This window comes from Onychomys torridus, chromosome 8, assembly GCF_903995425.1.
Source record: "Onychomys torridus chromosome 8, mOncTor1.1, whole genome shotgun sequence".
Taxonomy (NCBI): Eukaryota; Metazoa; Chordata; class Mammalia; order Rodentia; family Cricetidae; genus Onychomys; species Onychomys torridus.
In genome coordinates this window covers 89,984,590-90,097,881 of record NC_050450.1, presented here as the reverse complement: position 1 = coordinate 90,097,881, position 113,292 = coordinate 89,984,590, and the positions used below count along the sequence as shown (strand labels likewise).

The 113,292-nt window shown below is 48.8% G+C and overlaps 4 protein-coding genes across 9 annotated transcripts; 3 read left to right on the top strand and 1 right to left on the bottom strand.

Moving 5' to 3' along the window:
* The first annotated feature begins 30,327 nt into the window (after positions 1-30,327).
* Positions 30,328-30,851, top strand: Pyy (peptide YY). Its single transcript, XM_036194772.1, has 3 exons — positions 30,328-30,515; positions 30,617-30,700; positions 30,801-30,851. The coding sequence occupies exons 1-3, from the start codon at positions 30,328-30,330 to the stop codon at positions 30,823-30,825; spliced, it is 297 nt and encodes a 98-aa protein (XP_036050665.1). The 3' UTR covers positions 30,826-30,851.
* Positions 30,852-37,536: 6,685 nt separating this feature from the next.
* Ppy (pancreatic polypeptide) lies at positions 37,537-38,884 on the top strand. Its single transcript, XM_036194821.1, has 4 exons — positions 37,537-37,565; positions 38,170-38,360; positions 38,618-38,731; positions 38,826-38,884. The coding sequence occupies exons 2-3, from the start codon at positions 38,170-38,172 to the stop codon at positions 38,697-38,699; spliced, it is 273 nt and encodes a 90-aa protein (XP_036050714.1). The 5' UTR covers positions 37,537-37,565; the 3' UTR covers positions 38,700-38,731; positions 38,826-38,884.
* Positions 38,885-52,113: 13,229 nt separating this feature from the next.
* Positions 52,114-82,402, top strand: Mpp2 (membrane palmitoylated protein 2). 5 transcript variants are annotated; one of them, XM_036195584.1, is made up of 13 exons: positions 52,114-52,220; positions 54,975-55,037; positions 59,702-59,820; positions 75,064-75,216; positions 75,399-75,548; positions 75,892-76,119; positions 76,697-76,828; positions 76,941-77,046; positions 77,156-77,224; positions 77,425-77,586; positions 78,332-78,534; positions 78,845-78,973; positions 79,977-82,402. In XM_036195584.1, the coding sequence occupies exons 2-13, from the start codon at positions 55,007-55,009 to the stop codon at positions 80,151-80,153; spliced, it is 1,659 nt and encodes a 552-aa protein (XP_036051477.1). In that variant the 5' UTR covers positions 52,114-52,220; positions 54,975-55,006; the 3' UTR covers positions 80,154-82,402. The 5 variants fall into 5 exon arrangements, with proteins under 5 accessions (XP_036051477.1, XP_036051481.1, XP_036051479.1 ...); XM_036195588.1 differs by lacking the exon at positions 52,114-52,220 and adding an exon at positions 52,234-52,503; XM_036195586.1 differs by lacking the exon at positions 52,114-52,220 and adding an exon at positions 53,340-53,919.
* Positions 82,403-86,947: 4,545 nt separating this feature from the next.
* On the bottom strand, positions 86,948-102,133 carry Cd300lg (CD300 molecule like family member g). Of its 2 annotated transcripts, none has more exons than XM_036197153.1 (7): positions 102,045-102,133; positions 100,350-100,682; positions 95,543-95,810; positions 93,577-93,689; positions 91,538-91,590; positions 88,284-88,403; positions 86,948-87,820 (listed from the first exon to the last, which is right to left on the bottom strand). In XM_036197153.1, exons 1-7 carry the CDS (start codon positions 102,085-102,087, stop codon positions 87,707-87,709), a joined length of 1,044 nt encoding a protein of 347 aa, XP_036053046.1. In that variant the 5' UTR covers positions 102,088-102,133; the 3' UTR covers positions 86,948-87,706. The 2 variants fall into 2 exon arrangements, with proteins under 2 accessions (XP_036053046.1, XP_036053047.1); XM_036197154.1 differs by having other exon boundaries at positions 95,543-95,621.
* Between the last annotated feature and the right edge of the window lie 11,159 nt (positions 102,134-113,292).

Here is a 113,292-nt window from a genome sequence, read left to right as displayed (position 1 = left end):
TTTTTCCAGGTGTAGTTTTCCTTCAAGCCATAAATACATTTAAAAAAAAAATACTGGGCATTGGGAGTGACTGCCTTTGATCCCAGCACTCAGGAGGCAGAGGCATGAAGATCTCTGTGAGTTCAAGGCCAGCCTGGTCTATAGAGTGAGTTCCAGGATAGCCAGAGCTACAGAGAAACCTTATCTTGAAAAAAACCAAACCAACCAACCACCCAAATAAACAAAACAAAACAAAAAACTATAAAAATTTTGGAGACGGGGTCTTGCCCAGGCTGGATTATTTTTGGGCTGTTTTTTTGTTCGTTTTTTTTTTTTTTTTTTTTTGAGACATGGTTTTGCGAGATTGGTCAGCAGCCAAGAGCAATTATTGTTCAGGCTTCTGCATCTATGTGGCACACATAAAACTTCCCCAAGGCCACACACATACCCATAAAAACAATAAATCTTAATGTATTTCAGTTCTAAAGTGTTCTACCAGTGCATTCCAGCAGAGGGCGCCATATGCTTTGTGTTTTCATTACTGTCTTGGGGTAAGGATACATTGTCACAAGTGGTACTGGCAAGGACCTTCAGTTTTGAGACTTTCAGATGATTGGCAGAGAGAGAAGGAGGGGGAAGAAGGCGAGAAAGAGGAGGAGGGGAAGGGTGAGGAGAGAGAAGAAGGAGGAAATGGAAGAGAGGATCTGATAACATTAGATGGTGGTCCTCACCTTCCACTTTATTTTTGAGGCCATGTCTCTTGTTGGCCACTGTAAACTTGTGTGGGCAGAGTTCATGTATGTCTTTTGTGTTTGAATGTTACAAAATGGTCAACTAATGGGTGTTTCAGAAGTTTCTTTGGGAAATGAACGGGTGAAGGGAAGGCCTGCAGAGTGTCCGGATTTATGAACATATCCTCAAAATGAATATTCAGAGTTTACACTGTAACCCTGGTGCTTCACCTCCCTTGAGAACGCGCGAAAATATATTTGTATGTAGTTACAAACAATGACCACCAGAGGGAGACACCGAAACGCAGCTCCGTCCGCCGCCGCGGTACTCAATCAAGAGCACTGCGCCGGAATCCACAGAGAGAACCGATCCAACCGGTTCGGGAAACCAGGCCTGGGCAGGGAGTGACCGGACCCTCGAACCCCTCGTGCCCGAGATTACCGCCCTGCCTAGCTCAGGAGTCAGAGCCCGGAGGGTTGAGCCCTCCTGGTTTCCTTATTCCGTCTGGGTACCGAGTCCCATCTCAGCTGGGAGAGGACCTGAGCGCGGAGCGGGGTGGGGTGGGCTGCGAAGGCCAGGGCATGGTTTAGGGGACTGTGGAGACCAGAAAGCAACTTAGGGGGCCACTGCAGAAGTTTGGGAAGCTAGTGCTTGAGGGTAGATGATGTAGAAACCGAGGCTGGCCACTGGGAACCACGGAGGGGCTCTGGTGGTTACAGCGGGGGTTACCTACTTTTTAAAATACAATACTTCTTTTTTGTTATAAAAGTAATTTGGGAAAATTACTGAAAAACTTGAAAATTGGTTAAACACAATTTACCCAGCCTACAAATGTACCTGTGTATTGTATTTGATCTGTTTCCTTCTACATTCTTAGTTTTATTTCTAAAAATTTCTTAAAATTAGAAACTAGGTCTTGCTCAGTAGCCCAGGCTGGCCTGAGACTCATGGCCATCTCTTACTTCAGCCTCTCCACAGGTCTAGATGACTCAGCAGGTAAAAGTTCTGGCTGCCAAGCAATGGCCAGCACTCACAGAGGAAGCAAAGAGCTTACTTCCTCACTATGTTCTGTGACCTCCACATGGTCACACACACAGATACTGTAATTACAAAATAAAAATAAGGGTCAGGCATAGTGGCACTTGCCTTTAATCCCAACACTCAGGAGGCAGAGGTGGGAGGATCTCAGAGTTTGAGGCCAGCCTGGTCTACACATCAAGCTTCAGGACAGCCAGGGCTATATAGAGAGACCCTGTCTCAAAAACTGAACTAAACCAAACAAGAACAAATTTAAAAGAAGAATGAATGAAATAGTCTCACCAAGAAGGCTTTATGGGGGCTGGAGAGATGGTTCAATGGTTCAGAGCACTGACTGCTCTTTCAGAGGACCGAGGTTCAATTCCCAGCACCCACATGATGGCTCACAACTGTCTGTAACTCCAGTTCCAGAGCACCCACCACCCATTCGAAAGCACCAATGCACATTAAAAAAAACCCAAACAAACAAACAAACAAAGAATGCTTTATGGTATAAACCTGTAATATCAGCACTTGAGAGTCAAAAGCAGAAGGGTGAGAAATTCAAGGTCATCCTTCACTATTCACTTTGAGGCTAGCCTGGGCTACATGAGACCCGATCTCCAAGCAAACAAACAAACGAACAAACTAACATTATCTTCATTTTTTTTTCCCTCAGGGTCATCGAGCAACTGAATCAGAAGAGGTCAAGAGTTTGCCTGGCTGACAGAAGCGGTTGGCTCCGCAGCTCCGGCTCTGCCTCTGCTAAATGCTTCTGTGGACCAGGCATTCTCTGTGGTTGCTGCTGTGACTTTCAAGCTTGTCAAGGTCTCTTCCCAAAACAGCTAGAAGTTCTTACCTCTTATTTTTCTATGATATATTTTTGCATTTAACTGTTAAAATAGATTTTATTCCATTTATTTATTTCATATGTGCATGTCTATATACATGTGTGTGCATGCCACAGGGCTTGTGTGGAGGTCAGAGGATAACTTTTGTTTGTTGGTTCTGTATTTCCACCATGTGGGTCCCAAGGCTCAAACTCGGGGATCCAGTACTTTTGGATCCAAGTACAAATGTACTTGGCATCCAATACATTTACCAGCGGAAACGTCTTACCCCACATTTAACTTTCTAATCTACTTGGGAACTGTGCTGGGGTTTAACCTACCTAAATTAGTGGGGTGGCAGTTTTGGGCAGTGCCTGATCTTCATCATGCAAGCCATCTCTCCCCTGACTCACTGGGTGTAGGGTCCCCACTCCTACCCTGCCCCTTTCCTGTGGCTGTTTTAGGAGACAGGTGAGTCATTGCATCGATGATCCAAGAATACCACATTGGCCTTGAAGTGTGAAGGACTCAAAGTTGACTTCTGGGAGACGCTGAGATGGCTCAGTGGGCAGAGACACCTGTTGCCAAGCCTGATAACCTGAGTTCGGTCTCCAGGGCCTACATAGTGGAAGGTAAGAACTGACTCCTATAAGTTATGTTCTCACTCTCTTTCATGCATGTGCATGCACACACATGTATGTGCTCATGGACACACACACACACACACACACACACACACACACACACAATAACTTTTATAAGCTTCAAGGTACACATCACTGTAAGGCCTTCAATAGCATGGGATAGGAGAGGCTGTGCCAGCTCCCTTGGTTCATTCCCCAGAATCCAAGCTGTTTCTCTACCCACATAGTGGCTCACAAACATCTGTAACTCCAGTTCCAGGGCCTCAGATGTCTCTTCTGACCTCCACAGGCATCAAGACACACATGGTGCACAGACATACAAGCAGGCAAAACACCCATCTGCATAAAAATAAATCTTTTTTTTTCCATAATTTTTATTTTATGTGCATTGGTGCTGTGCCTGCATGTATGTCTGTGTGAGTGTGTCAAATCCCCTGGAACTGGAGTTTCAGACAGTTGTGAGATGCCATGTGGGTGCTGGGAATCGAACACGGGTCCTCTGGAAGAGCAGTCAGTGCTCTTAACCTCTGAGCCATCTCTCCAGCCCTAAAAATAAATCTTAAACTTCAGGTGGTGCTGTTCCCTACTAATCCCAGGACTCAGGAGGTGGAGGCAGGAGGATCATGAGTTGAAGACCAGCTGAGCTCCATGGTGAGACTCAGTTGCAAAATAAATAGATGAATAAAAATGAAAACGTAAAAAAAAATTAAACTGAGTTGTTTGCTTGTGTAGGTTCTGGGTGCACACACTGTCTGTGGTAGGATGGGGGCAGGAATGGGCACACAGACAGCCTCTGGTGAGGGGGATTGCTAAGTGCATGAAAAAAAAAAGGGTCTTTGTGCTGGCCTCACGTGAGTCTCTGGTCAGTATGAGGCAGGATCAGCTGTCCTTGTGAGTGACCTGCTCAACCCCCCAGGATGGATAGAGACTTGGATACATCCCCCAATCTGGGCAACCCTCCTTTGGTGCAGGGCCAGGGATGGTGCAGGGAGCAGGGGAGGAGGTCCGACCCAGATAAACCAGTCAGGGGAGGGGAGGGCAGGGCTGGAGAGAGCGGAAGAAGCTTCTCAGAATGAAGCTTGAGTCCCAGCGGCTCAGAGGCATTCATTACAGCCAGGAGTAATTAAAGGAAGAGTTGGAGGTGGGTCAGCGCTCCTCCGAGGCCCTGGGTGCAACTGAGAAAGAAAGGCGAGAGAGCCGGAGAGCCCTACACCGGCTGAGAACACTGGCAACTGGAGAAGCGGCTCTAGGGCAGAGTCACCCACTTCTGTGCTGACCGCCCGCCCGAGGAAGGCCCCGCAAGGGCTGGGGAGTGTGCGGCAATCTGACTTCCGCTTGGTGGCCTGGCTTCACAAGGATAGGTCAGACTAGCCTGAGCTAGCTAGCATTGCCTTCTCTGGGCTGTGCGATCCTGGGTTGGTTGCTTCGCCTCTCTGAGCCCCAATTCCAAATAAGTAAAGATGTAGCTAGTAACTTGGACCTGGAAGGATTGCTGTTGGGATTAAATGCAAAATACATCGAAATGTGCTGAGTTTGAGCAAACACATGAAGGACCTGGCAATCAAAAAGCAGTCGGTAGCGGGAGATGGAAATCCAGTCCTTAGGGATGTGTGCTGTTGTTTTTACTGACAACTTCATCCGTAAAGTTTTGTAAACTGGTCAAGGAGGAGCAGCCGGTAGGGAACACTTCTCCATCCTCTGCCTCCTCGTCAGCTCCTGCCTCCTTTCTGCTCTACCTTCTTCAGTGATGGCCTGCAATGTGAAACCTTTTTTTTTTTTTTTTTTAAGATTTATTTATTGTGTATGCAACATTCTGCCTCCATGTATCCTTGCAGGCCAGAAGAGGGCGCTAGATCTCATTACAGATGGTTGTGAGCCACCATGTGATTACTGGGAATTGAACTCAGGACCTCTGGAAGAGGGGTCGATGCTCTTAACCTCTGAGCCATCTCTCCATCCCAGTCATGGTGTATTCTTGCAGCAACAGAAACCTTAACTAAGACAGTATGAAAGTCTATAGCCGCTGGGCCTGAGTGTCCAACTCACTGCCTGAGAAGCATGAGATAAAGGTGGACATACAGGCTGCCCTCACCATGACCACAACTGCATCTAGGCACAGACATCATTAGAGTCTCAGGTAAAAGGGTTTTTTTTTGTTGTTGTTTGTTTGTTTTTTTTTTTAAGGCAAGATCTCATGTAGCCCAGGTTGGCCCCCAAAACCACCATGTAGCGTACCAAGGCTGACTCTGAACTATGAATACCCCTGAGTAAGCCTCTTTAATGTGGATGTACAGCCTACACTTAGCTTAAAGCATTTTAAATTTTGTTTAAAACTTTATTTAAAAAAAGAAAAGAAAGGTTAAAGATCAGCCGTGGTAAGGGTTGGGGATTTAGCTCAGTGATAGAGCGCTTGCCTAGCAACCGTAAGGCCCTGGGTTAGAGCCTCACCTCAAAAAAAAAAAAAAGAAAAGAAAACAAAAAATTATTTAGCCGGGTTGCGGTGGCGCATGCCTTTAATCCCAGCACTCGGGAGGAAGAGCCAAGCGGATCTCTGTAAGTTTGAGGCCAGCCTGGGCTACCAAGTGAGTTCCAGGAAAGACACAAAGCTACACAGAGAAATCCTGTCTATTGTTGCCTGGGGGACCAGTCCCTGACAATGTAGGGCTGTAAAGGTGTTGGTGTACACTAGACTTTTCTATCTGAGGGGTTAGGGAAAAAGACACTCACACACTCTCTTGATGGTTTCCTTCAGACCTTTTCTTTATTCTCCTTTTGCATTCTCTATTCTTTATTTTCCTGGTGATTTCCTTCTCTCATTCCTGATGTTTTCCTTCTAACTCTCATGTTTGTTTTGTTTTGTTTTGAGCTGAGGATCGAACCCAGGGCCTTGGGCTTGCTAGGCAAGCGCTCTACCACTGAGCTAATCCTCAAGCCCCTAACTCTCATTCTTGATGTTTCCTTCTAGCCCATTTTAACTCTCCTTAACTCTATTTAGTCTCTGTTCTTTCCCTTACGGCTTATATACCCCAGCAAATCTTTCAGGCAAGATACAAATTACAATGCAGCTACATTCTGTTTTCCAAGTGAATGATTACAAGGAACAAAAAACAAAGAGTAAAAAAACCCAGCATGTTTTTCATATCCCTTACATGATACAATGTTTTACATATTACAGGTGAAAAACAAAATATCCCAAGAACCCACATACATTCATACTCAAGCAGCTTGTTACAGATTAACCATGTGGGAAAGCAAGGTGTTCTTCTCAGTCAGGTCTTTTACTGGCAGGCTGCATTGTGCAGTTACAGAGAAAGGACCAATGATTTTATTACCTATCTTGAAAGGTAATCTTATAAGGAATCTTAAAGGAATCACATACCTAAACCTTTATGTATGAAAAAGAATCAGTCAGCTCTAATTTAAACCTTTAGGGTGCATACTCACTCACCAATAGTTTTCCATAACAGAAGATTGAGGACAGAAATGGGTCTAAGGAATTAATCATCACCTTTGGTCATCAACCAATCCTAACAAGAAAGGCAGGTCAGCTAATGATAATTGGACTGCTTTGTTCTTGTTTCCTGACCTTAAAGAGTTTCATATTCAACTAAGTGCCTTTTTTAAAACTTTAGATTATCTTCTTGGGTTTTTCCCTCAAAATTATTTGACAAAAACATCTTAGTCTAACTTAATCTTCAAAGCTTTGTTTCAGCTGTGATGCACTCTGAAACCTGTGAACGTACCTCCCAATATTAAGGTTAAAAGAATTTAAGCTAGCTGGGCTAACTGGGATTTAGTTGTTTTTCTTAATCATTAACTACAGCTCCTCAAAAGAAACTCCTGTGTTCTAGCTGTGTGACATTTCCTGGTACTTATTTTTAATCATCAAAACTCTGTATAAACTAATATCATTATTATCAACTAGACAGTACAGCTTAGGAAGAAATCATCTTCATAATAATCCGCAGGGGAAAATGTACAGTAGAACAGGATGTTTCCATGAGATAAACTCGATGCATTACAGGCAGTGGGGATCTCCCCACATTCATTCACACTGTGCCAGATATCAGGGAAGGATAGCAGCAGCAAACATGTGAAGGCACAGCAGAGGCAAAGACATCCCAGGGTCTCAGGGCCTTGCCTCTATCTGAGATTCACCCATCAGGGAGTTGCCTCTTGGTGGGCTAACACTCTGAGGTCAATTACCACCTGCTGCTGCTCTGACATGGCCAGTGGCACCTGTCTCAAAAAATGTTGAAAAAAAAATGACATACCAAAATTAACAAGACCCAGAGACTACATAACTCAACAGACTTCTGTACAGTTAGCCTTTTGGAATGGAAGCTGTGGAGTGTCACACTGGATTGTAAGCTTTCACTATAGAACATATTCTAATGCACGGATCCACCACCAGAACTGTAAAATTAACGAGAAAAAGAACTAGAAAAGCAATTAGGTTTACGCTCTCTTCTCGTGTTCACACGGAATAGATGTATATGTATAAACAAATGTTCCTGTGGATACAGTACAACGTGTACAAAGGGGAACAAGAAGGGATAACCATTAGACATGAGGAAGGACTGAATGCTGGTAATGGATGTCTCCCATGTGCCGGGATTAGGAGTCTGAGCCAGCATACCTGGCTGGGGTAGTTTGATGTAGTCTTACTGTTTAGATTTTTATTGTTACTTTCTATTTATCTTACCCTTTGAGTGCTCCATTCTTCCAACATTTACAGATGCTGAACCCAAGGGCCAGAGAGAGACCAAACAGCTTGCTAAGATCAGTGTGCTGCAGGCAGGATTTGGGGTCAGACCTATGTGAGGCTGTGAGACACACACACTACATACAGACACATACTACACACATACAAACATCTGTACCCCCCCACACCACACACATACCACATACATCCACACCCCTAAGCATACCCCCCCACAACACACACACAAAACACACATACCACACACATCCACATACACACATCACATATACCAAATACTGTACACACGTGTACCACACACTACACACCCCCCCTACCCCCACAAATACAGTACAGCTCCTATAAACTGCCAGATATAGAACCATGGTGAGCAGGCCTGGGGCCCCCGGTAACTCGGGCCTGTAGGAACTATGGGAGGAAGGAGTACCAATTCCTCTCAGGTACCCCCATGCCATCTCACCTGAGCATATACCTGGATACACATCCCAAGGGAGGGGCCTGGTACTCACCTCCCTCTGTGGGTCATAGGGTGCTGTCACCCTGCTGTGGAAACCTAGCAGTTCCTCAGTCTGTGCCTCTCACACCCCTAGGCTCGGGGCCTGGCTCTTTCCTGATGGACAGCAGTCCCCTGGGGCTCTGGTCCTTCCTGGAAGGAGGCTGGAGATATTTCCAGAAGGCCCAGGAGGAGGGTGATGCTGGGATGGGGAGCAGGCTGGGAGGACACTGAGCTTTAGACAGGGCTCACACCGGTTCTGTGTGGTCCAGGTAGGTCCTTGAACTTGGATCCTCTTGTTTCAGACTCCCAGGGGCTAGGGTTACAAGTGAGAGCCACCACGCCCCATAGAACAGTATAACATTTGAATGCAGGCAAATTTATAAGTTTTATTTCTTCATTGCTTTTGTATTTAGAAAGGCCTTCTCTTTCTCATTACAGAAGTCATGGTGCTCATCTACATGTTCAGAAAGGAAACAAACAAAGCCCTGGCGGGTTCCACCCGGTGCAACCAGACGGGATTTAATTAAGAGCAAATTGAGATTTAATGAGTCTGCAGGCCCTGGTCTAGACTTAGAAAGAATCGATTTCAGTAACCTGGGCGTGTAAGGAGAGGTGATCTGTCTGACACCCAGATGGAGTGCACAGAAGGACACAGAGAGGCAGCCTGAGGGAGTAGCCTAGGATCTGTGCCTCAGTTTCCCCATCTGTGAAGGCAGGAGGCAGCACTAGTTGGGAAAACTTCAGGTTGAGGCAGGTGCAGGGTCTGTAAAGAGAGTGAGAACGGCCACCTGCCACTCATCAGCTGTGTGGACTGAGTTTTCACCTTTCTGTGTTGGCAGCTTCCCTCTGAGGCAGGCCCCAGGCCTCACCAGGTCTGTCTCACACATACCAGTGTCCTGCTCAGCCTCCGTCCATGTGGGCGGTCAAGAGTGGCAGTGGCTGGCTGATGGAATTTAGGAATTTCCCAGAAGCCCCAGGTATCGACCCAAGGGGCAGGAGACAGACAGGTGCTTCTGGGGACAGGAGAGGAGGTCCTGACCCTGGAGTTGGACAGTGTCATGTCTATCTGCCTCCCCCCCATCCCTTGAAACCCTGTCAGTGACCGCATCAATTTTCAGATCCAGGGGAGGCAGGAGTGGCCGCTCCTCCGGCTCTTATCAGCGATGGGCAGATATGCCTTGGCCTAATGGAAGCCTCACGGGTGGATCCGGCGGATCCTGCGGTGTTTGCGGAGATAAGCTGGGGCAAGGCTTGCCCCGGCTGGGTACACAGAGGCCACTTAGCTGCGCAAACAGCCCAGCTGCCCACGGATGCTCAGCTTGGGCTGGCACCTACAACTGACCGATCTACTGGGTCCTGCCTGTGGCTTTGGGAAGCCAGACCCTAGGGGACCAGGAAGGGGGGTAATACGAGGGCATGTGACAGATGACAGTGGCAGCCAGGCTGGACTCAGCTATTGGGTGGGGTGAGTGGCTGAGCCCGGGGTCATGTCAAGGGCACGAGAATGCCAGCAGGCACACAAGCGTGTGTGTGTGTGTGTGTGTGTGTGTGTGTGTGTGTGTGTGTGTGTGGTGAGTCTTCGGCTGACAGTGGAACCCAAGCTGGAGAAAGTGGGCTTATATGGGGGGGCTTCTAGCACAATGCTTTCTCCATGCAGTGTTCGGCCCAGCTAGGCTGTACATGCTCTCAGTTCTCTGACAGGCCTCAACCCTCCTTTCCTAGGGCCAGTCACCCAGAGACCAGAGTCCTTTAAAGCTCAGTTGGTGTCACACCTGGCTGCCACACTAACCAGGCTCCAGAGCTGGGGTGCTACACACGCCCTCAGTGGAGGCCAGGGCAGGAGGGGCCCTGCGAGGGAATGCAGACTCTCTCTGCTTCCTTTATATGCCTGTCTTCTGCTCCAGGACTCCATCATGCCTGCCCCCGGAGGCTACAGACTCTTCTATACCCTCCTCTTCCTCTTTTTAGATATCAATACCAAAATACAACTGAAGTAGGAGTGGTGTGAGCAGAGAAGCCCACGGGACATAGCATGATGGAAGGCCTCAGGCTCGCACAGCCAGCTTGGCCCATAGCCTTGCTAACCCTCCATTAGCTTAGAAGACTCTGTCCCATCTTGTGTCCTGTGTAGTCGTCATACAGTCACATGCCCAGATCTGCCTTTGCTTGCCTGGATGCCTGCACCTCTATAACCTTGGCTATCAGTTCCTGTGGTGTTGGCCTGCTTTCCCAAAAGTAAGCCTGCCATCTGTAAGAGTCCAGGTTGTCCACTGCATCAGCACGGTCAGCTCAAGCACACTCCTCAACACCCACACGTCGTCTCGCTCAACCCACGCTTCGGTCCTCTGGGGTGGATTCTCTTGCCGCCTGGCTCTCTCAGGAAAGGGTTTCCACTCCAGATGGGGTGCTTGCTACCTGCCATTCACAGTTAGGGATGATGACTGGCTGAGGGTGTTGGTCCAAGTGCTCAGATCTGCAGAGTTCTAGAGAGTTCCCCTGTATAGAGCTTAGAAAATGTCTGTGAAGTGGCAGTTTCATTAAAATGTAAAATTACATTTGTATGTGTGTATGTGTATCTTACCTTTCATCGTGTGTGTGTGTGTGTGTGTGTGTGTGTGTGTGTGTGTGTGTGTGTGCATATGTGGTTTCTCTCCTTTCATCATGTGGGTCCCATGTATTGAACTCAGGCCATTAAGCTTGGTGGCAAGCACCTTCACCTGCTGAACCATTTTGCTAGCCCATCAGCCAGTACTTTTTTTTTTTAGACAAAGTCTCACTATGTCACCCTACCCTGCATGGAACTTACTATGTAGACCCAGCTGCCCTTTAATTCACAGAGATCTGCCTGCCTCTGCTTCCTGAGTGCTAGGATTAAAGGTTCCCCTCCTAACACACACCAGCTGTGCAAGCAGTACTCTTGTGAGTGGAAACCAGCATAGCCACTTTAGAAAACTGGTCATCTCTACCCCAGGGTGGCACAAGCCATTCTGTAAGCCAGCACTCCCACCCTCCCAGAAATGTGTGCACACCGTCACCGAAAGATACTTCCCTTTGTCTGTACCCCCAGTACTGGAGGATCCTGCTGGCCAGCCCAGTCCAGCAGAATTGGTGAGCCCCAGGTTCACTAAAGGATGCTGTCTCAAAAATAAATAAATAAATAAATAAATAAATAAATAAATAAATAAATAAATAAATAAATAAAAAATAAGGTGGAGGGATTGGAGAGACAACACACACACACACACACACACACACACACACACACACACACACACCATATCTGGATCTGTGAACACTGGCCCTGCAACCCTTTTGATACACCCGAGAACGGGATAACTGGTCCCCCAGGCAGGAGGGAGCAGGGAGGGTGCACAAGGGGCTGGTAGTGGGAACTGTTTCCTGTGCTGGGTGCTGGCTCTGTGGCTGTGTTCAGTTTGTGCAAATCCATCAAGCTTAACATTTACAGTCCTCACGCTTTAATGGGTGTACACTAGTCTTCAATAAAACACTGAAAATGGTTTTTAAACATTTATAGAGTTAGCATTTGGATGGACTTATGCCACATTAAACTCTCGGCTCTGCCACACCCTCCTTCGTCTGTTCCCTGTTCCCTCTTCTGTTCCTGGGTCTTGTCCAGTACCCATATCTCCACCCCACCCCAGGCTGGCCTGCTCCTGGGAACTCAGCTTGTACAAGGTGTGCCTTAACATGTGAAAGCAATTTTTTGAGTTTTATTTTTATTATTTTTAATTATGGGGGGTTAGGTATGTGCACATGAGTGCAGGTGCCCCCAGAGGCCAGAGGCATCAAATCCACGAGAGCTAGAGTCACAGGTAGCTGTGAGCCACCTCACAAGGGTGCAGGGAACAGAACTTGGGCCCTCTGCAAGAGCAGTGTGAAATCCTGACTGCAGAGCTGCAGTCTCTCCAGGCCCCATTATTGTTATTTTGATAGCTTACAGGTACAGAGATTCTGATGATCCTATCCATATTACTTTCGTGTCTCCATCCTGTGACAAAATGGCCTGTGACAGCAGCAAGTTCAGCAAGGATGGGCACTGGTGAGCCAACTCGGGTCCTCTGTAAGAGCAGCTAACATGCTCTCAACCGCTGAGCCATCTCACTCATATGATCCAGAACTCCCTAGGTAGCCAAGGCTGATCTTGAATTCTCAACTATCCCCGTGCATCAGCTTCAGGTGTGTTGGGATGACAGTTGAGCCGTCATGCCTGAGGAGTTCAAGATCATCCTTAGCTACTTAAGAAATTCAAGGCCAGCTTGGGCTACATGAGACCCTGCCTCAGAAAAGATGAGGAGGGGCTGGAGAGATGGCTCAGTGGTTCAGAGCTCTTGCTGCTCTTCCAGAGGACCAGGGTTCAATTCCCAACATCCAAGTCAGAGGACTCAAAGCCACCAGTGACTCCAGTTCCAGGAGCATCTGGCACCCTCTTCTAGTCTCTGTGGGCACCTGCATACACATAGTACACACACACACACACACAAATACAATTTAAATTTTTTTTTTTTTGTAAAACAAAACAACAATGTGGTGTCTCATGCCTTTAATCCCAGCACTTGGGAGGCAGAGGCAGGCAGATCTCTGTGAGTTTGAGGCCAGCCTGGTCTACAGAGCAAGTTCTAGGACAACCAGGGCTACATAGAGAGACTCTGTCTCAAAAAGCCACCCCCCCAAAAAAAAAAAAAAACAACAACAACAAGGTGGATGGCTTTTGAGGAATGATATCCAAGATTGACTGCTGATCTCCACATATATACACACATAACTGTACATGCAGCCTCCCCTCACTCCAAAACACCCCAAAAGTTAGTGTCCTCAAGTTGCATTCTCAAATTTGAGCATGCACTTTTAGGGGCTGTTAAACACAAACTGGGCATTGAGGGGTACACCTGACCTCCAGCACCTGGGACACTGAAGACACAACATATTAAAACAGTGTGTGTGCGTGTGTGTTCATGAATGTATGTGAATGCATATATATGCATGTATGTATATGTGTACTGTGTGTGCTATGAGTAGATATATACATGTATGTGTATGTGAATGCATATGCATGCATGTGTGTATATGTGTATTGTGTGTGTGTGCATGTGTAGGCATGTGTGTGTGTGTAAATGTACATGTATACATGTATATGTATGTATGTGTTTCTAACCAGGTGCCAGGTGCTGCTGCTGTTTCGGGAACCATGCTGAAGGATAACTGATTCATGACATTCTAGGTTTTATTCTCTCTGGGAAGAAGCCAAAGGATGGTGTCTTTGGGCTAGTGTGGGAGTGAATTGTCAGAAATCTAGATTCCTTCATGCTTTTCATTCTGGCCCCCAAAGTCACGGCCATCACCTTCTGGTCCAGCATGGTAGCTTGAGCTCCAACCATCTGAGCAGATGGGAATGACAGGCAGAGTGTCTTCATGGTGTCTCTTAAATCACCTCATAGAAATGATTACTACTGGGCTGGAGATGTAGCTCAGGTGGGAGAGTTCTTGTCTAGCATATACCAGGACCTGGGTTCAAACCTTAGCACTGAATAAATGGGGGGGTGATGGTGCGTGCCTGTAATACCGGAATTTGGGAGGTAAAGGCAGGAAGAATAGAAGTTCAAGGCCTTTCTTGATTGCTTGGTGAGCTTGAGGCTAGCCTGGACTACATGAGATCCTGTCTCATCAACAAATAAAGTCACCGGCCACAACTCAGTGACATGTGCACAGTCATGAGGGAGGCCGGGGTGTCAGCTAAGTCAAGGTTTGTCTGACCAGTGAATCGGGAAGACACTGGGAACAGCCAGGAAGAGGCAGACGGCACAGCCACCCACACTGTCTACTCAGGGTCATGGAGCCCGCTTGGCCAGCATCCAGGCCCAGCAAGTCACCATCATGTGACCTGAGACAAAGCAGGTCCCTTGTCTTTTTTTGTTTGTAATGTCTGTTTCTGTGAACTGAGGACTGTTTACACCTTCCCTCAGCACAGCTAAGCTAGTCCCTCCCTGGCCTTGAACTCGGAGCCTTGGACACGGCAGGAGGAGATACAGGTATATGAACTGGGCTGCCCTGAGTCCAAGAGCAGAGAGAGGGACATGTGCTGGGGCCCTGCCGATGCTCTGCTGATGTGGGTCTTGAGAGTTCCATAGTGGGGAGCAGAGGCAGAGTTCAGGAGGAGGTGGTACTGCAGTTCCCAGCTGCCCCCCAGTGCTGCTGAGGGGATCCAACTTTGAAATGGATGTGAGGGGCTGGCAAGATGGTTCAGTGGGTAAGGGTACTTGTCACCAAGTGTGAGGACCTGAGTTCGATCCCCGGGACTCACATGGTGGAAGGAGAGACCTGATTTCTGTAAGTTGTGCTCTGACCTCCCCATGCAAGCCACATCATATGTGTGACACTCATATAGACACACTAATACGTATAAAAATGGACATGAATGTGAATTATAAGTGGTTTTCCCCTCGGGACACAGAGCCTTGGGCTTCCTAAGAACTGATGCTCTGCCTGGCAGCTTGTGTGGCTCAGGGTCCTCAAGCTCTAAGCCCTGGTGCAGTAGTTTTCAGAGATTTTCATGAATAGCCCAGACCTGGCAGAGAGACTTAGGAAGATTATCCCTGAGGTAGGGGCAGAAATGGTTTGCAGACTCATCTGCAGGACCCAGGGATCCTGGAGCCATACTGAGGAGACAGAACCCAGGAAGGGAGGTGCACAGGATAGACCCAGGGAGTCCTTGGATGAGTGGTACCAAGGGTCTGAGGTGCCAGGTCACAGGAGGAAGCATCAGAACAGGTCACACGCTGTCCCCCAGCTGGGGCAGCGCCCCTGCATCCTGCCAGAGGCCGGTGTATCCGGGGGGAGGCCCCTAGCCGGTGGTTTCCATGGAGCTGTCCCAGGCTTGTTCTTCCTGGGAGGCGGCAGGAGGGCGGGAGTTGGGTCATTTTCTTGTTTTCTCTTCACCCGGCTGTCACTTACCACCCTCCTCTCTGATGGATGGCACAGACTGAGTCACACTAATGGCTTTCCACGGAGCCCTCAGAACTAATGAAGCTGCTAACAAGCAACCTAGTCAATGAGTCAGGCTGCTTCTTCATGCCTGCACCTGCTTCCATCAAAGGCCGCAGAGCAGGCTATACCACATGACAGGTGGGGGACACAGGTGACCCCCAGGATGGGGATGGGCACTGGGCCTGTCACCCAGGCTGGGTGTGGAAGATGGAGGGGTGTGGAGAAAAGAGGTTTCTCTCCAGGCCAAGGGCAAATGGAGGGAGTCTATGAGAATGTGGGAAGAGGGGAGAGGAGGTGACAGGGACAGACTAAGATGGGGTGCATGGCTGGGACGAGGGTCCCCTTTGAATACAGGCACTGGGACACAAAGACAGGAAACAGACTTTCCTTCCTTTCAGACAGAGTCTCTCAATATGTGATCCAGGCTGGTCTCCAACTTGCAATCCTCCTGCCTCAGCCTCCCCAGTGCTGGGTTTACAGGCATGTGTCACCGTGCTCTGTTTTCTTGTGGTGCTGGGGATCAAACCCAGAGCCCTGCACATGCTAAGTGGTCACTCTTCCACTGAGCTGTACCCCAGCCGCCAGCCAAGGAAGGAGACCACAGCTTGGTAGGAAAGGAAGATTATAAACAGATATACCAACTGTTTTAACAGCAAAATGAAACCCAAGGCACCGGTTTCATCACTTTCTTTTTTCTTTTCTCCCTCCCTCCCTCCCTCCCTCCCTCCTTTCCTTCCTTCCTTCCTTTCTTTCAACAATGAGGCTCAGAGAAGTCAAGCAACTTGTCCAAAGTCACATAGGGACAAATGCACGTGGGTTCAAACCCAGAACAGTGACACTCCAGAGTCCACACCCTTTGCACAGCCCTCGGGCTTGAAAAAACAAAAAGCATGACCGGAGACGGTAAAAACACATCACTCTGGCTTGATCTCATTTTCTGTGCTGATGGAATTATTTTGTCAGAGGTCAAGGTGCTGGAAACTCCTGTGTCTGGACTTCAGCAAGGCAGTCAGCAAAATGTCTCCTGACACCCCATGGACTGGGAAACGTGTGGGCCACACAGCTCAGAGGCTGCAGGAATGTCTCAACATGAATCAGCATCCTCCCTGATTTATTTATTTTATCTTATGTGTACAGATGTTTTGCCTACATGTATGTATGTGTGCATCATTTATGTGTCTGGTGTCCTGAGCCACCTCACCAGTCCCTTAGCACTAAAGGGCAGGTTCTAAAGGCAGTCAAGTGAGCCTGATGTGGCCTCATGCCACAGGCTCCTTGGTCCTGCTATCTGTCTGTCTGTCTACCATCTATAATATATCTGCCTGTCTAGCATCTGTTTATCTATCTATCTATCTATCTATCTATCTGTCTGTCTGTCTGTCTGTCTGTCTGTCTATCTATCTCAGGTTCTCATGTATCCTCAAACTCAATACATAGCTGATGATATCCTTGATGATAAGATGATAAGCATGTGTCACAGTGACTGGTTTATGGGGTACTAGGGATGGAAACCAGGGCTTCATGCAAGCTAGGCAAGCACTCCATCCACTGAACTACATATCCAGGCCCCCTTTTCATTTATTTTATGTTATTGGTTTATTTTTGAGACAAGGTCTTGTTATGTAGCCTTGGAGGGCCTGGACCTCCCTGTGTTGACCAGGCTGGCCTTGAATTCATAGAGATCTGCCTGTCCCTGTCTCCTGAGTGCTGGGATTAAAGGTGTGTCTCACCATGCCTGGCTTCCATTTATTTTTAAGTATGATATATTTATTAGAACAACATAATATTGGAGACATTGCTACTAGCTGAAAACAGAAATTATTTCATGTGAAATATTTAAGAAAAAGCAGGTATCTGTAGATTAACTAAACCAGAGTACTTGAAATTGAAAAAGGCAAATTCAGGGCTAGTGAAATGGCTTAGCAGTTAAGAGCACTGGCTGCTCTTCCAGGGGACTCAGGTTTGATTCCCAGCACCCACACGGCAGCTCACAACCAACCTTCCATTTATTTTTAATTATTAAAGTAAAACGTGTATGCTGCAGGAAACAAAACTATAGATGACAGAAAGAAAGAGGGACTCACCTACATCTCAGCGACTGCCAACTCGTCTATTAAAGGTGCTGTAAAAGAAATTGTTCCTAATAAAACTGAAAAAATCAGCCAACAAAAGGCTGCCTACAGCAGGGCTCTTGCTTCCTGGTTGAGCAGCTCAGGCCTGACTTCCATCCCCAGTGCCTTTAAAGAAAACAAAAGAAACTTACTGTTCACGTTTAGACACATTCTGCTCATCTCTTGACTATAAACAATAAAGCGTAACGCCGAGGGCACTTAGGATGGGCTGGGGCAGTGGGGCACACTGACGGGCATTATGCCTGATTAAATAGGTACTCGTAACGATTTGGGTACTGACCATCTACTACAGAGAGCAAGACAGAGGCTGAAGATGACGACAGGCTCAGGCCAGAGAGACCTGGTGAGGGATGGAGGCAGGGATTGAAGTAGTTACTTTATTTCTACTACTACTACTACTACTAGTGTGTGTGCCTGATGTATTTGTATAGGTAGGCACATGCCACGGCATCCATGTCAAGGTCAGAGGGCAGCTTTGTAGCATTGATTCTCTCCTCCCACCTTGTAAGTTCCAGGGATCGAACTCAGGTCATCAGGCTTGTGAACAAGCTCTTTATCTGCTGAGGCATATTATGTCGTCCCCCCCCCCCCCGCAGCAGGTTTTGTCCAGCCAAGCTGGGGTGGGCCCTAAACATTCGATACGTTTTTCCAAGGCTGCCTGCTCAACACACCCTCCCTCCAGTTCCATTCCCACTTGACCCCATCCATAGTCAGTCCAACCTTGCCCCACAGTCTGTCCCTCCTACCCACCTCTGCATGGGGGACTGTGAGTACACAGGGCTGGCCACCATGATGACACCTTACTTCCTTTCCACTTGTACAGAAGCATCAGCTAGGCTAGGTGGTGACCCTGTGGAAGACTCAGACCCCAGCGAAGGCCGAAGTCTTTAAGTAACATAGTGTTCATGGTGCCCGGTAAGAGTTCCTTTTACTGGTAGAGGGCGTCAGCTAGGACTTATTGAGTTGTTACTGATATTGGAAATGATGAGATACAACATCCTGGGTATAATGCCAATCTCCTTTGGCTGCCTGTCTTTCTTGTCACAGCATAATCCGTCCTGATGACCATCTGCCCTACAGTATGGGACCTAGGCATACCTGGCAAGCACATAAAGTCCTACTTACATGAGTAACTTGATAACTCATGTTCCAGATGACATACACTACCATCAGTGCTGTAACACACTCAGACTTCTGCCTACCCTGGAGGGATTTCTACTCAACTGACTTCCTTTAATTCTTTTCTCTCTTCCTTCTTTTGTCTTTCAGACAGGGTTTCACTGTGTAGACCAGGTTGGCCTCCAGTTCACAGAGAACACCAGCCTCTGTCTCCAGATTGATGAGATTAAAGACGTGCACCACCATGCCCAGCTTCAACCAACTCTTGTTAGGGATACCCAAATACTTTTAGTTAACCATTTTTACCCATATTATACAAAACCAGTCAGCAGCCAATGGCAACAGCATTCTGGTGTTTCCATTAAAAAAAAAATTCTAGAGCTGAACGGGTGATCACTGAAGGTGTGAGACTAGGAATTCTAAGGCACACTGAATTTGCTGAAAATAAGAAAGATGTGCCTTAGCAAAAGATTCGTGGGTTTTTTGTTATTGTTATTGTTGTTGTTTTTGAAGGATATAGATGGCCAACAGGATGGTTTAGTAGGTAAAGGTGCTTGCCACCAAGCCTGATCTTTGGGACTCACCAGGTAGAAGGAGAAAACCAACTTCCACAAGTTGTCCTCTGACCTCCACCTGCACAATGTGGCACAGGTGTGCAAGCCACACGTACACTCATGCACACACACAAACAAGTAAATAATTTTTAAAAACTGAATCATGGGGCATAAAGCATTCATTGACTTCCACAGACCCAAAGAGGACATGCGAATGAAATTCTCAGAAAAGTAGAAACCACACCTATACTGAAGAGTCTAAGAGGCTGATTGACTGATTATGGAAACTGGAGTTCCCAGGAAAAAACCGCACCTCAGCTCAGGACTGTACAGAGCTGATGGGCCAATTAGTAGTTGTAGATATTTTCACCAGTGTATTTGACAACTGCCTTGATTTATGACTTCATTCACAACTACGAAAATGTCCTGAAACCATGCCCACACTGGCACACATTCTCTAGGGCACCCTAACTCCACATTCCTGAGCCATGATCACTCATATTTTCCTCGGGGATAAACGCTCTCTTTTTCCTTTCCGGTGAGAGCTGTACTTCGCACTGACAATGAGAGAGCTGTACTTCCCACTGACAATGAGAGAGCTTTGTGCCTGCAGAACGTCGAGGATCCACAGTCAAAATCATCTTGGTCTGATTTCACCCCCCTTCACTGTCCACCCCTGTATCTGATCTCAAACACCTTTAAACACCAGGGAAAACTATGGATGTATTCTATTTATTTATTATTTCTTTATAGACAGGGTCTTACTATGTAGCCTTGGTTGGCTAGGAGCTCATTATGTAGACCAGGCTGGTCTTGAACTCATAGAGATCTGCCTGCCTCTGCCTCCCAAGTGCTGGGATTGAAGACATGCACCATCATGCCAGGCGGCAGCAGATATTGTCTGTCTGTCTTTCTTTCTTTCTTTCTTTCTTTCTTTCTTTCTTTCTTTCTTTCTTTCTTTCTTTCTTTTTAGAGGCAGGGTTTTTCTGTGTAACTGTCCTAGCTGGCCTGGAACTCACAGAGCTCTACCTGCCTCTGCCTCCCACATGCTAGGATTAAAGGCCTGTGCCACAAGGAAGGAAGGAAGGGAGGGATGGAGGGAGGGAGGAAGGAAGGAAGAAAGGAAGGAAGAAAGAAAGAAAATACTTATGCACCTTCTTCTAAAATGAAACATACACTTATAAAAACAAATGCACCTAGGTATGGCCCAGAAATCATGCTCCAGGATTATTTACCTTCAGGAAGTGAATGCACACATCCACACAAAAAACCTGAGCATAATTGTCAGTAGCAGATCTGTCATAACTGCTGGAGCCTTCTAACCAGGGCTGGACAAACCATGACATAAACTGGACTATTTACCTTTGGTCATAATAAGAAATGAAGTATTGATACTCAGAATAAATCAGGTTACTCTCAGAGGCTAATTAGACTGCATGGACAAAGCTTGTCTCAGAAGGGTATATCCTGATATAATTGTCCTTATATGACATTTGCCAAAAGATAAAACTACAGTGACGGAGAACAGATCTGTGGTTGTCAAACATTAAGAGTGGAAAGATGATGCTATTTTTTGTGTCATGAAGATAGTTCATGAAGAATCCCTATCTGTGGCTGGAGAGATGGCTCATTGGTTAAGAACACTGGCTGCTCTCCCAAGGGACCCTTATTCAATTCCCAGCACCCACATGGCAGCTCACAACCATCTGTAACTCCAGCTCCAGGGCATCTGACGCTCTCTTCTGACCTCCACAGGTACTGCACACATATGGCACACAGACATACATGTGCAAAACCACCATACACATAAAATTTTAAGTGTAAATAATAAAGGTATCTAGAAAGTGCTCAGAACAATATCTGAAAACTATGAATCTTTCCAAAGGAGCCTTTTAGTCAGAGATCAGTTCTTAGTTGGTTGAAATAAACTTATATTTTTCCTTTTGTTTAGCAGGGAGATGTTCTATTGTTTTTGGCTCTAGTATTTTTGGTTTTAAAATAGAGATTTGTAGTCAGAAGTTTTCCTGTGTCCTGCCCTGTCCCTCAGCTGCTCAGTCCCAAGTAAACACAAAGAGGTTTATATTAACGACAAACTGCACAGCCTATGGGTCAGGATTCTTGCTAGCTAGCTCTTATAACTTAGCTCAACACATTCCTGTTACTCTATGTGTTACCACGTAGCCATGGTGTTACCAGTCTGCTAGTATCTTGTTGCTCCTTGGGTGGCAGGCTGGCATCTCCCTGACTCTGCCTTTCTCTTTCCTGTATCTCTGCTTGGATTTCCCACCTGCCTCTAAGCTACCTTGCCATAGGCCAAAGCAGCCTATTTATTAACCAATGGGAACAACATATATTCACAGCATACAGAAAGACATCCCACAGCAATTCCCCTTTTCTGTCTAATCAAAAAGGAAGTTTTTAACTTTAACATAATAAAATTATATATAACAAAACAGTTATCAAGCAAGATTATAGTTATAATATCTAGTTTATTTGTATTTGGCAAAATTAAAGAAAATATTCTATCATCTATCCTATTTTTGTGAGTCTAAAGTTATGTATTTATCATTTATCATGACTAAGGAAAACTATAATTATAACTATATAGTCTTCAACTCCACCAAAGACTTGAGAAGGAAAATAATATTACCTAGGAAAACAGGAAATACAAACAAGCAATTTACAAAATTCTAGAAATGACTGAGACATCTGGCTACCTGGATAGTCATCCAAAGTTCCTCTGTAACATTGGGGTATCTATCTTCAACCTTCAGGCCTAGAGTCTCTGGCATAGCTTTCAGTGAAGCAGCAAATTTTAAGGACTGTCCCACCCATTCTGGCAAAGTTCATCAGTTGCTTCTCCCCATGTCCTGTAGAAAGTCTGACAGTTTATTCTGCGAAGCAGAAACCTAAAGGATCATCTCACCTTGCAAAGTTCAGTGGTCACCTTCCTATGGGTCCTGAATGTCAGTTTATACAGCCTCCTGTTGAGCAGGTGAGGCAAGGACACTTTTTTGCCCAGTGGCTAACTTTTGCCACAAAGAAAGCAAACTCCATAATGACTTTCTTCGATGCCCACCATCCTGTTTGAAGTAATTGGTGCTGCCAGGAGCAGATGTCTCTCACTGTCCAGAAAAGTCTATGTTCTTAAAATACTTTAAATGCCTTATTCTGTAGGTCTTTGAAGTGTTTGAAGATTGCTTATCTATCTGAAATATATCTCTGCATATCTATAAAACCTAACATGACTGTAAATTTGACTATAAAGATGACTATTAAGTTTTATTTCTTAATTATATATTACATTTTAAAATAAGCTACATAAACATAATACCCTAAACAATAGTAGAAATATACATACAGTATAATAAAATTAACTTTAAATTTGTATCAATAAGCCAAAATCCATACTAATGTAAAATATATAAGATTAACAGTTGTTTTTTGGATTAAAGCAGATTCAATAATCTACCCTTTTATCCTATCATTTCTATATCAGAGATTCCCTCCAAATGGAGTCCCTTTTAGAAGATGTATTTATTCACTTATTAGATTGTAAAAAGTATATATGGGTGTTTTGCCTGTCTGCATGTATGTACATAAGTGCACCACATGCACACCACTGCCCACAGAGGTCAGGAAAGGTCATGGGACCCCAGGAACTGGAGCTATGGACGGTTGTGAGCCACCATGAGGGTGCTGGGAATCCAGCCTAGTTCCTCCTCAAGATCAGCAAGTGTTATTAATCACCAAGCCATCTCTCCAGCCCCACTTTTGGAAGATATAAAAGAGGTCACTTCCAAACTAAAAACTGCACTAAAGAATACAGTTATTTGTCTTTACTTTTTGTTACATGAGTCTTTTGCCTGCTTTGAAATTATTGTGGAAAGACTGTACTCTATTCCGAATATCTCCTGGCAGTGATAACTCAAACAGTTCACATCAGTTTTCACAAGATGCTCATGAACTATTTTACAAGGAACAAATTATTGGTTTCCCAGAATGAATAGCTTCCAGGTTGAGGAGAACTATCTATTGGGAGTATCTTCCTCTAAACAAGCTTTAAGCTTCAGCCAATTTTGACAACTGATTCTTTTTTGTAGTATCATTTGTAGTTAAGAGGACTGAAGACCACAGGCACAATGGCAATCCTGTACATTTTTGTCACATTCCATAAATAGATTTAAATATTTGTCCAGTAAGATGAATTCCACTGTTAATTTATCAATTTGCTTAGTAGCAATTACTTAATCACTATGTAGTCTAGTAATTTGCTTAATAAGTAATTATTAAACAGGAATAATTCTTTCTAATTGAATTTTTCTGACTGCTAAGGCAGTGGCTTTCCAGCACAGGGAAGGCTTGTCTCGCTGGGAAAACACACAAACTTGTCATTAAGACATATTTCGGTCAGGGAGATGGTTCAGCAGGTAAAAAAAAGTACTTGCCATGAAAGCTTGACAGCCTGAGTTCAATCCCTGGAACACACATTAACATCCAGATGCAGAGGCACACATCTCTACTTCCAGTAGTTCCTCAGTCAGCTCAGTCAGGAGAACTGGCCTGGAGCTCACATGCACAGTACAGTGGCAGCATCCAGAGAGACTGCCGCAAAGCAAGGTGGATGGAGCAAACCAACTCCTGGCCAGTGGCCTCTGCCCTCCACACTGTGCTGTGGCATGTGCCCCCCATCTGAAAAAAAGAATACATGGCCCCTTGCACAGGAAAACATCAAATGGTAGATGCTGCCAGTGCAGTGTGCCCAAGAGAACCTGGCAGACACAGGGTGAGAAGCAGGATTGGGAGGCCATAGTGACTTTCACAGAGGCTTCAGCAGCATCTGGAGCTGAGGCTATCAGGGCTGGTGAAGGTAAGATTGAAGAAGGGCCACAGCGGCGGTGCACACCTGTAATCTCAGCACTCAGGAGACAGAGGCAGATGGATCTCCATGAGTTCAGGGCCAGCCTGGTCCACAGAGCGTGTTCCAGGACAGCTAGGGCTACAGAAAGAAACCCTGTCCCCCAAAACCAAACCAAACCAAACCAAACCCAAACCAAACCCAAACCAAACCAAACCAAAACACAACTGAAGATAAGGAATGAATTTTTGTTGTTGTTGTTTTTGAGACAGGGTTTCTGTGTATAGTTTTGGTGCCTGTCCTGGATCTTGCTCTCTAGACCAGGCTGGCCTCGAACTTACACAGATCCGCCTGCCTCTGCCTCCCGAGTGCTGGGTGGGATTAAAGGCATGTAGCCGGGCGGTGGTGTTGCACACCTTTAATCCCAGCACCAGTGCAGAAGCAGACTCAGGCGCACCAGTAGACCAGGTTCAAGGCTTTTGTCATTATTGGGACTACATGGTCACGTCGGTCTGGTTGCTAAGTGCTCCAAGAAGGGTACCCATTACCATCCAAGGCGCCACCATCTTGGTCAAACTTTCCATTGTCTCTGTGTGTGGAGAGGCCTTTGGAGTAACAAGATTGATAAACCCCACACTGACCATGCAAGGTGACAGGCCACTGTGGCTCTGCACTTTATCTGTGGTCCCAGAGGCACAGGCACCTCCTCTGCTCTCATGCCCAAGAAGCTGCTGCAGCTGGTTGCTACACATCCCTCAGGGACTGCACTGTCACCCTGAGCAACTTTGCCAGGCCACCTTTGATGCCATCTCTAAGAGCTACAGCTACCTGACCTGGGATCTCTGGGTAGAGAGCATAATTACTAAGTCTCTACCAGAAATTCACCAACCATCTTGTGGAACCCACAGAGAGTCTCCATCATGTAGCAGCGCCTTGTGGAACTCACAGAGAGTCTCCATCATGTAGCGGCACCGGGCTCTCCGTAGGTCCCAGGCTACTTCACAGGGTTTTTATAGAAGAAACAGACATTGAATTAAATCTTGCATGTTTTTTCTTTCCCTGATTTTTTGAGACAGGGTTTCTCTATGTAGCCCTGGCTGTCCTGGAACTCTCTCTGTAGACCAGGCTGGCCTCAAACTCAAGAGATCCTCCTGCCTCTGCTGGAATTAAAGGCATGCACCACCACCACCTGGCAGGCAGCACACACTTCTAATTCCAGAACCTAGGAGGCAGAGACAGGTGGATTTCTATGATTTCAAGGCCAGTTTGGTCTACATTGTGAGATCCAGGACATCCAGTGCCACATAAATAAACCCAGTCACAAAACAAACAAACAAGCAAACAAAAAACACAGGCAAAATGTGCTATCAGTCCTAAAAGGTTTTTATTTTCTCTTTTAACTTCTATTTATTTATTTATTTATTGTGTGTGTGGGGGGGTGTGCGTGTGCACACACATGTCCCCCAGTACATGTGTGGTCAGAGGAAAGCTTTGGAATCAATTCTTTCCTTCCACCTTTATGTTCCAAGGATGGAATTCAGGTTGCCAGGCCTTCATGGCAAGGGCCTTTACCAGATGAGCCATCTCTCTGGTCCTCATATATATATATATTTTTTTCTTAGCAACAGATTTAAATGGATGAAGTTGTTGAATTTGTTAAAATCCTATTATAAAAGGTACTTAGAAATTACTTGGTTAAAAACCACCCATCCCTCCCTGGCATTTCTGCTTTCATTTTATGTATCTGTCTTTTACTTTGGGTGAGATTCTTGCCTGACTCTGCATAGACATGTTAAGCAATCCAGGACGGTCTATGGATTTATCTCATCCCCGTGTACCAGAGGCACAGAGATAACCAGAGGTTCCAAACCTGCACTTGCCTCGGGTTCCAGGAACAGCAGAGCCTTGCTGGGTCATTCCCAGATGAGGGCAATTATCCCTGAGGGTGAAGCTGTAACCCAGGAGCTGAGTCATCCTCTCCTGAGAACCAGCCTGTCCCCTCAGGTAATAGGGACTTCTTCGTACTGTCTTGAAGAATTGGAGTTGAGATAATGATCAGCTAGCTCACACCTTGGCTAAGACAGCTTGGGTTAAAGTCAGGTCGTCAGGCTTGGTGGCAAGTACTTTGCCTGCTAAACTATTGCCTCTTCCCTCCACCCCTCCACCCCCGGCTTTTCATTCTTTCTGGTCAGGGTTTCCATTATGGCTAGTTTTCTGTCAACTTGACACAAGGTAGAGTCATCTGAAAGGAAGGAGCCTCATTTGAGAAAATGCCTCCACAAGATCCAGCTGTGAGGCATTTTATTAATTAATGATTGATAGGGGAGGACCCAGCCCATGGTGGGTGGGGTTGTCCCTGAGCTGGCGGTCCTGGGTTCTATAAGAAAGCAGGCTGAGCAAGCCATGAGGAGCAAGTTAGTAAGCAGCACCCTTCCATGGCCCCTGCATCAGCTCCTGCCTCCAGGTTCCTGCCCTGACTTCCTTCGATGTGGAAGTGTAAGCCAAATAAACCCTTTCCTCCCCAAGTTACTTCGGTTACATGGTGTTTCATCATATAATACTAACCATAACAAGATCATTTCATGTATCCTGGGATGGCCTCAAGCTCTTTATATAGCCAAAAACAGAGCATGAACTTCTGATCTTGCTTCTGCCTCTGGACTGCTGGGATTGCAGATGTGTGCCACCATGTCAGTGCTGGGGGTCAAACTCCGAGATCTGTGCAAAGCAAGCACTAGACCCGAGCTGCATTCCCAGCCCTCTTGTTTTGTTTCATTCTGAAACAGGGTCTTGTTATGCAGCCCAGGCTGGCCTTGAACTTGAGATCTTCTTGTCTCTGCCTCCCTCATGCTGCACCCACATTTGTAAGGAATGACTCTTTCTTACCTTGTAACTTTGCCTGGGGAGGCAAATTGTCCTGTGTATCAGAGATCCCTGTTCTGGATACTGGCTTCAGGTGACCATTGATGTTACAGAACGCTCAATCACTTGGGATGAGTGGGGCTTGAACATACTAGACAAGGCAAATGGTTTTCTTTTTTGTTTTCTGAGACAGGGTTTCTCCGTGTTGTTTTGGTGCCTGTCCTGGATCTCACTCTGTAGACCAGGATGTCCTCAAACTCACAGAGATCCACCTGGCTCTGCCTCCCAAGCACTAGGATTAAAAGCATGCGCCACCACCACCCAGCAAGGCAAGCAGTTTTCTAAGGTCCAGGACGCTAGCCTCCCTGACCTGGGCTGGTCTTATTAGGCTCTCCGAGGATGAAGAACAAAGGAATTTCAGCAGTTCTGTCCCTGCATCCTCCAAGGACGAGTTGGAGGCAGGTCCTGGTCTCGAGTGTACAATAACAACTATTTTGGAAGCTCCCTCTCACAGATGTCAGCCCCCACTTCCAGACCTGTCTCATGGAGGCTGAGTCATGCATGGGTCAATGATGATGGTGGGCATGTCGTGGGGCCAGCCAAGCCTATTGATCAAGGGCTGAGACATCTTCCCCACTAATCAACAGTTAATTAAGTCCTTGATGAGGAGGTGGTGATTAATGAGCAGTCAGTTTGTCCTGTAATTGGGATGCAGAATGGGAGGGGGTGCCAAAGATGCACAGAGGGGGTTTGTGAGGAGGGGGAGGCTGGCTCCTGGTCCACACTGAGGAACCCCCTTGGGTTCAGCTGTTTCACACACTGAATCTGGACTTCACTTGGATTCCCCTTTTCTCTTCTGTCATCTTTCCTTGAACTTTGTATTCCCTCAGGCTGTTGGGGGGCAGTGTCCAGGGGTGATGACTCCTTCATGTTCTTCTCACAGGCTCCTTTATCTCTGTCTGGGGTCAATGCCCCTACAAACCTCTCACCAATGTAGCTAGCCTGTGAACTTCAGGAGCCTACGAACAAATGTCCATTACCATACCCTTGGCCCTGGTAGCCTGTAGCATCCTTGTCTGTCTAGACTCTGGTCTCTATGATCAGAGCGGTCCTAACCAGTGTCCAGGCTACCTTCTCTCCAGCCCTTTCTTTTCATCCACAACCTTTGGCTTTCCCTAACAGAGTAGAATTATTTCCCTTCTGTCATCTCCTCTCCAAACAGGACACTGGCTGCTCTCTCTGTATCTGTTTTAAAATGGTGGGGGTTCCCAAGGATGTGGCTATGACTCTCCCTGAGATGAGGGTTCCTGGAGAACAAGACTGTGCCTTGACCCTCAGGTACAGGCTCCCTAAGAATGATCTCTCCTTTCTCCAGGGCCGGGGTACATGTCCCTTTGACCTGATGTCCTCTTCCATCTCCGTGCTCAGGAAGATGACCTGGTGCTTCTTCTGTTACATGGGGCCCACGGGACCTGGCTGGTTGATAAGGATCTGTTTCCGGAGAGTGCAGGTGACTGAACCCATAAAAAGGTGATTGAAGGAGCCCTGAATGCTCCATCTCAGGCGAGTTCTAAAAATAGCATCCACAGCCATCTGTCCTGTAAAGTGGAAGGGCTGGCCCAGAACTAGGGGTCTGGCCAAGATGGCCCCTCCTGTTTCCATGGGTTGGATGGAGCGGTGGCTCTGGCTGGGCTGAGGGAAGGAACTAGAAAAGGCTTTACAGAACACTTCCCTATGGCCCTCTCTTCTTGATGAAGCAGGTGGGTCTGATGTGGTTGGTGTTCTGGGGTTCTTCTCCCACTCAGCCACTCAGAGTAGGTTGTGGCCCAAGATTTGCCATATCCCAACCCCTGTTCCCATGTGTAACTCCTGAGCTTCGAGGTGCTGAGCCTGTCCCCATCAGCGCCGAGAAGGCTGTTTCTGAGGTCTGTCTGCCCTCATCCCCTGTGTGGGTCCTCAGGACTTCAGTTTTCTCAGCTGTAAGATGGGAACACTCTGAACATTGTGTAGGAATTTATGTGTTATGCAGTGTAAAATAAATGCTTAATAAACATCAGTGGTTGTTCCTCTCCTGCAGATGTACACCGCCTTCCCTCGCCAGCCCCAGAGCCCAGTGATGGCTGTAACAGGCTCAAACAGTGGCATACACCTGCTCACCTGGCATCACTCAGCCACAGAAGACACCTACGCCCTGACTGGGGATGCGATTCCGTCTTGAGAGAGCATTCTATGTGGGGTGTGTATAGCTGGTCCTGGGTCTGTCTGTTCTAGGCTGGAATACACATGTAGCTGATGCAGCTGCTTCTGGGAAGGGAACTAGATTTTTCCTTCCCCGTCTCCCTTTCAATGGAGAAAGGACACGACCGAATGTCTGTCCAATAAGGCTTCATCCTCAAGACATTATAATCAGGTTGGGAGGCAAGGTCACATACTCCCACCCCCGCCTTCAGCAGAAAGAAGCCTCCCCCTGCATGTCCAGTCAGTCCTGGGATGTTGTCAAGCAGAAGCACAGAGGGTCGCTTCTTGGAAGGGGCCGTCATGGGTCCCCCAGGCTGTGGGAACTGTGTTCCCCCTTCTTCATCCCTTTCTTTGAAGAGACTAAGGAAGATGAACTCTCATTCCTGACTTTGTCCAAACTCTAGATTCGCTTCCTTGTGGCATCTGTGAGGTGAACACAAGATTCAGACAAGGCACCCCTCCAGAAGGCCCCCAAGTTGGAGGCGCGCGGGGGTGGGGGGCTGCCCACTCAGCTCCTGCGAGATGGAGAGACAGCACGTCCTGGCTGGGTGTAAAGTCAGCGATTGGCAGGGGAGGAGGGAGGGAGGAGACAAGCCCTCCCTTGGTGGATCCCCTCCCCTGAATTCCCCCTCCCTTTCCAAGTGGGATATAAGTCCCGCAGGGAAGCTCTGAGCAGAGACCAGAGGCCAGCGTCCAGGAGCTGTCCAGCACTCTAGCCTCCCCTGCCTGCCACCTCCTGCTCATCTCGCTTTGGGAGCTGTCACCGTGAGTGACCAGGGCCCAGGAACGCTCTGGTAGCCTTCGATTTTGTAGGGAAAGCGAAGTCGGGTCACTGGAAACTGGAGCTGAGTAGTTGGAAGCTGGATGGGCAGGGTCTAGCTGCGGAGAGATGGAGAGCCCGGGGGAACCCGCGTGTCAGCTTTGCTGACTTCTCTTATCTACCTCTTCGGGTACTAGCTGGAGTGGGGAGGCAGGCAAGGGCTGTCTAATGGATGAGGAAACCGAGGCTAGAGATGGTGCATGGCGGGGAAGACGAGGCGAGCCGGGTGGTCTTTGAGATGTGGGCCCGAAGGCAGCCGCAGCCTCCCTGGCCGGAGGGGCGAGGCTCAGGGGGGCCCACCCTTCCACGCTCCCTTCCTAGATGGCGGCGGTGCGTAGGCCTTGGTCCGTCCTGGTCGTAGTACTGCTTGTCCTGCTCGCCTGCCTGGGAGCGCTGGTGGACAGCTACCCTGCCAAACCCGAAGCTCCCGGCGAAGACGCCTCCCCCGAGGAGCTGAGCCGCTACTATGCCTCCCTGCGCCACTACCTCAACCTGGTCACCCGACAGCGGTGAGCGCCGGAGTGGGCGTGGCGGGGGGGATCTCCCGGGTTGCACCCTCGTCCCCGCTCCACCTGGGGCTGACCATGCCCCTTTGTGGTCCTGCCCCCAGGTATGGGAAAAGGGACATCCCAGAAGCTCTATTCTCCAAACTGCTCTTCACCGATGACAGCAAAAACCTCCCCATCAGGTCTCGGTAAAAAGACCCCCACGCTCCGTGACAGGCATCCCCTGGAGAGTGGACTGGCCCCATCACTTACACCTCCCATTCTATTCCTTTCCTTTCCCTCCTGCAGGCCAGAAGGTGCCTACCAATGGTGAAGAGCCCCAAGCCCTCCATGGAGATGTGCTAACTTTACCGACTTCCTTTGCATATTTGGTTTGAAGAGGGGACGCCACGTCTTGGTGTCCCAGACGCCCAGGCTTGAGGGCGGTGTGCGTTCATTTCCTTGGCCCCAAATAAAAAGCAAATTTCACACAAAATACACGTGTGTGTTTCTATTTCCGTCCCTTTCGCTTGTCAGCGGTGTGTAAGGTGGCGCCTGGAGCTGCAGCAAACACTGGTGACTAAGAAAAGGTTCTGAGGACAAGGAGAGGACTTGGTCGGAGAGTTCAGCGTAGACACCTCCTCCCAGCCCAGGCCTCCCAAAGGACCTGGGAAGCGAGCCTTGAGCCTAGGAGAGTGGGTGGAGTGGATTCTGAACAGGGGCCAGCAAAGATCCGGGTGGAGAGGTGTTTGAGGGTAGAGCAGGAGAGTGCCAGGGAGAAGGCTAGGGGAGGGCAGGGGGGCTCCCCTGAGCAGCCACGGTTAGTCCCAGGGCCATGGAGGTCAGGATAGGGTCTCTGACGGGACCCTGGCGGAAGAGACCTTGGAGAGGTGATGTGGGTGCACTGAGTGAGGAGGGAAATAAGTCACTTTCCTCGTTCCCTGAACAGGGGAAGCAACGGGAGTCTGGAGGTCTCCGTTCTCTCAGCAACAGTTGGAATTCCCCATATTGCTGAATGCAGACTCGATGTCTATCACTAACTGTGTTTTTCTGGTGAAAAGGCCGTGGGGATACCCGAAATTCCTCTCTTTCCCTATTAAACACTGAGGTCTAAAGTGTTGTGGGTGTTTAAACTATAGTCTAACCAGAGCCCCTGGGTATCTCTTATCGCAGGAAGCCCATTAATTGGCCCATTAATTAGGCCGTTTCCCCTTCTCTAGACACCCAGCTCTCTCTCTCTCTCTCTCTCTCTCTCTCTCTCTCTCTCTCTCCCTGGCTATTCACTATGAAACATGTCCATTTCTCTGTGTCCTGTTTTCCGAGGTCTTGGGGGTTGGTATGGGGGTCAGTGTTGGTGGAAGGGCCTACGTGCCCTATCCTCTATTAAGCAGCACCAGCCTGGGGAGGTGGCCAGGGAATGAGAGGGAGGTGATCATGTCGAAGCCAAGGATACAGACCCAGAGAAAGGGTGTCAGTCAGGAAGGCTGTGGATGGGGGAGGCATGCCGGACCCGTTACAGCCTGGTGGCCCTGGAAGGAGAGTGACCTCTGCTGTAACACTTCCTGCACAGGGGACGATGGGGTCCCACATCTGTCTTCTGGTGCTGCCCTTCAGGGCCTGAAGGGAGAGGAGGAAGAGGCAACCCCGGGACCCAAGATGTCATGGATGGCATGGGTTCCGGTCTCCACAGGCCTTTGCTTGCAGTACATTTTCTTCCTCTGCTGCTTGGAAAGCCCTTCCTGCATCGTCGTCACCTCCTAGGGCCATTCCTGCTTCCTTTCCATGGAGTTAGACCCTCCGCATCCCTCCCTCCAGTGCCACCACTTCCTGAGACCCCTGTCCTACCCCAGTGTCTCCCTGTGTCCCTCCTGAGACCCCTGTCCTACCCCAGTGTCTCCCCGTGTCCCTCCTGAGACCCCTGTCCTACCCCAGTGTCTCCCTGTGTCCCTCCTGAGACCCCTGTCCTACCCCAGTGTCTCCCCGTGTCCCTCCTGAGACCCCTGTCCTACCCCAGTGTCTCCCCGTGTCCCTCCTGAGACCCCTGTCCTACCCCAGTGTCTCCCCGTGTCCCTCCTGAGACCCCTGTCCTACCCCAGTTTCTCCCCGTGTCCCTCCTGAGACCCCTGTCCTACCCCAGTGTCTCCCCGTGTCCCTCCTGAGACCCCTGTCCTACCCCAGTGTCTCCCCGTGTCCCTCCTGAGACCCCTGTCCTACCCAGTGTCTCCCCGTGTCCCTCCTGAGACCCCTGTCCTACCCCAGTGTCTCCCCGTGTCCCTCCTGAGACCCCTGTCCTACCCCAGTGTCTCCCCGTGTCCCTCCTGAGACCCCTGTCCTACCCCAGTGTCTCCCCGTGTCCCTCCTGAGACCCCTGTCCTACCCCAGTGTCTCCCCGTGTCCCTCCTGAGACCCCTGTCCTACCCCAGTGTCTCCCCGTGTCCCTCCTGAGACCCCTGTCCTACCCCAGTGTCTCCCCGTGTCCCCCCTGAGGCCCCTGTCCTACCCCAGTGTCTCCCTGTGTCCCTCCTGAGACCCCTGTCCTACCCCAGTGTCTCCCTGTGTCCCTCCTGAGACCCCTGTCCTACCCCAGTGTCCCCCCACTGTTCCTGAGACCCCTGTCCTACCCCAGTGTCTCCCTGTGTCCCTCCTGAGACCCCTGTCCTACCCCAGTGTCTCCCCGTGTCCCTCCTGAGACCCCTGTCCTACCCCAGTGTCTCCCTGTGTCCCTCCTGAGACCCCTGTCCTACCCCAGTGTCTCCCTGTGTCCCTCCTGAGACCCCTGTCCTACCCCAGTGTCTCCCTGTGTCCCTCCTGAGACCCCTGTCCTACCCCAGTGTCCCCCCACTGTTCCTGAGACCCCTGTTCTACCCCAGTGTCTCCCCGTGTCCCTCCTGAGACCCCTGTCCTACCCCAGTGTCTCCCTGTGTCCCCCCTGAGGCCCCTGTCCTACCCCAGTGTCACCCCAGTGTCTCCCCGTGTCCCTCCACTGCTCCAGGCTTGCAGTGACTGGCTGTGTGTCTGGATGCTGGTGTCTGGTTGTGTGTCTGGATGCTGGTGTCTGTGGTCCCTGTCTGCTCATCTGCTTGGAGAAGCTGGGGTCAGTTTGAAGCTAACAGAGGCGAGACCTGGCATGAATCATATGCATGGTCACAGACAGTTTGTGTGAAGGTGGCACGTCCAGGTGACCGTTAGCAAGGTGGCTTTACTTCTGGTTCACTCTGAGGAGGAGTTTCGAGTAGGTGTGTAATCTGGGACTGAGCAGCTTGATGTAAAGGAAATTTAGCTATAATAATAGCAACAAAGACAGTAGCAATAATTATCTCTGCAAAAGGCTCTTCTTCAAAATTGTGGTGTTTTTTATTGTGTGTGGTGTGTGTCATAGCTTGTGGAGTTAAGAGGATAACTTTGGGTAGTCAGTCCTCTCCTTCAACCCTTACATCGGTCCTGGGGGTCAAACTCAGGTCGTCAAGCCTGTGTGGTCGGGGAGCAAGCCTCACACACCAGTTCTTTTTTGAGAAAGAAGTCTCTTCTTGTGGTCCTGCATGTCCTGGAATTCACTGGATAGATCAGACTGGCCTTGAACCATCAGAAACCCACCTGCCTCTGCCTTTTGAGTGCTGTAATTAAAGATGTCTGCCACCATGCACATCTTTAGCTACATGTTTTACACACATCATCATATGATCATATTGATTTGGTTGTATGCGTGTGTTTGTGCATGTGCGTGTGTGCGTGTGTGCATGAGTGTGTGTGTGTGTGTGTGTGTGTGTGTGTGTGTACCATGGTACTCATGTGCAGGTCAAAGGTCAACTTTCAGGAGTTGTTCCTTCTTTCTATGGTGGGTTTGGGGACAGAACTCAAACCCCGCTGAATCTTCTTGTCAGCCCAAAGTGATACCTATCAAGGTACGTTTTGAGGAAGGACCTGGAATATAGTTCTAGGTAAGGGATGGCTATACCATAACCTGCTTCTTCTCAATCTCAATGACCTCATTAAAAAAAAAAGTAAACAAAAGGCTGCCTGGGCCTCCTTCTTGACCCCCTCTTGCTCACCTCCTCCTGGTGCCCCTAAGAGCAAATGTGCACAATGACACATTTGGGAAGCTGAGGCAGGAGGCACCACAATTTCTGAGATCAGCTGGGGTTACATAGTGAGGTGCCCCTCACAAATAAAAAACAGGGGCTGAGGAGACAGCTCAGCTGGTAAAATACTCACCACACAGGGTAAGGACCCAGGCCGGTCCACAGCACTCATGGAGAAGGGCAGCTGTAGTGGCATGTTATTATGATCAGTATAAGAGCAGTGGAGACAGGGGGGTCCCTGGAGCCCACTGCCTCATCAATTCAGCCTAACTGTGAGTCCCAGGCCACAGTGAGGGACCTTGGCTCAAGAAACAAGGTGGATGGTGTTTGAGGAACCACACTTGAGGTGTGCACATGCGCATACACTCACATATACACAAACCATCATACACACCTACACATAAAACCCCAACACCCTCCTTCACACACCTGCACATACTCACCCCTCCCAACACACACACACACACATACACACACACACACACATTACACAACAAAATGGAACAAAATCACGTGTACTGCAAATGACTCCTGCTTGGCCTGTTCACTGAGAACAGCCGGGATTGAGGTAAGAGAGCCAGGCCAGGGTGTGGCAGGGACAGATCCTGGTCAGATTCCTGTCCTGGAGGATGTAGCTGGGGCCTCTGCACGCTGTTCCTTTGTCTTCTTCATTTACCTCCATGTTTCTGGGCTGGCTCTCTCCTTATCTCATTACCACATTGCCCAGTAGCCATCTTCCTGGTCCAGAGAGCATGTGGCTAGTGAGGGGCCACTACCATCTTGGTCAATCTGTCTACTGCATCTGCTGCTCCTAAGGGCCTGTGCCTTCCCCCGACGTTCCATTCAAGCATTGCAGGAACCCATAAAGGCCAGCAGGAGCCAGCTGGTGTTGGCGCACGCCTTTAATCCCAGCACTTGGGAGGCAGAGGCAGGCGGATGTCTGTGAGTTCAAGGCCAGCCTGGGCTATAGAGTGAGATCCAGGAAAGGCACCAAAACTACATGGAGAAACCTTGTCTCAAAAAAAAAAAAAAAAAGAAAAGAAAAGAAAAGAAAAGAAAGATCAGCAGGAGATATCTGTGTGTTCTAGATGTGGTCATACAATTTAGAAGGCATGCGCACTTCCCCCTTCACCACCTGCAAGGACCTTGGAATCTGTTGTTGCAAAAATCTAAAGCCACGGGTTTGGTTGGCATTTGAGGAGCAATTCTGACTTCTTAGGACCAGACAAAGCTGGCTGACTTGCGTGACAAACTGTAAATAGTTCCCGCACCAGAACCAGCCTCCGAATTCAGTCTATTTGGTGAGGGTCCTTCACCTTGAGTAGAGGCCAGGACAGATTCCATGAGGTTCGGTGGAAACTCAAGACCCTTAAAACCGGCGCCGGAGCCAGGCGCCCCCTGGTGGCAGCTGTAGCCGCTCCCAGACAGTGCCGGGCCTCGAATCGGGACTTGTCACGGGTTTTGCATAGTGGGAAAACTAAGCCCAGAGAAGGGTTCAGGCTTGCTAAGAAATGAAGTCCACTGACTCTGTGGAATGTCAGCTGTCTGTTGAGCCGTTCCTGTTCTTCTTGTTACAATGCATGAGAGCTGAGAGGAACGGGCTCCCTATCTGGGGGTGAGCGCGATGATGCTCACTTTCCAGAGGGTGTAATGGCATCATGCTCCCAGGACAACACAGGGGGGTGGGGCAGGGGCAGGGGCAGGGGCAGGAATTGGGCCCAGGCCTATCTGACCTCTAACCTCACCACGCCAGATTCCTGGCGGTCGGTCACCTTCTCCCCGCTCATCACTTCCTGCATTTTCAGGACCCACTCTGATGCTTCTTGCTGTTCTGACCTGAGAGCAGAACCTCAGGAAAAAGCAGGAGTCCGTGTTCCCTTCTCAGTGGTCAACATACACAGAGCCAGTGACTGCCTCCTGGCTGAGCAGGGTAGAGGTCCTGGCTGGGCAAAGGATACCGAGCATGAAGACAGTGGTGTGCACCAGGAGAATCTCCCAGCAGAGGAATTGAAGGCTGACTGTGAGATTTGGGGGTGAGTCTGGGAGCCTCCCATCCCTCAATCAGGAAGCAGGAAGTACTAGCAATTCTCTGACAGTTCCAGTTAGAGGAGTTCAGTGTGTTGTTGGCTCTTATTTCAAACTCTGGACAGCTAGGACAGAGTGCAGGGTTTTTGTTTGTTTGTTTTGTTTTTGTCTGCCAAGTAGGGCCTGGCAGGGGTTCAGTGGGATGGTAGTGTGGAGCTTTTTGGACAATTTGAAGCTTGTAAGTGATGCTGGGTTTTTTTTGTTTTTTTTTTTGTTTTGTTTTTTTGTTTTGTTTTGTTTTGTTTTGTTTTTTTAGCACTCCCCTGGGACAGAGCTCTGGGGTGGGAAGAGAAGTAGCTACCAGAAATTGTCCCTTCCCCATGGACCCTGTGTCCTTTGAACTCTGGCCTACCAGATCTTGGTTGGCACCCTATGCATGCACCAAATTCTCCACTCCTTTCCAAGTGGCTTGAGGACCCGAGACTCCTTCCCTGTCCCTTCCTTTTTCTAGCTGTGCACAGGAAAGGAAGGCCCCACTTCCATTCCCATGCTGGGGGTGGGGCCTGGAGCTGTAGCCTCAATCTGTGCCCAGAGGAAATCCTATTGGTGAGTGGGGTTGTTCCTGGGGAGGCTGTACTGAGGCCACCAACTAGAACCTCTGGGCTATCATGTCAGGACTCTGTCATTTATGAATCAAGTCTGTTGTGGTGCCCAAAGCTGGATGCACCCCACAGAAGACCCTTGTCGTGGTCCAGCCTCATTCATTCTGTGCTACTCTGACACCAAGAACACGGCCCTGGACGGTGCCTTCCTCTTTCTGGGTGCCATGCATGTATTGCAGGTACCAGGGAGACAGGCAAATGGGGTTGAAGGCTGGCAGTGAGAAAGGCTGACAGGAGGCGGAGACTCTCGGGGTGCTGAGGACTATAAAGGGGCACAACCATGCGCAGGGAGACCAGTCCAGCAGGAGGTAGGTGTCTGCGTGGTCCAACACCCACTTGCTCAGGATACAGGGTAAGTGGGCTCATCCTGCCCTGCCTCTGGGGACCTCTTGAGTTAAGGCTGGAATTAGAGGGTAGGAATTAGTGTTTTGTAGGGCTGAGGCCCTCAAGAGACCTAAGGTCCTTCTTCAGTCTCTCTCTCTATCTGTATAAACCTGTCAATGGAAGGTTGGACCCACAGTGCCATAGCCTTCTGTTCCTTTGCTTTGCAAGTGAATTCTGTATCCCCCACCTGGTGTTTTCCACTAACCCTGGCCATTCCTGCATCCTCAGAGCCATCAATGCCATAAGTCCTGTGTCTCCAGCCCTCATACCCGCGTTCTCTGCTCTGCTTTACTATGTTGCCTAGGCCAGGGCTAACCTTTGGCTGCTGACCTGGTCATTGAGGGGTGTGTGTACGCGTAGGTGTCCTTGCTTTCCAGGGAAGGAAGGTGGCGGATGCTGGTGGCTCCTTCATTTGTCCTTGTCCCCAGGCTTGGCTTGAAGAAATGTGTGGTGGGCCGGTAGGTTCTGGACGGAGGAGGATCCGCAGATGGGCTACGTTCTGTTTTCACCCTGTTCTTTGTTCCTTAGATGGCCACTGCGTACTTCTGCCTCTCCCTGTTTTTCCTATCCACCTGGGTGGCTCTGCTGCTGCAGCCCCTGCAGGGTGCCTGGGGGGCCCCACTGGAGCCAATGTACCCAGGGGACTATGCTTCACCAGAGCAGATGGCCCAGTATGCTACTCAGCTCCGCAGATATATCAACACACAAACCAGGCCTAGGTACGGTGTGTGTGTGTGTGTGTGTGTGTGTGTGTGTGTGTGAGTGAGAGAGAGAGAGAGAGAGAGAGAGAGAGAGAGAGAGAGAGAGAGCCCTAACCCTAGTCCCAGTCTCTTCCATGCCTGCTCTGAGAAAACAGTATTCCTACTGAGTGGCTTGGGTCTTTGTGCTGTGGGCAGGACAGTGTCTATGGAGGAAATACAAGCCAGGTGAGCTGACACCTGAGTACCACACTTATCCCAGCTATCTTCCTTACCAGGTATGGGAAGAGAGATGAGGGGAACACAGCTGGACTCCCTAGAATGCAGCTTCCCCCATGCACCAGCCCCTGGTTGGTTTGATTCCCTGCTCGGCTACCCCGAGCTAAGGACAGGTCTGGAAAGTGGCGATCTGGAGGAGGGGGAAGGAAAACAGGGTCTCAGAGAACAAGGGCTGTCCTTTCTCACTGTTCCTTTCTTTCCTTACAGGGAGCTCAGCCCAATAGACCTGTAGTGCCCCGCCTGTGCCTGTGGAACAGCCTGGTCCAGCTCTTTCTTCTGCATTCTTGCAACAACCTGCTCCCTTACAAACTAAATAAAGCAAATTAAAAATCACAGCCTCGTGTGTGTTTGTGTGTGTGTGTGTGTGTGTGTGTGTGTGTGTGTGTGTGTGTGTAGAGGAAGGGAGGGCAGGAGAAGGCAAAATTCACAGGCAGGGAGGCTGAGGTGGGGAGGGGAGTTAGGATGATCATGAGTGACTGTAGAGGCTCAACTCATCCTTTTCACAGAGGGCCGAGTTGTGGTCCAGCGAGACGGGAGACTACCCTGAAAGTCTGTGATGTGGCAGTCTTGAGCTTAATCTTCCTACCCCAGCACCTCTAAGCCATCCAGCTCTTCAGCCTGAGGCCAACCTGTTCCCACATGTACCCTCAAGACTGCTTCCTCTAACCCGGGCAGTGGGGGAAGAATCATTTATAGTAAAGTGCCCTTGGCATGGGGCAGGGGCAGGCCCTGAGGACTAGTGCCAGTGGGGGATAGTCAGTTGTCTGACTTGTAGGGTGGTCTCAGAACTATTCTCTAGAAATCTGGAGAGAATGGGTTGTCCTGAGAGGTAGTGAACTGCCAGCCTGAGAATGGATTTTAGCTACCGCAGAGAGAAAAGCCATAGGCAGATGTTGCCCCCAGGGAGGAGACGCAGTTAGTCAAACGTTCTGAACACCTCCCTGTGTCCAACCTGTGGCATCCACGTGTTGGTTCTTGGGGCAAGGAGGGAAGACTCAGGTACTTCCTGAAGACTCCCTGTAGACTGTCTACCCGTACTGGGCAGCCTGAGTAGGTGGAGGTGGTATGGTGCTGTGGTGGTGGTGGTGGTGGTGGTGGTGGTGGTGGTGGTGGTGGTGGTTTGATGGTGGTGGTGGTGGCGGTGGTATGATGGTGGTGGTGGTGGTGGTGGTGGTGGTGGTGGTGGTGGTATGGTGGTGGTGGGTGGTGGTGGTGGTGGTGGTGGTGGTGGTATGTGTATGCAAAGTGAGAGAGAGAGAGTGAACTTGACTCCCCTTTCTGGGAACTTTTGTGGATAGGGACATCATGGGGAATGGAAGACATAAGACATTCACAGAATGGCTTCTCCCATCTCTGCCAGAGGCTGCATCTGAAGGGTCTGGGGGCGATAGGCTTGCTGGATGAAAGTTTACTTTCCTGGGCTCAGCATTTGGCATTGATCCCATAGCAATGACGTTGTAATTGTGCTTCTGTCTGTTGAGTGTGAATGAGCTGGAGGCAGAACCTGCCCTAAAAGACCAAAGGTGCAATTGCACAGGACCCAGCTATACTGCAAAAGCCTGGCTCAAGGTGATTCTTAAGTCCAAGGGGTGTCTAGGTAGGGGATAGAGAGGCTTCTGCAGGAGAGCAGGGTGTAAATGACGGCGCTAAAGCCTGGAGTTCCAATACCTTCTCTGGCTTCTAGTTTTAGTTTACTGTATGGGTGTTTTGACTGCATATATGTCTGTGCACTACCTGAGTACCTGGTGCCTTTGGAGGCCAGAAGAGGGCTTCAGCTCTCCTGGAACTAGAGTTTCAGATGGTTATAGAACCCAGTGTAGGTGCTTGGAATCTCTGGATTCCCTGGAAGAGCAGCTTGTGCTCTGAAGCCCCGAGCCATCTCTCAGCCTGAGATGGGCTCTGTGGAGAAAGGTAAACATTCTTAGAGGAAGAAATCAGGAACCTGCCCCCACACACCTGGGTCTGGTAGCCGGATGATAAGGGAAGGAGTGTGTGGCCCTGACCAGAACTCTCTGGTGAGCAGGCTTCAGGAATGGGCTCTACCAGGTTCAGGATGGGGGAGGTCCCCTAGACTTTATCCATTGTGTTTGTGTTTGTACCACTTTCTCAGGCTAGAGCAGCATTCCAGCCGGGGTGGTGTGGTGAACTTGGCAGGGAGCAGGGCTGGCTGGAGCCCCTGTTTAGAAGTCGCTAGGACTAATCCTTCCATCTTCTCTCTCTCTGAGTCACAGCCAGTCTCTCTGGAAGCAGAGGACGGGGGTGAGGGGGTGGAGGGTGGGTGGGTAGGTTGCAGGGTGATTCGGGGGACAAACCTAGGTGGAGGAATTACAGACTCCCTTCCTCACTGAAGGGACAGGTCCTCCCTGCCAGTGCCCACAGAAGCCACAGAAGCAATAGAGATTCTTTTTTAAAATTTATTTATTTATTCGTCCCTTTATTGTTATTGTGGTTTGTATGTGTGTGTACGCGCAAGTCATGGAATGCGTGTCCTTTCTTCCATCTTAAGAGATCCGGAATGGAACTCTGGCCAGCAGGCTAGTGGCCATCTTGTTAGTCCTGCTATTTCTCTTTATTGTCCGTGCTGCGTGGGTAGGGAGGAACAGAGGTCCATCTCATCGTCTAAAGGGGTCCAAGGGTAGTCAGATTCTGGCCAGGTGTCTGGAGGTCAAGGTACAGGCTGGTGAGGAACACCCCTGGCCCTGGCATACTCCATACATCCCCAGGAGTTTCCCCTCTCTCTCCTACCCACCTGCTCAAGGATATAGGTGGAGGCCTCTGCTGGATGCATTATGGCTGGAGCCCAAGGGGTTCCAGGGCTTGGGGTTTGCTGGTGTTTTGCGGTCATGGGGTCCGTGATTTTCAAGTAAGGATGTACTGTGGTGCTCGATGGGGTGGATTTGGTAGAGTTGGATGGTTTCTTGTGGTCTTTGGGTTTCTTCAAACTAGGGGATAGTCATTGTAGAGATCGTGGGGCCGAGAAGTGAGTGGGGTGCCAGGTATCCCCCCCCCCCCCCCCCGATTCCTCCGCCAGCCCACCCGTTGCTGAAGAGCTTCTCTATGTACTTGTTGATGTTGCCAAAGTTTGCAAACCATCTGGCCACTCTGGGCTCGGGAGACTGCTGCGGTTGGACCTCTTCGCCCAGAGCGCCATCGGGTGGCACCAGGAGTGACGCGAGGCACCCTAGAGCCAGTGCGCACGCGCAGGGTAGAGCTATGGTCTGGAGGGGGTGGGACAGATAGCATGGTCAGGTGACCCTGGGAAGGGAGGTGGGGTGGGATGAGGTGGGGTGAGGTGGGGTAGGGTGGAAGTGGGACCTGATTGTGCCCGCACTGAAACTTGTGGAGCCACACTCCGTCTGTTGGGAAAGCTGGGAGTGAGGTGAAGCTCAGACCCGGAGATGCAGCTGCCTCTGGTACATACAGAGCGTCTAGGGAATCCTGGTTCCCAGGGAGAATAGGACATGCCTGGATGTGCACCGCGATATCCCCAAAGCACTGGGTTAAAAATGAACAGAAGCCACGCTCTGACAAGATACATGATCTAGAGTCGCCAGAAGGGTCCCTGACCTCACAGACTTCTGCTGCAAATTCCAACCCACTCCAGCCTTTCCCACCTCCTTATCTGGTCCTCAGAAACCCTAGACATGCTGTTTGTTGTCTGCCTGGAAGCCTGGTTCTCCAGATGTCCCCAAGGCCAGCTTAGCTTCAAGCATCAGCTCAACATTCTAAGTGGGTCTAACCCTGGCACCCCTACATAAAGTTGCCACCCACTCTTCTCTTGCTGTATTCTACACTAATTTGTAGTTATTGTCTGAATCTCTTCCCAGCCTCACCTCCTCCCACCACATTGCAGGTGGGCTCTTTGCCTACTTTCTCTTTGATGTTGTACTGTTGGCCACTCAGATCCCAGCCTGGAATTTAACACGATAAATGAATAGCATAGTTGCACACTGGCATGCTAGTCCAGCAATCTTCCCATCCCCCAGAAACACACACACACACACACACACACACAGAGAGAGAGAGAGAGAGAGAGAGAGAGAGAGAGAGAGAGCATGACACCCCAAATAGGACACTCTCTTTAAACCCCAGAGCCCCTGAAATCTCTCTTAACAGAATCCCCCTCATCTGCACCACCTCTAGCAGGGACAGGAATCCCTCTAGGACAGCTGTCCTGGCCATCAGAATGGCTTCACTTTTTCACACCCCTAGTGGGCCTGTGGAGGCGCCCTTGGTGCCAGCCTCCATTCCCAAGCTCCCGGAGAGCACAGATGCTGGTCCGGTCGGTCCCACACTTAACCACCAGATATTACCATAGTGCTGGGTAGGTACAAAGCGACACAGCAAAGGGTCTCTGGCCAGGACTTCAGAGGCCATTTATATTTCTGTGGATTCATGACCTTGTCCCCTAAGGCCCCGCCCCAGCCTGCCTTTCTGCTGCATCTGTCTTGACCCAGGAATTGGGAACAGAGAGAGTATGGGGGCGGAAGCACATGGTCTACCGATTATCCTGACTAAGGCCCAGTGTCTTCCAGGGGCCCAGAGGGGTGGGTGGTAAAGGTGGGAGGCTCCTGGGACCAGGAACCTTTTTGTCCCAAGATCCTGGGGAAGAGCTGTCTCTGGGGTTGTGAGTGGGCAGTACCTTTCCCAGGGGCTATTTCTGGGGTCAGCAGAGGCCAATGCTGAGAGACACCCTACTCACCCCGCGGATCCGAGGGCAATCTTCCTGCAGGGTCGCTGTGGAGGCCGAGTCTGTCTGCTCTGGCATCTAGGACTAGAGCAGCCGTGAGAGTGGATCCTCATTCTTCCTGTCCTGCGTGGAGTCCCTGGGAGTGACCTGATGAGTCCTATGGAGAGAGGAATCCTGGCTTCTTAAGTGACTCACTCACTCATTGCTGTTCAGGCCGAAGAACCTCAGTGTGAACCTGTCACCTTCCACTTTGCTGCTTGTCTAGACCAGAATGTGAAACATGACACGATCCCCTGTGACCACCCCACTCCTAGGGAAGGGACAGTAGGAACCCTGACCTCACTCGCTCTTGGCTGTGTGAACTTGATCAAGGGACTCCACTTCCTGGTGAGCCCACACAGCCTCATATGTGGAATGGGGCTCATTATGCTTCCAGCAGGAGACTGACGCCAAGATTGGTCTAGTCATGCGGCTCAGCCACCAGATAGCTCTTGGCATAGAGTGGGCAATGGACAGGATGAACCCCTCTGTGTGGGTGTGCCTCTCCGCTCCTCTCCACTGATCTCATGTTCACCCTCTCATTAGTAAGTCCTGTTCTCAGGGAAGGGGTGAGAACTCAGGGCCAGGGTGATCTGAGTGCGCACAACAGCTCTGGAGATTGGTGAGACCAGAACCACATTCCTAGGTAGCAAAAAGCTAGAAAAATAAGTGAGATTTCCAGGATAAAATTTCATAGTATAGGCTGAGCGGTTTAGTGGGTAAATACCCTACTTGCTAAAAGGTTATGGATTTGTGTGTGTGTGTGTGTGTGTGTGTGTGTGTGTGTGTGTGTGTGTGTGTGTGTATGTTTTGAAACAGGGTCATGAGGCTGACCTCAACCTACTATGTAGCCAGGGAGAAGTTGGAACTGATCTTTCTGCCTCTGTCTCCTAAGTGCTGGGTGGGATTAAGATACATATCACCACACTCCATTTGAAACAAGCTATTATGTATCCCAACTAGATGCGAGCCTAGTTCTAAATCCTGAACCCCACACTCAGCGAGGACCACAGAGCTTCGGTGATGTGTCTTTGTGGAAATCTAGGCTGCCCTGTTCTAACCTAGGACTCTTTCTTGGTCCTTCAGACTCAGGCCTTGGCTCATTTCAGGAACTATCCAGTTTTGACAACATGAGGATGAGAGGGTAGGGGCTTAGTTGCTCTTATTTCTCGCTAGAGGAAAGCTTCAGACATGGAATGGAGCTGGCCAAAGAGAGAGATGAGGTGTGTTTCAGGAGGCAGAGCCGGAGGGACAGGATTGTTGGAGTCTGGATGGTGCTTTTATGAGCCCCAGATGCCTAATAGGGGCAGGAACTGGAGTTTGCTCCTGCTGGGTTTCAGTGTTGCTTTGGTTCAGTCTTTCTGTGGGTGTCAAGTGGGTGGACTTGTCATGTTTAATATTCATGGGCTGCTTCAAGAATCAAGGGGCTTATTTCCTGTGTCATTATCAATAATATCTGAATGAATATAGAGTTTTTTAAAAATCAATAACTGATAATCATTGTTGTGCTTGGTGTGAGGTCTGGCGTTCCAGTAAAACAACCCGCCAGGAAGTCTCTAGTGTTGCTTATGTCTCACTTCTAAGCCTTATTAACCCTTTATGTTGAAGGATGCAAGTTGAGAGAAATTAGGAGATCTACCCAAGTGTTGAGGGGCATGAAGTTATCATGAAGCAACCCAGTCTCTTAGAAGTGCCCCCCCCCCCCATTAGACACATGCCTGTCTGTCCCTGCATCTTCCGGTCCTCATCCAGCAGCTGCCCATGCTCAGCAGGCTTGTGCCTTGCTGGTCTTTTAACTCCTGATCTTTCTTATGCTTCCTCCATCTTGTCTGTTTCTCAGGAACTTTTCCCACTTCATTCTGGTAGGTGAGGTACAGCCTTTGGCTCCAAGATAGCCCTGGGTTCCAAGCTTGGCATGGCCTCTTGCATTTTATGGACAAGTTACTCTGTTTCTTTGAGTGAGATATTCTCAGCTGGGGAGAGTGCTGGGGGGTGGGGGGAGCCTCAGAGGTGTTTTGGCCCTAAGCTGAGGTGTCTCCCTTATAAGCTGCCCCAGGGACCATCAAGGAACTTTTCTTTTTTGCTTAAGGTGGTTTGAGTTGACTAGACTGTCTGGCCAGTGAGCCCTAGGGATTCTCCTGTCTCTGCCCTCCCAGAGCTGGACTTAAAAGCATGTGCCACCATACCTGATTATACACGGGTGCTTGGGATGGAACCAAGGTCCTCTTATTTGTACAGAAAGGACTAAGACCAGCTATGTCTCCAGCTCTGATTGCTCCATCAAAAAAGTTTTGATTTTTTAAAATTGTGTGTGTGTGTGTGTGTGTGTGTGTGTGTGTGTGTGTGTGTGTAGCTATTTGCACATGAATGTAGTTGCTTGAAGAGACCAGAAGATGATGTTGTATCCCCTGGAACTGGAGTTAAGGCACTTGTGAGCCACTGAACGTAATTGCTGGGAACTGAACTTGGGTCCTCTGTAAGAACATTAGTGTCCTTAAAACCACTGAGCCATCTCTTCAGCCGACTCCCCCCCTTTTTTTGAGACAAGGTCTCTCTCTACATACCCATGTCTATCCTGGAACTCACAATGTAGGCCAGGTTGGCCATGAACTCACAGAGATCTGTTGTGGAATATTTAAGACGTGTTACATTTGTGCTGTGGAATATTTGTTTAATGATGCGAAGATGTGTTGCATTCTTTTATGTTGCATTTGTGTAACTCTGTGAAGCTGTGATACTTTGCCTGTTTTTAGTCTAATAAAGAGCTGAACAGCCAAGAGCTAGGAATGAGTGAGAAATAGATGAGGCTGGCATGCAGAGAGAGTAAATTGGAGAAATCTAAAGAAGAGCGAGGAGGGAGAAGAGAGAGGATGCCGGGCCAGCCACCCAGCCACATAGCCAGCCACAGAGTAAGAAGGAGAGAAAGACATATAGAACACAGAAAGGTAAAAAGTCCAGAGGCAGAATGTCGTTAAAGAGAAACAGGATAGTTTAAGTTAGAAAAGCTGGCTAGAAACAAGCCAAGCTAAGGCCGGGCATCCACAAGTAAGCCCAAATGCTGGCATTACGGCATGGGCCACTATGCCTGACTTTTTCCCTTTCTCTTCCCCCTTCTTTTTCATTATTATTATTTTGTTTTGAGACAAAACCTCACTACATAGCCCAGTGGCCCAGGATGGCCTTGAACTTGCTTCAATCCTGTCTCCCCGAGCCTTCTGAGTGTTGGGATTACAGATGTATGTGGCCTGGCACAGTCATCTTGCTTTTTCCATCCCTGTATGCAAGATTGAATCCAGGGCTGTATGCACACTAGGTGCTGTATGCTGAGCTATATCCTCAACCCTAAGCGTGCTTTTCTGTTTCCTTTGTTCAGATGTTCCGACTTCTGGGCTAGACCCGCTGTCTGAAAGTTGTGGCACTTCTCAATAGCGGCACTCCGAGAACCAAGCCTTTATCCCACATTTTTTTTTTTTTTTTTTTGGAAGACACTCGTCTAAACCCCAGTTCCCTGAAACTTAGTAAAATATTTGTGTGGACTTGTCCTCGGAGATTCTGCACCCTGTGTTTACTGAGCACTGGCTTGATGGAAGGCACTTCTCTGAGTGCTGGAGTCACAGCTCTGTGAGGCTGCCACTGTCCTCAAAGAACTCCACAGCCCAATGGGAATAGGTGCTTAAGGAATGGAATAATTAATGTTTCAAGAAATATTTGCTAAGAGGCTACCTCTTGTCTGTGGAAAAGGTTTTTTTTTTTTTAATTTTAATTTTCTTTTAATGAGTAGACTAGATGCTCTGAATTTCCCAGCCTCCCCTATTACAGATGATTCATGGACCAATTTTCCCAGAATGGAGGATGCTGGTGTTCTTCGCAAACCAGAAGGTCCTGGCCTTCGGACATTCCTGCCAGCTGTTGTCAAGCACTGCTGAACAGCCAGGTGTGGCATTACATGTCTGTAATCCCAGCCCTGGAGAGGCAGAGGACTGTGAGTTCAGGGCCAGCCTAGGAAAGTTTGTGAGGCAGTGTCTCCATAAAAGGAAGGAAGGAAGAACTGCTAAGCTGTTTCGGGTCCGGTGTCTGATGCCCAATTCATAAAGGATTAGGATGAATTAGTAAAAGTACCTCCATCGAGCCTAGGTAAGCGCAGGGTTAGATTAGGCTGTGATGAGAAGTGCCTAAGCATCAGCAAGAAAGTGCACAAGTTGTTTCCAGGTCCTTTCTGTAAGCTGGGCCACCGAAGGGAGGAGAGCAGTGGCTGGGGCAGATATGGCTGGACAAGGTTCTTCTCAAAGATGTGTGGGCCGTGAGAAGAAGACATGCCCTTCAGACCACACATTCCAGAAGTCCTTGGGTGGACTCCACGTGCTCTGGGAGGACCTGGGGTCGGTCAGTCAGGGCACAGCAGATGGCCTGAGTGAGAGATGAGCCACCCACTTGTCCCCGTGGCACCTAGCTAGAGCCTTCCAAACTTCTAGAAGGGACCTGCATTTAAGGATCATTTTCTGTGTGCTGACACTGTGGCAGCTGCCCCGCAGCTGTCCTCTGGCAAGGTGGAGGTTAGTATCCACATTGTCCAGATGGAGAAACCGAGGCTCAGCAAGGTTATGTAATAACTGGCTTAGTATGCACACACTTGTGTCTGGGCTAAGATTTCAACAGAACTGTTGTTGCGTCTTCCCACCCTGAGATGGAAAAGTGGATCCAGGAGACAGGGAGAAGTGTAGGTACTGGTCCTGGGACGGGGCAAGGAGGCTGCTTCACAGATAGGTCTAGGGCCCTCTTCCAGGTGAGCAGTCCGAGTACAGGGCAGGGTTGGGTGGGGTGACCTGGGATGGTAGAGCAGCCTTTGGGCTGTGTCTTGTGGTTGAAAAGAAACCAAGAAGCCAGGACATCTCAGTTTGGTCCTGAGCATGAGCCAAAGCTACCCGTTGAGATGTTGTATTGAGGCTGGGACTGGGGAAGGGGGCATAATGTTTCCCAAGTTGAGGTGCATCCAGGAGTATGCAAGGTAATTCCTTGCAGTATGGGAAACCACAATGGAAGTTTTATAGTTTCAAAATAATGTTTTAAGTTTTTGTGTATATGTGAATTCCTTCTGATATACATAGTAGTTAGTTCAGTTGCTCAGCTATAATAATTCATAAGAAAATGACACATCTCTTTTTCTTTTTTAAAGATATCCTTATTTTATGTATATGGATTTTTAAAAGATTTATTTATTTATTATGTATACAGCATGTATGACTGCAGGCCAAAAGAGGGCACCAGATCTCATGACAGATGGTTGTGAGCCACCATGTGGGTGCGGGGAATTGAACCCAGGACCTCTGGAAGAGCAGCCAGTGCTCTTAACCTCTGAGCCATCTCTCCAGCCCGGTATATGGATGTTTTTGTCAGCATGTACATTTGCACATCAGAAGACAACATCGGATCCTATAGGACCACAGTTACAGATGGTTGTGAGCTGCCATGTGGGTCCTGGGAATTGAACTCAGGACCTCTAGAAGAGCAGCCAAGGCTCTTAACCACTGAGCCATCTCTCCAATCCTTTTTTACACAGCTGTCTCCAAACTTCTCTTTCCTGAGTGGTATAGCAAGTAGAAAATGTTTCCATAACAAGCAAGCTTTGGGGAGTTGCCCGTAGGTGTGTGTCCATGTCCCTGTGTCCCGAGTGTGGGCACCTCCACTGGGCATAGCTCTGGTGGCTCCTGCTGACCATCACAGGAAGTGTAGCACTGCCCCAAGGATGGTCTTCTGGAAATTTACACCTGCTTAGGGTTTTCCCCCTTTCTCTTGGTGCCTTGATTCTCAAAGCTGTGGCCTGAACACCCACCACTGCAAAGTCTTTGGAAGAGAAGCGCTGTCTTCACCCTGTGACCTCTGAGAAAGATGGAAATAATACCGACCTGGGATCAGGAGGAAGCATTCTTCCCAGGGGAGGTGCAGCTTCTAAAACTGCAGTGAGAAGCTTGGTAGACTCCAGAGACCTTCTTCTAAGCTGGGCCTGGACGGCTTTGGGCTCAGCTCAGAACACTATACCTAAGGGCACATTCTGTTACGACTCTTAGCCCACCACTGGAATAGTTTCCTCATCCCTGTGACATGGTTCTCCCTAACCTCCACCCCAGGACATCAGGCTCCTCATCTGTTCAGTATCATAGAAACTGGTATCTTGTCTTGACCAAACAGGAGGATTCTAGTCTTCGTTGAAAAATATTTCCATCCACTCCAATCTCACAGGACTCTTGAGCAAAACTAGCAATCAAATGTAAGGGGTGTGTGTGGATCAGACGTGAGAACAATGAGTTGGACTCCACTGAGTGGATTCAAACTTGAATTCCACCATGTCCTTGGGATCCTGGATGGAATTGCTGTGCATTGTTACAGGGCAATAGTTGCTTGTTTGAGAAGTAATTAATATTTTGAGAGGAATCACGATCTCTCTCCCCTTCCCAACTAAATGCAAACAAGCAATTCTCTGAGCAGAGGTGTGTAGCAGGCTTTTCTTTTGGGCCATCAACCAGCTCCCAAATCATGACACAGAGACTTATTATTAGTTTTGAACGCTTGGCCTTAGCTCAGCTTTTATTTTAACCTGTTTCTCCTTATCTACATTTTGCCTCAGGACCTTTTCCCTCTCTTTCTTTCTGTGTATCTTACTTTTCTGCTGTATCCAAGTTTGGCTGGCAGCTGCCTGGCTTCTGGTCTGGGGCGTGTCCCTCTCTTCTCCCTGGTTCTCTTCTCTCTTTTGCCTAGATTTCTCCTCCTATTTATTCTCTCTGCCTCCCAGTTATTGGCTGGCCAGTTTTTTTTATTAGACCAATCAGGTGCCTTCAGCAGGCAGGGTAAAACAAATGCAACAGGTCTTCAGTAATTAAACAAATGCAGCATAAACAAATGCAGCACATCTTTACATCGTTAACAAAGGCAGCAGAAACAATTGTAACCCACCTTCACATCGTTCAAGTAACATTCTGCAGCATAAACAAATGTAACACATTTTTGCCTAGTTCAGGTCATATTCCACAGCAGAGGAGAGTGGGTGAGAGAGGATTAGTCTCTGCAATGGGAAGGAGACCTCTTGTGCTGAGTTCAGTTAGGAAGATCATCTAGTCTAACTGCAGGGGTAGTGCTCTAGGAAGCATTTTTTCCCTCAGACAGAAGCCTGCAAGTTCCAGTCACTACCATCTGGGGTCCTTACAAAACTTTCTTCTTCTTCCTCAGTAACAAGCGAAGTCAGCTACTTAACACAGCTTTTAGCATGGCTTTTCCCTTTATTCCCAATTTTTATCCTTTGTGAACAGAGTCTGCTCAGACCACATCTAGGGATGGAGTCTCTCTCTCTTTTTTTCTTCCTTTTTTTAATTAAGAAAATTTTTTCATTCATTTTTACACACCAATCAAAGATCCTCCTCTTCCCTCCTTCTGCCCTCCCCAGCCTCCCCCTCCTAACCCCCCTCCCCCCCCATCTCCCATCCACAAGAAGGCAAGGCCTCCCATGGGGAGACACATTCAGTAGAGGCAAGCCCTTCCTCCTGACTCAAGGCTGCAAGAGGTGTCCCACCATATATAGGTAGTGGGTTCCACAAAGCTGGCTCATGCACATTACATTTGCAGGCAAATGGATGGAACTAGAAAATATCATCCTGAGTGAGGTAATCCTGACTCAGAAGGACAAACATGGTATGTACCCACTCATAAGTGGATACTAGATGTAAAGCAAAGGGTAATCAGGCAACAACCCACAACTCCAGAGAAGCTAACTAATAGGAAGATCCAAAGAGGGACGCATGGACCGCCCTGGGAAGGGGAAATAGATGGGATTCTCAACTTAATTCATTTTCGAGATTTCCAAACGAGTTTCCAGGATGCAATCCATTTCTGATCTTAGGAGCCTAGTTAGCAAGGAAAAGAAATGTCTGGCTCCCCACCATGCACATATTCCAGAGGGCAGCGGAGGGAGTAGGGGACACTCAGCTCAGGAAAGTAGCTGGGTTGTACAAACTGAATGAATGCTGTTTTCTACACGCAGCCACCAATAGTCTGAGGCTGTGCAGTATCTTTTACTAGCAGGTCTGGGTGGAGCTAGAGGCTGAGAAAGGCGGGCTAGTGGGCTTAACTCTTTGTTTTCTTCTTTTTTGGTCCTGGAGATAAAACCTAGGGCCTCCTGCCCTAGAGATACCCACCAACGGAGCCACGTGCCACAACTTGCTTGTTAAAAATGGAACTCAGGAAGGGGAGAGTGTTACTTCAGTCCTTATTCCATGGACAGAGGCGTGGACCAACTCCATGTGCCCAGGCCTAAATTAGGGTCTTGGTCCTCTTCATGAAGACACAGTCCCTTAATTTTTTTTTTTCTTCAAATTTTCTTGGAAGCCCAGGATGCAGATATTTGCCATATGAATGTTTAATGCTGCCCCCAGGCTGAGCCCCTATGGGAGTTAGTGTCCCAATGTCCCAGTGTGTGTGTGTGTGTGTGTGTGTGTGTGTGTGTGTGTGTGTGTGTGTGTGTGTGTGTGTGGTGCGGGGGTGATGCCTTCAGGCTCTTTTTTTTCCCCCCACCATCGCCCTTTTAAAGAATTCCCGGGCGCCAAGTAACACACGCTGGTGCTTCTCCGAGTTGGGGGTCGTGGGCTTTGAGGTGCTTGCTAACCACTACCTCCCCGCCCACGCGTCTGCTGCTGCGAGATGACTTTACCACGGTCGGGAGGTTGCTGAGTCCCTTCCGCGTCCCAGCCCCTCTCCTTTCTGTCTCCGCCCCTTCGCGCCTAGGCGGCCTCGCCGCTTTAAGAGCGCGGCTAGCGATTGACAAGCAATAACCGTGGAGTGCCCGGCTGTGCGGAGTCGCCCGGAGCTAGGGGCTCCCCAAGACGCAGGTAGATACCCCCAGGCCTCCGGGCCAGCACCCACCTCAGGATCCCTGCCTCCTTTTCGACCTGGCACGGCACTAGGGGACCCAATTCTCCAGGTCCAAACTCCCGGGCCCCTTCCCCAAACCGACCCCCCTCCCTCTGCAGCCGCAGCCCCCGATGCTCTCTCTTTCTGTGGGATGCGGGTGAGGAGAACTGAACCCCTCATTCCGGGGGTCTCTATCCCAGTAGTGAGGGCTCCAGAGGGACACCGGGCGCAGGGGTGCTTGCTGAGCTGAGCGGAGCCCAGGTATTCACGCGGCCTCTCGGGGTCCTGTGCAGGGTTGGTGGTGGTGGGGGACGACTTCGGATCCCCGCATTACGTAAGGGCCGCGCTACTGGCGCTTCCGGCCGTGGGGGAGCTAGACTGAGACTCTGCTGGGTCCCTTGGCACCCTGCACCCCAAGAGGCCACTATCTTGACCTTCCTTGGGAGGGGGTCCTGGGAAGAGGCGCCCTGCTAACACTGCAAGGGGCGGGGAGGTTGCAGGGTCTCGGGGCGGGGGGGAGGCAGGGTTTAAGGTATGGGGACTCCAGAGGGAATCCATGCCAGAAGCGTGGAGGAGCCAGGGTCAGAAAGTTAGGTCAACTAAGAGGATGGTGGGGAAATGAAGCCTGGGGGTGGGGTGGGGGCAGTCATTCAGTGACCTCATCCCCCCCCCCCCCCCCCCCGGTCTCTGCGGGCGCGCGAGCAAAGAGCCTTCTTTGATGGCTCGCAACACGCCCCCTCCTTCCCGGGTCCTAGCGCCCAGCGGCTTGGGGCTGAATTGGAGGGGCGGGAGAGGTCTGATTGTGAGTGTGGGCACGTCCGCCTGCTCCCTAGACCCCATCCTCTAAATCTTAGTTATGTCCAGCCCTCCCGGCAACCCTGTCAGGCTCCAAAGTGCCTTTGTCAGGCGCTCCTCTTTCGCACCTCTCCGTGTCTGCACTGATGGAGGGGTGGGTGGGAGGCTGGAGGTAACCTCCCCCTTTGAAGCTGGCGGGCTTCACCTACAGACAGAGAGCCTGGGGGTGGAGAAAGATGGGTAGTTTGGTGGCGGACGTGCGTGTGGAGGTGGGAGTGGGAGGGTACCTGGGCTTAGGCTTTTGGACGCTGAGGTGCTGGTTCCGTGATGACTGGGCCTGGGGACCTTGGGTGGCCTGGAACCAGGCTAGCTTGCCTGGCACGGCCGTTCTCCTGTGGGCACGGCCCGCCCCGCCCTCTCAGAGGCTTGGGTGGGGGTGGGGCAGAGCGAGCCGATGCCGTGGGAACCAACTCCTCTGGGAGCAAACCCAGGCTCGCTGGGCAGGACTCCCGAGCCTAGGGTTTCCTGCAGGCTCCTCCCTGCTTCTTCCCTATCTCCCTGCTCCGGGAAACGAGTAACCCCGCGGCCAGCACCTCTCTACTGGGAAGCCCGGCTCAAGCCCTGAGAAAGTGCCCCCTGCTCTCTAGGAAAGAACAGGGCAGCTGGCACAAGGGACACTAGCCTGCACAGTGGAGCCTGGACTTTTCTCCCAGCCAGTGGTGCTAGTGTGAGAGGGTTCCCCTCCTCTCTCCACGTTCAGTTCTTCTTTCTGGAGAAGATCCAGGAGGAAAAGGAACCGTTCCCTCACCCTGGTGGTTTCTGCCTCCAAGGCTGAGGTCATTAGCTTTGGCCGAGAGAAAGCGCAGAGGGGCTTTTAGTAAGGTCAGTAATTGCTCCTCATTTTTGGATTCTTGGGGGGCAGTGGAGTGGTCCTATGGCTCCCCTCCCCCCTGCCGGGGTGCAAAAGGCTTTAGTCTTAAAGTGGGTACTGCCAGCTGCTTCCCCTTACTCCCCCACCCTTGCTGTGAGCCACTGCCTCCTGTTGTCATGGCAACTGGGGAATTAGGGTTTTATCCAGTAGTACAAGCCCAGGAAGGCAAAGGGAGGAAGAGGGGTGGGTCACTCCGTTCTCCTTTCCAGGGAGGATGAAGGGGCCAGTCTCGGCTTGAGGAGACCCTGGGATGGGCAGTGGGCTCCAGACTCCATGCCTGTTTATGGCTGCAGACCCTCCCCCTCCCTGTCCCAACTCTGGACTAGGCAGGTAAGAGGGGGAGAGAGAGAGGTCAGAAGGACAGTGGGAAAGGAAACATAATTTCTGTCAGCTGGACACCAGTGTTCATGGGACACCCAAAGGTTCTAGGCCTGGGGTCTAGAGGTGAGTAATGGTGTCCATCTTGTCCTCATGGAGCTTACTGTCTGGGGACACTTCCTGCTTTTGGTTTATATTCCGGACTCACACTTAATCTCTCTCCAGAACCAGAAAGGAATATTATGTTTTGTTTTTGAGATGAGATCTCTATGTTTCCCAGGCTGGCTCAAACCCTGAGCTAAGGGGATCCTTCTGCCTTAGCCTGAGTGCCTGATACTATATAGCACAGGTGGACATTATCATGTCCAGTGAGAAATACTTTTTTTAAAAAAAAATAGTCACAAAACCTAGGTTTTCACTGTAGCTCTCCTACCAGCTTTGGGGTTTTGGGGGGAAAACTAATTAACTTCTCTGATCCTTCCTGTCTCTCCCACCTCTGAGAAGGGGCATGCTATCTGCTCTTCTTACCGTCCAGGGCACTTGGGGTCATTCTTGTAATCCAATCCTCCACTTCTGGGTATTGCTCTCTTCCTCTCATGTGGCTGTTCCTGAAGAGAATACCCTTCCTAGTCTCTCAGGCCCCTGGCTTTGCCTTGAAACTTCCCATCCTCCTTCTCTCCCACTCTAGGAGACTGATTTCAGAGCCCTCCTGACCTCACCATGCCAGTTGCCGCCACGAACTCCGAGTCTGGTAAGAAGAGGGTAAAGCTGTCAGCCTACCCCAGTGGTTCTGAGGGGTTCGGGCAGGGATAAGGGGGTGGGGGCAGCAGTAGTGGCTGGGTACTTTCACACTGCTCCTCCAACATGCCACATTCAGTCACTCAGCCCTTCCTTCAGGCTGCCTTCTCCCTCGGATAAAATAGAGCAGAGTAAGACCTGAGCTTGCTCCAGGTAGCACTGGAGATGTAGCACAGCTCACCTGCCTGAGGGCCAGGGTGTCTGCTCTGGTAATGGCGCACACTGCAGCTGGACAGGAATGGCAGGGAAGTGCCCCTGGATGTGGCTGGGGAATCTGGGATTTGGAGGCTAGTTCAGGTTGGAGGGCCTGAGAAGTCCACAGTACATTTTGTCTATCCAGATGTGGCTAGGGAATCTGGGATTTGGAGGCTAGTTCGGGTTGGAGGGCCTGAGAAGTCCACAGTACATTTTGTCTATCCAGATGTGGCTGGGGAATCTGGGATTTGGAGGCTAGTTTGTTTGGGTTGGAGGGCCTGAGAAGTCCACAGTACATTTTGTCTATCCAGATGTGGCTGGGGAATCTGGGATTTGGAAGCTAGTTTGGGTTGGAGGGCCTGAGAAGTCCACAGTACATTTTGCCTATCTGGAGGTTGCGGGGCAGGTCAAGGAGTAAATAGAGAGACAAAAATCCCAGGTGGGGATTCTTGCACAAGGTTCTGTAGGCGGTACAGCCTTAGAGTACACAGGATGCAGCTGGGAACTGCCTTGCCCAAACTTCTGAAAGAGTTGATGTGACACTCGGAGGCTTTGGGAGGGAGAACCCATTGCTGTGAGGAGTTTTCACAATCCCTCTACTGCATGGTGGCAGCAGCAGCGCTGGCAGCAGCTGGTTGTTATGGCACTGACCTGTAAGGCAGCCATCTCCCTTGGAGATGTTTCCTCTGAGGTAAAGTGGCAGGATGGGATTGACGTTTTTAATTTTGCTCCTAGATCCCCCAGACTCTGAAGACAGCAGTGGGCCCCCACCCACCTGCATCCATGCCCCAAAGTCTATACACCACCCCAGTGGTTCCTGGGCCCTTGAGTGTTTCCTGAGACCCACCAGAATTAGATTCCTTGTCTAGAAGCTCTGAGAGGGCTCTGGCTACAGCTCTGAGATGCCCTGAAAGGTGGGGATTCTTCACAGTGGATTCTGCTCCTTCTGCAAGACATTCCAGGTCCCCACTTGGGCTAGAACGAATCCTTGTCCCTACCCTCTGAGAAAATGAAAATTGCTGTGTGCTGTTCCTTCCTGCCCAGGAAAGGCTCTTTCTCCATGCCATGGAATGTCTCCCAGCTTCTTGGAGGGCTGATTTTTCTCCTGCCCCCTGGCCTCTCGCCCTGCTCCAGTTGCCGGCAAGCCAGCTCTAAAGCTGCTTAGGGGTGAATGAGACCCATCCCTGAGCCTGTGATTAAAGGCTCTCATCTGGGGTTGCCAAGTAAACCCATTAACAGTGACACACAGGGCTGCACAGGGGCAAGGTTCCCAACTGCAGGCCACTTGATGGGGGCCCACAGGGTGGGGAGTCCATGGCTAAGGGTGTGGCCTGAGTTGTCAAACACCTCCTGGTGCCCTGTTCCCCTAGATGTAGTGCTGTGGACTGTTCTTTGCTTCTGTACCCAAAGGAAGAAATACCATGTGCGCCCTTTTCCTAGCCAGCTCTCTGTTGACATCTCAGCCTCAAAATCTAAGGGTACATCATGCCCCTTATCACTTGATGGCCACTGTACTTCCCATGGGTCCAACAGAGACACAGCTGTGCCCCTCATCTGAGGTCAGGCTCTCCTCCCACTTCCCCCTGTTTCCATGGAGACATCCTCTGCAAAGGTGAAGCTAGCAAGTCCCTTCTCCCTCCTTTCCCTATGGACCAAAACGCCCCTTGTTATTATGGGAGGGCTCACCCTTTAGTTAAGGAGAGTTTGGGATCCATGTGAGTGGTGTCACACACAGGATGGGAGTTTAGACATCTTGTGCTGACTTACAGCCCCCCACCCCGCCCATTGCTTCTTCTTTCTTCACCGGGCTCACTCCTTTCCTTGAATCAAGGTGAGGATGTGGGCCTGCGATCAGATGGAGCTGTCCCTTTAAATATCTCTGCTACCCCTGGGTTACTGTCCGGGTGTGTAAGTCTGCCTGCTGCCATGGCAACCAGGGATGCAAGGCGACCTGGTGCCATTCCTCTGGGAATGGCTGACTGGAGGTGGCAGCAACAGCAGCAGCAATGCCCTGGTAGTGGCCTCTTGGATAAATATGTGTGTGCACATGGGGTACAGGGCTGGGGTAGTTGCTAAGGCTCTCCCTCTTGCCCACTTTTATTCTTGCTGCATAAATGGGCTCTCACCTTTTCCCTCCCCCAGTTATACGGTGCCTGGCTTGCTCCAGGGCCTCACCTTTCTCATCTGATGGATAATGATGCCAAAAGGGAGAAGATGGACTCAAGGGGTGGGTCCTTGAGTACCATAAGTACCACCATTCTGTCTCTCCGTCTAACCACTGTCCACACTGTGCTCCGGTGGATGATGGCATTTGAGGTTAAGATATTTACCTCTTATCAAAATGGTATTACTGCCTTCCTGCACCTACCAGGGAGAAGGCCTAGAGCTGTTCTTGAGGGCTTTCTTCGTTGGGGGGTGGTTACTGTAAAGAAGTTAGCCTGGAGTCGGGGGAGAGGGTGAAGGTCAGAGGGTGCAGCGCAGGAGCGGGTAGGAGTCAGCATCGGATGAAGTAGAGGAGGGACATCGGTAAGAGAGGTGCGAAAGCAAGATGGGAGTCAAGCTCTGCCGGCCACCCCAGTCCTGAGGGACGTACCCAAGTCTCTCAAGTCCGATCTCATTGCCACCTCTCTACCTGCACGGGTGACACTAAGTGACAGGGATCAGACCAGTTTAGGATGACTCTCTCCTGCCACCGCCCTCCTCCCACCCATTACCGCCCCCTCCTCACCAGCAGGCGGGCTTTGGCCAATCAACAAGGCGGTCCAGGAGGCGGAGCCTTGCTATTGGCTGATCCTGCAGCGCTCCGAGAGTCCCACCTTCTTTAGCTCAGCCCGCGTCTGGCTAGGAAGGCGCCGACCTCGCGGGAGACTGTTCCAGGATTGCCAAGGGGTCGCCATGGCCTGCAGCTCAGGCAGTGGGGCTTCCTTGGAGGGGATTTCCCTGGGCTCCTCTGAAGAGGCAGAGCTCCGCAGGGAAGGTAGGAAGAGGTGGCGAGGCCAGGGGAGGGCCACTCACCCTTTAACTGACCCTCCCAGAGTGGGCTCTGGGGTACCTAGGCAGCGGCGCTCTTAGGGGAGACCTGGTCGTCCACCGGCCAGAAGAGCTGATCTGGCTGAGGGCATCACTCCCCCCTCCCCCAGGCTCAGTCCCCCAACCCCGATAGCTGGTTGTCTGGGGAGTCAGTGAGCAGGACCGGAGACTGTGGAGATTTGGCAGAATGGGAAGGGCTCTGACTGGGCTTCTTTGAAAGCTCAAGAAGGATCTTGTACGTCTAGGCCTGGAAAGGAAGGGTCTGGAGGCAAGCTCGGCTGTTGTTTATGGAGAAGACGGGGAAGAGGAGCGGGAAAGAAACGGGGGGCTCAGGAGCCCTAAGCCATTCTCTCCAAGCTCCAGTTTTAGGGCTCCTCCTGCCCACCCTCACTCTTTGGAGGAGGGGAGCTCTGACAAGAGTGTTGAGAGGTGCCAGGGAGCCTGTTTGCCCACTCCCCCCTCCTCCAGGGTTTGGATGCTGTTATGCAGATGTAGGCGTGGGTGGCACAGTAATGATACCCCCTGCCCATCTTTGCTCCCAGCTGGGCACCCTGCTTTTTTCCTTCCTTCAACCCCCTGGAGTTCCCGCCCACCTTCACCAGGGAGTGAAGACAGCCTCCACCCCACATCTCAGAGGCCCCTTTCAGGTGTGCTGATGTTCTTGGTTCTGTCTCATCCCAGGCTGAGAGTGCTCATCCCTGGGGTGATGTGGTTTTTGATCTCTGCCCTTGGTACCCACAGCCATTCCTGGGTGCTTGTTTCTCCAGTCCCCTGCTGGTATTCCCGGCTTCAGTTTTGACTTTTTTTTTTTTTTTTTTTAATATCATGCATTAACTTCTAAGGAATGATATCTGTCAGAGCGGAGGGAAAAACTGAGGCTCGGGACAGTGGCTTGCGCAGTAGCACACTAAGCTAGTGGTGTGTAGGTTAGACTGGTGCTCCATTGGTTATGGCCTTCTGCAGCACTGCCTGATTGACTCTGCTTGGACTCGGGGACCTGCTCCTGGGTCTGTCTTACCGTGAGCCTGCCAGCTACAGGTGGTTGAGTCCTCTTGTTTCAACCCAGCTAGAGGTTGAGTCTGGTGTTTTGGTGCTGGGCAGAATCTGGAACTAGGACACCTGCCCCTGCTCCTGGGTCTGATTCCTGCTGTTCATAGCCTCCTGCTTTCTTAGGCTAGTGTTGCCGAGGGTGGAAAAAAAGGTCAAGAAAACTGCTGCCTGCCCTGGGATCTCTGCCTGAGGCATACAAGGGCCTGGGTGTCTGTGAGATGAGAGTAGAAAGTGTTGCTAGGTGACTTGTGTGGGGCTGAGATGATGGGAGGGCGGGGTTTGTGCTGGGTTTTGGTCTTCTGTGCCCAGCTGATACTCAGCATCTCACTGCCCCTCTCCCAGCCATGCAGCAAGTCTTGGACAACCTGGGCTCCCTTCCCAATGCCACTGGGGCTGCGGAACTGGACCTGATCTTCCTTCGAGGCATAATGGAAAGTCCCATAGTCAGATCCCTGGCCAAGGTATGGTATATCAGGTGGGTGGTGTACCCGGGAGCCTCAGGGGACCCTAGGAATGGGGCACGTAGCAGAAGGAGCCACCTGAAAGGGAGTGGAAGGATATTCCACCTGAGTGATGAACCTGAGGGACCAGGTAGAGGAGCTTCTGTGGCATCCTGCTGCACCTGGCTGGTGAGAGGTGTGTGTGTGTGTGTGTGGGGGGGCATCTGGCTGAGAGAAGAGCCTGCCTGTGTGTTAGAATCTCCAGATTGGTCCTGCCCACTTCTCTGCCTTTGTGTGTTTGTACATGTGTGTCAGGTAGGGGAGACTCGGTAAAAGACGAAAATTTAAGAATTTTGTAATGGCATTTTAGGAGCACAGAGGACAGGTGCCTACCTGAGCCTCTGGGGGCAGCGGAGGCCTCTTGAAGGAAGGCTGCAGAGAGGGGCAGGTATCTGGGGCCACAGGACAGAGCTGGGGCAGAAACATCAGAGTGAGAGGCAGTTGCAAGTGTGAAGCTGGGGCCTCAGGTGCCAGACAAGGAGAGTGAGCTGTGAAGCTGGTGGCAGGTTGTGGAGGCACTGGGGGTCATGCCTGCAGGCTCAGACATTGCCCCTCGAGTATCCAGCAAGCTTTGTACATTTTAGGCCAGAAGGGACAGTGACCTAAGTGTTTAGGAGCTCTCCCTCTGGCAGCCAGGTGGAGGATCGCATGAAGGATTTCAGGGACCGGCTACAGACCAGGTGGTAGTCAGAGCTAAGAGGAGCCTGGTGCTGAGATGGCACGGGGTGGGATATAGTGGGGTACCCAAGGTTCCACCATAAGCAGAGGAGGCTGGTGTTGACTTTAGCAGAGAGGGCACAACGGTAAGGGAGAGCATCTTCTCTTGTGGGGAAGGAGGTGCTCCTGGGCTGGGCTGGAGGCAAGGCCGGGTATGCTGGGAAGTCAGCCTGATCCCTGGGAAATCTGAGTAAAGGCAAGCATTCCTTTCCAGTGATTCAAGGGTCCAGGCTTGAGCAGGGGATCAGAAGCCAAGTTTGACCAGTCACTGAAGTGGAGAGAATCTAGTGAACAGGGACCCAGACAGTCCATGGCAGGCACTGACTGAAGTTGGGTGTCTTCCTGCCAGGGTGGGATGATGTCTCAATCCCTAGACAAGGAGGAGGAAGAAGGTATCTTTGATCCAGGCCCCTGATTGTAGGTGGATCCATGAATGAAAGCTGAGACTGACTTGGACAGCATGACTTCTGGGCAGGCTGGGAGGAGGCCAAGAGGCAGGGAGAAAACCCAGGTGAAGGTTGGGGATTTCTCTGCGGTTGCACAATAGTTGGGGAGTGGTGGGGGTGTAGAGATGGAAGAGAAGGCCAAGGTCAGAGAGGGAGGTAGGAAGTGAAATATTTCCTAGGAGGGCAGGCAGTTCCTGGGTGGCACGGCCACACAGGGTGTGGCTGCTACAGATCAATCTGCTGTTCAGGGCGTTAAAGACGTCCTGGAGGAGCTGGGTGTTGGTGGTGCACACCTTTAATCCTAGCACTGGGAGGCGGAGGCAGGCGAATCTCTGTGAGTTCAAGGCCAGTCTGGTCTACAGAGTGAGTTCCAGGACAGGCTCCAAAGCTACACAGAGAAACTCTGTCTCGAAAAACAAATAAACAAACCAAAAACCAAAAACCAAAAAAGAGGTCCTGGAGGGGAAGGCTGTAGTGAGGGTGGACATGGCTTCATGCACCTGGGAATCCTGGGCAATGGCAAGTGGTAGGGGAATGATACCAAGGCCCATCAACAGGGCCTTCACAAATGGGTAGTGGAGAGGATTATAGGACAGAGAGGTGGTGGGATTTCCTTTGTCTTTTCTTTGTGTGTGTGTGTGTGTGTGTGTGTGTGTGTGTACTATGTGTGTGCACATGTGTGCATATATTTGTGTGTGTGTATGTAAAACCAAGAGATTGAAGTTGGGTGTCTTCCTCAATCATTTTTCTACCCTAGTTTTTGAGACAGAATTTCATTGATCTTGGAGGTCACCAATTGTGTAGACTGGCTGAACAGCAAACCCAGGGACCCTGCACAGCCTGGCTTTTACCTGGGTGCTGGAGACCCAAACTTAGGACCTTATGCTTGTACAGCAAATATTTTACCAACTGAGCCATCTCTTCAGCCTCAGGTGGTAGGTTTTCTATAGGACTTTGAGGGGACCCTGTCATAGGATGGTGGTGGCCTTGGTGTAGGATGTGGGGGCGATTAGGTTGGAGGGAGAGAGATGTCCCAGGGACACACCGGGCATGTGTTATTGTCCATGTGCATAGGAAGCTGAGGCAGGAGAATGTGAGTTTGATAGCTTGGGTGACATAGTAAAGCCCTGTAAAGAACAAAACAAGATCCAGGCATGATGACACATCCCTGGAATCCCAGCACTTGGGATGTAGAGGCCTGAGCAGCAGGAGTTCAAGGTCAGCCCCAGAGAGTTGGAGGTCAGTCTGGGCTGCATAAAATACTGTCTCCAGAAACCACAAAAAGAAAACAAAGCAAAGAAAAACAAACAACCAAAACACAAAAAAAAGGTCTAAGAAATTCCGGGGAAGAAAAAAATGTGATTGGAGGGAACAGGAGAAAGGCAGGCTGCTTTTGCATTCCTTCGACATTGAAGATAACTGTTTTTAAAGCAAGAAACCACACATGCCTGTAGTGCTAGCTGCTTTGGAGGCTGAGGCAGGAAGATTGCTTGAGCTCAGTGCAGGGCGAGCCTGGGCTACACAGTGAGACCCTGTCTCTTAAAAGAGAAGAGGAGGGGGGTATTATTTGTTTTCAAGTGTTGAGCACATGAGCTCCAGGTGGGCAGGAAGGTTTGCCTGCCTGGATGACCACCGTGTCTTCAGAGCCTAAAACAGTGCTTGGTGCATAACTGGTTTTTACTGAATATCTGTTGAGTGGATACATAGAAAAGATTGATGAAAATAATGTAATGATGCTCTGAACACCCGTTTCCATAACATTAGTACGGAGACTACTTATTTCAGCTTTTCTGCTTTCTTTTTAAACCCTTTAAAAATATATTTTTTATGTGTGTGTTTGTCTGTGTGAATATATGCTACAAATGTGTGGGTATTCGCAGAGGCCAGAAGAAGGCCTTAGATTCCCCTAGAGCTGGAGTTATAGGGGGTTGTGAACCATTTGATGTAGGTGCTGGGAACCGAACTTACCTCAGCAGAAGAAGAAGTGCTCTTAACTGCTGACCCCTCTCTCCAGCTCTTACTCGTTCCTTTGAGGAAATAAAAATGTTGTTTGTTACAATTTGCTCCCCCCTCTTCCTCATTTCTACTGCTGTCCTTTCCCGAGGGTAAACATGGGTGATGTCATTTCCCAGAATACTCGATATCCGCATCTGTACATGGGTTTAGCCACTAGTAATATGCCCTTGTTATACATGCCTTTAAATTTCCCATAAATGGAATGATAGTATAATCTGCTTCTGTCTTTGAAGTTTCTAGTTCATGTAGGGAGTAAAGTTATTGATCTACGTATAGATAAAGATAGTGAGAGTCATTTGAACCATTGTGCGCTGTGATGTGTCCAGTGCAGAGTCTCCCTTCCGAGAGACGAGAGCGGTGGTGTGGATTTCGCCCTGCAAAGGACAGCACCGATGTGCATGTTCATCTGTTCTTGTGTTTCTGCACAAATGTGGGGGTTTCTCCGGGGTGGACTTAGATAGCAGGTGGCTGACATCTGGAAGGGCTGACGTGGATCCAGCAACAGGTGCTCCAATGGCAGCCAATGCCAAGGTGAGAAATCCAAGGCGAATGGTATTTAGAAACCAGTAAAGTTGCTAACAGCAGGGAGGCCTGGGAAAGCGGTATTTGAGCTAGTCCACGTGATGAAGTACGGAGAGCAGTGGGTGAAGTCAGAAGACCCCCTGATGGCTTTGGGGTGTCACAATAGCTGAAGAAAGAAAGCATTCGTTCTAATTCACGCTGTCAGGGCAGTCCGTCCCAGCAGGGAAGGCATGGCAGAGTTCCTGAGGGCAGGGAGAGCATGTGGTAGCACTTCATCACATCACTGTGGACTGGGAACCAGAGCGCAGCTGGAACTAGGGGCTGAGCTGTTACTGTCAATGGACGGTTCCCTAGCACCTTGCTTCTGTCAGGTAGGTAGGTCTACCCCCAAAGGCTCCACAGCGAGGGGACAAACTTTCAAAAACGTGAGCCTATGGTGGGCATTTCAGGTTCAAGCCCTATGGTGTAGTAGTACATCTGTTGATCTTTGTGGACGTCAGTTGTTTCTTCTGAGAAGTGAGGAGAGTGACACCGTTTGGTAGGAGAGTCAAATGCATGTGGTGATGGCGGTTATGGACGTGGAAGTGTTCCTATGGTATGGGGTTGGCCATGAGCCTGAAGTTCCTCAGAAGGCTTTATCCTGTGGTTAGGCCGCAGTGGATGAGCTGGTTGAACAAGCAGGGACTCTAGAACAATGAAGGTACAGGGAAGCCGATAAGATTGGAGCCTTGACAAGGGTGTGTGGTAAGGGAAAGGCATGACATTGGGGAGCTCAGAAAACCAGTTCACTTTTGCTACATCCCAAACTACAATGTGATGTGGTTTAATTTTCATGGTTTTGTGGGCAGGTTGGGTGGCTTTTCTGGGCTGGGCTTGCTCACCTGTGTGAGCTCGGGGGTCTAAGATGGCCTCACCCACGACTGCTGTCTCAGCTCAAAAGGCTACAATGCCTGAGGTGACTGGAACTCTCTCCACATAGTTTCTCAGCCTGTAGGAGGGTGGCCCTGTCTTCCCCACACAGAGGTTTCTCCATCGAGGGAAGACAAATTCCAGATCATAGACACTGTCAAGTCTCTGACTGCTCACATGACATTTGCTAATGTCCCAATAGCCAAAGCAAATCACCGTTGCTAAACCCGATCGAAGAGTTCTGGAACACTGCTCTCTGGCACTTGCTTCAGTCCTGAGTTTAACTATGAGCCCAGAGTTCAAAGGAGAATTCCGTCCTTTGCCAAGATCAGAACACTTGGAGTGAGAGGGTGGGAGAGTTTTGCAGGGAGGTGGCTGTGGTGGTTCTACGGTCACAGCCTACTGGTGGCTCTGCCTCAGGAGTTGGCAGAACCAGTATCTCCTCTCTTGTCAACTGGCCATGTCCCCGGCCCCGTTTCTGGACCCTCATTGAGGGTGTGTGTGAGTCACAGAGTCTTAGGTAGCATAGGCTGGCCTTGAACTCACTATGTGGCAGAGGATGACTTTGAATTCCTGCTTCGACTTCCCCAGTGCTGGGATTCGAAGCATGCACCACTGTGCCTTGTTACATTATGCTAGGGATCCCCGTGGCTTCCTTCATGCTAGGCAAGCTCTCTACCAGTGAGCTACATCCCAGGCCATGTTGAGGATGATTTTGAGATCAAAATGATACATGCGGTTACCATGGATATTCAAATCACTCTCCTGGGTCCCAGGTCCAGTGCCTCTAATAATTGTGTGTATATCAGTCACTTCTATAGAAAATAAGAAGAAATCTTTTGGGGGTTGGAGAGATGGCTCAGCAGTTAAGAGCACCTGCTGCTCTTGCAGAGGACCCTGGTTTGGTTCCTAGAACCCATATGATGACAGTTCACAACCACATGTAACTAAGTTTAAAAATCATTCCTAGCTGGGTGGCGGTGGCGCACACCTTTAATCCCAGCACTTGGGGGGCAGGTGGATCTCTGTGAGTTCGAGGCCAGCCTGGTCTCCAAAGTGAGTTCCAGGAAAGGCGCAAAGCTACACAGAGAAACCCTGTCTCGAAAAACAAAAAACAAACAAACAAACAAACAAAACAAAAAAAAAAAACCAAAAAAAAATTCATAGTAAAATAATACTGAGTAAAAAGTAGTAGGTAAAATTTCACTCAGTAAGTAAATTTTCATAATAAAGTGTAAACAAAGTAAAACAAAACCCCAAACTAGGCCCCTAGGATTTCACATATATAACATGATTCTCTCTTTTTTTTTTAAAAGGTAAAAATAGCTACAAATTATATTCACTTTAGGACTGTGTAGAACCCATACAGATGTAATAAAACTTACACAGGAAGCTAGGGAATCATGAATGCAGGTGATGTCGATGTGGTAGGTAGGGCCTGCGTTTAGATAGAGAATATCGTCGATTAACTTCCAAGACACTGCAAAAACCAATTATGAAAACGTATTATAAACGCAGCATCGTGAAGGCAGCTGAGTTCCTCAGGCCTCCAGAAGCTGGCAGTTGTGGTGGAGGCTGAGAGTGTTCAGCACCGGTGAGCCAGCTGTTTTTCAGCCCTCCGAAATGTTTGCTTTGTATTTAATGGTTCCATATTCAGAGTTCTCTCTGGGCTGCAGAAGTTGAGCTTGGGACTGTCCATGGGTAAGATTCCATGCAGAAGCCATAAGAATAGAGATGAAGTAGCTTTTGATGGGGTCAGGGGTTATGGTATTTGTCAGAGCTCTCTAAAGGAACAAAACTGGTAGAATGAATGGAATATATACATCACACACACACACACACACACACACACACACACACACACACACACACCCCATTTGTTAGAGTGGCTTACAGGCTATGGTGAGTAGTCCAACAGTGACTGTCTCCTGATGGAAAGTTCAAGACTCCAGTAGTTCAGTGCATGAGACTGGATATCTCAGCCATTGCAATCTGGTGCTGGAGTCCTAGGGAATTCCTGAAGAGCTGCTGGTCTTGGGTCTGCATTGGAATCCTGAAGAGGCAAGGTCTAACACCAGTGAAGGAACACCTCAGCAACAGGGCAGATGGACTTGCCAGCAAGAGTGAGGGCAAGCAGGCAAAAAGGGGAAGGCTTCTTTCTCCCACATCCTTTTCTATGGGCTGCCACCAGGAGGTGTGGTCCAGATTTAGGGTGGGCCTTTCCACCTCAAATGATCTAACGAAGAAAATTCCTCAGCCTGGCAGCGGTGGCGCACGCCTTTATCCCAGCACTCTGGAGGCAGAGCCAGGCGGATCTCTGTGAGTTTGAGGCCAGCCTGGTCTACAGAGTGAGTTCCAGGACAGGCACCAAAACTACACAGAGAAACCCTGTCTCGAAAAACCAAAAAAAAAAAAAAAAAGAAGAAGAGAGAAAATTCCTCACATCCAAGTGCCCAGCTGCTTAAGTCTTGATTGACTCTAGATGTAGTCAAGCTATCACCCAAGATTAGCCATCATAGTCATTATGTCCAAGAAGGCAGGTGAGTTGCTGGGGAGGTGCCTGGCTCCCTTCTTGGTCAAGTTAGTCTCTTCCGCTGGCTTTCCTCCTCCATCCATGCTGCAGAGGATGCCAAAGTCCAAAGGAGCAATTTCTCAGGTGCCCAAGTCAGATACCCGGGTCAGAGCTGGACCCCATTAGCCGAAGAGCTGCGCTTGGGCCACGGTGCTCACATTCCTGGTGCCCAAAGCCTTTGTTCTTTCTTGCGACTCATATTCCTAGCCTGCCTTGGGCACAGAAGTGATCCAGAGCCAGGCAAGCATTTCTCTCTCTCAGGCTACATGTGCTCTGGGGGGTGTCCACCCCTTACAGGCTTGTTTCTGCCCCCGAATATGACTCTTGTGTCCCATCTATGGCCTAGTTCCCCCTTAACAGGAACATTGCCAAGCCAAGAGGAAGATGGACAGTTTAGGTGGTCATGTCAGGTGTTTGCTGTTCGCTGTCCTGTTTGGGAAAGAGAAAGGGGGAAGGGCCTGTTGTATGCCAGGCATTGTATCTGTCCGCTTCACTCCTCATTATATGTTTATGAGATGTTATTAAGGTCTCATTTCAGAAGATTGACTCCAGCAAATTGTCCTGTGGCCTCTACATGCACTCTGTGGCATGCTCCCCTCAATAAGTAAAATGTAATAAAATAAGTAAAGGTAATAAAAACAATTAAAATCTCCTTGTATGAAGCTGGGTTTGGTGGCTGGCTCACGTATGCCTGTAATCCCAGGATTTAGGGAACTGAGTGGGGAGAGTCACATGAGGCTGAGAGTTTGAGACCAGCATGGCGACATGTTGGGAGCCTCACCCCCAAAACAACCAAACAAAACTTCCCCTAGCTGTGGGCTTAAAAAACATTGTGGAATTAAAAAAAATGTAAATGTTCCCAGAGCCATCATCCATCACTCAGTTCACTTCAATAATGAGTTAATTTACAATCTGGCTTCATCCACACCTCCACCTGCTTCCCTCTCTCCTGAGGCTAATCTCAGGTGTAATCAACTTTATCTCAGTATGCAAATCAAAGATAAGGATTCTTTTCCTTCCTTCCTTCCTTCCTTCCTTCCTTCCTTCCTTCCTTCCTTCCTTCCTTCCTCCCTCCCTCCCTCCCTCCCTCCCTCCCTCCCTTCCTTCCTTCTCTCTGGACAGGGTTTCTCTGTGTAGTCCTGGCTGCCTTGGAACTTGCTCTGTAGAACAGGCTGGCCTCGAACTCAAAGATCCACCTGCTTCTGCCTCCTGAGTGCTGGGATTAAAGGCGTGTGCCCACATACCTAGCTGAAGATTTTTTTAAAAAAGTAATAACACTACTATTATCATATGTAGAAAAATGAAACAATAACTTATGTGTTATATGTGTATTATTCTGTTTGTGTGTGTGTATTTTTTTGTTGTTTTTCGAGACTGGGTTTCTTTATGTAGCCTTGGCAGTCCTAGAACTAGCTATATAGACTAGGCTGGCCTTGAACTCACAGAGATCTGCCTACCAAAGTGTTGGGATTAAAGGCGTGTGCAACCACTGCCCGGCTGGTGTATGTGTGAGTGTGGGTGTGAGGGCCAGAGGTGGATGTCTTATGTCTTGTCTTGATCTTTCTCCATTTAAAAAAATGCAATTTTTAAAGATGCATTTATTTTTAGTTTATGTATATGTGTGAGTCCCTGCATATATGTACATGCAACATGTTTGTACCTGGTGCTTAAGGAGCTAGAAGAAGAAAGCACTGGACTTCCTGAAACTGGATTTGGAAGCAGTCATGAGCCACCATGTGGATGCTAGGAACTGAACCAGGGTCCTCTGCAAGAGCAGCCAGTGTGCTCAACTGCTGAGCTGTCTCTCCAGTCCTTCCTTTTTTTAGACAGGGTCTCTCACAGATACCAAAGCTCGTCAGTTTGGCTAGGCTGGCTAGCCAATGAGCTGCAGGAATCTGTGTATCCTTTGGTTACCTCCCTGTCCCATCTCCACCTCACTTGCTGGTATCTCATCCCCACCCCACCACAGGCACACACTCTTGATTCCACCTTTTAACATTTGTCCAGTGACAGCATGAAATTTGCAGGCAAATAGATGGAGCTAGAAAAGATCATCCTGAGTGAGGTAACCCAAACCCAGAAGGACAAACATGGTATATGGATTCTAGATATAAAGCAAAGAACAATCAGACTGCAACTCACAGAACCAAAGTTTTGGTTTTACTCAATTACTGGGCAAGCCTCAATGAAACATTTTACTATTAGGATAAGAATTTATACTGTATCAAGCTGATAACAGAAAAATAAATAAATAAATAAATAAATAAATTTAAAAAAAAAAGATGTGTACCACCCCCTCCCCCCAAAAAAGAGTCAAAACATTAAAACTCTTGCAAGAAAACAGGTATAACTTTGTGATCTTAGATTTAAGTGATGGTTTTTGGATGTCACTGAGAGCATAAATAACAGCAAAAAATCTGATAAACTGCACATTTTCAAAATTGAAAAACAAACAAACAAAACCCATTTGTCTTGGGCATCTGACTTCAGGTCCTCTTACTTGCAAAAGCATGGAACTTTGCTGACAGCGGTCTCCCAGCCCTGTATTGTGCAGTTTTAATAAACAGCACTGAGGCATCCTGACAGTCATTTTTGGAGATATCAAGGTGGATCCACAATTCACACCATACATCAGAACAAACTCCAAGCAGACTAGAGACCTAAATGCAAATGTGTGAATCCTAGAAGAAAATAGATCTGTATATAGGAATAACCCCTCCCCACCTCAAAATTCAGATGCATGAAAGATTAATAAGTTCAGCCATAATATATATATATATATATATATATATATATATATATATATATATATATTTGCAAAGCCAAACTACCATAAGCAGAATCCAAAGATAAATGACAAGCTAGAGGAAAATGATTTGCAAAAGATGTCACAAATAAAGGGCTAATCTTCTCAATATAGAGAGAACATTTAAAAATGGGGAAAGGAAAAAATCAAATAGAAAAATTGGCAAGAGATATGAACATACAGTTCACACAAGAAGACACACAGATGGTCTTTAAACATACGAAGAGATGCTTGGCTGCACCCATAATAAGCAAAATGCAAATTAAGCCCCACTGACAGATCATTTCTCATTGGAGTGACTGGCAGGCATTCAGAAGTCTGATTAGTACTGGGAGGAGCTTGGAGACATTTCACATGTAATGCTGGTGGCTGCCACGCCACAGTATCTAAGACATCTGCTTGACCCACCAGACTTCTAGCAATGGATGCAGGCTCTCCAGATAAAGAGCACTCTGCCATGGTTATTTCCCACAGCCTTATTGCAACAGCAAAATATTAGAAACGACCTAAATATTCAGAGACTGGTTGAGTAAGTTATAGGACTCCAGATGTGCAGTAGAGTCTTGCAGTCATTAAAAAAGGAATAGCAATAAATTTGTGTGTGCGGTGGTATCTAGAGAGAAGTGTTAGGTTGGAAACCCAGATAACAACCGAGTGTCGTGACACGTCTTTAATCCCAGCACTTGAGAGGCAGAGGCAGGAGGATCTCTGTGAGTTCACATAGCAAGTTCAGGCCAGCCTAGGCTACATAGTGAGACCCTGTCTCAAATAAATAAACAAAACAAAACAAGCAACAACAACAACAAAAACCAGGGCTGGAGAGATGGCTCAAGTTAAGAGCACTGGCTGCTCTTCCAGAGGACCCAGGTGTGATCCCAGCACCCACATGGCAGCTCAAAACCATCTGTAACTGCAGTTCCAGGGGATCCAACATCCTTTTCTAGTCTCTATGGGCACTGCATGTACACGGTGCACAGACATACTTACACGCAAAATAACCATACACACAGAATAAAAATCCCAAACAAATAAAAAAAGAAAGAAAAGAAATATGCCAGGCAGTGGTGGCACACGCCTTTAATCCCAACACTTGGGAGGCAGAGGCAGGCTGATCTCTGTGAGTTGGAGGCTAGCCTGGTCTACGAAGCGAGTTCCAGGACAGACAGGACTGTTACACAGAGAACCCTGTCTCAAAAAACCAAAAATAAATAAACAAAATAAAAAAGGAGTGTATTACGTCTTTCTTGTCAGACTTTCTTTGGACTGCCAGCCCCCAAATAATGACACAGAGAGTTACAAATTACTAGTTCTTATAACTTAACCTGTTTCTGTTCATCTATGTTTTATCACATGGCTTTTTAACTCTCCTCCATTCTGTATGTCTGACTCCCTCCGTGCCTCCCTGGTGTCTCTAGCTGTGTCCAATTCTAACCCTGAGTTCCTCTCTCTGTCTGGAAGTCCCATCTATTCTTTCCTGCTTGTCTCTTGGCTATTCAGCTCTTTATTAAACCAATCAGGTGCCTTAGTCAGGTGAGGCAAAACATAGACACATCTTCATGAAGTGTTCAAAAAGATTATCCCACAACAAAGGAGAAATAACATGTTAGTCTTTTGGAAACAGCATAATCCCTAAAATGATGAAATGATTCTTTTTGGGTGTGAGTGTGAATAGGGTGGGGATGGAACTGAGACTTTGAGTTTACTTTTTAGTGTAGGTTTGAAATTTGAGCTATATCAATGTACAAATTAAGTGGAAAAAAAGCATAGCTTAAAGTCAAGGGGAAAATAGATGCATCTATCCAGATATCAACTTTTGCTGATTGTACAGAAATGGTATTAAGTCAAGTAACTTTTGCTCATAGTATTCTGATTAGACACTGTGACACAGGATACAAGATTTGGATGCTAATGTTTTCTCTAAAATTCACAGAACCCTTAATACGATTGTATTAACAGGTGTGTCCTCTGAGGGCAGTTAACTCTTGAGGGTGGAACCCTCCTCACTGAGATTAGCAACTTTAGAGGCAGCTGGAGAGAATTAGCATGGCTCCTTTCTGAGCCTTTTGGCCTCTGACTTCCTGGCCTGCAAGACTGTAAGAAATAACTTTCTATTGTTTCTCAGTTACTCTGTATCAAGGTGGTTTTGTTGTTGATGTTGTTATTTTTGGTGTTGCTGGGGACTGAACTGAGGGCCTGGCACATTCCAAGTATCTGTTGTTCTACTACTGACATGCATTCCCGGCCCTCAGACTCAGGTTATTTTTGGTTATAGCAGTAAAAATGTACCAAGATAATACTTAAACTAAAATGCTTACATTAAAAAAATTATTTTTAGTTCAAGTTGGGTGTAATGGCTTATGACTTTAGTCCCAGCACTTGAGGCAGAGGCAGGTAGATCTCTGAGTTCAAGGCCAGCCTGGTCTACAGAGTGAGTTCCAGGAGAGTCAGGGTTACACGGAGAAACCCTGTCTCAGGAAAAAAAAGAAAAAAAGAAATTGAGTTCCTCAGATCTAGCAGCCACATCTTCAGTGTTCACCGCCACATGCGGCTAGTGGATGTGGCTAGTGGCTTCCATGTTAGAAAACACAGAGAACATTTCCATTCAGGAACATTTCTCGAACATGCAGTCTCTAGGAATGGAGAGTTGTCAGGAGTCAGAGGCAGGCGGATCTCTATGCATTTAAGCCTAGCATGATCTCCTTAATAAGTTCCAGGACAGCCAAGGCTACATAGCAACAAGACCTTGTTTCAAAAAACCCCAAACAAACAAAAAACAAAAACCCCCCCCCCAAAAGACCAAAGAGAGCTCTAGATAATCTTGATTTCCACTTAGTTGATCTGAAGGACAGAGCAAAAAGTTAAGTGATTGCTGTGATTGGGAAATGACTTCTCACTGAGGGAGAGGGGTGAACATGGAGTGGAGAAAGACAAGGGTGATGGTGCAGTTATCTGTTTTTTCTTTGCTTTCTTTCCTTCCTTCCTTCCTTCCTTCCATCCTTCCTTCCTTCCTTCCTTCCTTCTTTCCTTCCTTCCTTCCTTCCTTCCTTCCTTTCTAAAATTTTTTTTGAGACAGAGTTTCTCTGTGTAGCCCTGGCTGTCCCAGAACTCGCTCTGTAGACCAGGCTGGCCTCGAACTCATCGATCCACCTGCCTCCCGAGTGCTGAGACTAAAGGTGAGTGCCACCACCGCCCGGCTCTGTAGAGTTATCTTAGTGGAAACTATCAACCTTGACTACCAAGGAAACGGCGCACAGAGACCAGTGAGACGGCTTAGGGGTCAAAGTGCTGACCGTGCAAGCTTGGTGGCCTGAGTTCGATCCCTGGAAACCATGTAAACGTGGAAGGAGAGAACCAGCTCCGTGAAGCTGTCCTCTGGACTCCACGTGTGTGCTGTGGCAGACACACACACACACACACACACACACACACACACACACACACACACACACGTGCGTGCACTCCGCAGTAATAAAACACAATTTAAAAACAAACAGCACACAAGGAACATCAAGTACTCAGAGCCAGTCTTGGTTTCTAAATCGTGTTACCTAACAAAGAACTCAGTGTTCCCTGGAGAAGTGGCTGGTTCCACCCTGGGTTCGGGAAAGTAGTAGGTGAGCCTGTATTGAAACGGAAGAGGGTGCTCTTGACAGATGAGACCATGTTGCCAGGACCCAGGTGTGGATAGGTTTCCCTTGGAGAAAACGAACCAGTGAAGATGCTGCCGGAGCTGCCTGCAGTGGCACACACCTGTAATTCAGCACTTGGGAGGCCGAGGCAGGAATATTGGAATTTGAGAACAGCCTGGGATACATGGCAAGGCCCTTTCTACAAAACAATAAGCCCCAAACCACATTCAAACCCCAAACAAACAAAAGAGATAGCAATGGCAATAGAGAAAACACACTGATTAAAAACCAAAGCAGGGGAATCTCATGACCCCCTTCCCCAGGATTTATACACCGCTGATGATTGGCGAGGAGGATTTTCTTTAGTGGTAGGTGCTGGTACGGTGCCCATGCATCTGTAAATGACCTCTGGGAGTTCAAGGCCAGCCTGGTCTACAAAGCATGTTCCAAGGACAACCAGAGCTATTACACAAAGAAACCAAAAAGAAAAACTGTGTAAGACAACATGTAGGCAAGTGAGAAGGGCTGTATTTAAATAGAACTATCAATGCACCAGAAAAAAAAAAAATTGTTCATAGCCATACCCAGAGAAAAGAGGAGAAAGGGTTGGAGGAAGAAAGGAGAAACACTTTTTCTTCTCAGTGTGTGTGTGTGCGCACATGTATGGTTACTATGTTGGCGCACACGTGTGGGTATGTACACATGCACATGTATGTGGAAGCCTGAGGTTGAGGTTGGGAACCATCCTTGATCACTCTCCCACCTTACTCATTGAGGCAGCGTCTCGAAGGGAAACCTACAGCTCACCCTTGTGTCCAGTCTCTCCGGCCAGTTTGTTCTGAGGATGTCCTGTCTTTTCTTTTAAGGCTGGGATGACGGACCATCTGCTGCCAACCCAGCACTCACATGGGTTTTGGAAATTGGAACTCCAGCCCTCACAGTTTTGTGAGAAGTGCTTTAGTCTGAGCCAGTAGCTCTCAACTCCCAACCCCATTTGACAATCCTCTGTCTCCAGAAATATTTACATTCCATTTTATAACAGTAACAAAATTACAGTTCGGAAGTATCAAGGAGAATGATGTTATGGTTGGGGGTTACCATGGCATGAAGAGCTGTATTAAAGGGTCTCAGTGTCAGAAGGTTGAGAACCACTGCTGGGAGCCATCTCCCCAGCCCCAGGAAAGCTGTTTCTCTCAGTAGAATGCTAATCAATATGTGGAAGGGTTGATCAGTACTCACTGCTGAGCGGCTTCTAATCAGATAACAGATTCAGGCTTGTGAGTGGATGCCAGATCCACTGGAAGAAGAGCCCATGCGCTTAACTACAGAGCCATCTCTCCAGCCCTTATCAATAGGGTCTCAACCATCATTTGCTAGAGAAAGGAAAACAAAGTACACATAAGTGTGTGTGTGTGTGTGTGTGTGTGTGTGTGTGTGTGTGTTGCATAGTTGAAGTGGAACCTAGAGTGATGTTGGGTAGTGGGGTTTAAGGATTAGGGGCTTGGAGCCAGTGGAGAGGTGCTTTTGGGCATCCCAGGACTCCTGGGTCTGACCGGCCTCACCTGGACAGCTTCTTCCACACTGCAGGCCCACGAGCGGCTGGAGGAGACGAAGTTGGAGGCCGTTCGGGATAACAACCTGGAGCTGGTGCAGGAAATCCTCCGGGACCTGGCACAGCTGGCAGAGCAGAGCAGCACCGCTGCAGAGCTGGCACGCATCCTCCAGGAGCCTCACTTCCAGGTTCCTGTCATTGGCCGCTGCGTGTGCATGTGCATGTGTGTGTGTGCGTGTGCGTGTGCGTGTGCGTGTGCGTGTGTGTGTGTGTGGTGGTGGTGGTGGTGGTGGTGGTGGTGGTGGTGGTGGTGTGGCAATTTCCTAGTTGGGAAGCCAGCACAGGGCATTTCCCCATTGTCCCTTTTCAGTCCCTCCTGGAGACACATGACTCAGTGGCCTCAAAGACCTATGAGACACCACCCCCCAGCCCTGGTCTAGATCCCACGTTCAGCAATCAGCCGGTACCTCCTGATGCGGTTCGCATGGTGGGCATCCGCAAGACGGCAGGAGAACATCTGGTGAGGATCAGAGGCTGGTGGGAGAGGGGACAGAGAGTCGCCAATGGGAAAGGAGAAGGAGCAGGTGGGAGTTGAAGACTAGGCCCAGGTTGGCCCAAGGGAGGGCCTGCATAGAGCTATACAAGAATGTGAGTGTATGTACACACACACATTCTCCCTCAGAATCCTCTTCAAGCTGCGGCTATAAGTGAAGAATTGAGACAAGAATAGGCGACTTTTTGTGTGGGTAAGAGGGTGGGCGCAGGAATGGGAGGCCACCAGGAGCCGCATTTGAATAGATACTCCTGAGAGTATTCAACAGAGAACAGAGGTCGCCTTGCCATCCACTCCTTTCATCCCTCAGGGCGTGACATTCCGGGTGGAGGGTGGTGAGCTGGTGATCGCTCGCATCCTGCACGGGGGCATGGTGGCTCAGCAAGGCCTGCTGCACGTTGGTGACATCATCAAGGAAGTGAATGGGCAGCCGGTGGGCAGCGATCCCCGGGCACTTCAGGAGCTCTTGCACAGTGCCAGTGGCAGTGTCATCCTCAAGATCCTGCCCAGCTACCAGGAACCCCACCTGCCCCGACAGGTGGGCTGTCTCCCTGAACCCTACCCAGCTCAAGGCCCAAGAGATGGCGGAGCCTCTTAGCTGTGGCTCTCAGGTCTCCTGTTCCACACTAGGCTGTTCATCTAAGGCAGCGACAGCAGCAGGACCTCCAGGCTGAGGGCACTCACTCCAGCCACACGGTCTCCGAGTGTGGCACAGAAGCACACACTGATTTGTCTTACACGTAGGCATTCATGCACATATGCAAGGGATAGGTGAGCGTCTATGGCTAAGAAGTCCTACCTGAGTGTGCAAGAGATTGTGTTGAGTGTCCTGAGTGTGCCAAGAGATGCAGTGATCTTGGTGGGTGGAAGGAAGAATACAGGGTTAGGTGACAGTGACCCCAGCCTGGGTATCTGCTTCCTTTTTCCTGGGGCCTGGCACTTTCTCAATTGCTAAATCTAAATCTCTGCATTCCAATTAAGAGGAGTACCAGGAAGGCAGGGGCGGCAGGCCTGGGGCATTACTCCTCCAGGGAGGGGTGGACTGTCTGCCAGACACCCTTCCAGTGGACACGCTCCTTTCGTTCCCTTGACTCTCCCCAAACCCCTGGGCTCAGGTATTTGTTAAATGCCACTTCGATTATGAACCTGCCCGAGACAGTCTCATTCCCTGCAAGGAAGCGGGCTTGCGCTTCAACGCCGGGGACCTGCTCCAGATTGTAAACCAAGATGATGCCAATTGGTGGCAGGTGAGCCCTGGGCACTCCTACAGTGTTTCTGAGTATGGTAGTGGGGCAGTAGAGGTGAGGTGCTGGGAAGGATCCTCTTACCCAGGTAGGTCTTTGGCATGTGCCGTTTCAGGCCTGCCACGTGGAAGGGGGCAGCGCGGGGCTCATCCCCAGCCAGTTGTTGGAGGAAAAGCGGAAAGCATTTGTCAAGCGAGACCTGGAACTGACCCCGACCTCGGGTAGGGCCACCCCCCCCCCCCCCCCCCACCCCGGCGCCCGTCCCCACCTCAGGCCCCAATTTAAGACCGGGCATGGCCCAGTTGCTTACTCACTTGTCCTTGTGGCCAGGGACCCTATGTGGCAGCCTTTCAGGAAAGAAAAAGAAGCGAATGATGTATTTGACTACCAAGAATGCAGGTGGGTATGAATTCCTGTCTAATATGTCACATCTCTCTTCCTCACAAGTGACCTGTGATACTGCTAGCCTCGTTCCTAGGCCTGCCCAATTGCTCCGTTTCCCAGGCCTCAAGCACCTTTATCTTTGGTGCGTTCTGAGAGTCCCTTCCCTCCCCCATGGGGCAGCCTGGTGAGCAGTGCCATCATCTCTCTATGCCCAGAATTTGACCGCCACGAGCTGCTCATTTATGAGGAGGTGGCCCGCATGCCCCCATTCCGCCGGAAAACCCTGGTGTTGATTGGTGCGCAGGGCGTGGGCCGGCGCAGCCTGAAAAACAAGCTCATTCTGTGGGATCCAGATCGCTACGGTACCACAGTGCCCTGTGAGTGGGGACTGTGAAGCGGGAGGTGGGGTGGGGGTGGGTGGATGGGTGTAGGGGAAAGAGAAAGGAGGGATGGTGGTGGATGGGTGCTAAGCAGCCCTGAGCAGGGGTGAGTGAGCATCTCAGGGACACCAGGTCTGGCGGTTCCTTTGGGTGAGAGCTGTGTGGTGTGCGCCCTCTGTGGGTGGATGATGGGAACTGCAGGCTCAGGATCTGGTCAAGGGGCTGGCTTTATTTCAAGATTTCTTCGCTCAAGTTTCACTTGCAAAAAGGCTTGAAAAAAAAAGTGAGTGTCTACCTTGGGATCTGGTGGAACAGGGTTGAACTGTGTGTGGCCTTATGGCAGACAGAGCTTTTAATCTAAGTGGTAGGACAGCAGGAGGTGAAGGTGGGTGATGGTGGTTCCTGGAGGCAAAAACAAGAATGTTAAGCACAGATTTCTTGCCCCTCGATGTGTGGCTTTGGGGTACTCATTGCCCTTCCTGTGCCTCTGATACCATCATTGCACATGGGATCGGGCAAGCTGTTCTCTGAAGGTCCTCCCAGACAAGTGTCTTGAATGCGTTTGTGCACATGCACACCAGCGGTGAAGGTGAAGGTAGGTGTGTATGAAGTCACAAGTTCTGAGAAGATGGAGGGCATGCTGTGCCTCTAGGGCTGAAATCGAGCAACCCACATGGAGCCCATCTATGTATATTTAAGGTGGGGTGGCTTGACTCACCAGTGAGCCATGCTTCCCCTCTAGACACATCCCGGAGGCCCAAGGACTCGGAACGGGAAGGGCAGGGCTACAGCTTTGTGTCTCGTGGGGAGATGGAGGCCGACATCCGTGCTGGGCGCTACCTGGAACATGGCGAGTATGAGGGCAACCTGTATGGCACACGTATCGACTCCATCCGGGGTGTGGTGGCCTCCGGCAAGGTGTGCGTGCTGGATGTCAACCCCCAGGTACTGTCTATCTCCCTTTCATGTTTATAAGGCCCTCAACCCACACTCTGCTCCCCCTAGTAACCCCTGTATGTCTCCTAGTGTCCACGTTCTCCTCAACTGGGGATCCAACCCGCCTAGATCCCTTCTCCAACCTTCTAGAGCCCTCCCCCAGCCTCCTTCAGGCAGTCTCCAGCTTTTTGACATTCTCAGGACCCTGGTCCCAGAACCCCAGACACCCCAAGCATCCACTCTCAGGTGCCCACCCTGACACCCACACATCTTCCCATTGTGTGAAGATATATGCTCCCTGCCTCTTCTTTCCCCGCAGGCGGTGAAGGTCCTGAGGACAGCTGAGTTTGTCCCATATGTGGTATTCATTGAGGCCCCTGACTTTGAGACCCTGCGAGCCATGAACCGGGCTGCACTGGAGAGTGGCGTGTCCACTAAACAGCTCACGGTGAGGAGGCCAGAGTAGCCATGGGAAGGTTTGCTGCTTACCTGGGGTGGTGGAACCCAGGGAGGTAGGGCTTTTGGTCAATGATTTGTACATCTAAGAGAGGAAAGGCTGAGAAAGGAACACAGTGCCCAGCGTCTCAGACAGACCCAGGGACACAGAACTTTGACCCCAGGCCTAGTATGTGGTGCACTCTTCAGGGGGCCAGTGGAAAATCTGTGGAACAGAGATGGCCAGGGGAAACTTCTGGAGGAAACTTGGACCTTGACATAGCATGCCCCCAGGAATAGGGTTTGCTGAGCTCTGAGTTCAAGGCTCCTCCTACTCCACGCCTGATGCTGCAGCTCCTTTGCTCCACAGAGGCTATCTGGGTTGGGCTTGCATCCTCTGATGACCTGATGCCAGCTCTAGGCACCATGGCCCTAGCAACAGATGTGGCCAGAGCTTCTGGGACTCGGCTGCCCTCAGCTTCATCAGTTGTCCAGTTCCAGATGGAGGGAAGAAAGGGAGGTTGGGAGGGAGGAAGGGAGAGAAGGAGATTCCTTTAGTTCTGGGGTGGGAATTGTTCATTTGTGGAATCATCCTGGTACCAGGTAAGTTCTGATGCCACTTTAGCTGTGGCAAGGGGGTTTGGTGAGACTGAAGCCCTGGCTGGAGTCAGGCAGATCCCTGAGCCATCGGCTTACAGTGACCTCTTTGTATCTGAGCTTTGTGTTATTAATGGGAGAAAATTGATCCTCCTTTGTGGAGCTGTGGTGAAGAGCCTGTGGGCTGATAAGTGATTCGTGCCCTACTTGTCACTACAGCTCTCCCTCCCTCCCTCCCTCCCTCCCTCCCTCCCTCCCTCCCTCCCATCCAAGCTTGGTGCAGGAGCACAGCCTCGTGGGGCATTGGGGGGGGTCTATACTACTGTGGCTGGGCTTTGGGGTGAGGTAGGCAGGTTGCAGACCCCTCTAGTGATGGAAGCGAGTTGGAGGCACTGACAGAAGCCCTTTGTGCGGGGCAGGAGGCGGATCTGAGGCGGACAGTGGAGGAGAGCAGCCGCATCCAGAGGGGATATGGGCACTACTTTGACCTCAGCCTGGTCAACAGCAACCTGGAGAGGACCTTTCGTGAGCTCCAGGCTGCCATGGAGAAGCTTCGAACAGAGCCCCAGTGGGTGCCTGTCAGCTGGGTGTACTGAGCCCTGCTCTGGACCTTGTTCCCTGCCTGGTTGGAAATCCATCCTTCACCCCACCTATGACACTCCCTTATCCCCCCCGAAAATGATCTTCATTCCCCCATCTCTGGTTTTCCCTGGATCACAGTTCCCAGCAGGGGCTGGCTTCAGTACAGAGGTGTGCACTGCCAGGGAGGTGGGTGTTCATGGGGTACCTCCGTACCCAGGTGCTGCCCACTCCCGATGTCCACTGGCCACCAGACATCCCTCTCTAAGGGTCAGGCTGTGTCCAGGAGCATCTCAGAGTCACTGTAATGCACAGTCCAGAGAGGAGTGGAGCTGCTTGGGGCCTTGTGGTCAGTAGGTCAATGACCCTGCCAGCCTGTTCTCCTCTGGCCACACCCACCCTGTTCCCTGGCCCCTCCCACCCCTTACTATATATATATATATAGTCCTTGGATCATCCTTGGGCTGTTCTCATGTGGCCAGGAACTCAGACCACTAGTAGCTAGGCGGACCTGGGTAGTAGTGTCAGTCTGGACCATCTTAGAGCTGGGGGAGCCCCGTTGTGAGCAATTGTAGCAGATGGTAACACAGGCCTCAGATACTCGAGGAGCAAACGTAGCCTGGTCCCTCCCTTATTCCCAGCTTCTCACTGCCAAAGTCTCTCCACGGACTTTCTCAATGTGTCCCTCTTTTATAAATCCTGCTCCCCAAACAGTGCAACTGGCAGGTGGCAGCAGGCTTAGCCCAGGTTGGGAATAGGGCCTAGAAAGCCGAACCCTCTGTTGTTGGGACCAGAAGTACTCCAGGATCCCCGCAGCCCACACCAGGCTTTTCGCTTCCGGCTGTTCTCTGGATGATGTCGGAGGCCGGCTGGCATTAGGGCTGACATGATTGGGCCTAAGGGAAGGGAGACTGTGCATCAGGGCTTGGAAACAGACAGATTAGCTTTGGTAGCACTTGCTACACAACTCCAGGGGGTGCCATGGGCACTCCAGGCCCGGCAGTGTGTGGCTCTGCCCACTGTGGTGCTGGTCCCTGTTCCTGGCCTTGGGGTGTGTGTTTAAGTGCATGTTCATATGCACAGATTTGGTTTAGTTTGAGGGGAGGCAGAGGATTGCTTTCTCTTGGAGGTGGCTCTTTAAGTTCCCTTTATGGGTTCCCCTCAGCCCCCCGTTTCTTACAAGCCCCTACTCCAGACCCCAGAGCCTGGGCCTTCCTCTGCTCCCCTGTTATCCCCTAGCCTAAGTACCAGCCTTTAGTCCTTGGAGAGGGTGATTTTGTAAAATAGGATAATCCTTTTAAGAACTCTGGCCTTGACATCTGGAGACATCTCATCCTGCATCCTTCTTGAGGGGACCCCTGTCCTGTCAGGGGACCCCTGGCACCCCCACCCTGTGCCTCCCAGTTCTCCTGAGTGTCAGTCTTGGCTGCAATGTTAGCCCGAGCTGGCCCTTGAACCACTGTGTGCCCATTTCCTAGGGGAGGGGAGGGGAGGGAGGGAGAATAAACAGAATATTTATTACAAATGCTAGAAATATATTTATTATATTAGGAATCTCATTTGCATCGGCATTGGATACGTAAATGAGACTAGAGGTGGGCTTACCGGCTGCCGCTCATTTGCATAGCTCTGCATCTCTCTGTGCAGACATATTCCCAGCTTTGTTTCCCTTTAATCAAGGTCCTTTTCTCCAGTTCAGCATCTTGCTGTGACCCTGACCCTTACTTAGCCTAAGGGGACTGGTAGTGGGAGAGAAATTTCCCTACTTTCCAGTTCCATCCTCCCCTGGAGGCTGAGTGTGTAGGGTCAGAGCAGTCCCTGATTCCTCTTGATTAACCCACAAAGCCCTCTGACCCAAAGACCATGGCCTCCGATAGAGATCTGGTGGGCACCATGCTGGAGAGTTGGTACCATCCTTCTGTCTGGATGCCCAGTGTGGTAGAAAACCTCACCTTTTCCCTAGTCACGTGCAAGGGGCAGGGCTGGGCCCCTCCTTTCTGAACAGCCTCCTACCTCTCCCACTGAGCCCCGCTCTACACCCCTTCCCAAGTGCTGGTCAGGTGGGAGGGAATAGAGGCTGTAAGCCTCCTCTGTGACTCTGCCCTCCCTCCCTCCCTCCGTGGCCTCTTCTGTTTGAGGACCTCAGGAGAAGGGGGGCCCTGCTCCCTGTGGTCCGCTCTCAGCCCCCTTCCTTTGTTCCCCCCACCAGCTGTCTCAGTCTTAAGTTTTCTTTCTTTTCCTTTGATTAAATGTGAAAGCAAATGTTTCTGGGCTCTGTCTTTGATTGGGGGGTTGAGTAGATGGTTTTGGGAGAAGGCGAGGCTTAGGGAATACAGCGCAGAAAACTGAATGAAAAAAAGAAAAGGAAAAGGAAAAGGAAAGAACGTGGTATGGTGGAGGAGAAGGGTTATTATAGTTATGTGGGAGCGCCTAGCCAGAAGCAGGGACAGGTACATCTGGGAGAGTCCATCGTGGATGTGATCAGACCGAGCTATACCATGTGAAGGGGAGGAGGGGAAGAGAGAGAGGGGAGGGGAGGGGGCCAGGTGGAGCAGCTAGGAGACCCAAAAAACAAAAATTGGTCACCAAAATGGCTGGATTATGTAGGGAAGAGCAGCTCAGCCCCCTGGGATGGAGAGTTCAGGGTAGGGGGCGGGTATGCCAGCCAGAAGGGCCCTGTAACAATAGGTAGGGACTGAGGGATGCTGGGAGAACCTGGCACCCAATGTCTGCTTTGATATGTTAAATAGGCACCTCAGCCATTTGTCCTGGGTTTGAAACCTAATAATAATTCTAGAATGGAAGATGGACTGACCATGGCCTCTTCCCCTCCTATCTAGAATGGAGATGGACTGACCATGGCCTCTTCCTCTCCTGTCTAGAATGGAAGATGGGCTGACCATGGCCTCTTCCCCTCCTATCTAGAATGGAGATGGACTGACCATGGCCTCTTCCCCTCCTGTCTAGAATGGAGATGGGCTGACCATGGCCTCTTCCTCTTCTATCTATCTAGAATGGAAGATGGGCTGACCATGGCCTCTTCCCCTCCTGTCTAGAATGAAGATGGGCTGACCATGGCCTCTTCCCCTCCTGTCTAGAATGAAGATGGACTGACCATGGCCTCTTCCTCTCCTGTCTAGAATGGAAGATGGACTGACCATGGCCTCTTCCCCTCCTATCTAGAATGGAGATGGACTGACCATGGCCTCTTCCCCTCCTGTCTAGAATGAAGATGGACTGACCATGGCCTCTTCCCCTCCTGTCTATAATGGAGATGGACTGACCATGGCCTCTTCCCCTCCTGTCTAGAATGAAGATGGACTGACCATGGCCTCTTCCTCTTCTATCTATCTAGAATGGAAGATGGGCTGACCATGGCCTCTTCCCCTCCTGTCTAGAATGGAAGATGGCTGACCATGGCCTCTTCCCTCTCTGTCTAGAATGAAGATGGGCTGACCATGGCCTCTTCCTCTCCTGTCTAGAATGGAAGATGGGCTGACCATGGCCTCTTCTCTCCTATCTAGAATGGAGATGGGTGACCATGGCCTCTTCCCTCCTGTCTAGAATGGAAGATGGACTGACCATGGCCTCTTCCCCTCCTATCTAGAATGGAGATGGACTGACCATGGCCTCTTCCCCTCCTGTCTAGAATGGAGATGGGCTGACCATGGCCTCTTCCTCCTGTCTAGAATGGAAGATGGCTGACCATGGCCTCTTCCCCTCCTGTCTAGAATGAAGATGGGCTGACCATGGCCTCTTCCTCCTGTCTAGAATGAAGATGGGCTGACCATGGCCTCTTCCCCTCCTATCTAGAATGGAAGATGGGCTGACCATGGCCTCTTCCTCTCCTGTCTAGAATGAAGATGGGCTGACCATGGCCTCTTCCCCTCCTGTCTAGAATGAGATGGACTGACCATGGCCTCTTCCCTCCTGTCTAGAATGGAAGATGGGCTGACCATGGCCTCTTCCTCTTCTATCTGTCTAGAATGGAAGATGGGCTGACCATGGCCTCTTCCCTCCTGTCTAGAATGAAGATGGGCTGACCATGGCCTCTTCCCTCCTGTCTAGAATGGAAGATGGGCTGACCATGGCCTCTTCCTCTCTATCTAAGAATGGAAGATGGGCTGACCATGGCCTCTTCCCCTCCTGTCTAGAATGAAGATGGGCTGACCATGGCCTCTTCCCCTCCTGTCTAGAATGAAGATGGACTGACCATGGCCTCTTCCCCTCCTGTCTAGAATGAAGATGGGCTGACCATGGCCTCTTCCTCTTCTATCTATCTAGAATGGAAGATGGGCTGACCATGGCCTCTTCCCTCCTGTCTAGAATGAAGATGGGCTGACCATGGCCTCTTCCCCTCCTGTCTAGAATGGAAGATGGGCTGACCATGGCCTCTTCCCCTCCTGTCTAGAATGGAAGATGGGCTGACCATGGCCTCTTCCTCTCCTGTCTAGAATGGAAGATGGGCTGACCATGGCCTCTTCCTCTCCTGTCTAGAATGGAAGATGGGCTGACCATGGCCTCTTCCTCTCCTGTCTAGAATGGAAGATGAGCTGACCATGGCCTCTTCCCCTCCTATCTAGAATGAAGATGGGCTGACCATGGCCTCTTCCTCTCCTGTCTAGAATGGAAGATGGGCTGACCATGGCCTCTTCCCCTCCTGTCTAGAATGAAGATGGGCTGACCATGGCCTCTTCCCCTTCTGTCTAGAATGAAGATGGGCTGACCATGGCCTCTTCCTCTTCTATCTATCTAGAATGGAAGATGGGCTGACCATGGCCTCTTCCTCTCCTGTCTAGAATGAAGATGGGCTGACCATGGCCTCTTCCTCTCCTACCTTGCCCCTCTGTGCTGTATCTAAGTGCTTATGCCTGGGAGCTGTTGAAGATCAGGGGGACAAAGGACTTAGGGTCTCCATGGCCAGGCCACATGACTCCATGTGGAACCTATGTGGCCTTCATCAGATGCCCCTACCCCCCAAGTCCTTGGCTTCACCCTCTGTAAAAGGGCCACAGTCTGTCTCTCAGTGATAATGCTCACGGGTCCTAGGTCCTACCCAACGGCAGTAGACGCACCGAAATGTTACTCTTTAGATCCCAACAACAACAACAACATCACACCTTCCAGATGATGCCACCACAGAAGTGTGTGTGGTCCAGGGGATCCACATCCTTTCCACCTGGAGTTCTTCAGGAGGGAAGTGTGGTACACCACCCACCGTCATCACTGCAGATTCTCTGAGGCAATGGCCACTTGCACATCAGAACCTAGGCCCAGCCCCAGGATATTGAATGGAAGGCTGGGAAATGTAGTCTCCCTCTGTGCTCTGGATGAGTGAACAGGTGGTTTGTTTTAGAGCTCCCCAAGAGAGAGCGAATTTGCTGACCACTCTTGGTCCGTGTTTGCCACACTTTTGGGATCGAGGAAACTTCTTTTTAGCTTCCAATTGAATCAAGGTATTTTCTAAATAAAAAGACATCATCTGAAAGGAATTATTATTATTTTATTTTTTATTTTTTATTTTTTATTTATTTATTTATTTTTTACACAGGGTCTTTACATAACCCTGGCTGTTCTGGAACTCACTCAGGAGACCAGGCTGGCTTGGAACTCACAGAAATCCACTTACTTCTGTCTCAGGATTAAAGGCGTGCACCACCATGCCTGAGTGTTTTTTTTTTTTTTTTTCGTGTTACTAGCTTTTTAAAATATAGTTTTAAAAATTCACACACACACACACACACACACACACACACACACACACACACACATACACATATATGAGACTTGTTTCTTTTCCATGAGTTACTCTTAAACACCAGCATGCTTTAATTTATGTTTTGTTTTGAGGTGGGTCTCATCATGCAGCAAAGACTAGCCTTGAACTTGGAATTCTTCTACCTTACCTCCTAAACCCTGGGGGATTACAGGTCTGCGCTACTCTGTCAGGTTGGAAAGTCCACTTTGGATGAACTTTTTGGGTATTCTCTGCTATTTGACTGGATCACTGTTTATCCCAATTTTTTAAAAAATAAATTTTATTACTTTTTTTGTTTATTTGTTTTTTGTTTTTTGAGACAAGGTTTCTCTGTGTAGCTTTGCACTTTTCCTGGATCTCTCACTGTAGACCAGGCTGGCCTCGAACTCACAAAGATTTTCCTGCCTCTGCCTCCCGAGTGCTAAGATTAAAGTTGTGTACTACCACCACCCGGCCCCAATTTTTAATGTATAATGGAGTTGCATGTCCTGTGTTCTTGTAGGTACAGATTCTGTGTGTGTGTGTGTGTGTGTGTGTGTGTGTGTGTGTGTGTTCACTTGACCATGTGTACCTGTGCAGGCCAGAGCTCTACACCGGGTGTCTTCCTCTAGGTTTTGACATGGTCTTTCACTGGTCTAGAGGTTGATGTTTTGGCTAATGTGCTCCTGGAATTCACCATCCTCCCTCTGCTCCAGCACTGGGGTTACGGACTTACAGTGATGCTTTTCCAAGCCACCTGAACTCAGGTCCTCTTGCTTGCACAGCAAACATTTGAGCTACCAAGATATCCCTCCAGGAGAGGTTAGGAGAGGTCGGAGCGAGAGAAGCAAAGGACCTGGGGAAGGGGACGGTTAGAAAAAGAAAAGAACAAAAAGAAAACATTTTCTTCCTCAGGACCACCTGATTCCACATGTGCAAATCCTTCTAGAGATTTCCAGTAGCAGCTAAAGCCCCTGTACAAAGATTCACCCCGCAAATTAAACAGCTAGTGACAGAGAACGGGTCGGATAAGCTGAGGCACACCCATATGCTGAAACATTATGCAGCTGAGAAATGGTTTATTGTACAAGGTTTGTAGGACACAGAGGGATGCTTATGATGGGACAAGATGGGGAAGGCGGCACGCAGTGCACTGTGGGATGACCGCTCTGTGAAGTAAGCAACCGCAAACACGAAAGAGGAAGGAGGAAGGAGGAGGGATCCAGGCAAGGGCGGTCAGGGGTGTCAGCGGGGGCGTGGTAAGATTAAAAGCACTTTCCCCTTTTCGTCTTTCTCCCTGTGTTTCTGTTTTATATGCTGAGCACTTCCCTTCCCTGCATGCCATTTTTTCAAAACAAAATAGAAAAAGGGAAAGAAAATAGTTGAGCCAATCTATCTTTCCCTCACCCAGCTGGCCTGGAATTAGCATTATCCTCATGTAAGCGGGATCTAGCCCCCCTCCCCCTTCAGCCGACCGCCCCACTCTGGTTCCCTCCTCCTCCCTTAATCTCCAGAGCCCATGGAGTAGTAGCCCTTCTGGACAGAGACGATAAGGAACCTTCCTCCAGTGTCCTTCCAAAGCGAGGTATACGGTGGCATGGGGAAGGAGAAGGAAAGACAGCCAATCCCTGGGCTGGCCGCCTCCATGGCCTCCACTGTGTACCTGACCACGGAGGTTATCAGGGAGCTCCTGCTGGGGCCATGGTGTCATGGTCGGAGCTCTAGGAGAACCCACAATGAAAGAGAGAAGGAAGGAGGACTCTCCAGGCTAGAGGGAGCTGAGGATCCATCAGGCCCAAGTGTAGGAATCCCGGCCCACTTGTCATTCTGCAGTTACACAGAGATGAACTCGGAGAAGGCCAGTTCCTCGGCAGACATCTGCAGGGGAGAAGCTGCCATCACATCCTCCTTGGTGTCCAGGGAAGGGGTTGCCTCTTCCTCTGTAGTCTAGAGAGATGATGGGGAGGTTGAAAAGGAGAACCTGGTGGTGAGGTCTCCACCCTAGCAGAGCCTCCCCACCTATCTCATCTCTTGTCTGTGGTGTATGCTTTTTTGAGACAGGGTCTCACCATGTGGACTGGTTCCTGATGCCCCAGCTCCTCCCTTTGATCACAGACCCCCCAATGTTAGGATTACAAGCACACACCTCAATGCGCAGTTCAGCTGAGAGCACTTTAAATGGACATCCACTATGCTAGTAAAGAATTTTCTGGACAGGGGAGAGGAGAATGTGACGTTTCGAGCCTGGGTGAAATGACCTAGGCTTATCATGGCTCTGATAGGCTAGATGGACAGATGCTGGAGTGTAGCTTCTGGGCAAGAGGATGCTGGGGAAAGAGCCCTCCCTGCCTTGTCCCCATTATCTCAGTGGTGTCAGAAAGCATGGGTTCTGGAGCCCTTCTGTCCACACCTGACTGAGGTGCTGGGTCTCCATGGAGGGCGCAGCAGAGGGCGTGGGGTTGCTGAGACACTCGGGAGGCGCCGCAAGGTTGATCATGGCATCCTCAGGCACCCAGTTGTTCCCTGGCGGCTGTATGAGAGACTTGGTCAGAACTCAGAAAAGCCTATTCTTAGCAGCATAGTCTGCAGCTAAGCCCAGAGGAAGGACACAGTGCTGGGGACACATAACTTCCTATACCTGGGTGTTACCTTGGCAAGCTAGAAACTCTGAGGAGCTCAGTTTCCTCAGCTATAAAATGAGAACGTATGTTTCTTCTCAGGATCTTTTAAAATCCAGGTAGCATTACTTTTTTTTTTTGTTTTTTTTCTGAGACAGGGTTCCTCTGTGTAGCTTTGGTTCCTGTCCTGGATCTCGCTCTTGTTGACTAGGCTGGCCTCGAACTCACAGAGATCCCCTGGTTCTGTCTCCTAAGTGCTGGGATTAAAGGTGTGCGCCACCACTGCCCGGCTGGTAGCATTACTTTTAAAGACAGAGCCTCACTATGTAACCCTGAAAGACTTGGAACTTGCTATGTAGACTAGGCTGACCTTGAACTCACAGAGATCCCCGTGCCTCCTGTTACCATGCCTGGCTTTGTTTCCTGTGGCAGGTCTCATGCTTCCTAGGCTGGCTCTGAATTCCTTATGTAGCCGAGGATGGCTTTGAACTTACTTCTGAGCCTCATGTTGCTTCCTTGGTGAGGGCTGGCACCACCATACCCAGTTTATGCTAGCTTGCTTCTTGCATGCTAGGCAAGCACCCTACCAAGTGAGCTGCATCTGCAGTCTCCAGACTTACTTACCACCCAGTGAAGGAGAACTTCTGGAATGGTTTGTATTAATCATGTTATTTCTTTGTAACCAGAGAGAACAAGCTGCTCGTTTTCATGGGCCTCAAAGATTCACCAAATACAAACAGCACAGGAGACATTTGGTCTGTGGCTATCCCATGCCTAGGGATGAAGGATAGTTCTTCTTCTGGGGTCTGAGGGACCAGCGTGGGGCAGTACTGGATATGACTGGATTCCTCCAGTCCTTGCACTTCAATGTAGAAGGATGTAAGACACGGGGCTCTGCAGCCAGCCTCGCAGACCTCGGGTAGTTTTGTCTAGTTTTGTTTTTCTCAGGCTGGGTTACTGTGGGCATAGAATTACCCTCTCAGTCTCTCTTGCTATGTCTATAAAACAGAGGAAATAACACTGCCTGCCCGACAAAAAGGACAAGGGGTCAAGCCTCACCACCTGCTATCACCTCTGTCTCTGTCATGTGTCCCCCAGGCTTGCCTTGAACAGCAATCCTCCTTCCTTAGCCTCCTGAGTGCTGGATGTCAGCTGTGTGCCACCAGCCATGTCCTTTGGCTCTCTTACAGGACAAGTGTCCTCTTCCATCTTTGACGTGAGTGTGTGCAAAGAAAACCCCCAGGCTGGGTGGTGGTAACACACACCTTTAATCCCAACACTGGGGAGGCAGAGGCAGGCAGATCTCTGTGAGTTCGAGGCCAGCCTGGGCTACAGAGTGAGTTCCAGGAAAGGCACCAAAACTACACAGAGAAACTCTTTCTCAAAAATTAAAAAAAAAAAAAAAAAAAAATCCCCAACCACCTCTTTCCTCTTCAGCTGGCTACTATGTTCTGGTGGCTGTGGCTTCTGACCTTCAAGGTCCTCTCTTCTATCCTTCTGCCTAAATCCGCTACTACTCAGTGTCTTCTGTTCAAACTGCCCTGGGCTCTTTCTTGTCCCTTCCTACCCCTGCAGGAGGAGCGCAGGTGTCCCAGGTTGGAAATAGTCCAGGCCAGAGTGGAAGGGCAGGAGGTAGCAATGAGGAGACCCCCCCTTCCACCCCAGCACTGGACTGTGGCTGGTTTGCTGAGCCCCAGCACTCTCCTGATGAGCCGCCTCCACAGCAGCGAGAAGGCTGAGCTCTGAAGGTGGCCCATGGTGGCAGTCCATCCCCGTGACTTTTCTCCCACTCCCCTTAGCCACTTTTGGCCTTGTCCCACTTCCTGAGATAACAGCAGCTGCTTCCTAAATCAAGGAAGAACCCCATTGGCACTGAGCCCTCCTCTAGGGATCTGCCTGGAGCCTTTTGTCTTTTCTGGCGCCAGGAAAGAAGGGGACGATAGTTTCCCTTTCCTGGCTCCATGTTTGGAGGAAAAAGTGGAAATACTTCACTAAGTAATTGGGTAGATTTGGGGGCAGGGTATCAGGTAAGGCAAGGTGGGATTTTTGTTTCTTGAATAGAATTTTGCAGCACTACCCACCCTGGGGAAGGGCAGGCAAATGGCCTGGGAAGTTGGACAGCCTGGCTCCTCGGGAAGATGAGCAGAGGGATCTCTGTACCCCATCCCCACTCCCACAGGTTCCCTGGGTGCACTGCTCACACTGGATCCTTGAGCAGCATGGTCTCAGAACCACTGGAGGACCAGAAACAATGTTCTCAGAGATAAAATAAGCATTGATAAATCTGGGGCTGGAGAGATGGCTCAGTGGTTAAGAGAACTGCCTCTTCCTTCAGGGAACCTGGGTTTGGATCCCAGTACCCTCATGGTGGCTCACAATTGTCTGTAACTCCTGTTCCAGGGGATCCAACACCCTCTTCCGGTCTCCGTGGGCACCCAGGCAAAATTGTGGTACACAAACACACGTGCAGGCAAAACAGTCATACACAGAAAATAAAATAAAATAAAATAAAATAAATCTTTTAAAAGAATCAAGAAATCTGAGTGCTGCTGTGTGAGTTTGGGCCTCAGTTTCATTTGTAAAAGTGCACTGGAGCCGTTTGAGGGGCCCTTGTACTCCGGTGTGCTGTGGGGTCATCAGCCCCAGCCCTAGAAGGTTGAGTTGGAAGTAGAGCCTGGGAGATCCTATCTCCAACACTGCAGACAGGTGAGGTGGGCTCAGAGTTTAGATAAACACCGGATCCAGGATCCATAGGGATCTGGCTCTCTCCAATACTGAAGTCCTCTGATTCTCAACGATGTGGGAAGAGGGTACCTGACTGGTGGAAAGATACTCACCTGGTTCTCTGTGACCCTGCCTCATATCAGGTGGGAATCAGGGCTGATGATGGGCACACCACGGAGCTCACACCCTAAAGGGCCGATCTTGAGACTCCCACAGATCCCTGGGAGCAAGCTTTGCCTCTGAGTGGGCACAGAGATGGGCCCGAAGTCTGACCTCAGACCCAGATGGGTTGACCTCAGACTTTGGCTCCCTGGGTCCTTACCGAGGCTGGGAGGTAGACCTTCTCATTCCTCCGTGTCTCCGTGGCCAGCCAAGCTGAAAGAGACCCAGGAGAACCTTGAGGCCAGGAAGAACTTAAACCATTCCCAGAATGCACAGGCTCATTGCACTGGTGTATGAGGGATTTCCAGAGGGAGCTGGCGGGCCCTGAAGTGGGAAGCCCTGTCTAGCTCAGCCTTTTGGGAAGGAGCCGGCATCTGAGATCTGTGTGAACTAAGAAAGTAGATGAAGAACTGTGTTCACTTCTTGAACCTTAATATGCACAGGGGACACCTACAGCGATCTTAATTGTCCCATTGGAGGCTTGGTCCCCAACTTGGCACTGTTGAGAAGTGGTAAAACTTTTAAGAGGTGGGGCTTAGGGGGAGCTCTTTAGGATATTGGGGCATGTCTTTGAAGGGGTCTGTGGGATCCTGTCTTCTTTTCACTTCCTAACCATGAAGTAAGCAGTTTTGCCCTCACCATGATATATATTTTCAGAATCCCAAAAATGGCCAGATGACATGAATTTTCTGTGTCCAAGGTGACTACCACAGGTATCCTGAGGGTTAATTTTCTTAACATATGGGTTCTGAATCAGTAGGTTGGATTGAGCTCCGAGACTCGGCATTTCTAACAGGCTACCAGAGGGGGCGCTGCTGTTTGCGGGGGGGGGCACAATTCCAGAGGTAATATGCTCAGGGGCTTCATAGTTGAGGCTGTTCCCATTCTGTGTGTTTCCTTCTGGCCTCCTAGGGGATTCGGGGACACAAATAAGCTGAGATTTCTTCTTGGGAGTCCCAGTGACGAGGTAGGAAGCAGGCCCACCTTCTCTGGGATGCCACTGTAGGAACCTTCCTGGCTCCACTATTTATTTCCTAGACCTGCAAACACAAGGCAAGCTACTTAGTCCTCCAGTTTCCTCCACTATAAGATGCAGGATCTTGCCTGGCCCCTGTCACTCTTAATTCCGTGATATCATGTCATCTGCTTGGCCAGAAGCCACACAGGTCACCCAGCACTGGAATGTGGTCATGTGAAATCACACCTAAGCTTCCAAAGGCCCAACAGGAAAACAAAAAACAAAAAACAAAAAAACAATGTAGGGTATGATCATCGAATTTCGTTTGAGTTTTTGAGATGGGGTCTGGCTATATTGCTCAGGCTGCTTTCAAATTCCTGGACTCAACCGATCCTCCTGCCTCAGTCTGAGCGGCTGAGACTATGAGGCTTACGCTGCAATGTCCAGCTTTCCTTAGTCTTTTAATATTAGTTCCATGTTGAACTGACCATGTTCCAGGTCTATTGAATTGAATGAAATTTGAGTGTTATTGTTAAAATTAACTTTGCTAGCTCTTTTGTTCTGTTTGCTCACTTGTTTGTCTAGACACAAGGCCAGGCTGGTACTGAAATCGTTATGTATCCACGACTGTCCTTGGGCTCCTGACCCTCTTTCTCCACCTTCCAAGTGCTGGGAAAACAGGTATATGCTTCCATCCTGGCTCCTTTCGTATTAAAAAAACTCCCATTCCCCAGCTGAATTGGTCTTCCCAGGGCTGGCTGCTTCACAGCTCCTCAGAAGGGAATGACTAGGTTGTTTTCTTTTGGTTTTTTGAGCCAGGGATTCTCTGTGTATCCCTGGCTGTCCTGGACCTGGCTTTGTAGATCAGGCCGGCCTCGAACTCAGAGATCCTCCTGCCTCTCTCTGCCTCCCGAGTGCTGGGATTAAAGAGGTGCACCAGTACATACAGCGAACAGTAAGGTTGTCAGACAGACCCACCGAGGCAGGAGAAGATAAGCTGTGGGTACCATCAAAATTGATAAAGGTTTGATTTGAACAAGAGAGACCTCTTAATTAGAGGTGATAGTTCACCAAGCAACATGACCATCCAATTTAAACTAACTTATAACATTAATACACGCCTTTTCATTTAATCAGATATAACTTGCCCAAAGGAAACCTCCCCAAAATTAGTCTTGGGGAAGGGTTGCTGAAGTGTCACAGGTGTGCATGAACTGTCTCTCACCTCCTCAGTCACTTACCTGTCTTTCTCCACTGGAGCATGTAGCTGCCAAAGGCAATCAGAGCGGCAGCCAGCAGAAGGGACAAGAGGATCCAGACAGAGGCCAACATGCGGCCCACCGGGATGGACACACTGGAGGAGAAATGAAAGGAGCTGGTGGCTGTTACCAGATCAGCCATCTGTGTCCTGAATCCCATGCATACGCTGAGAAAGCCAAATTAGCTGATGGCTAATTCTACCAGACCAAGACTGGCAGGATGCTGAATCCAGGCTTGCTGGGTTCAAACCCTGGTCTTGACACTTTAGGGACATCACTTTGAGTAAGTGACTTAACAGCCTTCCAGACTACCAATTTCACCTCCGGAGAAGCAGGGCTGTGAGGATCAATCAAGTTGGGATGTTTAAGATACTGAGTTCAGGGGCTGGAGTGATGGCTCAGAGGTTAAGAGCACCGATTGCTCTTCCAGAGGACCTGGGTTCAATTCCCAGCACTCACTGATGGCTCACAAGTGTCTATACTATAGTTCCTGACACCCTTACACAAGCATACACATGCAGGCAAAACACCAATGCACATAAAAAAAAGTGAATAAATACAAAAAAAAAAAAAAAAGGAAAAGAAAAGAAAAGAAAAAGGATACTGAGTTCAAAGCCAGGTAAGAAGATTCAAGATTGTAATCCTTACACTCGGGAAGTGAAAGCAGGAAGATCAGGAGTTTAAGGTCATCCTTGGATACATAGGGAGCTGGAGGCTAGCCTGAGCTACATGAGAGATCTTATCTCAAATTAAATACTCCTCCCACGAAGAATCAATCTTAGTTCAGTACCTAGCTACATTTGTTGTTAAACTGTACAGTTCACTAGGCAGAAATGGTCCCGTGTTATGCTGGAAAAACTGGGGTGCTAGGATTGAGCCTAGGACCTCATTCATGCTGGGCAATCACTCTACTATGGACCTTTATGTCCTACCTTCCTCACTTCCAGAGTTATTTGTTAGTATTCGTATTAGTATCGAGTGCATGGTTGGGGGAGAGTGTGCCACGGTGTGCATGCTGAGGTTACAGAACAACTTTGTGGAGTCTGTTCCCTTTTTCTTCCCTTTTGTGGGTTCTGGGGTCCAAAGCCACCTCACCAGCTCCACTTTTTTTTTTTTTTTCTCTTTGAGCTGAGGATCGAACCCAGGGCCTTGTGCTTGCTAGGCAAGCGCTCTACCACTGAGCTCAATCTCCAACCCCCCACTTTTTATTTTTAGACAAGGTCTAAAAAATACCCTTTTTTACCCAGCCCAGCCTCGAACTTGTGGCCTTCCAATCTCAGCCTTCTGGGTAGTTGGGATCACAGGCCCTTTCCTCTACATTTGGCAAGAAATGAGGAACTCCCTGGCCTGAAGGCATGCCACCAGCACTGGTTTGATGATAGCACCAAGCTCTGACTCAGAGTCAGTTTCCTTATCGTCCAAGGACATCAGAAGACGTGAGGGGCCGGTGTCTCAGAGCCCATCAGTGTGTGCTCTGCCTGGGTTACTCCAGCCCCACAAGACACTTTCAGCCTGGTCTGAACCTGCTAGTGGGGACCTGCAAGTCAGGAACTGGGAGCAGGGAGAACCCCAGAACCGTTTGCTGCAGGCTGGGATCCAGCTATGGAAAGAAAAAAGTTGGTGAAAGGCTTTCACATTTTCACGCAGCACAGGGCTCAGGGTGAAGTTTACAGGGAAACCCTGGAGCTGGGGTGGCCTGAGCAAGAGGAGAGATGAGTTCTGGGACCAAGGTAGACTCTTCACCTCAGACAGCCCTGTGTGTCCAGGGCAGTAGGGCTGCTGGCTTCTAACGCAGGGTGTATGCTGCTTGAGAGCCCAAGTGAGGGGAATGAGGCCTGGAATTTGCCTTCTGAGCCACAGGCTGTGGCCACAACCAGAGGAAGTGTCTGTCTGGAGGAAAGGTTGTAGTCTTAAGGTTGTAGGGTGACTTCAGGTCCCCTGGACTCACCTGGACTTGGAGACACTGCTGGCTATAACCTTGGAGTCCTTTGTGGTGGTGGACAGCCAGATGGCTGGGCGGGAGCTCCCTGCATGAGGAGAGGTCTCTGGGTGAGGAGAGGTTTCTGGGTGAGGAGAGCTCCCAGCATATGGAGAGGTTCCTGGGGGAGGGGAGGTTCCTGCAGACCGGGCCGGGGCCGCCTCGGTGAACCCAGGGGCCTCAACCCCTGTCTTCCCCTGCTTGGCTGTGACGACTGTCGGTTGGAGACCAGGAAAAGCTATAAGTCCAAAAACAATACCTCAGCACCTTCCTGGCCCTTGAGCCCCACCCAGGCTGACCTTTAAATGTGAACCTTCCCAATCTCTCAGGACATCCTCAACTAAAACACTCCCCAGGAGGCAAGCAGAGGCCTAACTGAAGCCTTTTGAGCAAAAAGACACCCAGGCCAGGCACATCTATCCATAGTCTGTTCTGTAAGAGGACCCTACCCCCAAGGCCTTGTCCTACACTACTCCATAGACACTTTCCTGCCTCTCCTCCTAGTCCAGGCCAGGGTCACCTCTTCTCTGACCAAAAAGCAAGTTCTCTGTCTGCCCAGCACTGGCCTCTTGACCCCTAGGCCTCAGTAAGGCCTAACCTCCTTCAGCTGCTGAAGGCTGGGCAGGGGTCAGTGGCCAAAACAGGCCTGAGGTCAGGGCCAATGTCTGGCTCACCCCCAGACCCTTTGGGGTCAGCTGTAGGTGCTTCCCATGTGACCCTGAGCCAGTGCCCCAGTCCCTCTGAGTCATTCTGGCTTCTGAGGTTCTTGGGAACACCTGGGTGGCCCTCCCTGTGTGTTTCCTGAAATGGAGAAGGGGCAGGTTTAGGAGATGGTTTCTTCCCTAAGCCATTGACTCACTCAGTTCTGGGAGCCGAGTCTGCCAGGCTTTTGCCTTGGGCTGCAGGCTCCTTGTAGCTGGAAGAGGCTGGAAGGAAGGGCTGGGGGAGGGAGGACAGCAGGTGCCAGTGGGGATGGGACTGCCCCTTTTCCCTAGAGGAAAGGGAGAGGCTGCTCTCAGGGGAGGCAGACACTGCCACCGCCACAGTGGGCCCCTCATCCTCAGTAGAGGCCATCATTGTCTCCACTGAGCCAGTCGGAGGCCACAACCGGAAGATCCCGGTGGATCCCAGGTCCTCCCTACCTGTGTTGCTCTCTCATTGGAGCAGGTCTTCTGTGTCCCTTGCCTTCTTCTTTCGTGCCACCCTGTATTTCTAAAACACACCTTGGATCCTATCACCTCCTGCTTGGGACGCAGTCAGTGGCTCCTCATTTCAGCTGTGAGCCGAAATGCCATCTGCTTACTTGGTGTACCTCTCACGCTTCACATCATCCTCTCCAAGTTACCTCTTCCCCGTGTGGAACTCACTGAGCCACGCAGAGGCGCGTGTTCAAGGTCACCCTGTCTACTGCTGTGTCTCTGCCATGTCACTGCTCTGTGACACCATTCTCTTACATCTCTGCCTAAAGCCCCCAATCACCCCTGCCCCCCCATCCCTGCCCTGTCTTCCATCATCAGCTCATAAGTTAAGTTCCAGCAATGTGGAGGAATTCCCCTTTTCCTTTGTGTACCCCAATATCCTGTGTTTGCCTTTAGGGGAGCTAGTGCTCACTTTGACTTCAACTATGGCTTTGCAGGATCTCCCATGGGGCTGGGATTCCTCAAGGGCCAGCATCCCTGGGTCTTTGCTGACCACACCCAACCTGGACATTCCCGGATTGCTCTCCATTCTCTATCCTTACGCTCTGCCCTTTGCTTATCTGTAAATAGAGAGCCACTTCTACTTTGTATGTTTCTAAGTCTCTATCCATTGCCCGGGGCTTCCAGGAGATGAGGAATAAGGGAAGTTATAGTGGGTATGCTCAGCCTAGTTTGACCCTGGAGACCAGTTTGACCCCGGAGATGTTAGTTCACTTTGGCCTGTTAACTTTCCAGGAATTCCGGGAGCTGGTTGTTGAATGATTGGCAGCTAGAAAGTGGTCTTGCAAGGAGTGTTGCTACCATAGAAATCTATAAATATTATAGACCCACCTACATAGCCCTCATCATTGGCAGGATGGACTGTCAACACAAGCCAACCAGCTCTGACATGAAAGGATGAAAACCATGGATCACCTACCTCGGAGAGGTGGCTTGAGCTCAGGGCAAGAACAAGACACAAGAGAGTCTCAAAACTAGAGAACACTAGGCTGGAGGTGGTGGCACAGGACCTTAGTCCCAGCACTCAGGAGGCAGAGGCAGGTGGAGCTCTGTGAGTTCGAGGCCAGTCAGAGCTACATAGTGAGACACCATCTAAAAAGCTGAATGAATAAATTAATTGGGCTGCAGAGATGGCTCAGCGGTTAAGAGCACTGGCTTCTCTTCCAGAGGACCTGGGTTCAATTCCCAGCAACCACAGGGCAGCTCACAACTGTCTGTAACTCCAGTTCCCGGGGATCCGACACCCTCACACCAATGCACATAAAATAAAATTAAATAAATAAGAAGATAGAGTGTAAGGACGGTTGTCTGTGCTTTACCCCTGAAGCACCACCCCTAGCAGGCAGCAGGTACTTGTTTCTCCACCCCCGGGTGTGGCCAAAGGGGGATCCCTTAAGACCCAGATGTGTACATGCTGGCTGGCTCTCTTGGATGCTGGTACTGCAGACCAAGGCATAGTTCTCCAGAGAATAGGGTTGGACCGCACCTCACCCCTCCTGGACCCTGCGACCAACTCCCTTGCTTGTTGTAAGTTAACCCAAAATAAACATCTTTGGTTATCAGATAAATTCCGTGGAATTGGACACCTGGAGCTCCACCTGGGGCTTGGTTGAGGATCTCTGCATCCACTTCCATCAGTTATTGGATGAGAGTTCCAGCACGACTGTTAGGGTGTTTGGCCATCCGATCACCAGCCTAGGTCAGATCAGGCTTTCTCTCGACCATTGCCAGCAGTCTACAGAGGATGTATCATTGTGGATTTCTGGGGACCTCTCGAGCACTCTGCCTATTCCTGTTCTCATGTGGTCATCATTTATCATGGTCTGTTATTCCTTGTTCTCCCTTTCTGTTCTTGATCCAGCTGGGATCTCCTGCTCCCCTAAGCTTTCTTTCCCTCAAATCTTGCCCTTCATTACTCTCCCTGTCGTCCAAGTTGTTCATGTAGATCTCATCCATTTCTCTGTCCTTGGGTGATCCCTGTGTCTTTCCTAGGGTCCCGTTTTCTAGGTAGCCTCCCTGGAGTTGTGTAGCAGTCTAGTCATCTTTGTTTTACATCCAGTATCCTCCTATGAGTGAGTCCAATTGTTGAGAAAGAGGAGGGACTGTAAGAGCGTGAATTGTTGAGACCAAGATTGGAAAAAGCACAGGGACAAATAGCCAAACGAATGAAAGCACATGAATTATGAACCAAAGGCTGTGGAGCCCCCAGCTGGATCAGGCCCTCTGGATAAGTGAGACAATTGAATAGCTTGAACTGCTTGGGAGTCACCCAGTCTGTGGGACCCGGACCTGTCCTTAGTGCATGAGCTGGCTGCTTGGAACCTTGGGTTTACACAGGGACACTTGGCTCAGCCTGGAAGGAGGGGACTGGACCTGCCTGCACTGAATCCACCAGGTTTAAATGAATCCCCAGGGGAGTCTTGGCCCTGGAGGAGATGGGAATGGAGGGGAGGGGATGGGGGAAAGGTGGGAGTGGGGGCAGGAGCGGGGAGGACAGGGGAACCCATGGCTGATGTGTAAAATTAAAACACAAATATAATAATAATTTTTAAAAAAGAAAAAAACCTACATGGAATTGCCTCATTAATAGAGCTACTTACAATTAGGCAAAAAAGGATGTGCACTGATAAGAACTGGAAGAGACTGGAGAACCTTCCAAATAACAGAGAACCCACTCAACGAGTGTTGCTCTATTATAGCTGCAGCATTAGGGAGGCAACCCAGGGTCTCACCCACAGCAGGCAAATGCTCTACATGCAAGCCACACCCTCCAGTCTCCTCAGTGAGGCTTCGGTCATTGGTTAGTTTACTTTGATTTCCCTGAATTGTCATAGAGACCCAGGGGAGACAGAGAATGGGCTTCAAGGACAGATCTGGGCTTAGGATGGGTCCTGGCTCCTGGGCCCGTCTTTTGAACAGAGATAAAGGTGGCAGTGATCTGCATTTGAATCCTCTGTTTCCTGTCACAACCTTAGGCCAGTCACTGAGTGTCTTGGAGTGTCTCTGTGTCCCATGTGTGAAGTGTGGTTCAGACATACCCAGCTCTCACTGGCTGGCTGTCCTCTGGCCTCCTCTGGCTCCCCTTGCCTGGGTTCTCCATATAGAAGGTGAAAACAATGTATAAGGACCATCAGCACAGTGAGGCCAGCGCAGGACTTAGGGAACACTGTAGGCTGGGCCTGGGGTGCAGTGATGGTTGGCCTGGGCTCAGAAAGCTGTGGGAGCATTTGTGACGCAGGGAATATGCAGGTCTTTCCTTGTCCCCTGAGATGGTCATCTTGTCCCCATCCTGTGGCAGCCTCCCCCAGTACATCTAGGCCAAGAGTGACAGGCTGCATTTTGCTCTGTGAAGTCCTAACAGGGAGACTTGCCAGAGCAAAGGGACACTAAGGCTTCTCTGAGTTGTCCCCAGTGCTCAGCAGGTGTTCTTATTGATTCCCCAAGTCCTGGAGAAGCCTGATGAGGTTGGTACCAAGACTGCCCCTTTCTGTAATGAGGAAAACTGAATCTCACCTACCTATCCTTGTCTCCTCTATAATCCCTGCCACCCAGGCAGGGGGAGGAGAGTCATTCATTACCTGGAAAGACGATGAGGGAGACTTCAAAAGACTCATCGAAACCCAGTCGGTCAATCCCGCACCAGTACTTCCCCGAATCCTTCAGGGTAAGGTCCCTCATGGTCACGGTCATCGAGAGCTCTCGGGTGTTATCTCGGATGGACATCCTGCCCTGTGCTACCTCCTGGTTCTGACTTGTGTAGACAATGTCAGTGCAGCGGGACACCATGATGCCACCCTGCCGGCACCAGTACTTGCGGTGTCCCCTCACCTTCTTCTCATAGGTGCACTGCAGGGACACCTCATCACCTTCAAATCCACTGATCTCCTTTGGGCCCTTCAGGGCTTCATAACCTGAAAACACAGCACAAGTGGAGGTGGGATTTCCATGGATCCAAGTACCAGGCCAAGACCAGAAGTTTCCATTTCATGGGAGGAAGGGAGGTTTTCTTGTCAGACCTTTGGAGGCAGCCCCGTAAAGCCCAGTTCTCCCTTCCTCTGGAGAACCTTAAGACAAACTCATCACTCTTTCCCTCAACCCCATTAATTGCAAGCATTGTAGACTCAGACAGCTGGGAGTCTGAGTCCCAGCATTCAGTAGCTTTGTGATGCTGGGCAAGTTGCTTGCCCCAGCTAAGTTTTCTCGCTTATAGAGGATAATGACATTCTCCTTCACTGCATTTGAGAGACATGGCCAGGCTGGCCAGACGGCTCAAAGAGTAAAGGCTGCTAAGCCTGACAGTGTGAGTGTAAGACTCAAGAAGGCAAGAACAGACACCAAAAGTTGTCCACTGACCGTCTTATGGATGCTGAAGCATGTGTACCAGCACATGCTCGATATGTGCTCACACACACATAAGAACATATATAATAAAAAGAAAACCTAAAAAAACCGTGAGTTGATTTTATATATTATTAAGGGAAAAACAAAGGAACACAGCCAACCGAGCAACCGACATCAGTTCTAAGATGCATCCTGATTTTTCGGTCTTAAAAGTAAAGGAAGCCCAGCGTGGCAGGCGCCCTTGTGATCACAGCTACTTGGGATCAGAGCAAGTTCAAGGCTGGTCTGTCTGAAGGAAACAATGGGAAGGGGGCTGGGGATACAGCTTAGCCATAGAATGTTCTGCTTAGCATGCTCCAGTGCCCAGGTTCCACCCACCCCTTCTCTGAGCGTCCCAGAAAAGAAATAAAAGATGAAAATGATAACAGCGAAGACAGCATCCCTGTAGGTGGCAATCTAGTTATTCTTCAGCCCTTTGCCCTCTTGCAATAAACTAACTAAACTAACATACATGTATGTGTAATACATATGCAAATATATATGTACACACACAATACCAACAATAAATTAAAATTTAAAAATAAAAAGATGGAAGCAAAGAAAGGCAAGCAGTTTAGCAGAAATCCAACGAAGTTCGCTGAGTCAACAGGGTAAATGGATGCGTCTTTGTGATCAGAGGCTCCGCTTGCTCTCTTTACACCAGCACAGCCACGCAGAGGCCACAAACATGAAGACCCCTGGGTCTGAGCTCAAAAACCTGGGTGGCGCCGCACCCAGGGCTGCCGGGCTGAGGATGGCTTAGCTGGGTTGTAATGCCGAAGCAAACCCGCTTCCTCATGGCGTGGAGGGAAAGACCACTCTGTAGACCAGAAGAGTGAGCTCAGGCCTGCACATGCATGCCCCTCCATCCCTGCCACCTCCATCCCCCTCACCTGGGAGCACCAGGCAGCTCCACAGCAGGACTAGAGGCCGCATGGTGGGTGGTGGACACTGTGGGAGCAGATGCCTGCAATTGCCAGCTCCTTGGGGCCACGCGGGGCCTTTAGCTTCCTGCAGAAACCCCAGGCTGGGACCAGGAAAGGAGGGGAGGGGCCCAGGTCACATTGTCTAGTCCAGTCTCAGAGGCTCCTCAGCTCTTCCTCCTGTTACCCTGCGTCAGTTCTGCAAAACTCCAGCTCCTGCTTAACCTTAATCTGTGATCTGAGCACCACAGCTCTGCTGGCACAATTCAGGAGTCGGCGGGATCCAATGGGAAAAACTTACAGCGTGGCCTTTAGGAGCCCCTAAAAGATTGTTTTCCCTTCTATTAAGAATTCCCGGGTTGGGGATTTAGCTCAGTGGTAGAGAGTTTGCCTGGCAAGCACAAGGCCCTGGGTTTGATCCTCAGCTCAAAGGAAAAAAAAGAATTCCCAGAGATGTGCAGAACCTGCCACTGTTTATATATATATATATATATATACACACACACCCTGGAGCAAACAATTGTTGCTGATATCCCAAAATATCGTACATATTCTTCATTGTTTGGGAAGTTATTAGTTTTTAGACCTGCCCCTAGATCTGAGTATTCAAGTACTAAATATGGAAGCATATTTGTTGTCATTGATGACATGTTTAAAACTATCCCCCTATTTTTAGTATTTTAATATCAGTTTATTATTTTCATTTAATTTATTATTATTATTATTATTATTATTATTATTATTATTATTTTAATTTTTCAAGACAAGTTTTCTCTGTACAACTCTGGGTGTCCTGGAACTTGCTCTGTAGTCCAGACTGGCTTTGAACTCACTGAGACCTGCCTGCTTCTGCCTCCTGAGTGCTGGGATTAAAGGCATGCATCCTCTCATCCCCCCCACACCTTCAACTCCCCCCTACACACACTATTTTCATTTTATTTATTTTATTTTATTTGGTTTTTCGAGACAGGGTGTCTCTGCGTAGCTTTGCGCCTTTCCTGGAACTCGCTTTGGAGACCAGTCTGGCCTTGAACTCACAGAGATCCTCCTTCCTCTGCCTCCCAAGTGCTGGGATTAAAGGCGTGCGCCACCACCGCCCGGCTCATTTTATTTTTTATGTGTGTGGATGTTTTTTGCCTGAATTGATGATTGTGTACCCTGTGTGTGCAACGCTCACAGAGGCCAGGAGAGGGCGCTGGATCTCCAGGAGTTGAAGTTACAGGTGGCTGTGAACAGCCATTTGGATGCTGAGACTTAAACCAGGGTACTGGGAGAACAGCATGTCATGTGCTCTTAACGGCTAAACCATCTCTCCAGCCCTCTAATTTTAGTTTACTAAAATTTTTAAATTATATTTCCAGAGGACAACTTTGTAGAGTACACCTTACACCTTTTGGTGGCTTCCAAGAATCCAACTGAGGTTACCAGGCTTGTACGGAAAGTGCTTTTTACCTACCCCAAGCCATCTTGTGAACATTATTTTAAACATGTATCCCTGTTTCGTGTGTGTACGAACCATTATTTTGAGAGGGAGATCCATAAGCTTCTCCACACAGCTAAAGAGTTCAGTGGTACTGGCACATCTTTTTAAAAGTACTTTTCTTCCTCTTTTCAAATTCTTCTCTCATATAATACATCCCAACCGCAGTGCCCCCCTCCATTCTTTCTAGTCCCCCCTCTGCCCTCCCCTCTCCCCGAGATCCACTGCTCTTCTCTTTCCCTTGCGAAAAAAGCAGGTCTCCCAGGAATGTCAACCAAAGACGGCAAACCAGTTATAATAAGACTAGGCACAAATCCTTACATTAGGGCTGAGCCAGGCAACCCAGCAGGAGGAAAAAGATCCCAAGGGAAGTCAAGGGAGTCAGAGACACCCCCACTCCCACTGTTAGGAGTCCCACAAAAACATCAAGCTAAACTGGGCGGTGGTGGCCCATGCCTTTGATCCCAGCACTCGGAAAGCAAAGGGAGGTGGATATCTGAGTTGGAGGCCAGCCTGGTCTACAGAGTGAGTTCCAGGACAGCCAGGGCTATGCAGAGAAACCCTGTCTTGAAAATACAAAGAAAGAAAGAAACCCAAAACAAAACAAAAACCCATCAAGCTAACCACCATATACAAGACCTAGCACAGACCCGAGCAGGCTCCTCCCCGTGATCACTGCTCCAGTCTGTGAGCTCCTATGAGCCCTGCTTAGGTGGTTCTGTGTTCTCCTACTGCTCTGGCTCTTACAATTCTTCCTCGCCTTCTTCCATGGGGTCTTCCAAGCTCCGAGGGAAGGGACCTGATGGACCTCCAATTTGGGCTTTCTCTGCACCTAATGTTTTTGACTGTGGGTCTCTGCATCTGCTACCATCAGCTGCTGGGAGAAGCCTCTCTGATAATTGGGCTAGGCACTGATCTATGAGTTTAGCAGAATATCACTAGGAATCATTTTATTGATTTTTTTTCTATCCTAGATCTCTAGGCTGTTCAGCTTCCGGTTCTTGGTCATCCAGGCAATGTCAAGCACCGGCTCCCTTTCGTGGCGTGGGCCTCAAATTAGCCCAGTAATTGGTTGGCCATTCCCATAAGAACGACTCCTCCATTGCCCCTGCTCTCTAGTAGGCAGGATAGATTGTAGGTCGAAGGTTTTGTGACTGGGTTGGTGTCTCAGTCCCACCAACAATGACAGTGGTGCAACTTTTAAGGACTTTTAAGCACAGCTCTTTGGACCCGCATCCCCGACAATCCACCCGGAACGCAGTACCGCCCTTGGCCACCGGGCGGCGGTGCAGGCAGGGCTTAGCTGAGCTGAGCTGGAGCCTTGGGCCAGCTGTGTGGAAAGGTGTGTCCCCTGAAACATGGCTTTGTCTTGCTTGGAGCTTGCAGAAGTGAATCCGTGGCTTTTTCTCCTCTCAGACTTGCATAATCCTTCAAGTGACCAGAGCAAACACTCATGCTAAAGAGAACTCTGAGCCGTTTTCCAAAATGGCTTTCTTTTTTGCTTGCAAAATTTGTATAGAGTCTAAGCAAATGTTTATACGATACAGATAGGTAAGAAAGAAGGGCAGTAGTAGTTAAAACATTAATGGAATGGTTTTCGGAGGGGAGTTTGTTCTTGTGGCTCTGGTAACAGAGGGCATAAAGATTATGCTTATTTATTTTTTGTGTGTATGTGTGTGTGAGCACATGCATATCATGGCATGTTATAAAAGACAGAGGGCAGCTTCCAAGGCTCAGTTCCCTCCTTCCACCATGGAGGCTCCCAGGAATACCACAGGTCATCTTGTTTGACTGCAAGAGCCTTTAGGCACTGAGTCATCTTCCCAGCATGAGGGCACATGTGATTCCAGTGATTGGTGGGCACTGCTGCTATTACCAGGCTGGACCATGTCATCTTGAAACCCCACTGACCTCAGCCCAGAACATGAGTTCCCTTGTGTACAGATTATCCAATCAAGTAGTTATTGCAGTTTGAAAAAGAAACCAACATACAGAATTAAAGCAATATCTACTCTAGCTTTTTATAGTATATTTCAACATGTCTTTATTTCTAAATGTTTTCTGCTCTAACTTCCTGTGCCTAACTTATTATAAGTGGGGCAAGTGCTTGACACTTCATTATATTTTCTAGGGCCGTAGGGCCTGGCCCCTGACATTTTGAAATATGTGCTGTTTGGTAATAAATTGTTTTCTTTTTATTTCTTCTCCTTAGTACAGCTGGGGTATTGTTTTATAATTTAAAGAAATTAATCATATGAGCAGGCATATTATTTATGATCATCCTTTCAGGGAGTACAGGAGATGTTACCAAATGCTTATTTATATAATGGAGCATTGGGCCTGAGACCTGGCCTCCATGCTCTCTTCCTGCATATTTGAACATCCTTTACCTCGGCTCTCCCAGCTCCATGCCTAGCCCAGGAGCTGACCTCAAGGACTGTTAAAAACACATCTTCTAGGGGCTAGAGATATGGCTCATGGATTAAGAGCACTGAGCAATTGATTCCCAGCACCCAAATGGTAGCTCACCACCATCTGTAATGCTGGTACCAGAGGATCTGATGCCTGTTCTGGCCTCTGTGAGTACCAGGCATACATATAGTGTACATATGTACACAATGGCAAAACACCTATATACATAAAATATTTTTTAAAAAACTGTTGGAAACAATACATCTTCCAAGCCAGAGAGCACTGTAGAAAATGGTGGGGGTGGGGGCTGGTGCGGACATGCCCTTGGTCCTAACTTCAGACTGATTAGATGAGAATAGAGAGGGTCACTTACTTATTTTGATTTTTAAAGATTTATTTAACTTTCAATTTTATGTGCATATGTGTGTCTGTGTGAGTTTCAGAGGCCAGGGAAATGATAGTTACAGTTGTTGTAGTACATGCCTGATGTGAGTACTTGGTTCCTCTACAAGAACAGTAAATGCTCTTAATCACCAAGCCGTCTCTCCAGCACAGAGAGATGCTCCCACCCCCTGTTTGTTTATTTATCTTGTGTGTTCATGTACAGAGGACAAGCCTGTGTCATAGCTGGCAAATGTGACAATCAGAAGACAACTTTCAGGAGATGGCTGAGAACTGAACACAAGCTGTCTGGCTTGACAGCATGCACCGTTGCCTGCTAAGCCATCTTGTAAGGACATGTTTGTGCTCTGTGCTATAGAAAGCAGTCTAAATACTATTAGGTTGTGTTTATTTAGAAAGCCAGTGATCTGAGAATATAGTGGATTAACCTTTAAAAAAAAAATCTGCCTTAGAGCTCACCTCCTGTTGTTTTTCCAGTGGGTAAGTGGCTACACTTAAATCTACTGATATTTTAGCTACCATCTGTGGCCCAGTGGCCCTGCAGTCAGTATCCTGCTGCTCAGACCATGGCATGGTGGGATTTCCAGTCCGGTGGCACCAGCTCTGCCGGTGGCACCAGCTCTGCCGCTGCCACCAAATGTAGTTTTTAACTAAGTCTCTTTCGCTCTGCTTACCAATAAAGACTCAGGAGTCAGATGTTGGGGTAATGACCTGCTAGCTCAGAGAGGCTGAGAAGCAACCAGCTAACCTTCCTTTTTGGCTGGAGACCCAGCAAGAGAGCATCTCTCCTATCGTCCCAAACCAAAACAGACCATGAAACTCCAAGTCCCCCCTCTTCCTGTGCATCTTTCTATCCATCTTACTGGCTCCTCCAGACTTTCTATGGCTAATTCCTGTCAACTAGTTGTTGGCTCCGCCCCCCTGATCTAAGGCTGATTTTTTAAAACACACTCTGAGGTTTCACAGTGTCATCAAATATCCCACACTTCCCCCTTTTTGTCTAAATAAAAAGGAAGATTTTAACTATCACACAGTAAAACTATATACAATAGAACAATTATCAGGTAAGAATTACATTCACAATGTCCAGTCCATTTGTATTTAGCAACTTGAGAGAAAATACTCTGTTATCTATCCTATCTTGGTGAGTCCAAAGTTTTGTACCTAAATCACTTTCTATCATAACTTGTATTACCAACCTAAAAATATCTTTTTAGACCTTAGAACATCTTCTTAGAAAAACAACTTCATCTTTTATGTCTCCCAATCTTTATAAAATTTACATCTCTTTTGTGTTCCTTTTCTGAATTTGGTAACAAAGAAAATGGTAAAACTATAACTACCTGGTCTTCAACCCCACCAGAGATCTGAGAAGGATAAACTATTACCTGAGTGAAAGGAAGTACAGAGCAAGCAACTTCCAAAACAATAGAAATGACAGAGACAGCCTGCTGCCTAGACAGTCACCCAAGGTTCCTCTGCAATGTTGGGGCACCCATCTTTGGTCTGCAGGATTAGAATATCTGATAGACTTTTCTGTGAAGAAGGAACTTGGAAGGACTGTCCTACCTTATCTTGGCAAAGTTTGGCAGTTGACTTTCTTTGTGTCCTGCTTGTCCAATTTGGACAGCATCCTGAAAGCAGGTGAAGCAAAGGCAGTTTCTTTCCCAGTGGTTAACTTTGCCACATTTGAAGCAAACTCCATATGGAGGTTCTTTGATGCCCGTCATCTTCTCTGAAGTAGACTGGTGCTGCCAGGACAAACCTATCTCACTGTTATGAAAAGTCTTATACTATTAAAACATTTTAAATGCTATATGCTATAGATCTCTGAAGTGTTTGAAGGCCACTTATCTGTCTAAAACATATGTTTAAACTTGAAAACATACCTAACATGACTACAAATTTGATTGTTATAGATGACTAACTACTAACCTGCACTTCTTAATTATCCTAAACAGTTTGTAATAGTAGCTTTCAAAGATTAGAACTTTACATGACATTTTAAATGAGCTGTATAGGTACAATATCTTAAGAGTAGAAATAGGTACAGTATGGTATAACAAAAATAACCTTAAATTTTTGTATAAGTATACAAAAATCCATACCAATGAAAAATATTTGAGACTAGTAGTTGCTTTTTAGTTTAAAAGTAGATTCAATAATCTACCCTTTTATTCTATCATTCCTATATCCCCTCTCCATTTTCTTTCACTAGATAGATAGAGGAAAGAAAAAGGAAGGAATCCTTTAATCCAACCTCCTTTGTTTAGTTTCTTCCCTGACTATGACCAACTAACCCACCTAAACAATGACAAACATCCCTAATCCACCAAATGACCAAAACCACCCACCCTGTCTCTCAGTAATGTGGGCGTCTGTAACACAAATTGCTAAATGGTCCTATTAATTTAAAAAAAAAAAAAAAAAAAGGAAGAAGCCAGGCAGTGGTGGCGCACGCCTTTAATCCCAGCACTTGGGAGGCAGAGCCAGGCCAATCTCTGTGAGTTTGAGGCCAGTCTGGGCTACCAAGTGTGTTCCAGGAAAAGGCACAAAGCTACACAGGGAAACTCTGTCTCAAAAAACCAAACCAAACAAACAAACAAAAAAACCCAAAACAACAACAACAACAAACCCAGAGCCAGATATTGGGGTGAAAGCTGAAAGATTAGAGAACTAAAACAAGCCACAGCTAACCTCACCTCTCCAACTCCCCAGCCAATCCTGTTTCCATGAATCCCTGGAAGCCTCTGAGTCCTCACCACTGAGGGTCTCAGTTGAACTGCTGCTTATTTCCTGTCTCCTCATGCCTTATATACCCTTCTCCACCCAGCCATGTCACTTCCTGGGGTTAAAGATGTGTGTGCTTCCCAAGCAAATGCATGAGATCTCAAGTGCTTAGATTAAAGGTGTGTGCCACCATGCCTGGTTCTGTTTCCAGTGTGGCCCTGAACTCACGGAGATCCAGACAGGTCTCTGTCTGAGTGATAGGACTAAAGGTGTGTGCCATCACTGTCTGGCCTCTATGTCTAATCTAGTGGCTGGCTCTGTCCTCTGATCCCCATTTAAGTTTTATTGGGGTCCACAATATATCACCACAGGTGTCATGTTCTTAAAATTACTTCCTGTTATCTGGGGACAATGCCTCTTTAGGAGATCCTGAGGTGCTATGAGATGGTCTGTATGTGTTGCTCTGATTGGTTAATAAATAAAACACACTGATTGGCCAGTAGTCAGGCAGGAAGTATAGGTGGAACAAGGAGAGAGGAGAATTCTGAGAAGTGGAAGACTGAGGCGGAGAGACACTGCCAGCCACCACCATGACAAGGGAGATGTAAGGTACCGGTAAGCCATGAGCCACGTGGCAAAGTATAGATTAATAGAAATGGGTTAATTTAAGATAGAAGAAGTAGATAACAAGAAGCCTGCCATGGCCATACAGTTTGTAAGCAATGTAAGTCTCTGTGTGTTAACTTGGTTGGGTCTAAGTGGCTGTAGTACTGGCGGGTGAGAGAGATTTGTCCTGACCCTGGGCCAGGCAGGAAAACTCCAGCTACCCTGAGGAAATTGGGAGAATGGTCAAGTTCTGGGAGATCTAGTTATATCATTTGTGGTCCAGTCTCTGTGTGATGGGAAAGTGCAGGGCTTATCTCAAGTCTTGGCTGGAGCAGTCTAAGAAGCTGGACCATCTCAGCTAACTGCTTGAAGTTGTCCTGAGCAGTTTGTGGTCTAAAGCTGATCTGTTGGTGGTGTTTGTCAGTTTGATGGTGTTATCATAGTACAGGTAGATTTGTTGTTGAAGGCCCCATCATCTTTTTGGAGACTTCAAAGGTCACTGTTAGGAATGGTCATGGTTCACTGCAGAAAACTTAATAATTCAAAATGCCATATACTTCAGATCTCCAAAAGGTTAGAGGACCACAATCTATTAAGCACATTTGAGGTACACAAACTTAGTTCCTAGTTACCTGCTTCAGATTCAAACACGTATAGGAAGTTAGATGAAGCTTATTTCTAGAATTAGTACTCTATATGACCACTAATATCATGACAGAAATTTTATATGTATATAATAACCTTATAAATTTTTGAGATAATATTTATACCTTAAGAAAAGTTTTAAAAAGTCAAAATAAAACCAAAGGATTATGAGATTAATGGCAATAGACTGGTCCTTTAATTTTGGTTTTCTTCCGTCCCATATCAGGTGGCTCTTCTGACATGAGACAGAAATTTTGAATTTTCCTTTAACAGCATGCTTGGGTTCAGAGAACAAGAGAGCTATGCTCCAACTCCAAAGCCAGCTATAATTTTTTATTGAACTGGGACTACAAAAAGACCATTTGTCTTTTATGTTTCTACAGAGCAGCAAAAACAAGCATTTGGGAAGATTTATGAAATTCTACTCTGTTGGAGGTATGCTATACCATTAAGCCAACTTACTCTTTTTCTTGGGACATTTTCTCTGGATGATTCATCCGTCTTCCTCAGATGTCTCAATTGTCCAGTGGTCTTCAGATTCCTTAGTTAGAAGCCTTCATTCTTCTGGAAAGATGAAAACAAAACCCTGCTCCAACCCTAATTTTGGGGAGTTCCTTTTTTGACAGGTCATATCTTTGTTAAAGCAAAATGTTTTTTTGGCAACAGAAAAAGTATTATCTCTTAATAATTTTTTTCCATATCTGATAAATGAAAAGCATTCGTTAGTCTTATAAGTTAGTTTGGATTGAATGACCAAGTTGTCTGATGAACTATCACCTCTCCTAATCAAGAGGTCTCTCTTGTTTGAATCTAATCTTTATCAATCTTGATGGTATCCACAGCTTTTCTTCTCCTGTGGAAACAAAAGCAAAACCTATTCCCCAACATAACACATATCCTGGTTTCCATTCTGAAGTCAACATATCTTTAAAAGATACAGGCTGATTTAATGCAGCAGTTTTTCTACTATCCAATGTCTCTCTGCAGCTGTCTTTCCTTTCTCATTAGCATTTAAAAATTTAAAGTTAATAAGACATGTGTAATCTATCTCTGAGGATCTTTATTGCCTCTCTCTATTTATCAAGCATATCTTTTAAAGTGTGATAAGATCTTTCTATAACTGCTTGTCCTGTAGGATTGTGTGGTATACCTATAATACACTTTATGTTGTAACATGCTAAAAACTGTTTCATTTTACTAGAGACATATGCTGGAGCATTGTCAGTCTTAATTTGTACAGCTATCCCCATAATGGCCATGACTTCTAATAAACATGTAATTACAGAATCAGCCTTTTCAGAACTTAGAGCAGCAGTTGCCTATTAAAATCCTGAATATGTATCTATGGTATGGCGAATATACTTCATTTAACTTTTTAAACTCTGCAAAATGAAATACATCCATTTGCCAAATTTCGTTTCTTTGAATAATCTTTTGTGTTACTTTTTGTTTGTTTGTTTTTTGAGACAGGGTTTCTCTATATAGTTTTGGGGCCTGTCCTGTATCTTGCTCTGTAGAACAGGCTGGCCTTGAACTTACAGGGATCTGTCTGGCTCTGTCTCCTGAGTGCTGGGATTAAAGGTGTGTGCTACTGCCACCCATTTCTGTGTTACTTCTTGTAGGTAGTGGAGTTTAGTTATACAAAGAATAAGTAGGACATTTTCTTATAACTTGACTTGTTGTCAAGTCATGGAAAAAAAAATCTTTCTTCAAACCTTTGCTATTAAACATGGTGTTTCTTATGAAACTCTGAGGCTTTTAGCACATTTCCTATTAATAGCTGATCAATTTCATCATTACCTTGTGCCAGAGGGCCTCATAGACCCGTATGGGATCTGCTATGTGTTATATACAATAAATAATTCCTTTTTTGGTTACTTGTTATAGCTGAATAAATAACAAAGTTTATTCTGAATCAACTGGAGTAAGTTCAGTGGCTTCAATATGTAAAACAACTCTATCTGCATATTGAAAGTCAGTAACTATATTAAGATGTTCTAGAAAAATCTAATAATACCATGAGAATAGCATATAATTCTGATTTTTTAAAGTGAATCATAAGGGCTTTTAGCCTCTTTACTTATTTTTCCTGACTTATAACCTGCCTTTCCTGATTTATTTGCATCAATATAGAATGTAGGGGGTTCCAGAAATTGGTGTTCCCTTTATTATATGAAGGAGAGTCCACTTAGTTCTTTCTATAAACTGAAGTCTCTTGCTTTTGGGATATTTGTTGCTGATCTCTCCCAAAAAATTACTGCAAGCTCTTTGCCAATGTTCATTTTCTGCCCATAATGAAGAAACTTCAGCATTAGTAAATGATGCCACAGTTTCTGTTGGGTCTATTACTGATAATTGATGAAGTCTTATTTTTCCTTTCAGAATCATTTTAGGAGCCTTTTTTTTTAACCTATATCTTTAATTTTTTACTCTGTGTGCTAAAAATATCCATTTTAAGATATTATCTTCTCTCTGCATAAGAATTCCTATAGGTGAATGAGTAGAAGGTAGAATGATTAGGGTACAGTCAAGCTCTGGATCCAAGTGATCCACATGTGCATCCTATACTTTCTTTTTTATCAGAGCCAATTCTTCGTCAGACTCAGCTCATAATTGTCTTGGACTATTTAAATCCATATCACCTTGTAAAGTTTGAAATGAATTACTTAGCTCTTGAGTAGTTAATCCAGTTGTGGGCCACAGCCAGTATATATCTCCCAGCAATTTTTTTTTTAAATCATTAAGAGTTTGTAATTGATCTCTCCTGATTTGTACTTCTGTGGTTGAATTGTCTGGAAACCTATTTTATATCCTAAGTAATTAACAGAATCTTCTTGTATTTTTTTCAGGAGCAATTTGTAATTCCCATCAAGGCAAAATTCTTTTTACTCCATCAAACATTTTTTCTAAGGTGTCTGCATCTGAATCAGCCAGTAAGATATC

Excerpts from the sequence above, each read along its gene's own strand:
- Mpp2 (XM_036195589.1), top strand. The coding sequence starts at position 58,175 with ATGGCCTGCAGCTCAGGCAGTGGGGCTTCCTTGGAGGGGATTTCCCTG. Across the intron at positions 75,549-75,891 it reads AGACGGCAGGAGAACATCTG|GGCGTGACATTCCGGGTGGA; the intron begins GTGAGGATCAGA and ends TTCATCCCTCAG. Across the intron at positions 78,974-79,976 it reads TGTCCACTAAACAGCTCACG|GAGGCGGATCTGAGGCGGAC; the intron begins GTGAGGAGGCCA and ends TGTGCGGGGCAG.
- Ppy (XM_036194821.1), top strand. The coding sequence starts at position 38,170 with ATGGCCACTGCGTACTTCTGCCTCTCCCTGTTTTTCCTATCCACCTGG. Across the intron at positions 38,361-38,617 it reads AACACACAAACCAGGCCTAG|GTATGGGAAGAGAGATGAGG; the intron begins GTACGGTGTGTG and ends CTTCCTTACCAG.
- Cd300lg (XM_036197153.1), bottom strand. The coding sequence starts at position 102,087 with ATGCGGCCTCTAGTCCTGCTGTGGAGCTGCCTGGTGCTCCCAG. Across the intron at positions 91,591-93,576 it reads GCTCCAGTGGAGAAAGACAG|CTTGGCTGGCCACGGAGACA; the intron begins GTAAGTGACTGA and ends GGTCTCTTTCAG. Across the intron at positions 87,821-88,283 it reads AGACCCAGCACCTCAGTCAG|ACTACAGAGGAAGAGGCAAC; the intron begins GTGTGGACAGAA and ends TCATCTCTCTAG.
- Pyy (XM_036194772.1), top strand. The coding sequence starts at position 30,328 with ATGGCGGCGGTGCGTAGGCCTTGGTCCGTCCTGGTCGTAGTACTGCTT. Across the intron at positions 30,516-30,616 it reads AACCTGGTCACCCGACAGCG|GTATGGGAAAAGGGACATCC; the intron begins GTGAGCGCCGGA and ends TCCTGCCCCCAG. Across the intron at positions 30,701-30,800 it reads AACCTCCCCATCAGGTCTCG|GCCAGAAGGTGCCTACCAAT; the intron begins GTAAAAAGACCC and ends TCCCTCCTGCAG.